General features: G+C 47.7%; 1 protein-coding gene across 3 annotated transcripts; it reads left to right on the top strand.

Annotated features, from left to right (window-relative positions):
* Positions 1-27,151: 27,151 nt before the first annotated feature.
* Positions 27,152-137,885, top strand: GNG12 (G protein subunit gamma 12). 3 transcript variants are annotated; one of them, XM_044748940.2, is made up of 5 exons: positions 27,152-27,520; positions 75,334-75,386; positions 129,394-129,597; positions 132,073-132,191; positions 133,874-137,885. In XM_044748940.2, the coding sequence occupies exons 4-5, from the start codon at positions 132,099-132,101 to the stop codon at positions 133,997-133,999; spliced, it is 219 nt and encodes a 72-aa protein (XP_044604875.1). In that variant the 5' UTR covers positions 27,152-27,520; positions 75,334-75,386; positions 129,394-129,597; positions 132,073-132,098; the 3' UTR covers positions 134,000-137,885. The 3 variants fall into 3 exon arrangements, with proteins under 3 accessions (XP_044604875.1, XP_044604867.1, XP_044604872.1); XM_044748932.2 differs by lacking the exon at positions 129,394-129,597 and having other exon boundaries at positions 27,285-27,520; XM_044748937.2 differs by lacking the exons at positions 27,152-27,520; positions 129,394-129,597 and adding an exon at positions 28,594-28,617.
* Positions 137,886-143,249: the final 5,364 nt, after the last annotated feature.

Here is a 143,249-nt window from a genome sequence, read left to right as displayed (position 1 = left end):
ATCTCGGGGGGCGCAGCAGGAAGCAAGTCTGTTGTCTCGAGCTGGATGGTCACAGGTGAGCACAGCAATCAGTTCCTAGCCTAAGGAAAGATGCTTAATCCTTAAGGGAATGCCAACGTTGGGAGGGGAAGGGAAGTTGCACCTTTATCTCAAGGGCCTTTGTTCTTGCCATAGGGAATGTCTAAAGCAGATATACAATGCATGCTCAACGGCCAAGGTCAGGCCCTTTTGGAAAAACAAGGTCAGGCCGAATTAGGTTTACACCAAATGGCTTCCTCATATTCTCCAATATATCCTATTGCTTGCCATTTCTATTTGTCAACACCCATTTGTCAACACTTTGTCGCAGGCACTTATTCTCTCTTCCTGGAATGCTCCACCCCCACATCTTCACAGCCACCGGCTCAAATGTCACCTCTTCCCACAAGTCTTCTCTGATCACTCAGCCCAGAGCAGCCATCCAGCCATTCTATTACAGTACCCCGTCTGAATATTTTGCAGGACATTTTACAACACCGGATATTTCTTGTTTATTTCGTAGAGCATAATCTGTCTCCCCACACTGGAAGGTGGTCTTGTATCTCTCATTCACCCTCGTGTCCCCTGTAGCTAGAACAGCGCCCAGCACCTATCCGTGCATCATAAATATTTGTGAAATGAAAATAAAAGAATAAATCTGCCCCCCAATATTTTTTAGAAAGGAAATTATCTGCAGACCTTAGAACATCGTTAATGGATACATAGAAGTCTCTTGCAACCCCTCACCACTAATGGGGTCCTGCTCGTGGCTGAGAACCCCCACTGTGCCCCAGGACAAGAGGTGTGGCATGTCTTGCAGGAGGGCACTGGGATGGAGGGCTTTTAGGGAGGTGGATGGGAAGAGCACGCACAGGGCAGAGCAGAGAGGGAAAGGCAAGAGCCAGGCTGACCGGTGAGATGCTCATCTTATCTGTCCAGGTGTGAAGTGCTGCAGCCTGAACCAGCAGCAGCCAAAGGGACAGATGCCAGGGCTGTGGTGGTGGCAGAAATCACAGGGCTGGTGACCGATTAGATTTGCAGAGGGAGCCACAAAGGTGAACTCTGGGAGCTCACAATCCTGGCAACGATCTTCTCCCACTTACGTGAAGTCTGCTCTGTGTAAATGACAAGCTGCTTGATTTAATAAAGAAATATGGCTTCATAAATTGATACAGCAGAATGTTCCTTTTTAATTTGATTTTCTTTATATGATAACCAGGAAAATCATGCATTCTTTTAAAAGACCGGAAAGACTTATTTGATATCACTAACACATCAATCAAAAATGTTAATTACAGCTACACACTATATGAATACAATTATTTTGAATAAATTCAATTAAAAACAACAGTTGGGTCTTTTTAACACGTTGATCACTTGGCTGAATTTTTCACTTTACCTACGCTTGGTGTGGTCTGTTAGTTTGGTATTGCTGCCATCACAAATGACCACAAATTTAGCAGCTTAAACCCAGTTCTGCAGGTCAGAAGTCCAGCACAGGTCTCACTGAGCTAAAACCAAGGTGTAGACAGGGCTGCATGCCTTCCTGGAGGCCCTAGGGGAGAATCCCATTTCCTTGCCTTTTCCAGCTTCTAGAGGCTGTCCACATTCCATGGCTTGTGGGCCCTTCCTCCATCTTCAAAGTCAGCAATGTTGTGTCTCTGCCACCCTTCTTCCATTGCACTTCTCTCTCTGATCACGATTGGGAAAGGTTCTCCACTTGTAAGGATGCTCCAATTGGATTGGGCCCACCCAGAGCATCCAGTGTAATCTCCCCATCTCAAGGTCCTTAACTTAATCACAGCTGCAAAGTTCCTTCTGCACGTTAAGGTAACATATCCACAGGTCCTGGTGGCTGGGGCATGGACATCATGGGAGGACTGTTATTCTGCCGGTCACATGTGGTATCCCACAGTTATTATCTTTATCTGTTAGAAGCATTTTTTTTTTTTAATATTACCTATTCCCTGTTTTGAGGCTGGATTCTCCTGGGACTACTCATAGTCATGGGAGGAAGAGGCAAATCAAAACTTGACTTGATCAATTTTCCTTCCAATTTTTTAGAAAGGTCCTAGGAGACATTTAAGGACTCGTAAGGGTCCTTAAGAATATGATAAGGATGAGGAGTCAGAAATGGTAGCCTCCTCTCTTTCCCTCTTTTCATATGGACCGTCTGGCAACAGTAGAGCCTAATGGCTCAGGGCACAGGCTCCGGGGCCAGACTGGTACAGGGCTGGGCACCTGCCTGGCTCTGTCACCTAATGGCTGTGTCTTTGCACACATTCCCTCATTCCTCTGGACTCAGCCTCCTCATCCGTATAACGGGAGTTCATTCATTCAGCCAATATTTATTGAGCACTTACTATGTGCCAGCATAATTCTAGGCACCAGGGATTCAACCAGAACACACATGCAGGCATCATCGGTTATTAAGAAACTCACTCACCTTCACCCCCAACTTCACACCTGCCTCAACCTCTACCCCAGGGCCCTCTGGACTTCCCATGATGTAGAACTAAAAGGGTGAAGCCCAGCAGAGCAGGGGCCCTCCTGGAGCCTGCCACAGTGCTCCTGCCCGCATCCATGGGTGCCTGTGCTGGGGCAATTGTTAATGGTGTTTTAATATAGCATCTGGACACAGCAGTGAAAAAGAAACATACAAAAATCCCTTCTGGATCCTGACAGAGGAGACAGACAATAAACAAGGCATAGAAGTGAACGTCTCTGCTCTCTAGGGTAATACGTGCCCCGGAGAGAAACCAAGCAGTGAAGGAGGAGAGAGCACGTCAAGTGTAGATGAGGTGGTCAGAGAAGGCTCACCCAGAAGGAGACGTTGAAGGAGAGGGAACGAGCCACATGGGCGTGTGGGGAGCGGCAGGTGGGCTGCTGGGAACTGCAAGGACGTAAGTGAGCAAGCCTGGAGTGGAGGGAGAGGACAGAACACACGCTCGGACCTGCCTCATAGGACGGTTGTGAAGACTCAATGAATTACATTTACTTAGTTAATTGAATGACCCTAACCCTAACCCTAACCCTGAGAGCAAGGTCTGACATACGATAAGTTTTAAATAAGTTTTTTTAAAACCTATTATTTGTACCATTTGTTCAGAAATATGCCCCATTGAACAAAATTCAAATGCTTTCCCCTCAAGTCTATATGTGATTTCATTTCTCAGAATGCTCTCCTGGTGTGTTCTGGTCCCTGGTGGGTTCCATCGGGGCCTGCATGTCCTCATTCCCGCATGAGCCAGCACGTTAGCCCTGTCTCTGGAGGCGTCCAGACCTGGGGTGAGGGGGTCCTTTCACATCCTAGGACTCTGCACCCTCAGATTTTGCATGTTCTTCCTCCAACGGAAGATCCATGGTGTTTAGAATCCTTTGTAATCACTCTTCACATGTGATCACTCTCCATACTTTATCTTGGAGATTCAAGATAAAGTAACATCTTCTGTCACTCTAATACTGCTGCTCTTGTCTTTTCTCCTTCCCTAAATATCCTGCCCACCACTCTGTACTTGCCAAGGCATTCTCAAGCTCCCTGTAGGGCTCTCTCTAGCCTGTGCTCAGTGCAGCTCCCTGTAACCTCCCGATCAGCAGGGACTTTACCATGATAAGGGTGGCGGCTCTTCTCTCAGTCACTAAGGGGCTCCAGTTCTGGGGAGGGTGATAGGTCTGTGATGCAGATATGGGATGCCCAAAGAGTTGTAAAATTCCAGTTGAATCCCCCTACACACACGCACACACATATATACACACACCCTGTAACTACTTTGTCCTGTCCCACAAACTCAGAGCACAATATGGCCATATCACCTTTTTTTTTTTTTACTTGAATATTCAAACACTTCATGCTCTATTAACAAGAACTGGTACCTTGAGATATCCTCAACCCTAACTAGTCCAGTGATCTCCCAGGAGCTCACACAATGCAACAATGTTCAGACCTGTCCCTCCACACTGTAGGGGAGGAAGACATATCCTCTATGCATCTGGGTCCTTCTGGCTGGGCTACGAATTAAATTCATATGAGACAAAACAAGAGGAGAAAATCAAACAAAGCTTTATGACGTGTACACATGGGAGAGACTCAGGAAAACTGAGCAACTCGCCAAAATGGCGGAGGCTCTCATCTTAAATACCATCTTCAGCTAAACATAACGGAGGATACTGGGGGTAGTGGTTTGGGACTTCAAGAGGGTGGAAGGCAATTTACGTTGAGATGGAAATGTAAATGGGCCAGCTATAGACAATGTGACCCGAGAGACACGTTTTACATTACGTTACAGTTATCTTATGGTAGTAACTCCTTCCTAGCACAAGCCCTTCTACTTTAAATTATTTTAGACAGTTGGGGGGAGGTCAAAGTTTCTTTCAGAGTTTTTTGTTCTTAAAATTAATCAAGCCAAGAGACACATTTTGGGGTGGCCAATTCTGATCCCCTACAGCACCAAGCTGAGAGAGAAGTGGATCACCGCGTCCAGGGCTGCCATGTCTTCTACCTGGTGTCCCCATGGGGGCTGGTTCTGCCAAGTTCTTCCCATGCTGGCCCCTTCACTTGGATTGTGGGGTTACAGGTCTTTCAGATGCCACCCTTAGTCCCAGGAATTCTCTCCTTCATTCTTTCCACTGCTCCAGGATAGCTGGTCCAGAAGAGCTACCAGTGTGAATGATGCATTGTGTAGGAACAAGCCTGATGTCACAAATTTTAAGGTCTTGGTCCTGAGTCATCAGCCTAGATGTCCCCTATCCATAGTGTGATTTGATTTTAGAAACCTCATAGCCCTTCCCTGCCTTGAGTCTAATGGGGGCCCTCCATCCATCCTTTCCTCAGCAGCTCTAGCTAACCAGACCTCAGGGAGCAGAGTTTGGAACCTTGGCCCCTTGTCTTCCAAAATGCCTTGGGTTCTTATGCAAACCATTATCATCTTCTGCCACAATCAGTTTCCTCAAGCAGCCACCTTGCTGGATTGGCAAAATTCAGATATGCTCAAACCCAGAAAAATGGGATTCTTTTTAGCTTTTGTCGGGGAATGGAATTGGCTACCCCAAGATATGTCTCTTTGGCACAAGGATTATTTTGGACTGGTTACTTTTAAAAACTGCAGACATGAGAGAAACTCTGAAAAGCAGAAGTTATGCTTTGTAAGAGACATTTACATTTGTGAGGGAAATCTCCATCTGTAAAGGTGTCTCCCTCTCTGTACCAGGAGGAAGGGGGGATGACTTATCTCTAAAAACTTATCAATGTGGAAGGTAAGGACTTAAATCTACATAATAACTTACCCTTGTTTACTGTGCTTTTCTGGTCATCTCCCATAACTTACTCCCATCCCCAACATCCTCCTTTGTAGCTGAAGATGGTATTTAAGATGAGAACCTCTGCCATTTTGGCGAGTTACTCAGTTTTTCTGGGTCTCTCCCTTGTGTACATGTTGTAAAGCTTTGCTTAATTTTCTCCTGTTATTCTGTCTCATGTCAATTTAATTTGTAGCCCAGCCAGAAGGACCTAGAGTGGGTAGAGGAAATGTCTTCCTCCCCTACACTCTATATTAAACCACTTGACAAGCGACTCAAGAAATGGCGGAGCAGAGAGATGAGCCTCTCTTGATAGTACATATATACAGACATTTCAAATGAAAAACCAAAGGCTGACGGCAAAATCAAATAATGCAGTGTGAGCTATTTGTATCTGACACATTTTTATTTGCTCTGTCTAAACATCATAATACGTTTCATTAATTTCTTCTTTTGTCTGATTTGGGCGAGCCCTGGAAGACTTGAATAATGGAGATGTGCAGACAGTAATACGCATGGTGTAACTCTTCTTTAAATATGTTGGCTACAGACAGAGCTTTCAGAAAGATATTTTGATATAGAGACTGCATTCTCTCCTCAGTTGAAAATACTTGTTAAAAGCAAACTGCTAGCAGATGGAAGACCTCAAGACCTCCTGCAGCAAGAGGAAAGTGTTGTTACTGTGAGCGAGTGACGCACGAGGTCCAAAGACACCTTTCCTCCCTGCACTGAAAGGACGAGAAAGCAGGATGCTCTATTTACTCTGGGTTGTGCGTTACGGCATAGAGACACGCTGCGGTAAGACAGATGACCTGAATAAGCTGGGAGGAATGCACTCCACTCACCAGCATTGTTACAGCGTTGATGAAACAACCCTTTGGGAGAGCTGATCCCCGGCCCACAACATCCGAGGCCATCTTTATCTCCAGATCAGTCTCCACAGGTCCTTTAGTCTGGAGCTTATTGAAAAAACTCAGTCTCCTCTCAGAGGGAGAACTGATGAGGAGTTGGCTCTCTTGGACTCTGAATTGTGTGTGCCTAAGCTGGGGATAGTGCACACATTTTCACCTAAAGGACCAACTCTGATCAATAATGGATTCTGCATCCTCAACCAGCTGACAGACAAGAGGAACGTCTGCTTAGGCCCAGGAGGAGTGTGCATGGGGTGCGGAGCTGGTCTCCTTCACCTGGGCATCCCCGGGGCCTCAGACAGGGCCCAACACACAGGAGGCATTCACTCAGAGCATGTTAAATGAATGAGTGAATGAACTAATTAATCTATCACCTCTGGCTCATAGCCTTGCAAAAGGGCAGGGTTGTAGAAATCACACTCAACGAGGAGATGTTAGCTCCAGGGACACCAACTACCTGGTTAAGTCTCTTTAGCACTAAGTCTCAATTTGCCTCTATAAATGAATACAGCAGTGTTCACCTTGACTGATGAGCAGTTGGAATAAGGCTCGATACCAAAAACAAACCAGCCACATATATTTTTCTCCAGCTAAATCCATCAATTCGCCATTTTCCCATCAGCTTTTCAGAACGAACCTGCCTCTGTTAGCCTGTCTGACCCTCAAGACGTCCTAGAGATGTACAGGATTATTTTTCAGGTGCTGCTCCTTCCTGGAAACCAGACTCAGAAGGATGGAGACAGACTAACAAGCAGAAGATCAGAAAACACAGTTTGCAATGAATAGACTCATCAGTGATGAAATTGTTAACCCCTGAGCAAAATTACATGGTGAACTTTACAATAAGAGACTAAAAGGAAGGCATGAAAAACTAAGTGCTCCACGGTGACATTTAGACACAAGAGAAGAGGTTTCCAGGCATCTCCCTGACGACCAAGGCGGAGTGAGGGCGCATCACCTTCCACAGCCTGCTCCTGTCAGAGAAAGGCATCATTTCATCACATCTGTTCTGGGGGAGGCCTTTCTGTGTTCCACACGAGATTATATTGATTCATTAGAGTAGATTCCAACTGGGTTTAAAAGATTCAGAAATGAAAATCCCAGAGGCATTAGAGAAATATTCAGACTTTTTCGGGCAGCATTCCTGCTCCTCAGTGACCAGCCCCATTGGTCCCTCATTCTTCCTCCTCTGCTCAGATCTCTCCAAAGGCTTTCCATCCACTTGGAATAAAACCCAAAACTCTTACAACATTGGCAAGGCCTGCGCGATCTGGCGCGGCATGACCTCCCCACGTGCATCTGCCACCGCGTTGCCCCTCCCCCACTCTGCTGTTGGCTGGTCCTTAGGGATCCTCCTCAGACCTTTGCAGGTGCTGTGCCCTCACCCCAGAACACTTTTCACCTGGGGAGTCACAAGAATCTCTCCCTCAGCTCTTGTAGGTCCCCCTTGACATGTTCCTTATCAAAGAGGACTTCCCTGGCCAATCCAGTATTTGAATTCACAGCTCCCACCCATTGTTCTTGGTTCTCTAACGCTTTTAAGGGTTTTCTTCATTGCTCTTATAGCATCTGACCTTTTTCTCTTATGTGTGTGTACGTATATATATTTATACCTGCACTTATATACGTTTGGTTTCTCTTCCTTTAGCAGAACCTCGGCCCCTGAAGGCAGGCACTGTGCCTCAGTTTCACTGCCACATCCCTGCTGCTCCTGCAGCCCACGGCACTGCACAGTGAAGCAGAGTTGGATGGATGAATGAACCCTCTCCCGGCCCACCCCCTGTCACGTTCATCCACTCTCCCTTCCCGCACCCATTCCGTATCACATGTCCACAACGTGCCACAACCGTGTCCCTCCTCCCAGAGTATCGTTCCCTTTGTCCGTGGTTCCCAGAGGGACTCTGTCTACCACATGGAGAGTGGAACTGAGTGGGAGGACAGGACAGAAGGCAGAAGGAGGATTTTGCCAGAAAAAGGTTGCAGCAGGAAAGAAATGTGGCAGGAAACACAGGGAGACTTGGAGGAATAATTTCCTTGAGAGAAGGAGAAGGGAAAGAGGGAGGGGGAGACACGGAGCAACCATCCCCACCGCCCTCAGCCTCCTACCCGGGCCGTGCATTGACGAGTCTGCCTTGTTGCCAGCATCCAGAAGGTAGTCTGCTCACCTCTTCTCCCTCCCCACCTTTCCAAAATCTTTCTGATCCCTTCAGGATCAATTTAGATGCCCATCCAGAGGCTCCCCTGTCCAACCCCTCAGAGTTCATGCCCCCCCATCACCTTGGTTAGGTCCTCTGTGCAGCATTAGAGAGGGGGTTTTTTTCCACTTATTTTTTTTCTCCAACTAGATAGTAAACTCCTTGAGAAGCAAAGGTGTATAGACTTTGGAGCTATGCTTGAATCCTGACTCTGACACTTAGTACCGTATTTCAATGAATCTAAGCCAATGTAAGACACAGTATTACTTTATAGACCACGAAAAATAGAAAAATATGGCCAATTAACTATAAGACACCATCACTTGTAAATTGTATCTTGATTGCAGAGATCTGAGAATGTGAAAAGGATGCATCAAAGAATTGGTGAAATATAGAAGATGTGTGGCCTTAAACAAATGGCTAAACCTCTGAACTTCAAACTTTCCATTTGTGAAATGAAAACCGTACTTTTTCATCCATTCAACAATATTTATTGAGTGCTTAAGTGGTGTGATTTCTTATTTGAAAGGAACAGAAACTGGCTCTGGTTAACTTAAGCAAAAGGAGATTTACTGGAAGGGTATTGGGAGCTCAGAGAACTAAAGAGAGCCTGGAGAAGCAGGAATTAGAAGAGCCTGGGGCCTAGAAACGGAAACCATGGCAACAGTCTCCCACCAGGAGGGGTCTGATCAGGACAGAGATGCTGGTACTCAACGCTTCCTCTTGTCCTTGGGTAAACTCAAGAGCCTGATGGATGGAGCCTGCCTCTTGATGTAGGGGTCTCAGCCAGCATCTGCCCCTTTTGGCTTCCAAAGTAGGAGACAAGCACCTGAATTTGCCGTCCCATCAAGGCTACACACAACAGGAGAGAGAGAATTCCCCAAAGCGATTTTGGATACTGTTAGGAAGGCAAGAAGGGGGAATGGGTGCTGTGTGGCAAAACAAAAACCAAAAGAAATAAATTTCACGATGAGTTCCTAATATGGGCCAGGCACTACGCCCCAACACAGTTATCGTCCCTGCCTTCCTGGGGGTCACTATTCAGTAAAGAGACTGCTATCAAAAATAACTAAATAAATAAATAGGATACTTTCAATGGAGAAAAGAGACTGCTATGAGAGAGAACACCTGGGGCATCTACTGCTCAGCTAAACCCAATGGCCCATTCTCAGTCCTCATTTTACATGAACTGTCAACAGCTTTTGACGCAGCTGATCACCCCCTCGTGAAACGCCTTCTTCACTTGGCTTTGAGGAGATCCTGTCCTCATGGTTTTCCTCCGTCTTCACTAGCTGTTCCCTCTCCTTTGCTGGATCCTCCATTTCCCCAACCCTTAAGTGCTGGCGGGCTCCGGGGCTCAGTCCTGAGACCCCTGCTCTGTCTATACTCACTCCGTTGGTGAGTTCATCCAGTCTCAGGGTTTTAAATAATATCTGTCTACTGAAGACTAACAAATTTATTTCTCCAGCCAGAACCTCTACATTAACCCCAGATTCACGTGTCCAACTGATGTCTCAATATCTCCATTGAGAAGTCTAATCAGAAGTTGAAATTTATCATGTCTAAATTCTATTCCTCGTCTTCCCTCTGCTAAGCCTGCCCCATAGTCTTCTCCATTTCAGGCAATGGCAACTCCATCTTTCCACAAACCTGAGCATCACCTTTGACTCCTGTCTTTCTCTCACACTCCATAGCTAATCCATCGGCAAATCCTGTTGGCTCCAGATCTGACCACTTCTCATATCTCCACCACCACCACCCTGGTCCAAGTCAACCTCATCTCTCCTGGGCTATTGTAACAGCCCCCTAACTGGTCGGCCTGCTTCTGCTCTTGCCCCCTACATTCTACTCTCAGCACGGGGCCTTGAGTAGTCCTTTAAATATCTAGATCAGATCATGCACGCCTCCTCAAAATCTTGTAATGGCCCACAAGTCTTCACACAATCTTCTAACCTCTCCAAATCTCATCTCCTGGCTCTCTTGTGTTCGTTCACTGCTCCAGCAGGAATTCTGCCTCCAAGTCTTTGCAATTACTCTTGCCTCCTCCCAGAAGGATTTTTCCTCTCGGTTTCCACATGGTTTCCTCCCTCACTTTTTCAGGTCTTTACCAAAATTTCATCTTCTCTCTTAAGCACTCTTCTTCCCGTATTTAAAATTGCACCCCAGCCCCAAACACACCCACACACAACCCCCTCCCCATTCCCCATTCTGTTTTCTCCTTGCCACTCGTCACCACCCGGCATATTATATAATTTATCTCTGAGTGTTCCCCACTAGAATGTAAACTGTATGAGGCCAGGGCTTCCATTCACTGCATACAACATTGCCTGGCCTATCGTCTGCTTTCAATAAATATCTGTTGAATGAACCAAGTTGTCTAATCTTTCTGCACATTATTTAAAGGAAATGTGAGAAGTAACCCACGCCTGTAATGTAAGATTCACATACGAAGCCCACGACATGGTGTGCCTTGGAAACTGAGCTGGACTGCATGTGTATGAGGACGCGTGAGGACCTGCACCCCACGTGGCCACATTTTGACACCCTGCCTGTTTCGCAATCCTTCACATGGACTGAAAAAATGAAAATTTATTTTTCTACCTGCAATACAAGTTAAAGACCAAAAAACTCTTTCCTTCCCTCCATAACAAAGGTGCATTTCCTTCTCACCACGTCCTTATTACCCTCCCAAAAGCCCCACGTGAAATATAAAGAAGCTGGAAACACCTATAAAGCAACATTATTGGACAATAATAGTAATAATCGGTAGCATTTCTGAAAACATGTTTTTAAAGCATTCAAGTATTCTAAGCTTTTATAAAGGAGAATGGAGCATCTGGTGGGCTGAGCGAATAGGGAGAAAGGGAATAAAGGCAGTGAGGGAGGGGCTGGCCCCTGCTGCAGAAGCAGCCCCTGCGGCTGCACCACAGGCTCAGCATCAAGGCGACTTCTCCCCAAGACAAATTGGGGCTGCATTCCTATTGCATCAGCCTCCAAACAAAATGAGCTTGGACCTATCCCACCTGGCAGGCCGGGAATGTATAATTATAAGCCCGCGGATAGCAAGTGTGCGTGTTTCAGTAGATTAGGGAAGGCAAGTAAACAGAGAGTAATTGAATTCAGCGCAGTGTGTTAGGAAGGGGCTGATTTTCCAGCACTTGTGTTCCGTTCAGGAGCTTCCTCCCTCTCCATCTTCACGGCTCGCCTGTCCAAGCAGACAAGTCAATTGCAAAAGGATTCCATCCTTCTGTAAATGCGGTTGGGAGGAAGGAGCACCTGTCATGAGCGAAGGCTTAAGAGGAGCTGAAAGGAGGCCACCATCTTGCTGTGACTCCTGTTCTTCCCCTGTGAGGTCATGCCTGGAAGGCTGCCCATGACCGAGGCTGGCAAACGGCAGGGCCTTGGGGGGGCACGGGGTGAAAGGGTCATTGTGGGGATAATCTGATAGGAAGGGCTGCCATGTGTTAAGTGCTTACTTTGTACCAGGCCTGTGTAAGGCACCTTACCGGCAGGCTTTATCTAATTTCCTACTCGCACTAACACGGTGAGGTTGGTACTAATACGCTCACCATTCTGCTAGTGAAGAAAGAGGCTGCGAGAGGCTATGTGAGGCTTCCATCGTTTCTCATGTGCCACCTCTCAGAGCACTTCAGATTAAGGACCTTTTCAGGACATGAAACACCCCGTCCTAGACAGCATGCACGCGTGCACACATACGTACACACACACACTCATAAAACGGCCTCTGCCTGTGCACAGTGCTAGGAGAACTCAGCAGGCCGGGTGGTACTTTCAATGGTTTTGACCAGACTCTGGCTGTGCACCCCTCAAGAATCCACCTCCATGTATCTGCAAAGGTATGGTTTCTAAATCTGGGCTTTTATAAAGAAATATTGCCACCTGGTGGACACCTGCCCACACTTTTGAAAAATCTCTGAAAAATCTCAAAAGCAAGGGGAAGGGTGACTATTTTGAACTTGTTGTTTTCTTTTAGCTTCAACTCTTTCAGCCTCGGTTGGGGGACCCCTGTATGTGTTGTGCAACTCAACAGTCCTGTTCTTTTTGTCGACACTCATTAGTCTTCAGAATTTTCATTCCTCTAAAAATAACATGACCACTATCTACCCAGACAAATCAAGTCTTCCTCTTGTTGTCACCATCTTGGTAAAGTCATTTCCATCAACGAGGTTGCTGAATCAAGCAACCTGGGAGTTATTTTCAACACCTCCTTCCTCATTTGCCCTCCCCCTGCCCCAACACACAGTCCCTCGCCAATGCCTCGTCAATTCTATCCCCAAAATATACTTCAAAACTATCCACTTCTCTCTCCATTCCCTGGATTACAATGCTGGTTCAAACCACCATCTCTTGCTTGGACATGTGCAGTAGCCTCCTAACTGATCTCCCTGCTTCTTATTGGGGTCCTACGTATGTTGCTCAACCCATCTCACATCCCTCTTCCACTGTCGCTCTGCGTTCCAGGTACGCTTGCCTGCTTTTGGATTTCTACAACACCCCAAGCTCCTTCCTGCCCCAGGACCTTCACGCATGCTGCTCTGGTGGGCTGAGGTGCCCTACAGCACTTAAATATCACCTATTAATTTTTCAGGTACAAATTGGAAAGCCCCCTTCTCTCCCAACCCCACTCCCATTCTCCACTGGGGGACCGTGGCTGCCCCTGTCTCCAATGTCTGGATTCAACCTTCTTAATATCTCTCATTGACTCTTCTTATGTCCCACTCTGTTATGACAAAATCTTGCTCTAAGGGCCAGTCTTTCCACTTGATTAACTAGCTAATGAAGATACATTACATACTGTAAATTAAGTCTCCAGTATTCTTTTTTATGAAATCTTGTTTTTTTTCTTTTAGGGCACATCACTTTTTATAATTACACATTTGTGTATTTGTTTTTTTAAAAAGTTTTCCAATTCCTCACCTGCCTCATGATTAAGTTCCATGAGAAGAGCTATATCTGTTCAGTTAACCTCTGTACCCCTTGTGCCCAACACAGAGTTTTACACATAGGAAATTTTTTAAAAAGAAGAAAGATTGAAAGCTTACCATTATGACCAATATTATTATCATTGCTAATGATAATAATACCCTACTCTCTTTTGGCTGTTATTAAAATGCTGTTGTCATTTCACCAGGGAGGATGTACAGATGATGCTATGGACTGTACGTCTGTGCATCCCCAAAATTCACATGTTAAATCCTAAGGCCCAATGTGATGGTGTTAGGAGGTGGGCCTTTTAGGAGGTTATTAGGTCATGAGGGTGGAGCCCCTGTGGCAGGATTAGTGTCCTTATAAGAAGAAGAAGGCAGTTAGCTCTTTCTCTCTCAGCCATGTGATGCTATGAAGAGAAGACGGCCATCTGTAAACCAGGAAGAGGGCCCTCCCCAGAACCCAGCCATGCTGGCGCCCATCTCAGACTTCCAGCCTCCAGAACTGTGAGGAATAAATGTTTGTTGTTTAAGCCTCGCTGTCCGTGGTATTCTGGTATAGCAGCCCGAACTGACTAAGAGAAATGGCAAATAAGCACGTGAAAAGACATTCCACATTATTAGGTGTTAATAATCTCTCTACTCATATCTACTCATATCTTTTTAATTATATTATCCTTAGCACTTGTGCCAAATTGCATGTCTTTGTCAGCCACTCCTGCCCAATCTAGTCCCTAATTCTTGCTTTATGCATAACTAAAGGGTCCACTCAAGTGTTTTACAAACAAGAGCAGTTTCTTTCTCCAAAATTGTGTCAACAAACCCCCTAGAACAATGTTTTCAAGTTGAAGGTCTTGACCCATTAGTGAGTCAAGAAACCCATTGATCGATTTGCAGCCCGCATTGATTTAAAAGATAAAATGGAAGAAACTAGCTACAAGTGATGTTTAAAGTATTGGCATTGTCATATCCACTCAACAGAACCATTAAGATGGGAATGTATTTTTTCGTCTCCTCATGTTTCCACCTCCACCCACAGGAGAGAGAACTCTACCACCCACACTTCCAGGCCCTCTCCAGGCCCCTTCACAGTTGCCCTAAGGAGGGGGCCAGCAGGTGCTAATCCCACCGCTTGGAGCCCAGTTCACAGTGGGCTGCTTCCTAACGGCTGCCTGCTCTGTTCCCTGCATCCTCTTCTATTTCTTGTTCCCATGTACAGTGGGCCCCTCTCCCCGTCTTGTCCCTTCATGGAAGTCATACCTGGGCACAGCCATCCCTTGGAGGTAGGCCTAGCAATGCTTGCGCTCTCTGTCCAGCTTTTTGGTCTGCAACGTGAGGGTGAGGCAGCCAGCCTTCCTCTCCTGGACAGCAGGTGAGGTGAGTGGGTTAGAACCTGCTGCACAGGCCTCGCCTCCCGGGCTCGGCCAATCTCCACTTGAGGGAGCCGGAAACCCCATGTTGGCTTCCAGACCCAAGCCTCCAGCACAGCTAACCAGACGTCCCTGCCAGTCTATCAGATAAACCCCGTCCTTTGTTTTCTAATTGGCTATTGATCCTTAGGTTTGGAGCTCCCTCAGCAGGGAGCCTTGGGGGTTTGGGGCACCAAAACCTCCCTTCGAACTCCTAACGAGGAATACATGGGACTTTGATAATACATAACTAGATTCATTTCTGAATATTTAAAAACTTCACTTATTTGCTAAGACTTTAGGTAAGGTTTTCATCTCTCCTGGTCTTACATTTATAAAATAAGTTGATAGGACCTGAGATCTCATCTATAAAGTGGAAATAATAATACCTACCTCATGGGGGATGGTAGAATATCAAAAGATATTACGTGTAAAGCTCTTAGGACAGTGTCTTGCACACAGTAAGTGCTTAATAAATGTTAGCTACTAGTCTTCCTATTATTTCTTTCCAACTTTAAAAAAACCCCACTATTTCACTATGTCACAATACATGTATGCGATAACTGGGAATTTAGTCTAAAGTACTCTCTCATCATGGACATCAAAGCAAGGAAAAGGTGAAAGTCAGTAATAGGAAGAAAAGAAAAGAAAAATATGATTCAAGGGGGAAGAAATTTAAATAAGACATGTTCTAAGGGCCAAGAGAAAAAAATGAGCCATGATAATAGAGACCTGAAGACATTGAAGCTTATGTACATTTTCTGGGATCTCATTAGAAACTCAAGCAACACAGCATCACAGAGATGGGACTCTCAGAAAATCAGAACCTGATACCAGCACCCGGTTGGCACCTTCTCCACCTATCCAGCAAGCAACTTCCTGCCTGTATAGAGAGTTACTGGTACACGATTAAACACAGTTGAGGGAACAAAAATTATCTCTAGTCCTTCCCAAAATCCCACGAAAATAATATTAAATGAAAAACAAAAAGGTATAAGTCACAAGAACAAGGAAAATAGGAGTGAAGATTAAAGCAGACAAGAGAGAGAAGATGAGCCAGTGGTAATGCAGCTGATCCAGCAGGACCAAGAAAGTGGAAACACAAATGTCTGTGGAGGGTGGGGATTGGGAATGTAAAGCAAGCTGGTTCATTCCCTCAAAACCCAGAAAGGCTGAGGATTGGCGCCAGCGAGTCCATCTGAAGATAGGGAGGTGAAGTGGGGCTGGAAAAAGGAGGATTGGTTGACAGTCTACAAGGAGCTCTTTGCCCTTCAAATCCCTGCCACTTCCTTCTGCAGCCACCCTCCCCCCGCTCTGGGAGGAGACTGGAGATATATTCCTGTTGGAATGGAAGCTCCAGGAGGGCAGGGGGTGTCACCTGTTTAGATTACTGGTGGAGTCCCAAAGCACCTAGGATTTTGTCTGGCACAAATTGCTAAGGGAATACTGGATAAATGTTTGTTAAAACATCCCGATGAGACTTGCAGGCTCCTAGAATGCTGGCAGCCAGGCTTCAAGCTTCCTCACCTCCAAGTGGAGTATCTGACGCTCTTCTGGGTGCATCTGACCAGTCAGAGAGAAGAGACCTAGAGAAACCCATAGATGTCTGCAGGCAGACCAAAAGCGGCAACTCTCCGTCATCACCCTCTACCCCGCTCAGTGAGCCCTGCACACACACACAGAGATTCCAATCGGAACTAGCCAAAGATTAGCAGACATTTGAGGAAGGCTGCTAACATAAAAGACACAAACTAAAAGCAAGAAAATGGAAAATTTTTTTTTAAAAAAGAGAAAAGAAAAGAAACAACAGAGACCATGAAAATAGGAAAAAAATCTCAAAAAATATAATTAATACTCTCAAAGAGATGAGACGATATTGCATCCATATAACCAGAATATTTGTTATTAAAAAATAAAGTGTGTATTTTTACAGGGGTGAGAAAGGAGGCATTCATAGAATAAAAGAGGTTGGTTTTTTTAAATGCTAAGGAGACAAAAACAACTGTCAGGAACCGCAGCCGTCATCAGAAGGCACCTCTCTTAGAGGGAAATTTACAGCAGGTGACGCAATTTGGGAGAAAAACGTGACCCACCATAACATTTAAGTTGAAAAATTCCTAAGTATTATTCATGTCTAAAGGACTACATAATACCATTAATATAACACTAAAATACATGTATAAAACAACAATACATGTTTTGTAAGAACACACACAAAAAAGATACACATCAGAACTAGAACATTTGCCTATGAATAGGCAGAGAATGGGAGCAGGAATAGGAGAAAAACGGTATAAATGAAAATTCAATCAACCAAATAACAGAGGGGCCTGCACAGATTAACAAGGAGGGTGAGTCAAGAACCAAGAAACATGGTTAGCTGGAGCTTCTGTACCCGAGTTAATTCTTTTGGTGGGAGTGACAGAAACCCAACTTGTACTAGCACAAACATACTAAAAGAATGTCCTGGCTCCCTGAAAAATCCAGGGGTAGTCCTGTCTCGGGCAGAGGTGGATCCAGGTAGTCAAATGATATCTACACCTCTCAGCTCTCCTATTCCAGAACTCAGCAACTTAAAATAACCATTTTACTTTGTTCATGAGCTCGTGTGTTAGGAATCCAGGAAAGGCTCAACTGGCCAGCTGATTTCTAATCCTCTCGGTGTCGGGTGCCGTCTGGCCAGGGCCGGAAGTTCCTCTTCTGCAGTAGCTCCTTCATTCACGTCTGGTGCCTTGGTGCTCCTCGTCCCCAAGCCTACACACACACAGTCACACACACTCACACACACACACGCAGTACGTTGTAGCTTAGTTTTTACTCGATTGCTATTTCCATAAACTATCTCACTGTAAATAATTTAGCGCATCTAAAGTTCCTTCTTCCCTTCATCTCTTCAGTCATTCAGTCTGTTGACACATACGGATGGAGCCGAGGGAAACAGTTTTGCAGTTCCTGTTCTGGGTCCACAGTTTAGTCTCTAAATGGGGCTAACTCATAGAAGAACTAAATATACGCGATTCTTGCAGGAGAACAGACCCATGTGCTTCTGAAATCAGAAGCCCTGTAGGCAAGGTGTAGTGCATTATAACAGAACGTGTTATACGAACGTGGGGCTTACTAACAGTTGTGGACTGAATACTGAGTCTGCATAGAACTCCCTTCTTTTCAACTTCAGCTTTCTGTAAAAGTTGTTTTCGTGTATGGAAACCACAGATGGTTAAGGGGTTTTGCTTTTTTGTTTCTTTTGACAGAGGAAAGGAGCAGAATTGGAGGAATCTGGGCCTTCTAGGAAGAGCAATCTGGCCTCACTGGGGCTGGATTGAGAGAGACACTAGATCTGTGGTCTCTAAACATTTTCTATGGTGCACCTCATCAGTAAAGACTTCGAGTATATAGCCCAATACATTTGTTTTTATTTATATTTTATATACCTGAACAACTAGACTAACAAAAGGAAAAGACACAAAATAACTGTAGCTAGAATTGCTAATATTTTTACCCTGCCCCCAGTGGACTGTCTTGGAGCCTAGAATCAAAAAGACCAGTGCAAAGGCTTTTGCAATGATCCAGTGAAGCTTTTAAGAAAATTACTCACTTGTCGAGTTCATCATTAGACACTAACTGACTACTTTAAGGATGTTAGGAAAGATAGTTCCCTACCCCTTCACTTTTAGGACGGAGGAGTAAGCCTGCTATTACGGGACAGGAACGCTGGACACTGGTTCCAGTGCTACTGGCCTAAGGAAAGAGGTCAAGGTGGCAACTCCATTGTGAGACATAATTAATATTTGTAAAGGGCTGAGAGCCAATCAGATTAAGAGGCAAGGTCAAAGGCAAGACTCATTATTCCTGCCAGGTTCCTGAATTCCAAGCAGATTCCAAAAATGTGACCTAATCCACCAAGAGCTTTGGAGGTTTACAGACAGAGCAGCTTGAGTGAAGCCGCCAGCACTGTACCCCACAGTGTCCTCAAACTGCAAATGAGTGGTATTTGATATGTGTCCTTTAGTCTCAGAATAAGAGCCTCTGCTCTCAGCAACTAGTTCACTTCCCTTGCTTGGCACTCAAAGCCTCCCAGGATCGGGCCTGGTCTAGCTTTCATTCATTGATCCCACATTTAATGAGCACGACTCTGCATCGGGCAGGGTTATGAGAGCTGAGGGTCCAAGAGGGGACCAAGCAGACGGCATAAGCGCCCTCATGGGGCTTGCAGTCTGATGAGGGAGACAGACAGTAAAAAAATTAATGTACAAAATAGTATTAGTTAATGGTCAGTGGAAAAGAAGAATGATGCCCAGTTCAGAAGGATAAGGAGGCTCCTGCTCATGGTCAAGATGGAGTGAAGGAACTGGTCTTATCCTCCCACCTGAAACGACCTAAAGACAGACAAAATGCATGAAACAACAGTTTACAAAACGCTACATCAGACGACAAATGGACAGTGATCCCTGAGAGACAAAAACAAGTGAAGGGAGTCCCAGAAGTCCTGCCACTTCTTGCCTTGAGGGAGTCTCCTGGCACGGCAGGGCGGGGGCATCCAGGAAGAGCCTGGTGGCTTGCTGAGTTGAGGAGCTGGGGATGAGAGCTCAAGGGGATCTGGGCACCTAGGATTCACGGACAGAGCACCAGAGAGAAGAGAGCTGAACAGACAGGGCACCCCGGGACTGGCAGAAGGTGCGCCTTGAGTGCAAAGGCGTGTCTGATGAGTAGGACAAGTGCTGAAGAACTCGTGCAGGGGAAGCAACTCCCCATGGCCAGGGAAAGGGCCATCTGCAAGGACCGGAGCCAACAGTGCCTGATGCTCACACAGGGCCGGGACTGGCGCCTCTTCGCCCCAGCCAGACTGGAAAACCTCAAGATTTATGGAGCATTGGGTAGACACACAGGTCTTGCTTCAATAGGGGGAAAAATAGCACTAGAGCAATCCTGTTCCAAACCTGCCGAATAAATCTTAAAGGCAAGACCTAAAAGGATAAATCCGTTTCCAAGGAACTTAACTATATTCCAGAACAAAGCTCAAGGCTATTTATAGGAACACAAAAATATCCAGCACAATCCGTCAGAGACCTCTGGAAGTAGATGCATGCCCAAATTGGTACTGGGACCATACGTGACTAATAAATACGAGAAAAGATGTTCAACCTTCCTAGGAACCCAGGAAATAGGAAAGAAAACAGCAAGACGTCTGGGAGGGTTTCACCGGAAGAGGAATGTGGTCAGAACATCTTTCAACTAATGCACGTTTATTACATTCAAAATTCTAATGTGGCATGGGATTCTCAGGGTAGGCTCAAGACAGAAATAGTCCATATTTTTATTTTTAAAAATACTGAGATAATAGAGTAATACAGCAATGCTAAGATTTAAGAACAAAATCTCAAGTACAAAGATCTCAGTGTTACCTCAGTATTTCTAGAGGAATACTGGAATACTAAAAAAAATAGCATTTTAATCACATTTTCTGAGATTCCCCCACACTCTGAAAAAACATTTTAGATATTTTGAGAACCATGCAGTGTAAATTAGAGTCACAGAGGTTGCAGGCTTGGTATTTTCCATTCTCACCAGAATATAAAGGTAAATGAAATTAGCAGGTCTGTTATCAGAGTGCCAGAGAAAATACTTTCCATTCTCATCACAACTTAGCTCACAGACCCACACAGTTGACTGTGTCTGAGTCGAAACCAGTAGCACAAGCTATAGATGGACCAATAATCTAATCATGGCCTACCAGGCTGCTTCCCTTTCTGACACTGTAGGGGCCTTCTATTTTCTTCAGGGAAGGTCTGGGGTGAGTGGTTGACAAAGAGAACATTTCTGTTGAACCATTTAATTACTTAGCCTCTGAGTACATTCCACATCAGGGCCAACATTCTGGCCGAGTTCTGGAAATGAACAAGGGCCTGGCATCGCTCAGACTGGCATCAGTTACCCTTGCTCATGTGGTTTCTCTAAGTGAGAGCGTTGATGCTGGGTACCACTGACAGTGAAGGGGAAAAGTCCCAAATCTCCTCTGGGAACCTGGAGGCCAGATGGACTGTGTGGGAGGGGAAGCTTTAAGGAAAACTGGAGGAGAGTGTGATGGAGGAATGAGGGAAGAGGGAGGGGATTTGCCCCGTCCAGCTCCCAGCCTCTCTTCCAGAGCCTGACACCCTCTTGTCCTCCACAGTGTCCCTGGCTTTTCTTTCTACAGGTCTGGGTCAATTCTTTGCGACCTCACCCCTCCTCCCCTAGGATAATTTATTTTGTCCAGGGCTTTCACAATCATTCTATCTTGGAGAGACCCAAGCTAGAAGGAGAGAGGACCCTCAGTCCTCCAGCTAGCCCTCTCCCCAGGGGGAGAACTTCACAGGGCAAAATGGAGGACACGATGGTGACCTTATGTCATGGGAAGAATGAGAAGGAAGAGGAGGAGCAGGAGGAGGAGGAAGGGCAGGAGGAGCAGGCAGAGAAAAGGGGGGAGGAAGAAAATAATAAGGAAGGGAGGGGGGAGAGGAGGAAAGAGAACAGTAGACCTTGGCTACCCAATACTGGCATTGTCACTTTGCTGTGTTATTGTAATCACTACTCAGAACTGGGAGGTACTTTAAAACACACAGACCACATTTGTTTTAACGGAAAATTCAGATACATTGAAATCCAAAAATTAGTAAAATCTAGGCTGCAATTTGCCATACTGAAAATGTTTTCTAGTCTACACCAAGGGTTGCCACACTTTTTTTCTAAAGAGGCAGAGAAGTATTTTAGGCTTTGTGGGCTGGGATGTCTCTGTCACAACTATTCCACTCAATCATTGTAAAGCAAAAGCAGCCAAGACAATAGAGGAATGGATGGATGTGGTTGTGTTCCAATAAAACTTTATTTACAAAACAGCCAGTGGTCTGGCCCTCTGGCCATACTTTGCCAACTTCTGGTCTACACAAGGCCTTTTTTTGTCTTTTTATAACTTGAAAAAAGGTATTTAAAATATTAAGAAAAACTCGTTATTCATAGAAAAGCTGTATGTTCACTGTAAAAACAATTCACGCAGAATAAAAACGTGTAGGTTACCTGAAACGTCACCACCCTGAGAAAATCAATTACCATTTTACAAACATCACTGCAGATATACTCACACAGACGTGTGTGCGTGTGTGTGTGCGTGCTTTTTTCACACATGGGTGGGAAATTCTATGCATGCTCTTCTGTAACCTGTTTTCTATACTCAAAAATACATTCGGGGCATCTTTTCATGTCAGTATCTTTGGATCTACATCTTTTCACAGGGTGCTGTCGATGGAGATGCCCTATCTCCTCTGGTGGACACTTGGGTTGCTTCCCCGGGTGACAGTCTCCACATCTCCACCTCCTAGTTGACCACTGGTTGAACCTCTCCAACGATGGGAAATTTGCTAACTTTTGCATCCATATATTTGACCTCAGACAACAGTGTCTGGGGATTTCTGCTCTCCAGAGGTAGAGGGCCAAGCTCTGTAATAAGCCAGAAAGCTCATTTTGGGTTATTAATCAACTAACTTGAGTTAGTTTCTCAATTCTGGGCCACTCCTGCCAAGCCTGTGGAGGTCCCACCCATTTGAAGATGGAACTGTTGTTGAATTGCCTACTGATACGTAGCCACCATTTTGGTCATAGCTCCTGCCTGTGGCGAAACACGTTTCAACAAGTTCCCTGGGGATTTCCACTATTGTGGGTGCTTCTCGCTGACCTAACTTCTGCATGAGAAGATGGCAGCCTCTGACTCAGCAGAAAAACCAGTTTGTGAAACACTTACCCAGGTGATCTATTCAACAGGAGGGAGCTCTCCAGAACTTCCAGGGCAGGTTCAGGCAGAGAGTGGCCATGTGCACAGGACATGTAAGATCCTTAGGGAGCAAAGCTGCCACCCCAGAACAATTGTTCTGAAGTCTGTGAAGATCTGATCCCCCGCCGACTGACTGATTTGTCTCAGTTTTTCATCTTTCTTCACGCGTCTCTTTCTGACCAATGACTTAGAGTGTAGTTATTGAATATTGAATAGAAATTCCCAGAAGTGGAGCTTCACATAGGAATTGCAATTAATTTTAAAAATCAGTTGTCCTGAGTTGTAAGGACAGCTTGCTTGCTTCATGAGGAATTATAGAGCAAAGAAAGCCATCTCTTTCTAACAATGTAATTTCCATAGAGTTGGGACTTTAGAGACAATTTTCTTATAATCCCTTTACTGTAAAGACAAACAAAGGTTCAGTAAAGTTAAGTAATTGCCCCAAATTCACACAGCTTGTTAGTGGCAAGGCCAGGACTTACTCTCAAAGGCCTCATCTCGTTACGCATAATATTTTACTTTACTGCTCTGCCGCTCTTTCATAGGCAGCTGCTTTATTTTGATTGATTGATTGATTGGTTGACCGATCCATCTGTCTTGAGTGCCATTGGAGGGGTGGAAAATTGTTGAGCCAGAACATAAAAAGCGAAGGAAAAAAGAGTTTAAAAAAAGTCTGGAGAAAGAAAAAATAGGAAACTGAATGGGCTCATAGGGTGAGGAAGGTCAAGAGCAACCAAGAATGGCCCCAGGGCTCCCTGGGGACCCTGGGTCAGGCCCTCCAGGGCTGTGCTGAGTATTCCTGTTACGTCTGACTCTGCGGCCACTCGAGATCTCAGAGGTGACCCGCCCAGAGTGTATACTGGGGAGCTTCTCCCACATCCGCACTCAGCACTGACACACTATTCCCAGGCTGCTGGCAATACAGGCTCCTGACCATTCACAGCTGTGTCCATCAGTGGGCATCGCCCTCGGGGAACTGCTCTGCCTAAGGCTCACCTCTGCCCAGGAAGGCAGGATACGGAGAGACAAAGGCCCAGGCCGCTGCACTCGATTTGGTCCAACTCTGAAGAACCAGTCCCCTGCAATCGCCCTGGGCCATAGGCTCAGCTGTAACCATGCAGAGAGGCAGCCTCTGCCTCTGCCCAATCCTGCCAGCCCCACTTCCTTACAGGTGTATCTTTTTAACCACCCGCCAATAAACCTTCTTCACGCAAGGTATGTTTCCAGGTAACTCAATCTAAGGTATCACCCAAATTCACACTCACTGTTAGAAGTGGGACTAACCTCAGGTTTCCTGCCCCATCATCTTGTTAACCTAAACCATTCTCAGCTGCTAGACCTCTTTCTGTGGCTAAAGCTCTTCACATACAACTTGACATAACCCATTCCCCTACAAGACGGGCCTCCCAAGGTGTGATGCTGACGACCAGTGTGTTATACAAGATGATTTTGGTAGTACTTGGAATGGGCTGGTCTTTACTTTAATAGTTATCTTAGCTTTCGATTCCCCAGCAGCAGACCCTGAGATGAGGACTCAAGGGAAAACGATTTATTAGCATCCAGGCCAGCTTCATTGATGTGAAACCTGTAGCATCACATACCTGTGCAGTCACACAGGGCTCCATGCTTGGCTTGATACTTTGTTGTTTCCTTCTTGAAATTCTTTTTTTTTTTTTTTTTTGGTGAGGCAGATTGGCCCTGAGCTAACATCTGTTGCCAGTCTTCCTCTTTTTGCTTGAGGAAGATTGTCCCCGAGCTAACATCTGTGCTAATCTTCCTCTATTTTGTATATAGGACGCCACCACAACATGTCTTGATAAGCAGTGTGTAGGTCCACGCCCAGGGTCCAAACTTGCCAACCCCAGGCTGCCAAAGCGGAGCACACAAACTTAACCACTACACCACTCAAGGCCCCTCCATTTTGAAATTCTTAATAATTTATGAACATGTTTTCATTTTGTATCAGAGCCTGCAAATCCCATAGCTGGTCCTGATTAGGACATGTTCCTAGGAGACACTGGTGGGGGAGCGGGAATCAGGACCCAGGAGAGTGAGAAGGGAAAGCAAGAATGTGATGTAAGGCGAAGTCCCATGGGGAGGGGAGAGAATTTGGCCCAAACTTGTAGGAAGCTCTGTAGACAGTGGAGATCCACCCAGAGTTGTCCCAAAGTGGGGGAGGGGACAAAGGAACTGCAGTGTTTATAGCTCTGTACTCCTCAGTCACTGACTAAAGGCTGGGGCTTGGAGGGAGGGACATTAATTCCCAGGCACTTCCAGCTGTCCTGTGCGCAGGCAAAGCAAATCCTGCAGCTGAGGATGGTGCTCTGACCAGGAGATGCAGTACCGGTTGTGGGAATGAAGGCACACCTGGAGACCATTTGCGTGAAACTGGAAGAGGATGGGTAGGGCCATGGCGGAACACTGATATCGATTGCTGGAGTCAGAATGTACTCTAAGGTTTGTCTCCACCCTGACAAACAGAAAGCAGACGCCTAGGGAGATGCAGGAAGACTGCCGAATGGTAAGATTTCTGCTCATCCATCTTCTTTTTGAGTAAAAGACTGAGGCTTTACTTATCAAACCCACAATTTCATGGTTGGAACTACTAACAGCAAGGATAATATATGTAAGAAATAACAAAAGCAAGCCAATCAAAAATATCAATTAAAAATCATATAGGAGGTACACTGATGTGAGGGTGGCATGTGACTGATGGGAATTTGGACAGATCAGCAGAGTAGAAAGCACTGGATCCAGGGCTGTGGGTAAAACACCACATCTGGGGCCAGGCACCTTGGGTTTGAATTCTGGCTCCGCCACTTTTGGACTGCACGGCTTAACCTGCCCGTGCCTACCTGCTAGTGTTATTAGGAGGATTAAAAGAGTCACTGTATGCAGAACACTTAAAACACCTGCCAGGTAGGAAGTGGTGAGTGTCAGCTCTTATTCCTGCCTTGCTACTAACCAGATCCGTGCTTCTCAAACTGTCTGTGGCATTTTATTTTCAATCTCTTGCGGGCTGATGCTTTTGAACGACATGATAAATACAAAAGGGATAATGAGAAAAATGAAACAAAAGAAATATATAAAAGACAAGGCCATATTTTTAGATATTAGATACAATGGGCAGAAAATTACTCAAATTGCTATAAAAGTTTCTACACGCTCATCTTCGATTCCTATGCTTATCCCATTACAGATGGGTAACGGTTTCCAGACGGTCACAGTTCTGTGGTCCACACTTTGAACAGTACTGAATTAGAAAACCTTTGATAAGCCACTTAAGTTTTTAGTGCCTCAGTTTCCAGGTTTTTGTAAGAGACAAATGAGATTATGTACATGATAATCGGTTAGCACTTACTAAACTATACAGCCCCCCAGAAAAGGCAGTGAGTAGTAAGGCTGTTGAAGTCGCTTCTACAGTCTGCAGGCAAAACATACAAACCTCAGCATAGGACCGTCTCAGGCCCTGTTGGCATCAGCTGCTCGGTTTAGGGTGGAGCCTTTGAACTGTCATCATCTGTGCATGAATCAGTCAAGCATTTCCTACCACTGGACAGAGTGGGAAATAAAGGCTGCCCCCAGGAGGCTGTGGCTTGCACCCAACCACCACTGCCATCCACAGGTTGCAAAGACCACACTCCTGGGGAAAGACATCCAACCACACACTTCCTCCAACCTTAGCATCCCTTCTGCACTCTGCTCAAATGATTTTCCGGAGGATGACCCTTGAGTAGGGGTCAGGAGGAAGCTAAGAGTGAAGACAATGTCCTCACGGCAGCCCTTGGCTTCCAGCTCCCCTTGGCTTCCCTTCTCTTCACTTGGTGAAACCCAACACGCAGACATCCCTCACCAACACTTCTAGACTCCATTTCAAACATGGACTCTGCCCACACTGGTTCTAAATGACTTACTTTGGCCTCACCTTCTCTTTTTTCTCCACCCTGTCAAACAAGAAAGCAGATACCTAGGAATTTGCGGGAAGTCTGCTGAATGTAAGATTTCTGCACATCCCTCTTCTGGACTCTCTCTGGACTCTTCGAGGGTGAGCCCCCTGTCTGATGCATCTTTGTAACTCCCCCATCACCTTAGCACCATGCTTGGCACACGGCAGGTGTTCAATGAATGTTTGTTGAATGGCTATACGTTTGAACGGTTTGAAGTCTCTAGAAATAGAAGTGGCTCTTCAGACTACCCGACCTGAATCCATCCAGAAAAGACCAACCAAATCCAACTATTACGCACAACTCTGCCAGGTACTGGGCATTCGGAGACACAAATTTCACCGGGGAGAGATGGAGGGGAAGCTCAAGACGGGCGGATGGACTTCAAATTCAACAGTCCGCAGTTATAGCTCCACTTTCTGGGAAACAAAATCTCTCCGTTGCCCCAGGGCCCTTTAAATTTTACTGTGACTGTTTTCTTAAGAAATTCCTGGAGCAGAGCCTAACTTTTGTGTAGGGGGTTGGCAGCCAGCATATTCGCGGCCCAGGGGACGCTTGGCATAAGGGTTGGCCAGGCGTTCGCACGCGAAGGAACCTTCCAAGGAGTCGGGGCGGCCCCGTGGAAGGTCGTGAAGCGGGGGTGTCCGCGAGTCCTTGGACGCCAGGGCCTCCGTGAATTCCGAGAAGGGAAAATGGGGACGGCCAAGGCGGCCAGACGTTTGCGGAGCCGCCCAGCCCGCGGCCGCTCCCCTCCGCCGGCCCGGGACGACGCGGGCTCGGCGGCCGAAGCCGGGCGGGCCGGGGCGCCGGCCGCAGGGAGGGGGCCGGGCCGCGGAGGGAGGCCGGGCCGCGCCCCGCCCGTCGGGCTGTGCGCCCCGCCTCCCCGGGCGGGCGGAGCCGGCCGGCGGAGAGGAGGCGGAGGGCGCTCGGAGCCGTCGCCAGGAGCCCTTGGAGACCGAGTCCCGGCGGCGGCGGCGGCGGCGGGGCGGCAGCGCAGGCGGGTGAGCGGCGGGCCGGTCCCCGCGGGGACGGGCGCAGCGCGGGGTGGCGGCCGGCTGGCGGGGGGCCGCCCCGAGTCCCCGGGGCTGGGAAGCGAGGCGGAGGGAGGGAGCGGAGGAAAGAAGGAAGGAGGGAAGTGTCCCGGAGGGCGGGGACTGGTCGGGACGCGGGGCGCCGGAGGAGGGGAGGCCCGGGACGCGAGCCCGGGAGGCGGCCGGCGCGCTGGCCTCGACGGGCGGCCGGGGCGCGGGCAGTGGGCCCCTCGGGCCCGGGCGGGGGCGGGGGCAGGTCTCAGCGCGCGCTGCCTCCTCGCCGGCGCGCGGCCGTCCCCGGCTGGGTGGGGAGGCCCGGTGTGCCCGGCCCTTGCTCGCGGCGGGGCCGGCTTTGGGGGAGAGCGGGCATCTGGGGGGCCCGGGCGCCACGCCCCTCTCCCCTACTTTCTTCCTTCTGGGGGCCGGCGAGCGGCTGCGCAGCCCTGGAGGGCGCGCGGCGCTGGGGACTGGCGGGGACTTGGGGGGCGCGGCGAGGGGACCCCGGGCCGCCCCTCCCGTGGGGACCCCGGCAGCCAGGGATCCCGAGCGGGTGTTGCAGGTAGTATAGGAGGTCAGGACTCAGACAGGAGTCTTGCGTGAATTTTTTTAAAGGATTCCTAGACCCTTACTACTTGAGTCAGGGGCATTTCCTCTTCTTTTTAAAATTTTAACTAGGGCATATCAATTAAAGCTAATTTTAAAACGCTGTGACTGGCGTCTCCCGACACTCAGTTGTCCCTCGCCGGGTGTTTGTATCTTGTGAACTTGGCTTAAGCCATTCATAACTTTCGAAAAGGAACTCGGGCTTCTCGTTAAATCTCCGCCTTGGAACAAAACTTTGGACGACCGAAATCGGAGTGAAGGAGCTGCGGAGGCCTGTCATCTTGGTGGTCACCCCTGTCCGGGCGTGGTTGTATACAAACAGGAGCACAGAGAAGGAAATGGCCAAAACCCGGGGAGAAGGGAGGTCCCCTGCGCCCACGTGTCAGGGCACGTTTCATGGCTGCTGCGAGTGGAAACAGACCGGGAGTTTATTAGACCTTGTGGAGCTGGACCAACTTCACAGGGTTAGCTTCCTTCCCATCAGTTATTTCCTCTCCCCCCTGCTGTCTCCGCGGACACTGTTTATGTTTCCTGGGGCTCTTGTAGCTTCCTCTGAATAGATTGTCTGTAATGCATCTTTTGGCTGTTGTCGGAGGCGGGGTCCGTGGCTGTGTGTCCTGTGCTTTGGAAGCGGAGTTTGGCTCCGTTTCGAAAGCGCTGGCCCCACGCTGCACCTCGCCGGCTCCTCACCCCGGCGTGAGTGATGGCAGGATGGCGGCCTCACCTCGGAGAACCAGGAAGGCAGGCAGCGCCGAGGGCCAGGCTGGGCTCGGCTGTTGCCAAAACAATCACGTTCAAGTAAGGAGCCGTTTTGTTTTTTTAAAAAAAATAACCAAATTGTGTGTATCAGCAAGCCCCTTTTTCAATAAACAAATATGTGATTCACACACCCACTGTTTCTAAAAGTAATCAGACGTTTTACAGAGATTTCAGGGATAAAAGGACTTAAATGTTTCTGCCTTCTTTGCCTTCCCTAACAGTTAACCAGCACCGTAAAACCCTGGTTTAGTCCCAAAAATGCCCAACAATCCAACGACTGTGCCTCTAGACCTTATAAAAGATGCAATCCTATTTTTACTGTGTTTAACCCAGGTCATTTACTGGGTATTGAGCCGCAACAGCATTTCGATTTGTGTGGAAATACGTAAAAATATGAGTGTGTTTCACGAGAGACTGAAAAGATTAATTATTATAAAAACTTTCTGTGTGGCGAGCTCCGGTGTCGTTTGAAAGACTAGCTCTCCAACAGTGAGGTTGGCAGTGTTGGGCTTCTGTTGTCACTTGTTGAGGGTCATGGGGGGGTTTGTCAAGTTGTGAGGGCAAAGAGGTTTAATTAAAACGCTTGAAGAAATGGTTAGCCCATACCGGATCAGTTTTGTTTTTTTAATGTTGCAAACCTCTCTCGGAGAGGAAAAGAAAGTTTCAGATTTAGAATTGTCTCATTTATTGTGTTGGATTTCTATTGGGTGTGTTGTTTTTGTTTTAAGTTTTATATGTCAACTTAAGCTTAATCTAGGGAGGTAAATCATGGAAACCAAATAAAATTTTTCTGAGGCCTGATTTGGAAGAGAAGAGTTTAACGGTTTGGGGGTGTGGGTTTTGGTGTCAGACAGACGTAGATGGGAATATTAGTTACTTAACCTTTTTCAGTCTGATTTGTAAAATGGAGATTAAGGTGGTCTCTATCTCTAGGGTTTTTATGAAAGTATATGAAATAATCTTTGGAAAACACTTTATGAACTCACAGTTAATGTTCAAAATTATTAGGTATTTTATTTATTTAGCTTACTTTAGCAGCAGGCTACGGATAAATTACAAGATGGCAGCTTGAACTTTCTGGAGATGCTAGATTGCATAATTTTAAATTCCATAGGAGGTACCTGATTATATAGATAACTAGATAGATGGAGCTAGAGATATAGAGATGCGTGTTAATATTTCTGTACATTTGTGTGTCATGTTTCTACCATAACAGTAGGGAAATTATCATTAATGGATTAATAGTTTTAATATGCTTTTAAAGCTGAAGTTACAGTCATAATATTTTTAGAGCCAGGCAGTCAGAAACATTTCATTAATCATCTTTAAATTTAAAGAGAAGTTACATTTCGAATAGTCGTGTTTATTAGCCCTGGGTAGGAAATTAAACCAGAAACAGAAGTATTAGTCTTTAACCAAGTATGATTTTTAATTAAAGTATGAAAAAATGTGACCCAAGGGTATCCAGTTATTTACTTTTTCATATACTGACGTCCAGTGCCAACAGATAAGCTGTAAGAGTTTAGGATTGACTGGGAGTGTTTCCTAAATGTTCCGTAGGAGCATTGTGACTGACTGTAAACTTTGTGAGAAGGGGTGTTCAGTTAATTCGGGTAATCTGCTCATCGTGTGATTGAATCATTTGCAACCTTTTAAAAATGCTTTCACCTTTAAAACAAACCCTTTTGCGAGCCTGTTGCTTTTTCGTACTGCACATCAGGTGCACAGGATTGCATTGATCCCAGGCGTAGCCTGTGCCACAGGTGGCTTCTCATTTTACTAATGGCTCTACAGGGACTGCGCTTTATAATATTTTTAAATAACTGTAAAGGGTACAGTGTTATTATGAATCGTTTCTTGCCTATGACATTCTGCTCTGAAGCAGTGCAGGACGTGGTTGAATAAATTATTGATTCTTTTCACTCCTAGAACATCATAGCATAGTGATGGATCCCTGGCTTATGCTTCTAGGTAGAGTGTGGGCAAGTTACTTAATATCTCTGTGCGTCAATGAGGTGTTGTGAGGAATAAATGAGTTAATCTTTCTAAAGCATTTAGAAGAGTGCCTGGCACTGTCTATGTGCAATAAATATTAACATGAAGTTACTACTTCCTGAAATTTTCTCTAAGTGTTATGTAATGAGCCTGTATTATTTTTGTAACAGGAAAACAGCTATACAAAATTTTAATGTTTCCCAAAAATCTTAAAAAGCTCAGTAATTTAAAAAGTCCTGCCAAACAGTGCTTATGAAGTAAGAGAATATAATTAGGCGATTGTTGCATCTTTTAAATGTGAAATGAATCACAATGTTAATTTGTTAACAAGTTAATTTTCCTAGATCTCAATCCCATTTTACTTTCTTATTAGAACCTTAAAAAAAAAAACCCATAATCCAGGGGCTGGCCCGGTGGTGCATTGGTTAAGTGTGCATGTTCCACTTCTGCAGCCCGGGGTTCGCGGGTTTGGATCCCAGGTGCGGACATGGCACCGCTTCGCAAGCCATGCTGTGGTAGGTGTCCTGCATATAAGGTAGAGGAAGATGGGCACGGATGTTAACTCAGGCCAGTCTTCCTCTGCAAAAAGAGGAAGATTGGCAGCAGACGTTAGCTCAGGGCTAATCTTCCTCAAAAAAAAAAAAAAATCCCTAATCCATAGTGTCCGTGTTATAGGGGCAGAAGGAGAAGAGCAGTGGGCATAGTTACAGTGCATTATTACAGTTACAACCAGGTTTAAAAAAAGTTGAACTGAGCTTAGAAAAGAAAGTCTCGAAGAAAGTATGGACAGGTGGACAGTGGGACTATGGTGCTTTCCCCTTTTCTCCCTCCATTTTCCTCAGTGAACATGCATCTATAATAACAGTAATCCATTTGTGTAACAGTTACTCAATAAAAACTCTGGTTTATTAGCTACAAATAGCAGGATTTTGTTGTTGTTTTAGGAAAAAAACACCAGCTTGCATAGCAGTTGAAGGTCCTTAAGTTAATGTGAAAACCCTCATAGTGAAAACTGTTTGGCTGTAAAAGAGAGGCCCTTTCGGATGTTTGTAGGTTTAGCTTCATCAGAGATGTTTGAGATTAGGTTCTGCACACTGACCAAGGCCACTAACCTTGACTCTGCAGAAGTTGTCACTTCCCAGAGCCGGGCTCTGCATTGACGAGCTGTGTCCGATGCCTCCAAGACAGTCTTGAGGAAGACAGAAGTGTGCTTAGCTGAAGCAGAAAGTTCGAGAGATAAAAGATACAGCAGAGTCATGCGATTCCATGCACTGAGCTGTTCTGCATCCTGGGCCCTGGTCCAAGCCGTTTACAGATGTGAACTTGCTGAGCCCTTACAGCAGCCAGGGGAGGAAGCTGAGGCTCCCTCAGTGGCAAGGCCATCGTTCGACCCAGAGGTTCTGCCTCCACGCCCCATGCTCTGAGCGCTCTGCTAGGAGCTGCCGTGGAGGGGCGTCCAGCCAAAACTGGGGAAGGGAACTTCATGGAGGAAGTCCCTTTAGAAGCTATCAATCAAACCAAGAGCAACAGAGGAGAGGGCTCCTTTCAGGGGTGAGAGGACCACCCGGAGGAGAATTCGAGGTGCCTTCCATTGGGCTCACCCCTCTTCGGCCATAGATGTTGAACTTCCAGAATTGCCTCAGAGACCCAGCAGGCCTGAAGCGCTCTGTGAACTCGGCCTCTCCCGTCCTTGGACTCTTCAGCAGGGCCTTGAGGGTACAGACGAAGGCACTAGCGTGCCAGGTCCTGTTCTGGAACCAGCCCCCAGGAGCAGGTCCTGCCCTCTCGCAGGAACGAGAGGAGAGTGGTAAGCAGGTGGCTTGGATCCAGGGCAGAGCGTGGAGGTGATTTGACTGAAGTTACTTCTAGCTGGGTTATTCCTTTTATTGCCGAGTCTCTTGAAAATCATTTCTACTGTCACTTGCATGTTTGGTTTATCCTGTCAGGTTTATTGGGTATCCTAAAAGTGCTTAGCTGTGAGTGTCTGGTTGCCATCCTCTGAGAAGGAGGGTTTTTGTCTTCTTTTAATGGGTCTGCATTTCAGAGGATTACTGTGTAATAAAATCCAGGGTGTTGCAGACTGTTAAGACTTTTGCTACTTTCCACTCTGCTGGAGAACTAGGAGCTAAAAGAATTCTTTTAGTTCTGTCTTGGTGAATCAGTTACTAAGAATCTTTTGTAATTTTTCGCATTCACTGATTGTAAGCAGGTGACTTTGGGGCAAGAGGGTCAGGAGGCCTTATGATCCTCGTGCTTTCTTACAGAATGGACTCCCATTCCCATTGTGGTCGATGTCACGTAACTGACACAGGATCCCCTTTGGCTGACTGACGAGAGAAGCGCAGCTTCTAGTTTGGCATGGGTGGGCGTCATCACGGATGCTCACTGGAGTGCGCTCTGAGTCAGTCGTCTTCTCTGCACTTGCATTCCATGTGTAGAGAGTTGCCTTCATTCCCAACGGCTGTGTGCAAACCCGCATGAGCCCATTGGGAGTGGAATGTTAACTTTACCGAAGTAGAATAAGCAGACTTCTATTTAGATGCTACCAGCCAAGATGTCCCTGAGCACTGGACATTAAACCCTCAGCCCCCACTGGGACCCTTTGACTAAGATCCCAAGCTTGCAGTGACCTTAAATTTTGTCTGTTTTTCTGGGAGAAATGATTGCAGAGAAGCAACAGAGTTTAGCTCTCAGTGTGAGCTAAGTCTAAGGACGGAAAGAGGAATCAAACTCCAAAAGCTGCCTGGACTTGATTGAGGCTTAGTGAGGACTTGATGGATAGAAAACCATCATGCCAGATTTATTCAATCAGAATCTCGGGCAAATTGAAAGAGTATTGAAACCAGCAGGCCTGTCCTGTGCCTGCACTGCTGAAACCCTTTGAGTTAGACCTCCGGGCTTCACATGGGTGGACAGGTCATGACTGGCGGCTCAGACTTGTCAGGGGAGGGTTACATGTCTGGCCAAGAAGCGGAAAGATTGGATTGTGGCTTCTTGACAGAGCTTCCTTGAACTCTTGTACAGGTTGTTCACTGCACAAGAATGCCTAGCCAAGGAAGCAAGTGAGAACTCAAATCTGCTCAAAAACCATGTGTCCTGGGCTAGAACTGCCTCTGCCGGATGGAAGGGGCACTTCTTTCTGACACCGTCAGGTGGGCAAGGCTAGGTCCACTTGGAGGGCTGGCCTGTTTCTGACTCACATGAAGGCATGACGTGGCCAGCAGCTGCTGTGCCTCTCGAGGCCCCATCAGCCACAGTGACCCTCTAAATGCACCCGCAGCCTCTGGCACTTAGTAGGTGCCTAACAAATGCCAGTGGAATGAAGGACTAAAACCATGTTCTTTGCAGTGTGTGCCAGCAAGGTGCACGATGAGCCAGGGTTCTTTTTTAATCAAAAAAGTAACATCGATTGTCTCTGCTGGGAACCGCACGTTGAGAGGGCCATGTTCCCTGTGGCCGGCTTCCTCCCCCTCAGGGCATCATCTCCTGGGGGCAGTTACTGTTTACTGTCAGTCAAACACCAGCAACATCTCAGTGTCGCCTGATGGTGCCAGGGTCCCTGCTCCCTTCTTGCCCTCCCCCTGAGGAGGGGATGCAGTGGTGCCTCATGGGAATGTGCAGAGGGATTCCTGTTAGTTATTTCTTGGCTGTGGGCCCCCCCCTTGGGACAGGATGCAAAGGACAGTGGCTGTGGGAACCTTCGGAACTCACCTGTGGCTTCCTGTGTGAGAAGACTTTTCTAGTTTAGGGTAAGAAGTGGGGAACCTTGTTGCCAAAGCTATGAAAAACTAAGTCAGGGAGTGTGTCCGTGTCCCCCTCGGTGCCAATTGGCACTTCTCGCAGGCTTTTTCTTTTAAGTCGATCCTTTAGACAGCTGGCTCTCAGAATTCACTTCCTCTTCCTGGCTCCACTGCGGAGAGGCAGTCCTGCAGCAGGTGAGAGCGGCCATGGCCAGTGGATCAGCCTGAAGCCAATGGTTCCAGAGAGGACCGTGCTGGTTCCTACTTAGGACCTCGGCCCTCTGCTGCTTCATGGAGAGACGGCACGTGGTGGGAAGAGCCCACGGGCGCAGAGACCTGACCGCCCTTCACATCTAATCCGGTTAAATGCAGTCTTCTTCAGGCGAGCTCAGATTCCCAAAATAGCAGGGGATAAGAATTCCTAACAAAGACTTCCACACAGAATTCCTTTGGATAGCAAACGTACCTGTTGCATTTCCAGTATGATTGGATTTTACAGAATTCCAGGAGTCTCAACTTTTCAGGGATATCTCTCTGTTGAATTAACCAGAATATTCCAGCACCTGCTTTGCCCTGTTTTTTAACATAAATATTTGATAAGCAGCATACTTCAGCCATTACTGTCCAAATCTAGAAAGCAAATAAATGCCCCTGGCAGGCTTCCTGGGAGGTAATCCTAGCCTTTCTGTCTTTGCCGCCCATTCACCTAAGTTCTCTGACTTCCTTCTGGCTGTAATAAATATCAGGGGCTCAGGGACACCCACACCCAGCAGGTGCTATAAAATGGGGCAGAGGTCAACCTCCCCATGCTCGCTGTGCTCGCCTCCTGAACTCTGGACCCGGGTTCTCTGATTCCCTGATGTCTACGTGAGAACTCGCCTGCCTCAGCCCGGGCTCCCCAGACCCTTCTGAGCTGAACTCCTTAGTATTGTGGCTCCCAAGCTGGTCTTGTCCTGTTCTTCACACTCCTGTGAAAAATGACTTACACGAACTCTTCGTTTTTTAAAATTGGTCATGTATTTATATGGTGCAAAAAACCCTCACAACCGTATATAAAAAGGCAAACACTGAGAGCTCTTGCTCCCATCCCATCCCCATCCAGGCCTTTCCCCACTCTCTACCGGTTGCAACTTGTAAATACAAGCACGCTAGAATATATACTCTTACTCTTCTCCCTCCTTTCACAAAAGATGATATATTTTATGTACTGTTCTGTACCGTGCTCTTTAAAGTTGGCACTATGTCCCAGAGATCGCTCTCTCAGCACTTAGAGCTCTCCCTGCCTCTCTAACAGCACGATAGTTGTCGGTGTCGTGAATGTACCGCGTAGTGCGTTCGACCAACACCGTATTGCTGGACCTTTGGGTTGCTACCCGTCTTTCGCTGTTACAAACAGTGCTGTGACAAGTAAAGGTGTAGTAAGTCATTTTGCGTTCGTGCAGGTGTCCCTAAAGGATTGGTTCCCAGAAGTGGGCCTGCCGAATCACAGGGCCCTGTAACTCCCCCGCCCCCAGGAAGGCTGACTCGTTTTGCCCTCTCCCCGGCAATGTATTGAATGGCGTGTTTCCCCACAGCCCGCCAGTGAGACGTGTGTCAGCTCTTTTTATTTTTGCTAATCTCGTTGGTGAGAAATAGTAACTTGAAGTCATTTGAATTTTTCGAGTTATGAGTGAGGTGGAGGTCTGGGGCCGTTTGTACATCTCTTCCTGTGCTCTGTCGTGGCGTGTCTGTCCAGTTGTGGGCATTTATCCACCTTTCCACCTGAAGCAAGCCTCTGGCCTCCATCACTGTCAAAATGTCTTAAATACAGACATAAGAACGTGATGGCTCTTTTGGGCCTAAGGGTAGAGTGGGCTGCCAAATTGTCAGTGCAAAATCGAGAGAAATGAAAGTAGGGTTTTATGCCAGTTGCTAATGTCTGATTTATAAATAGTTTTCGGCTAATGGGATTATTAAACTGGGGCTTCTCCAAAACCATTATGAGGATGATCTTCTAGTCTAGCATTTCTCCCTCTCAAAAAAACGAGAGAGAGAGAGAATATATAAATTCCAATGGCATTTCCCTGCAAAATCTTTTAAGAAATCTAGAGTTTTCCATTTACGTGCCTCTCTGGAAAGGTCACACATGCTGTATCTTTTGTTTACCTGCTGAATCGAGCTCCTGTTCTCCCTTTGATTTCACCATCAGAGAGCTGTCTCTGTTTCCAAGGTGAAAGAGAAGAGGAGAGGAAAGGACAGCGTCAGGAGGGCGGCCAGAGTTGAGGATCCGACGAAGGGCGCAGGGTTGGAGTTGCACAGAATCATCTTTCTTTTTGAGGTGCTCTTGCAGTCAGCTCTTGGGATGCTATTTTTACGTAAACTGATTTTCATCTTTTTAAAAATGAAATCCACCAAGAGACAGAAATTATGGTTGAGTGAAAAGATGACTGTGGTTTCTTTGGTTTGCTTTTTAGAAATTCATACGAGGCAGTCCTGTATAAACTTAGCCTACACCTCCGTCAAAGAACAACGAAAACACCCTCCAAACCAACCGGAAAACCCCACAACAACAAACTCTCCTTCTCAGAATCTGCACTTTTAGTAGCGGCCCGTGAAGGCTCCAAAAAGGAGGATCTGATCTTTTAGGCCCCACATGCTCTCTCTTCTGCTCCTGAGTCTGTGGGTTGTTACTTTGGTGAAGGTTGGTGTTCAGCTCTCTGGTGCTTTGTGTTTCTTCCAGCATTTCTCTCTGTTGCTGTTGTGTTGATCTCCCCACTGTACTGTCAGCTTCATATGCACAGGCTCCTGTTCCCTCCCCAGTACCTAGGAGAGTACTTAGCACCTCGGGGTACTCCATCGATAGTGGAGGAATGAACACTTCTAAGGGTAGGTACCTTCTGGACCCAGCTGGGTCTTTGTGGTCATCTGTGTTAGGGATCCCATGTCATACATGGGTCTGGGGAGGTCGTGGTAGCTATTCCTTGGTGTTTTGGCAGGGTTTTCCAGCCCTGTGCTCTCTGACAGTGCACATGATGGTTCAGAGCTCGAGCTTGCCGTCTGAGTCACCTGCCCAAGTCACCTGACCTGTCAGATCGTCCATTTGCCCATTTGCAAAATAGAGATGATAAGACCATATTACAACAAATCTAAGACGCCATCAGTTATGAGATGTGCCATTATTCTATGTTCCACTAAGGAAAAAAATGCTGCCGATGCACCTGTAACCCACGGCAGCCCTAAGGGTGTATTAGTTTTCTGTGGCTGCCCTAGCAGATTACCACGTATTTAGCAGCTTAAAGCAACACAGGTGTATTACCTCTCAGTTCTGTAGGTCGGAGTCAGTGTGGGCTCGGCTGCGTTCTCTGTTCTGGGTTTTACAAGTCTGAGATCCTTTTAGGAGGCTCGGGAGGATCTGTTTGCAAGGTCATTCAGGTTGTTGGTAGAATCCGGTTCCTTGCAGTTCTAGGACTGAGGTCCCTATTTCCTTGCTGGCTGTCAGCTGCAGGCCACCCTCAGCTCTTAGAGACCTCTCTCTGGTCCTTGCTCTTCGACCCTACATCTCAGAGCCAGCAACAGCGCAACAAGTCCATCTCATGCCTGGAATCTCGTTGAGTCTCCTCCTGCTCCATCCCTTTGCCTCCAGACAGAGAAAGCTCTCTACTTGTAAGGGCTTTTGATTCGATTGGGCCCACCTGGATAGTGCAGACTGCTCCCCTTGTATTAAGGTCTGTAACCTTAGTTACATCTGCCACGTCCCTTTCGCCATGTTAACAGAACATACGCACAGATTGCAGGGATCAGGGCATGGGCATCTTTGGGGGACCAGTCTGCCTACCAGAAACAGTCATCCCTATATCGGGGAGGTTCAAATGTGAACAAAATGTGCTTCCTAGAATTGATGACATACTATCCTTGGCTTAGGAATAAAGGAGCTACTGATGTATGTTAAGCACGCGACGTGTTAATTGTAAGTGCTCGGGCGTTAACTGTGTTTCCGTTGTGGTTGATATTATGATCCAAGTGCCCACACAATACCCAGCACCTTTAATTCCAGTTTAAGTTATTTGCGTTCACAGTTAAATGCATTTGGTAAACACTAATTGAGAGAGTATAGTGTGCCGGCAGTTAATTCGATGACATTGAGGATGATAGTTACTCCTTGAGTGACAACTACGTCCCAGCCTGTGCCAGGAGCTTTCCATACACGTCCTCGTGCCTTGCAGCAGCCCTCTGAGCTGGGTAATACTGGCTCCAGTTACAGGGCAGGAAGCAGGTTCAGAGAGGGTGAATGCTGCCCAAGAGCTCCATGAGAAGTAGCAGTGGCATCTTGCTTTGAATCCAGTTCTGTCTGACTCTGCAGCCGGTGCTGTCATGGTACCATGCTACCTGCCCCTCAGTCCCTGGTGGTACCGTGTGAAAAGAGCAGCAGGGAGATGTCCACCACGTGTGTGGGCTGGAGCGGGGTGGCCTCCTGGAAGGGGAAGGAGACGTTGCCCTGTGGCGTGTCTCTCTGGTACTCAGATGTGTCTTTGCTGTTAACTGTTTCGCTCTTTGAGGACAAACGTCTTGTCTCTTCATCCTTTCTTCTGTATTTAATAAGCACAAAAATGATCTTTTTCATTCACTAAGTATTTATCAGTTACCTGCTCTGTGGGTATACAGCTGTGAACAATATTGTGATATTGTGATTTATAATAAGAAATATATATTTGGTCTTTCACCCCATTCCTGGTACAGAGCTCCTACACCCTTGTAATTTCTTCAGTGAGATGAGGGTGTCTTTTTTTTATGTTAAGGAGATGACTTTTGGACTGAACCTAAGGATGGGGGCTGTTTGCCAAGAGAACCAGCCATGTCACTGGAAAGTTGGAACTCTCACTCCACCCCCCAGACCTCCAGGGAGGGGAGAGGGGCTGGAGGTTGAATCGGTCACCAATGGCCAATGATTGAATCAGTCATGTCTATGTAATGAGGCTCCATGAAAACCCAAAAAGGAGGAGGATCAGAGAGCTTCCTGTTGGTGAATTCATGGAGTTGCTGGGAGAGTGCTGCACCTGGAGAGGGTATAGAAGCTCCATGCCCTTTCCCCCGACCCGGCCCTATGCATCTCTTCCATCTGGTTGGTCCTGAGGTACGTCCTTTTATAGTAAACTGGCAATCCAGTAAGTAACACGTTTCTCTGAGTGAACCAAGGAGCTGCCGTAGCACATTTCTGTGAGCCACTCTGGCAAATTAATCGAACCCAAGGAGGAGGAGGTTGGAACCTCTGATCTGTGGGTGGTCGGTCTGAGGCACCGGCAACAACCTGGGCTGTGGCTGGTGTCTGAAGTGGTTGTGGGGGCCAGCTTGTGGGACTGAGCCCTTAACCGGTGGGATCTGATGCTGTCTCTGGTAGATAGTGTCAAAATTGAGTTGAATTGTAGTACACCCTGCTGGTGCCGGAGAATTGCCTGGATGTGTGGGAGCCCCCTCCCAACACACAGACATTGGTGACCAGAAACCTTTTACACACCGTGTGTGACTTTCGGAGGGAGGAAAGTGTAGCATGGGGGAACTCCTGCTTTTTAAGCTATTTTGAGCATGACCAGGGCGAAGGGGAAAGGAGAGGAGGAGGGGAGTGGTTTATTGGAAGTGGGGTAAGAGTAGTAGCCACCTGAATTCAATAAACTGCTCGAAGATCACAGTCTCAAGACTTTTCCCAAGACAGACTGCAGCTTGTCCATCTCAGGCTCTTCAGATTCAGGTGGACATTGTTGAAAACCAGTCTCAACATCTTCCCATCAAAACCTACTTTTCTTCCTGCTTCTCCAAGTCAGGGCAAGACGTCTGCATCCACCCAGGATGCCAAGCTCTGGACCCTAAGCCATCCGAACCCCTGCTTCCCCTTCACTGCCCTCCAGCTCAGACACCCCGGCCCCAGCCAACGCCTGCCTCGTCCACCTCCTACCTAGCCCACGCGTTTACCCTCCTCGACCCACTGCCTCTCCCCTGGATTGTCACCATGGCTTCCTGACTGACCCCCACCCTCCACACTGCCACCAGGGTGGTTTTCTAAAACATAGATCTGAATAGGTCACTTCCTGTCTGGCAGCTCCCCGAAGGCATCTGGTCTAGTGGTTAAGGGCTCACACTGTCCAGGTTCAAGGCCTGGCTGTGCTTCTTACAAGACCTGGAGTCTTAGAAGAGTTACGTATTGCTCTGTGCCTCATTTTCCCCATCTCTAAAGTGGGGGTGATAATAGCACTACCTCATAGATAGGTTTTGAAATTTAAATGAGTCGGTGTGTGTGGAGCATTCAGGACAGTGCCTGGCACGCAGAAAGCCCTCGGTGAGCGTCACTCTCCCACAGTCCTTGACTGCATGGCCGCAGCTCCTCCCTCCTGCTGCTCCCGCCACCATCCCCCTCCCTCCCAGGGCTGGGAAGCCTGGTCTGCAGGTGGAACTTTCTTAACCCTCTGCATCTGCGTAAGTACACGCACACGGTACCTGTTCAGACAGTTTCATAGCAGTTTGACAGTCATCTTCCATCTCTCGAATCTAGTAAAAAATTGGACTTGCATTTTATATTTCATTTTTCTAGCAGATCATTTTTATTACATTTTTATAGAAGGATGGGTTCATGATGAGTTGGAAATAAAACCAAAAATGCTAATCTTTCACCACGGATAATTGGAGAAGTCCTTCTGCAGTCCCTCAGACCCGCACCTGCTCGTTCATCCTCACCGGCCGGCTTACCGTCCTCACGGCACAGCCCTAAATCCTCTGGGCTTCTGCACACCACTTCCCCAGCCTTGGTTTATTCCCGTCCATTCAGCACCCACACTAAGTGCCAGCTCTGTGGACATAAGGGTGAGTAAGATGCTACCTCTGCTTTTGAGAAGTTCCCTTGAACTACCCAGTGATTCCTGCCTGTGTTTTGAAGCCTAGCATAACATCATTCTTTCTTTCATCTATTAAGAAAACATTTATTAAATACCAACTGTTTACGAGGCACTTGCTGCCTTCTGTTCCTGCCCTTAAGGACACCACAAAGCTAGCGGGGGAGACAGAAAAATAATGAAGATGGGACAGGCGCGTTAAGTAGCAGAGTGCGTAGAGAAGTGGGAAAGAGCACACGAGGATGTGCCTGGCTTCACCTTGGCCGGGGCAAAGGCGTGGGGAGGTCACACCTGGTTTCAGAGTTAAAGTAGAGGTGGTATCATCTGAAGATGAAGATCCAGGCCTTGAGGTCGAGCCCAGGGCCAAAGCCCCGCTCGGCAGCTCGCCAGCCGTATGACTTTGAGTGCCTGCCTCTCCGTCTTAGTCTCTTCCGGCTGCGGTAACAAAATACGGTGGACTAGGTGGCTCATAAATGACAGGAATTGATTTCTCACAGTTCTGGAGGCTGGAAGTCCAAGATCAAGGCACTAGTAGGGTCCGTGTCTGATGAGGGCCCTTCCTGGTTCGTAGACAGCTGTGTCCTCACGTGGCAGAAGGGGTCGGGCGCTCTCTGGGGCCTCTTTTGTGAGGGCACTAATCCCATTTGTGAAGACTCCCCCTCATGGCGTAATCACCCCAAAGGCCCCACCTCCCAATACTATCGCATTGGGGTCAGGATTCCAACACATGGATTTTGCAGGACACACACCTTCAGACCGGGGCACCCTCTGGACTCCAGGCTCCTCATCTGTGAAATGCCTGTCTGCCCACAGGCTGTTTTCAGGCTCACCTGAGATTATTATGTACATCGTGTGCTTAGAACTGCGCCTCACATGCGCAGTGCATGAATGTTAGATGATGTTGCTCCTGCGGTCGCCTTCTTGCTCTCTTCTTGACCCCCATCTCTGGCCGTGCTTAAGTCTTTCCTTGTCTGGGTTTCCACCGGCTGCTCCTCAGCTAGCACTCTAGTTGTTATGTGGAATTGTGTACTTTGACCTGCCAGAGTTCTGTCTCCCCTCCAGAGTGTGTTGTACCCCTTGAAGTCAGTGACATTTGTCATCTTTATATTGCCCGTGACGGGCAGCGCCTAGTGCACAGAATAAGTGTTTAGAGAATTTATACTGTGTTAAAATAATCTAACTTTGAGCACTTCTTTTCAGAGAGCTTTGCGAGGAGTCTGGTTGTTGTGGACTGAATGTTTGTGTCCCCCCCAAAATTCATATGCTGAGGTCCTGACCCCCAATATGATGTGATTAGGAGGTGGGACCCTGGGTAGGTGATTCAGTCGTGAGGGTGATGCCCCACAAATGGGATTCGTGCCCTTATCCCAGGGACCCCAGAGAGCTGTCTCTCCCCTTCCATTGTATGAGGCAGTGAGACAAGGGCTATCTGTGAACCCGGAAGTAGGCTCTCACCAGATACCAAATCTGCTGCCACTTGGTGTTGGACTTCCAGCCTCCAGAACTGTGAGAAATAAGTGTGTGTTGGTTAAGCCTCCAGCCTGTGGTATTTTTGTTATAGCAGCCTGAATGGACTAAAATACTGTTCAAACATTAATTTCCACTTTACAGATGGGGAAACAGACTCTTTCTAGAAAGTTTCTGCTACTTGCCTAAGCAGACAGCAGAGGTGAGATTAGAACCCCATGCCTCTTGTCACCTGTTTCGGGCTGCCTTGTCAAATCTAGCCTGCGAGCTGAGGTCTGCCTGGGTGCTGACCAGGCTCAGAAGTTCTTATCACCGGGCCCCACCTGTCCCAGGCCCGCGGAGAGGGCAGGACCCAGGCGGAGAGACCTGCAGACACACCCTCTCTCCTGGCCTCTCCTTCACTGCTGCCCCGTGGTTTTGATGGGTCACGCCCTCAGTGGTGAGGGCCCACCTGGAAACCTGGGGTCGAGGTGGGGACGGAGGCGGAGGAGCTGGAGGCAGGAGGCTGCAGGAGCTGGAGGAGGAGGGAGTGCCTTGCGCAGAAGGAGTAATTTGTAAGTAGACTCTAGGGCTGAGTGGATGGGGAGGGGGCGGCCAGGGAAGTCAAGGGCTTGGAGACTTGGGAAAGCTCTTGTGAGGATATCCAGAGGGCAGCGAAGCTGTTCCTTGGGCATCTTTTCCCGCCGTAGGTGTCTTGAGCATCTCCCTTCCCACCCTCTTTGAAAGGGGTCCCCTTGATACTCCGCCCAGGAGTATAGTCTGCTCTCATCGCCTAGTGGGGTTTGTAATCTTTATTGTGGGGCAGGGCAAAGGGATGACTTCACACCAAGGACTCTGACCTCGAACTTTCTTGTCTCGGAAAAAGTTTAAAATTTAGGACTTCATCCACTAGCTTATCTTTTTTTTTTTTTTCTTTCATTAGGAAAAAAAGAAAAAAGAATTCTCAAAGGGGAAGGATCTAGGGCTCAGGGATCCTGATAGCAGAAGAGGGCAGGGTAGTGGTGTGCAAACTTGGCCGCACAGTGGAGGCAGCTGGGGAGTGATGCTGATAATCAGAGCCCCGGCTGCGCCCGGACCTGTGAGTTCAGCCTCTGCCCTGGGGCCCGAGGGCGGCTCTCGAAGCTCCCAGGTGGTTCCAGGGCACAGTCAGGGGTGGGGGGGCCGCCTTCTTGCTGCTGGGTTGCCACCAAGCCTCTGCAGCGCAGATGGCTGACACACAGGAAGTGGTGGTGTGGCCGCCGTGAGTCCTTGAGAGTCTCGCTCATTTTCCTCCATAATGTGGGTTCCGGGAGCAGCACAGATTCCCTCTGTGTGTCAGCCCGTTGAGCCCCTTCCTCGACCATGCCGAGCTCTACCCTGAGTGGTCTATCCCAGTTCTTCTTCTTATGCACCGGTTATTGGTGTAATCTGTCAGCCAAACAAAAGGGAGTGTCCTTGAGGGAGAGCCTCACCATCCCCGTTTTGACACAGTCACTCGCATTGGACAGTACAGCAGCTCTGGGGACGAGGCACGCCACGTGAAGAGGGTCTTGGCCAAGGCTTCTCTCTGTGGCGGTCCCACCACCTCGTGGATGGTTTCCCTGTGAAAACTGAGTCTTGGAATTCTGTGACGTAAGAGTTACTCATGGCCAGGTTTGTCGTGTGGAGTCTAGGAGCAAATTATTGTTTTTGAGGGACATATGTAGGCTCTTGAATTTTGACTAGAAATGGCTTTAGTGGTCAACATTCATTTCGTTTTATGTCCAGTAGCATATTTTATTTATTTTGTGGTTGTTTTGTTGTTGAGGAAGATGGGCCCTGAGCTAACAATTGTGCCGATCTTCCGCCACTTTATATGTGGGCCGCCACCACAGCATGGCTGATGGGTGGTGTAGGTCCGTGCCCGGGATCCGAACTCCTGAAGCAGAGGACACCAAACTTAACCACCATGCCCACGGAGCCAATCCCAGCATGTTTTGTTTTTATCAGGGATGTAGTAAAGGAAAACTTGTGAGGGAAGGTGACCTGTAGATTCACATTCGTGGAAATGGTTTGTGGATTTGTTTGGCTGAAGACAAATTCAATTTTCTTTAGAGAGAAAGGTTTTGTTTGAATTGAATGTCTGCTCCACCTAGATTTTCCCCCATTATCCCTTGAGAGCTAGAAGCCTTCTGTATGGTAACATTTTCCAGAAGCATCTGAAAGTAGGAGTCCCTTGGGAACTCTTATGGTCACAAACCGAATAAAAATGAAAGATGAAATCTCAAGAGTGCAACTTGCTTTGAAACTGACTTCACTTTTTACGACTTTGATGAGGAGAGGGATGTAACTTTCCGTGTGTGCCTGCTCTTGACTATGCATTCAGACCCCAGAAAGTATAAGTAATTCATTTTAGAGAAGAGGAAACTACAGCTCAGGGAGATTCAGTAACTGGCCCTAGGCTGCACAGCCCATGAGGGGCAGGGCCACAATTCAAACTTGTGCCCATTTGACTACACCATGCTGCCCGCTAGTACTAAAAAAATACGCGTAACTCAGTAAGCGTTAACTTTCTGGTACCTTTCAGAGACTCTTACTGTCCACAGAAGATTGTCCTGATAAGCAGATAAAACATAAATAAAGGCTTAACGGAGTTGGTGAGGACAGAAAGTCCAGAGGAAAGAAAGGAGAGCTGCTTTCTGGCAGGTACCATGTTTATAAAGAGCCCAGCAGTCACTCCTGCAAATTTGTTTTTAAACTGACTCATAGCAGCTGCAGAGACTGGAATTATCAGTTCCCAGCTCAATCGTCTTTTTATTATTTGTGACTTGCCCTTGTTAAAGCTGTAGGAACGGTTTTGCTAATTGTTAATATGCCTTTGGTTGATTGTTGCACTGAACGCAGGCGTTTTGGTTATTTCATCAGAAAATAATGCTGAGGAGGTTTATAGGAAATGTTGGAGAAGTGACGGAATTAAAGGGTTGGTGTCCTCCAGGATTTCCAAACAGGAAGGGCTCCGGGCTGGCAGCCTCGAAGGGGTGCTAGGGACAAATCTGGAAGCGGTGTTTGCTAAACAAGTGCACTTTTTTTTTTTTTTTTTAAACTTTGCTTGCATGTTTTTGTAATGTTTTCTAAAGGTATCTTTTAATTCATATTTCATAAGGTGAGACGATGCTCACTGTCTGTATTAAAATAAGGGCTCTTGGAGTGGCAGACGGCAGGAGCCTGACCGGCAGAGTTTAATCCCAGCTCTGCCACTTGCTGCTGTGTGCCCTTGAACAAGTTACTTAACCTTCCAATGCCTCAGTGTCCTCTCTTGGAAAATGGAGATGATAATGCACCTTCTTCCTGGGGTTATTGTGAGGCATCAGTTAATAAATGTAAAGTGCTTAGAACTCTGCCGGATCCTGAGTAAACTGGATGTGTGATAAATGCTTGCCATTGTTATTTTAATTAATTGGGATTTAATTAATTTAATTGGAGGGGCTGGGGAGATTCCGGTGGGAAGGAGGATGCTAAAGTTCCCCCAGGCCAGCCTCTGGGAATTCTGCCAGGGTAAGCAATTCTGTTCAGCTCCGCGATTGAGGTTGGTGTTTTTTATTCTCCTGGCACTCCAAATTTGTATTTCTACAGTATGGTATAATGGGAAGATCGTGGAACTATTTGATTTTTAAAACATGTTATCATTCGAGCTGGACTTTCAAAAAGTGTTAGGTGTGGCCTCTGCTGAAGAGATGTATTGGGAGGGGAGGTCCAACCTAGGAGGTGATGGGGAGCTCTGTGCCCAGACGTCCTTGTTCCGGGTGCGGTGGAAAAGGGGTATCGTGCACGGGTGTTGACGATGCCCGAGCAACTGATCCCCTGAGGAGCCAATACCACCCCGTAAATCAGAGTGAACAATGTAGTTTTCATCCTATGGTGAAAGGAAATATGCTGTTTTCTGGCCCTAAGCCCTGACAGATTTGTCACATAGGTCCTTGTGGGTGGGACAGTGGGGAGGGCGTCCTTGGTGTCTTCAGCTGTCACTCCTGGGGCATATTTGGAGAGATCGTTCTTATGTTAACTCGTGAAATAATGAGAAGCATGCCGTTTAAGTCTTCTTCAGTGACTGCGTTTCTGTAGGAAATAATAAAGTCCAAATGCACTGTTCTCTTGCCTAATTTGCTGAAAGGCCAGGATGGAGTCCTAGGAAAGAGGAGTGGGTCGAGTCAGCACCCTGCCATCTGGAGTTTTAGGTACAGAATTATGGGATGTAACAGCTCACAGGGGCCGTTGTGATCGTGGGCTCCAACTCCTGCTTCTTACAGGTGAGGAAACTGAGGCCCAGAGATTAGCCTGAGTTCGTAGAACTAACTGGTGGCGGGACTCCTGTTGCACGCAGCCCCATCCTTGTCGTAAAGGGGGTGCGTTAGAGCAGCTCTGTGCAATAGAGCTTTCCACAGCAATGGAGATACTCAGTCTGCCCACTGTGGAAGCCCAGCCACGTGGGGCTCTTGAGCACTCGAAATGTGACCAATGTAACTGAGAAGTTGGATTTCTTGCTTTATTTGATTTTAATTAAAATTTAAATTTATCTAGCCACATGGGGCTAATGTTATCATTTTGGACAGCGCAGCTGCAGAGACACTGGGGGAGGAGGTGGGGCCTGTCCTCACTCCTGCCTCACTCCCACCAGATGGGAGGCTCTCTCTTCCGGGGGGTCAGGTGTAGCTGGCCTTGTGCGAAACCGGGAGCATCTCCCTGGGCCCCTCACCCCCACGCCCACCGTCTGGATGAACAGTGGCTCCTCTGCACAGCGAGGGGGTTGGACTTGATCTCTCTCCGAGGCCTCGTGGTGACTGCAGACCTGGCTCTCCACTGATCAGCGGGCTGAGCTTTAGCAAGGCATTAGCCTGCCTGTGCCTCAGTTTCCTCATCGGTTACCCGAAGTTAACACTTGTTCTGCCCACCCCCTGCCCCCCACCGTGATACTGGGAAAGGCTCAAATTAGAAGATGAGTGAGAGGAAATCCCTTTGCAAGCGTTTTTTTTAACAGTAGTCTTTGGTGTCCAGAAATATTTTTAGTTTTGAGACAAGTTATGGGTGGTAGGATACTGCTGTTGATGAACTTACTGTTTCAAGGTGATCCTTCTTGTCAGAGTAGAGACTATACCCACAGCCCCTATGAAATAGGAGCTGGAAGACATGGTCCTGATGACAGATGACTGATTTGATCAGTGGGTGCAAGTTTTTCATCATAATCTTGCTTAACTAGGCATTCCCTAATCTGTCGCTCCAGAGTCAGCTGTTCTCACCTGGGAAAGCAGAGCGGATCTCTCTGGAGAACGGCGGCTCTCCCGTGGCATTCTCTTTCTGCTCCTTTTCTCGCGTCAGCCTGTCTGTGCCGTGTGGATGACGTGGTACCGTGTGTTCTTCAGTAAACAATCTCAGGATTGTCTCTGCGGCTGTCGCCTCTGCATCCGCATTCTCCATCCCTGTTCCCAGGCAGTGGTTCTCCCTGGCATGCCCGCAGCGCCCTGGGGGCCTCGACTCTCCTCAGGAGCCTGCCGCCACGTTTTGGGCAAGGCATAAAATGCGTTTCTGCTATTGCAGAATAAGTCGGTCTTCCGATCTGAGGTGGGTGGGGTACAGCTTGCTCTGGGTAGCAGGCAATGGGACAGGAAGCTGGGGCCAAGGCAAGACAGTGGGGTTGGCACTTGCAAGGAATTTGCCCTCAACATTTACTCCAGCCAAGTGAGGCTAGTGATGCAGTGCTGCAGGGGGACCCTGGAGGGGGGACCCAGTGCGAAGTGGCTCAGCTGTAGATAGATGCCCCTCGAGACCCCCCGAAGTGTCCTTTTACTGCAGCAGGGTTCACCTTGTATTATGGGTGAGCAGTTTAGTGTTGTGTTGAGTCTTTTAATCCTTTCAGTGGTGCCACCAAAGATTGTAGTATCTGTAACTATGCCAGAGACCCCTGCTTCCTGCCCCGGAGGCCCCTCAGGATGGCTGTGGGAGCGAGGCAGGACCGGAGGTACATGCCGGGCAGCGCTCACCCACCACCAGCAGAGCTGTTTCAGATTTACACATCTCACAAGTCAACGTTCTGGAGAACCTTTCTTCAAAAGGATTCCTCTGCTTATAAAGGAAAAAAAAGTTGAAAACCATTGCTCCAGAGCCTTGGGTCTACAATTTTAGTGGGCCCCAAAGTCCCTGGAGAGCTTGTTAAAACACAAACTGCTGGGCCCATCCCCAGAGGAGTCAGTGTCTGAGTTGAGGCTTGAAAAATTGTGTTTCTGACTGGTTTCCAGGTGATGCTGATGCTGCCGGGACCACACTTTGGAAACTGAAGCACTGACTCTAGAGAACAGAAATAACAATGTTAACTACCTATTGTGTGTCAGGTACTGTGTTAGAGGTGATAAATTCAGTCTCATTTGAAGTGAGAAACCTTGTGTTGCCAGCCCCATTTTACAAAGGAGAAAACCGAGGCGGACAGAGTTTCAGTAACTCAACCTGTCATTAAATGGCTGGTCATCAGAGAACTGGAATTTGAACTGAGGTCTGGGTAATGCCAGACCTCTTCCCTATCTGGGGTATGACTTGCCTTTCTTGCAGACCAGTGGTCTCCAACCTGTGGTCCAAGGTGGGGATCTGGGGAAGGATTTATTACGAGGAGTTTGCACGTGCAGGCGCAGAGCAGGCCTGGCTGGCAGACTGAATGTCTTCCATGGGGGATGTCTGTTGTTCAAATGCCTTTTTCTGATAAGGACACTGTGAAGTCGTACCAGGTGCTCAGCTGGACAGAGTTGGTGTGCACGGGGCCTTCTCTCACAGTGGGTGCTGAGGACAGCTACGGTTACTGACCGCCTGGGGAGTTGTTTTGTGCTTTGTTTCTGACGGCAAGAAGTTGTCTTCATACTAGAAAAGATCAGGGATTATTTCACTAAAGCATGGTGTCTGGTTGCCTTTTCTAAGTCCGGGCCTTGGGGAGAGGGAAGGAGACATAAGACTAATTAGCTGATTCTCATTCGAGGAGGTCCTGGAGCAGGTAACGCTGTCATGTTGATTGATTCCACCTGGCATCCATGTAGCTGCCTTCAGCTGCCGGCTCAGGGGGACAGGATTTCTCTGCTCCTGCTCCCTGAGCCCTGCCCACAGCCCTGACCCGGCTTTCTGGGCTTCCTTCCTCCCTCTCTTCCTTCCTTCGGCTGTGTTGCTGGCCAAAGGCAAGCTTCCTCCTGGAATCTATCATGTCCTGTGCCTGGATTCCTTCTCCATGAGTTGTCTCCTCTCCCAGGTCATTTTCTCTTCTCCGCTGTCTCATTCAAGGACGTGATTTTGGTACGCTCACGGTGTAGCAGACGCTGCCTCCCCTCCTCCAGCAGACGTGTTCAGGCCTGCCAGCTCTGCTCACGGTTGCGACGTGTCCGGCCTGCGCTAGGTACTAAACTTGCATCTTCACCACTGACCGCTTGTGCGTCCATGGATAAGCTACCTACATTCTCTAAGCATCTGTAAAAAGGGAATGTAACTTCAAAAGGTTGTTGAGGATGAAAATCACATTTACCATGGGGCCTGACATGTAGAGAGCGCTCAGTGAAGTTCTCGTGCGGGACGCCTACCATGAAGGGAGGGAGAAAGTGGCCGCTCCCGGCTGGAGGGGCTGTCTCCTTCTGCTTTCAGGCCTGGGGGTGACCACCCTTCTCTCAACGCCTATACTGAATCTCCTCCTTCTAGATCAGGGCTTCTCAAACTCTTTTTCAATGTTACCCCATGTAGAAAAAAATTAGCTTAAGTTTAAATTAACTTAAATTTCTCCGTGGTGAGATAAATTAAATGTTAAAGGATAGGATTTTTATTGGGTAGAGTTGAGCTTTAGAGGGCCACAAACCATTGCAATATCTAAGAACGTTTTACTCCCCCTCCCCGCCAAGAACTGCTTTCCACCCGGTGAGGGGGCAGCACCCCATGGGAGTGCATGCTTTAGGCTTGAACAGGCTTCTGTTTGTGAAATCCACTGGCTGCTTCTGGACCTGTCAGCCCTAGGCTCTCCTCACACCTCTGGCCAGCAGTGTCCCGCCCCCTGCCTGCTGCTTCTCTTACAGCATCTTTCCAGCTACTTTCCAGACCTGCCTGGCCATACAACCGGGAGAAGCATCTGAGACAGCGGGGCAGGGTCACAACTCAGGAGAGAGACACACCTCAGTCTGCTACAGCAGGACACGAACAGAGAGTGGTGGGCAGAAGGAGCAGGGTCCAGCGGGAGCCTGGGAAGGAGCTAGCGAGAGAGGTGAGTGTGAGGTGGGGCATGGAGCACGCAGCAGACAGGGCCGGCCCAGGGGCCATGATGGAACCAGAGCTTCAGAGGTACCACTTCTGTGCTGCTCTCCCTCATGATGGTTTTGATTGTCATAATCTTAACATATGAGCTTAAAAATTACAAGTACCACCTTTTGAGAAACTGTGCTTCTTGGGCAGTAATGACTGCCCTGCAGGCAGTGGGAGGGAGCAGAGTGCAGAACCCGGTACTCTTAGCAAAGGTCAGGTTCACAGAACAGCGGGGGCGGCTAGCTGGAGACAGCCGGAGGGAGGGCCTCCATGTGCCTTGCAGACCAGGGTTTGGAGCCCATAAATGGCTTTGAGCAGGTGCTTGCTTTTTTTTTTTTAATTGAAGTATTGTTGACATGCAATATTAAGTTAGTTTCAGGCGTACAACATAGTGATTTGACATTGATAGACACAAAATGACCACCATGATAAATCTAGCAACCATCTGTCACCATACAGAGTTATTACCGTATTATTGACTATATTTGCTATGCTGTATATTATGTCCCCGTGACTTATTTATTTTATAACTGGAAGTTTGCACTTCTTAATCTCTTTCACCTATTTTGCCCAACCCCTCACCTCCCTCCTCTCTGGCAACTATCAGTTTGTTCTCTGTCTCTATGAGTCTGTTTCTGTTTTATTTTGCTTGTTTCTTTTTTAGATTCCACATAGAAGTGAAATCATATGGTATTTGTCTTTCTCTGTCTGACTTATTTCACTGAGCATAATGCCCTGTAGGTCCATCCATGTCGTCACAAATGGCAAGATTTCCTTCTTTTTTATTGCTGAGTAGTATTCCATTGTATATATGTACCATATCTTCTTTACCCATTCATCTATTGATGAACACTTAGGTTTCCATATCTTGGCTGTTGTAAATAATGCTGCAATGAACATGGAGGGGCAGATATATTTTCGAATTAGTGTTTTTGTTTTCTTTTGGTAAATACCCAGAAGTGGGATTTCTGGATCGTATGGTAGTTCTCTTTTTAATTTTTTGAGGAACTTCCATGCTGTTTTCCATAGTGGCTGCACCAATTTACATTCCCACCAACAGTGCACAAGGGTTCCCTTTTCTCCACATCCTCGCCAACACTTGTTATTTGTTGTCTTTTTGATGACAGCCATTCTGGCAGGTGTAAGGTGATAGCTCATTGTGGTTTTGATTTGCATTTCCCTGATGATTAGTGACGCTGAGCACCTTTTCATGTACCTGTTGACCATCTGTATGTCTTCTTTGGAAAAATGTCCATTCATATCCTCTGCCTATTTTTTTAATTGGATTGTTTTTTGATATTGAGTTTTGTGAGTTCTTTATATATTTTAAACATTAACCCCTTATCAGATATATCATTTGCAAATACCTTCTCCCATTCAGTAGATTGCCTTCTCATTTTGTTGATGGTTTCCTTTGCTGTGCAAAATCCTTTTAGTTTGATGGAGTCCCATTTGTTTATTTTTGCTTTTGTTGCCCTTGCCTGAGGAGACATATCCAAAAAATATTGCCAAGACTGATGTCAAAGAGCTGACTGCCTCTGTTTTCTTCCAGGAGCTTTATGCTTTCAGGACTTACGTTTAAGTCTGTAATCCATTTGGAGTTTATTTTTGTATATGGTGTTAGAGAGTGGTCCAGTTTCATTCTTTTACACGTAGCTGTCAGCAGGTGCTTCCTTTTTGTATCTCTGATCCTATTTTCTTCTTTTTCTTCCATTTGCCCTCATTTACAACACCCCATGTCCCATAGACATTCATTGATCCTTTACCCTGTGCCCTTCCCTGACTGTCCTTCCCTCTCCGCAGAGGTTCTCTGGATCTCTGTTGGTAGTCTGACCCTTTGGCATCCACAGCACCGGCCTCCTGGGCACCTGCAGACCAGCTCATCCTTCTGGTCATCCAGCTGGAAACCTTTGGGCGAGCTGATGCTTCTTTCATATTCTCTAGTGACGAAGCTGCTGCAGGCCTGTAGACTGGGTCTCCTCTGGCACTGCCTGGGTTCCCTCAGACATTCAACAGATACTTTCTTCTCCTGCTTTTTCCTGCCCCATCTCTCCTTTCCTCTCCCCTCCCTCCCTCTCACCCTTCCTTCCTTTTATTTTTGGAGCTAATATTTATTGAGCCAAGAACTGTGCTGGCTACTCTGTTTGTTTTTTCATTTAACACTCACAGCGACTCTGTGAAGTGATAAATTGTTATGATCCCGTTCTGCAGATAAGGAAAGTAAGGATCAAACAGGAAGGGTAACTCCTCTGAATTCACATAGTTAAGTGTCAGAATCAGGGGAATCTATGCCATCTGCCTGACACCCGCCCAAGTCCTGCCTTTCTCCTGGACCTCTGAGAGGGTCCACATTGGTCTCTCCTTCTCTTGTCCCTCACTCTGCATGCTCCCAGATGGTGCTGGGTTTCATCCTGTACAGCACACATATGAGCACGTAACTCCCTTATGAAAAGTCCCTCAGCTCACAACTGCCTTCAGTGACATCTACGCCCCCACAGCGTGGACCGGTTTCTGTCACTGTGAAGACATCAGGGTATGGTGGGAACCACGTGGGATTTGGTGCCGGAAGACCTGCGTTCAGTCCTGGAGCTCCCCCTTCCTAGCTGTGTGATCTTGAGCAGATCGTTAATTTCTCAGAGCCTCGTTTGCTCATTTATTCAGTGAATGTTTATTGTGTGCCTTCGATGCACTGGTTGCTGTGTGAGGGTTGTGAATATTCATTAGAAGCGAACAAACATGGTCCCTGCCTTCGAAGACCCTCCAGCCTGACCTCTTTCCTCATCTGTACACAGGGCTGATGATAGTACACACCTCACTGGGCTGTCACGGGAGCAACAGAGATGCCAGGCGTGAGCAGGCGCTGCTCTGTGTGAGGCTCTGGTCGCTGGAAGTGTGTTTGCTCCAGGAAAGGTCCCTGTGCTTTTCTAGCTGCTTCCCTTTGCTGTGCTCCTCCAGCCCCATCTGCCTTTAAGCATCCTGTGTGGTGTTGATGGCCTAACTAGAAAGGTATCTTATCCATCAAACCTTTCCAGGGCCTCCTTGATTAATAGCAAGTTTCATTCATTGAGGGATTCAGGAATATTTATTAAACACCTTTTAGAGCAGTGTTTTTCAAGGTGTGGTCCATGGACCCTGCGGGGTCTCAAGATCCTTTCAGGGGTCCTCAAGGTGAAACTTATTTTTATAATATTAAGACATTGTTTGACTTTTCCATTGTGTTGACATTCGGAATGATGCTGCACAAGCAACCATCACTAAAACTGCTGGGGCCTAATCGTTAGTCAAGGTAGCGGCCCTAGACGGTCCTAGTGCCTGCGTTCCCCCAACCACGCACTCACAGTAAAAAAAAAACAAGGCCATTTTCACTTCAGAGCGTACTTGAAGCAGTAAAAAATATTAACTTTATTCAGTCTCGACCCTTGAAGGCACATCTTTTTAATATTCTGTGTGGCACAATAGGGTGAGTAAAGCTCTTCTGCTGATAACAGTGTGATGATTGTCTCAAGGGAAAACACTGTGCCATTATTTGAGTTGCAAGCTGAACTAGCTGCCTTTTTCGTCTAACACCATTTTGCACGAAAGAATGTCTGATAGACAAACTATGGCTATTGAAACTTGGACATTTGGTGGACGTTTTCTCAAAAAAGAACAAGGCCAGTCTGTCACTCAAGAAAAACAACTGTCGCTATTTGTTGCCAATGATAAAATTGTAGCTTTCAAGCAAAAATTAGAGTTTTGAAAAACTTGTATCATATGCTTTGAGAAAGTATACACTGGTTCCCCCCTTATCCTTGGGATATACTCCAAGACTGCCAGTGGATGCCTGGAACCGTGGAGAATAAACCCAATATAGAATGTCTTTTCCTGTACAGACATATTTGAGCTGTGACAGCAAAACTAGCATGAATTTCTTTTCCTTTCACAATTTCGTGGATAGTAGATTTGTTCTTACTGTAACAAAGCAACCTCAGCCTATGGTTTTTTTTCTTTCCTTACTAAGTCTGGAACTTTCACCTTTTCACTGTAAGGACGCACTTCACATCTTCTCTTTGGCATATCCAAATTGCCAGCATCGCTGCTCTTGCACTTTGGGGCCATTAGTAAGTAAAAGAAGGGTTTCTTCAACGCAAGCACTGCGAGGCCCAATGTCAGTGTGATAACCGAGGCAGCTACTAAGTGACTAAGGGGGAGGGGGACGCAGGTACAGCGTGGATCTGGTGGATGAAGGGGTGATTCACAGCCGGGTGGGATGGAGCGGAACGGCGCTGTTTGTCACGCTACCTAGAACGGTTCGCAAATTAAAACTTAGGAATTGTGTATTTCTGGAATTATGTAATATTTTCAGACCACGGGTTACTGAAACCATGGAAAGTGCAGCTGCAGATCAGGGGGACTGCTGTATTGGAAGATTTTCCTGGTGAGATCAGTGGTGTGCTTTTTTGATATTGTGTGAAGAAATGTGTCAACATTTGGGAAACCTGCATAACTCAGGGAGCCAGTATTTCTCAGTGACCCCTGTGTGGTGTTACAAACCCTGCGTGGGTGAACGTTCTGTTCAAATGCAGGGCAGACTAATCAATTTTGATATAGCAGGGTATAAAAAGTTCATTTGAAAGGGTTTCAGCTAACCTTTAAGAAACTATCGAAGAAGACCCACAGTTATCGGAAAAGGCTTTCTCTCCGGGTATATCTGCAGAAGGTCAGACTTTCTTCATATCCTATGACCAAAACTATGTATCCCAACAGGTTGGACTTAGAAGCAGAAATGAGAATTCATCTGTCTTCTATTAAAGAGATTTGCAGAGACTTGACTTTAAAGAGATTAACAAAAACGTAAAACAGTTCTGCCCTTCTCGCTAAATTTTCTTTAATTTTAGAAAACAGATGTTTTTTCATAAAATGCTGTTTTGTTAAGATCTAATGGACTTATCATTGTTATCATTTTAATGCATTAATAAATATTTTCAAAACTGCTTTAATTTCTAACAGTAAATGTATCAATAGATTAAGCCAAATAAAAGCTCTTTGTGATCCTCAATTTTGAAGCGTGTAAAGGGGTCCTGAGACCAAAAAGTTTGAGAACTACTATATCAGCAATGGGTGTAGACGGTTCTAGTCACTGGCGTGTATCAGCAAAAAGTGAAGTCCCTCCTGGGATGAAGTTTACCCGTGAGCATCACTTGGTTCTGGGTTCTCCGGCTCTGGAGCAATCGCATGAAGTGACTGTGGAATAGTACACAGTGCTCTGTCATCCATGGCCAAGCCTGGGGATGGTCTTATCCTAAGAGCATTAGAGATGTGAAGAAGAGCAGTTCGCCAGAGAGACTAATAAACGGGTCTGCTGTGCCTGGAGCCCCTTCTAAAAAGTCCAGTTCTTGCTGTGGGAAGCAGCCCGGGCTGTTCGTTAAAAGCATCTGGCTGTGTTCCTAACTCGTGTGACTTCCTCCTGCCCTTCTCCCTTAGCCTCAGTCGATTGGGTCAAGAAGAGCCCCTGACCCAAGGCAGCCGTGGTCTGACAGGCATCCTGGCCTGCTGGGAAAGCCGCAGGCCTGTTTAAAGGCACCGTGTGTGTGCCCAGTTAGATTCCTTGTAAGGATTTGTGAATGAAAGCCGCCGAGGACAGGGAGGGTTGTCTGGTGGCGTTCTCATCTGTGGGCTGGAAAGACAGTCACAGAGTGGCCTCCGGCGAGCTCGGAGTCAGTAGAAACTATGAGGAAGCAGATGCAGAGAGGAAGACCCAAGGCGGGTGGCAGGAGGAACAGAAGCAGAGAAGAGGCTGAGCCGTTGTCTGTGTGGAGGATCCTGGCCTCCTGCTGCTGACTGGAGACCACAGCATCTAGTTCCTAAAGCTGCCTCCCTGAGGCCTGGCCCCATGGCCCTTACTGTCTTGTGTCTCCTCACAGAAGGCCTCCAACAGTTGAGGTCACCTGAGGGAGTCTGTTTCTTTCTGAGAAAGAGCTTAACATACCAGAGGGCGATTGGAAGTCAGTCAGGGAGGTGGGGGTGGTGGCAATGGGGAGTCACCTCGGAGGCGATGGAGTTAGCAGGCCTGACAGAGGGGTGGACAGAGGGCCTTCCAGGCTGGGGCAGCAGCGTGGCTGGGAGGCCTGTGTGAGGAGAGGAAGGGGAGGGGAGGGGAAGTCAGCACAGTCCAGTGAGGAAGACGTGGGGTAGCTGAAGCAGGCCAGCTCGAGTGCCCTCATGTGCAGAGAGCATTGGAAAGCAGAGGAGGGCAGACCAGGGTAGAAGGTGAAAGGGCCCTCCTGTGGGCTCTTGAACAGAGGACTGGAAATGGAATTGGGGGAAGAATAGACGGGCTTGGTGAATGGGCAGGATCTGAGGAGGGAGCATTCGAGTCAGGGAAGCTGGATTGGAGGCCCTTGTGGTACTCCTGCAGTGCCAGTGGAGATGCTGGTCGCCTCAGCCCTGCGTAGAGTGGAGCTTGAGGAGCCGGGCCGGCTCAGTCCCCTGAGAAAGGTCTTGGCTCTGACCGAGTGGTTTTCTTGTTAAATCCCACGTGCCCGTGTAGGACCTCCCAGAGGCAGCACCCCTGTTGACTGGAACCGGACTGATCCTTCTTTTTTCCACCTCCCACCCCATTTTCTAGGTGAGAACTTCTTTGGGCAAAGTATAAAAAGTGTAACTTGGAATCATTTGGATAAAATCAATTGTAGATTTTCCAAAAGTCAGAACTACCACAGCAAGGAGCCTTTTCCTTAAGCCACATACCCTTACTTGGGCTTCTTGAGACTTCAGGTGTGGAGTGTTAAGTTGTATTTTCTGTTATTCATACTCAAGTTGGGTCTTTTTTCACAGTTGATTTAATCGACGGCTTTGTGCTGCGTGATGCAGCTGTGCCTGTGCGTCTCTGCTCAAGAACAGCAGGACCACTTCCTTCTACATACTCTTGTCTTGCCCTTGCTAGCACACCTCAGAAGAGCATTTCCATCTTGCAATGAAGTGTAAAGGGTAGGGGGGCCCTGCTTTTCAAGGGTCTGTATCTTAAAGGCAGGACAAGTTAGGTATGAATAGAAAAAGAACTTTAGAAATTATTCTGGTGAGCATGACTTTTTGTGTTTTATCAGTTAATTTTTAACTCATAAAAGTGTGATGTTTCCAAGTTAGAATAAGCTAGGTATTGAAATGGGGTGAGCTGAGGTAGGAAGCTAACCAGGCCATTTCTGTTGACCTTAGAAAATGTTAGCCAGTAAGCAATTGGCTTTACCTCTCTGCACCCCATGTGTAAAATGTTGATAATCATAATACCTCCATTTTACTGCGGACATGAGAGTTAAATGAACTGAAGTGTAACTCGACTGGTAAACATGGATTTATTGAGCATCTGCTATCTGTGTCTGTGATTGTAGTAGAAAATGAGATTGAAATGGAGACGATGTTTACAACTAGGCCAGCATGTAGTAAAATATTCCATAAATGGTACCCATTGTTATTATTATTATTTGAGGGAGGTGCACCCAAGTTGAGAAATTCTTGAACAAGCCAGTTAGCCAAGCAAAGGGTGTAGAAATGCAGGCCTCGAGCGGAAAGTACCCTGAGTGTGCCAGCCTCAGCACGGAATGGTTGTCCCTGCACAGCGCAGACGGGTTATCTGATGTACGGTTTAGAAAGAGTCACGTGTTGTGCTTTTCACACATGTACACACACAGAGCATTCATCATCACATGGCTTTCGGGCACCGAGAACAGTGTGTATGTTTAGCCTGGCAAATAAATGGGTGTCTTTTATCAGTAGGGCATTCATTTTCATCATAGGCACCTAGAAGGCGTGTTTTTCAAAACTGGTCGCATGTTAAATTGTGAACATGCATTTTGTAAGAATTCTGTAACGTCATAAAAAGGGCTTTAGAGATAAAATAATAGAAGAATTGATTGTGAGTGATTTTCTTAAATTCTGAATTTTTATTGGACATTTAAAATAAGAACTGTTCTTGTGAGTCCAGACTCACATTCCAATGCTGGGCGATTCCCACATGTCCGTTTTTGCGTAGTTGGGGTGAGGGTGTACATCCTCTTTGTCGGTCTACTTTCACATCTAACCTTGGTTCATGCTGCCCCTTTCCTGTGTCTTTACCCTCCACATCTCTCTTCTTTTAATGGCAATAAAATAATCCTCTGCACTGACAGGTAGGCATTAGTTTAACTTTTCATCCAAATACTGGACATTTGGGTTGTTTCCAGCATTTCACAGTGAGGAATGTATTTGCTATAAACATTGGGTACAGTTTGCTTAGTCAGCAACTTATTATGCACCTTCTGGAATGGCCCTCTGCCAAGGTTTTGAAAGTGATGTCAACTCATTAAATTAAGAGTCTTGATAACTGGCATTCAGGATTTCCTGAGACAGCATCTTATTTTTTGCTTATTTTTCTTCATTTAGTTAGCAGCGATGTAGGGAGGACCTATCACGTGCTAGGGAGTGTTCCAGGCACTGGTGAGCAAGGTAGAGAAGGTCCCCTACTGATGGTGAGTCCAGCTGCCAATAGTTGCAGGACGAGGGCTGTAGAAACAGAAGTTGTCATGGTGACATTGCCATCCTGTAAACACAGCATCAGTCCAACTGTCAGGTAAAAAGTGGACATTTAGTCTGTGTGTCGCAAATGTCTAGATACAGTACAAAGTAACTGCTTTAGATTAACTGTGGATGGTGGGGTGGGGGGAGGTAAAAATAGTAGAATATTAAAAAGCAATACAGTTTTTGTTATTTCTAAATTAGACTAACAAAGTGATGGCTAGGTTTGAAGCTGCATGCTGTAGTGAAAAGCACGGCCTGTGAATTCAGATAGTCCTAGATTTGGCTCTTAACTCTGCCACTTGTAGACTTGTGTTTTGGCGAAAAACATTTAAACCTTCTCAATCTCAGTGTCCTTATTCTAAAATGGGTATAGTGTTTTCTTTGGGTTGTTTGAATCCCCAGTGCCTAGCAATGCCTGGCACAGAGTAGGGGCTCAGCAGTTTTTTGTTGGCAGGAAAAAAGAAAAGATGGATGGGTGGGTGAGTGGATGGATGGTTGGGTGGATGATCATATGGGTGGATGAAAGAGTGGATGGATGGATGGTTGGTTGAGTGCATGGATGGATGGAATGATCACTCTGGATTGAGAAAGACTTGAGGGCCTCTTTGGTAAATGATATAAATACATCGATAAGTCATATTTGCCCTATTAGTTTGAGGTTTGCTAAGCAATTTTTCTCACCTCTAAGTTAGAGAAGACCAAATTAGGAAGGCATAAACCTCTCTTTTGTCATCTCATATATATCAAGGCTATAGATAGCAGAAAAGAGAACATGACTAGTTGTGACCCTAACAAGTAGAGGGTTATCTCTCCACATCTTTAGAAAGTCTGGAGGAGGCAGCTCCATCTGCCATTTGCCACTAAAGATCTATGCTCTTTTCATTCCTCCTGTCCACCCTCTTTGCCGTGTTGAGTTCTGAAAATACATACTTGCTTTCTGGTGGTCACCAAATGATCCTCATAGTTCTGTGCCTCGTGGCCAGTTTCAAAGTTGAGAACCATCGAGACACCTGCCGCGCTTCTGTCTTTTCTGAGGAGGTGAAGTCCTTTCCTACCATCCTCAGATTTCCCCTTGGGCCTCACCGGGCTGCTGGGGCACGTGCCCACCCTTTGGCCAGGTCTCCCACCTTTCCTGAGCTCACAGCATCCCACAGAACAAACCAGGCTTCTGTCAGCAGGGACATGCTGAGGGCTGGGTGGAGGGTTGACGTCCCTAGTGTCACCACATCTTCACACAAGCAAACTAGAGGGAAAAGAATGCAGAAGTTCAAGTTTATTAGACATGATTTACTTCTAAGACTTTGTTATCTGTGTTAGAGGATTCAGGATTCGCAGGTCCCCAATTAGGGTGTTAAGATTCTGTTGGTTTTAAGCTGATAGAAATGTTTTTGTGACCGTATGTCTCTTTGTGGCATGTGTGAGGGTTGTTTTTCTCCTTCCTTTTTCATTGCCAGGAACAACGAGGAGTAAAAGAGTTAAAATAGGAAAATATTTTCTGGAGTTAGTGCTAGGCCTCTGAAATACTGCAACCCTAACTGTTGCCAGAAGCCCTGTGCTGTAACTGGCCAAGGGACTGTTAACAAAAGACTTCCCCAACCAAGCGGAGTGAAGAGAAGTAACATGAAACAGCGTTGGAGGGAGGCTGGCAGGCAAGCTCTGCACAGGGGTGCAGGGATCTGAGGGTTGTTCGGGATGTCACTAGTGTATGGTTTATGTTGGCTCTGCCCATGTTCAATGTTCAGAGAACAGAGGAAGAAAAGGAAGCCACTTGCACAGCCTGAAAAGGATGCAAAGAGCACAGTGGAATCTTGTCCAGAGTTAAATTGCACACGCACACACACATTCTAGGAATAGAGATTTGTGGTTAAAAAAAAAAAAAATGCAAGCGTTTTTGTGGGAGCTTTTGACTTGGATGACAAAGTGCCTAATAATCAATATTTATGATTTTCCTCTTTTGGATAAGCCACCCAACAGCTTACATTCCTAAAGGATTAAATAAATAGGATTGCGTGTTACAAACATCAGAACTTTTAAGCTTTAAAGAAGTACTTATAAACCAAAGTTCTCCAAGACTTGCATATGATTTATTGCATTTTATTTATTGAGGAGATAAAAGGGCAGAACTGATACTGATCATTGTTTTCTATTTATGTTAACTCTGATGTTAGAATTTGACCATATCTTTGAACTGGGCTGTTTCTGACTTATTTTTCAAGTGATTGGAGATAATAATATCTTGTTTTTATACAAGAATTCCAAAGTCCCACATATAAAAGCTCCAGAAAGATAATGCTTTAAGAAAAGGAGAGAAGACAAGTAGACGTGCCGGTTGACTGAACTCTGACGCTGAGGTTTGCTAAGAGCCCAGGTAACAGAGAGAAAGGTGGAAATTCTGAGCGAGAGACTGGTTTCTGCAGGGTAGCATTCACTGCCACGCTGGGAGGATCCAGAGGGCCTCAGGGCTAACACTGACCGCTTGGTGCATCACGATAAATGAGACTCATTCATGAAGGAAAAACACTGCCCTTCAGAAAAGCATCCATATTGAAGAAGCAACCAGAAAACCTGAATGTATTGGAGATGCCAGGCAGGAGAGATCTGTGCTTCCTTGTTCTTTCTGTCTCTTCCAATGAGTTGTCTTAATGTTCCACAGTATTTTTTGTGGCCGCTGGGCCCAAACTGCCTGGAAGCAGACAACAAAAGTGGTGTAGCAAACCACTTGGCATTGAAATCTGAGCCAGCCCTACTCAGAATTAACTGAAGGAAACGCTGCCACTACCATAAATAAGTCAGACAGTCTCTTAGCCGAATTCTCGGAGCACTTCGTTAAGGTAATAAAGCTTTATGGCTTCAGTAAGAGGCTAAGACTGCAAAACACGTCAGATGCTTAGTAAACACTCAGGGTACAGCTGTGGGTTTGTGTCCATTGCACTGAACCATCCCATGGGTGACCCGGGGGCAGGGTCTCCCAGCCCGCTCCCCAGCGGGTGGTTCAGGGAGCAGACACATCAGAACCTAAAGCGGGAGGGCAAGTGTCATTTCAAAATCGTATCTTGTGATTCACTTGAGAAAGGGGAAATTTTTATCTTCATAATACAAACATCTGGAAATCAAATTCCACAAAATATTTCTGGCTAGTTGAGAATATGCATTCATTCAGTAAGAAAAAAAAATTATTGAGCTCCTGTGTCAGGTGTGGCCTCAGGCCCCAGGGTCCAGCGGGGACCGACACGGTCCTTCTCTCCCGGAGTTGCCATCCCAGTGAAGGAGGGGCTCATGATTCAGTAGGATGGAGCACTGAGGGCCAAGCACCGTGAAGGAAAACAGAGAGGGCCAGGAAAGAGGAGGGAGATGACGCTGAGAGCACCCTTGTCGCCAGCCCGGAAGGAAGCGAGGCGGGAAGCGTGCAAGCCAGCGGTGGCTGTGAGAAGAGGTTCACGCAGAAGGAAGAAGCAGTGTCACGGCCCGAGTCAGGGGTGGCTGGGCGTATTTGAGGAGAAGGGAGGTCAGTGGGTTGAGTGAGCCTGGTGGGCCCCGTGGAGAGTGTGGAGCAGGGGGGTGACGTGATCTGTGACTCCCCCCTGCTGCTGGCAGACTCTGCTTCATGGGGGAGGGCGGGATGGTTGTCCACGCAGATACACAAACAAATGAGAAACGAGGGCCCAAGGAGAAGAGATGAATGTCGGGGTGTCTAGCTCCCCAGTTAGAACGCTGTTGGACGCTCTGAGCTCCTCTAACTCCCCTCCCCGTGGAGCAGGGATGGATGGATTTCCTTTTTCTTGACTCTGGGTGTGCATTGTTGGGTTTCTTTGGTGCAGAGAGGATATGCCTGTATCCTTCACCAGAGGAGGGTGAGCAGACCATCTGTGTAGTTCAGAATGTACGTAAAATGGGAAGGCCCATGGGACCGTCGGGAGGGAGGGGGTGCAGACTGATGTGAGACAGAGGCAGCCAAGGTGGCTTTAGCCAGGAAGTGAGTGGTCCAGGTAAGAACAGGTAGGTTGTACTGGAGCAGCTGGTTTTCCTTGGAGCTGTCTCCTTCCTGTTGACTTGTGGCTTTGAGTGGATTATGTTGAACACAGTTGGATTTGTTTGTTTGTCTATATAAGCTGTTGATCTCTTGATGATACACGAGGTCTTTACAGTCTCTCTCTTATCTGCTCCCTTGATTGGTTTTCAGTGATGAAAAGATTCTCAACGCCCAGCCATGTTTTGGTGGCTACAATTTAAGACTGAACTACCCAGTGGAACCCCAAAACAGGGTGGGATATTTCATAGCACGCTCACTCCACATGTCTGTGAACAGGTGGGCGTGGAGGGGAGCCCCTTGCAGCCTCACCAGAGGAGCACTTCTATCTCCTTCTCCTTCTGAGTCCACGGCCTGGAGAGTGTGCTCATCCACACCAAAGGTCTGCATAGTGAAAACAAAACCGCCCATGTCCTGTTTTTCTGACCCAGGCTCGGGGCAGTGCCCTTGGCTGCATCCTGCCCTTAGGATGCTGCCTGACTCTGTGTGGGGGACATAACCTGCATATTTCTGTGATGACTCTGTCTCGGTGTCTGAAGGAAGGAACGTGTGTCATCGAAAGGGATGATATGATTAGAGACCCAAGACTTGTGGACAAAGCGGTTATTTTCAACAGACAGCAGAAGCTCAGTTCCCCAGACTGCTCCCATAAAAGTAATTTTTAGAGGGAAACATAATTATATATTAGCAGTGATAAATGCAGCTAAATTTTTCTTTTTTAAAAAAAGTTTTCTGAGGCTAATAAAAGTTCAACCCTACCGAATAGTTGTTTCCTTGAATAGCTCTATTCAAGTGTGGCTGCATTTTGAAAAAATTTTTTTTTAATTGAAAACTAACCAGAAGTATGTGTTGCAGATGCTTGTCTGTTGCCAGAGAAAGGGTCTCAGGCTCAGATCTTTATCCATTTGTGTGGAGGAGCCCTCACAAAGAGGGTGCTTTTGAATCAGGATTTGGTGGCCGGCCTTTGGCTCTTATCACTTTGGAGTCTTTCTGCATCTTCTGTTGCCTGAAGGCTGAAGGGGCTATTTTGCTCCGTACCTAGTTGCAGGCAAAGGAGTCCTCTTGAAGAGCTTACTCTCCCTCCTGTCAGACGAGAGCTGTGTGCGGCGGCTGCCTGAGTCAACACACTGTCCCAGAGGCTCAGTATAGCCAGCGTCTGGTCCATCCCCAATCCTCGTAATTTTCTTTCTGTGGTTCTGCATGGGCCAACTTTTCCCTGTCGTTCATTCTATAAATATTTATCAGCCACCCTCTGCCTGCCAAATATTGCCACAAAGTAATATCCAATTATGACTGTATTTATTGGAAATGGCGTTGTGTTGTTTGTCTTCTGAATTTGTGTAATTCTGTTGAGCAGTGAGAATATAAGCTGTTGCAGTGGGCAAGGCGCTGTGAGATCCCTGGTTAACAAAGGTAGATGAGAATACGTCCACTATTCTGAGTAGGTAAGTGGACTGTTGTTTGAGGAAGATGTTCGATATCAGAAGTTAAAGCTGAAAGATATTTGCTTAATTCTCAGTTGACAACAACAACAAAAATTAAATTCAGAGCTGACTTCTGGCTAATTACTGTTTTCTGTAGGCGATAAGTAAGTGGTTCTTTCCCTTCAGCACCACAGCTAGTGATCCCTAGGCCCTGTGTGCTCTGCAGTTATTCAGGAGGAATTACTGCAAATGATACGGGATTCCAGACAAGCCCTCAAGATATAGGACCAGAGGTCCTGTGGCTCCAGGGGTCCAGGTTCGCTTCCAGAGGTTCAGTCACACTTAACTTTGGACCAGTTCCAGTATAAGAACCGGGGCGTCAGCCATGTCGTCCACTGCCTGCGCCTCACTAACTGAGTAGGTGACCAGCCGTCTTAGTTTGTGTGTCACAGGGCGGGGGGGGGGGGGGAATTCCTGGCACATGGAGCTTTCAGTGCCAAAACCAGCAAGTCTCAGCCATACCAAGATGAGTTGGTTTCCCAAGTCAGAGTAGGATCAATGAACAGAAAGGAATATCAATAAATACTGTCTTCTAAAACCAGCAGCTTATCTGTAAAATGGAGATAATTCTGTTTTCCTCATGGAGTTCTGATCTCTGGGGTTGGGTAGCTGGCTACTGATTTTTCCTTGGAACTGGGGACCAGCATCACGTCTGATGGGCAGTCTGTCCCCTTGCCCTCCAGAGGCCTGTCACCTGAAGGGGCCTTGGCTGTCCCCTATGGATGAGTCAGTGCTCACTTTCTTTTTTCTTTTTTTTTGAGGAAGATTAGCCCTGAGGTAACTGCTGCCAGTCCTCCTCTTTTTGCTGAGGAAGACTGGCCCTGAGCTAACATCCGTGCCCATCTTCCTCTACTTTATATGTGGGACACCTGCCACAGCATGGCTTGCCAAGCGGTGCCATGTCCGCACCCAGGATCCGAACCAGCAAACCCCAAGCTGCCGAAGCGGAATGTGCGCACTTAACTGCTGCGCCACCGGGCCGGCCCCTAGTGCACGCTCTTTCTCATGTGAGGATGCTGAAGATCCTGGGTCGTCTCTGCTGGCCCCGTGGTTCTCACTGTATTCACCAGCTTTGGGTCTTGCCTCTTAGGTAGTAAGGCCCCCTCTGTGTTCTGAAGCTCTTTGCTCCGGTGCGCCAAGCTGTTGGCAGCCCCCAGCGTGCACAGGTGCTCACTTCTTCTCAAGCCTTTGCAAACCTGCTCCCTCTGCCTTGCTCCTGCCTCCTCCTTTCATCTTCTGGCTAACCCTGGTCATTCTTCAAACTTTAACTTCCATACTGTTTCTTCCTGGAAGCCTTCTGTGATCATCCCAGACTGGTATAGGTGCCTCTCCTCCGTGGGATGGTGGAAGAGCCACCCGAGACCAAACCGCCTTCATCTACAATTTGCTGTGGCCCTGCCAGCCACTGTCCTTCCAGTTCCCCTTGGGAAACATCAGCCTCTCTAGATCTTTCTCAGGGTAGCCACATCCTCTCCATGCAGGGACCACCACCCAGTTCAGTGAGGTCTTCATTTGCCCTGTAAGGCACTGAGCACGTTGTGAGAGGACGCACACAATGTCAACTCAGACTGCCAAGGGTTACGTAAGTATCAGAGGGAGACCACAGGACCTGAGGACCTAAGGACCTTATGTAGGGTGGGGACGTAGGATTTCATGTGTATTTGAATATACACCGAATGAGAAGATTTCTACTGTAACAAGTTTTAGTAAAATTTGAAATCTTCCCCTCAGTTCTGAAGATTGGATGACTCGCGGGCTGTACTGTATTAAATTGTGAATTTTGGATGCTTCATTTTATAATTTAATCCAGATTATTTTTCTTTCTCCCTAGTGAACATTAATCGTTTCCTGTGAATTTTTCTGACATTAGGAAACAGATGTTCCATATTTTTAATCTGAGTTCTTCCCAAATGCTGAACAGGACTTTTGTGCATGTGTGTGCATGCGTGTGTGCACAGAGGATTTTTGAGGAATGAGTTATATCAGAATTTGCAAATAAATTCGTAAGAGCTATATCTACAGAATGATACAGCTTTGTCCCAGGCTGGAAACATTGTTGGACATTCTGTTTAATGTCGTTTAGGCTTGTTTAGCTCATGCAGCCTTCTGGCCTAAGAATGCTTTAGATCTGTGTCATGATCGTCTGTGCTCGCCAAAAGGACCGGTGGAGTGTGGTATACAAAAAAGCACACGCTTAAGGCAGCCTGTACTTTCACGCTCTGATTTTTTAACCAAACTGTAAATTTTTTTTACTGTTGTCTCCTAACTGTATAAAATTCTTCCCATCTCCCCGTGAACCCTGAGTGAGCCCTGCCTCGTGCAGGGCGGAATGCTGGGCTCTTCAGGAGATTGGAGCACAAGTAAGAGATGACCCTGGGACTTCCTCATCCAGAGAAGACGTGGAGTGTAGTCTGAAATACCTGGAACGACAGGGAGAAGTGATGAAGAGAGGTTGGAGAAATTCAAGGCGAGGAGCAGTGTCATTGAGCCAAACAGTCAGGCAATGCTTAGGGGAAGAAGTGGTATTCGTGCTGGGTTAAAAAAAAAAAAAGAGCAGAACTTAATTTAGGTCTAAGTTATTTAAATTATTTTAACTGCATAAAAACTGCATTACGATGGTCTGTTATGTAAGCCATCATTTTGGTGGATTTGCTAAAATAATACTAACATTCTTATAAGCCAGCCAGACTGATAAATACTGCATGAGGAATCTAAAAAAAAAAAACAAGTCAAACTCATAGGAACAGAGGAGAAAGTGGTTGCCAGGGCCTGGGGGTGGGGAAATAGAGACTAAAAGGTACAGACTTTCAGCTATAAGATGAATAGGTCTGAGGATCTGATGTATAGCCTGACTGTAGTTGATAACACTGTGTTGTATAATTGAAATTCGCCAAGAGAGTAGAACTAAATATTCTCACCAAAAAAAAAAGAGATAAATACGTGAGGTGATGGACGAGATGGGGGAATCCCTTCACAATGTGTACACATATCAAATCACCACAATGTATACTTAAGTATCTTACAATTTCACTTGTTATCAATTATACCTCAGTAAAGCTGAAAAAAAGATACTAATGTATCTGGAGAGCCTGCAACGCCGCAGTCACGGGTCTATGATGCTTTGTGCAAAGGCTTTTTAATAGGAGGTGATGTGGAACAGGTGCTTTGGATATTAATCCATTTTGCTCAAAATACTTCATTCAGCCTTGCACACTTCCTTTCACGAGGGGTCCTTTGGGTCAGAGGAGGAAGGACTCAGAGTCCAGTCTTGGCCAACTCCAGGATGGGGGCCCCGTTGAAGTCACCTGGCCTGCCTGGGTCTCGGTTTTCTCCGCTGTGCAGTGGGAATTGTCAGACTCCCAGCTCACTCACAGGGTCGCTGTGCAAATCAAAGTGGGGGTAAGTGGACACTGAAAAGCAACCAAAAGTCAAACATTTTGTCAAGAAACAGTGTCATAGCTCATGAGATTTATACAAAATATGGCTGTTGCTTATTATTTATTAAAATGCTGTGTAAACAAATAGATGGTTATCTTAAAATTGCAAGAGTATTGGAAATACGTTTGTAGCAAATACATGTATTAATTGTTGATTATCGTGTACTGTAAAGAACTCATTCAAACTCCTAAGAAAAATATCAAGATCTTGCCATATGAATAAGCAAAGAATGTAAACTTACTCTTTTTCAAAGTGACAAACTGTTCATAAACAAACAGGAGAAAATGTTCATCCTCACTAATTATCTTAGAAATGCAAACTGAGACAGCTTTAGGAATACCATTTTATGTATAAAATGTCAAGGTCTCAGAAATTCTCCTTTGTTTTGTTGATAGTATTGCATGTTAATAAAAGCCCCTTTAAAAGCAAAACAGTGGGGGGCTGACCTCGTTGCCTAGTGGTTAAGTTCAGCATGCTTTGCTTTGGCAGCCTGGGTTTGGTTCCCAGACGCAGACTGAGATCACTGGTCAATGGCCATGCTGTGGCGGTGACCCACATACATATATAGAGGAAGACTGGCACAGGTGTTATCTCAGGGCGAATCTTCCTCGGGGGGGGGGGGGGGGGGGGGCGGGAACAAAGGCAAAAAACTGACAAATTCTTCTGTTAGGAATTTAAGGAAGCTAGGGAAATAAGTTAAAGGAATGAAAAAGACTAAAGCATGAAGATATCCAATGTAATCTTATTTATAATAATAAAAACTGGCAATAACCTAAATATCCAGCATTAGAGGAGTGATTTATGATAAATTATGACTTTTCAACATGAAGAACTATTAGACCTCTTGAGCGATCCTTATGAATATATGTAGAAATATGTAAAAATATTTAAAATTTAAAGTAAAATGGAAAAAGAAAATAATGGAGTGCCAACATTCTCCATTTTTATCCTTACAGCAACAGTGTACTAAAGGTGTTTCACACTTTAGAAAACCAACACTTAGGAATTAATTGTCCAAGGATTTGCAGCTCATTAGTTGAGGAGCCGACATTCAAACCCAGATCTATGCAATTCCAAAGGCTTCACTAGGATTACTACCAATAGCATTAAACTACGGCCATGGTCATGTGAAAACACTTATGTCTATGGAGGGAAACAGGCAAAAATAGATGGTAGCACTGGGATAGTGGGGTAGGGGTCAATTCCAAAGCAGCTTCCCATCCTTTTAAAACTTGTTGAAAAAAAAACCCGCCATTGTGCTTTCAATAGAAAAATGAAAAAAAATATGTTGAGTGTAATATTTCAATTGTTTACTCTGATTTTGTATATATTCTCTTAAAGGTTGGCAAAATAGGAATACATGTGTATTTTTATAATTTCTCCATAGCTGTGGCATAATCAGGGTACTTTCCTCCCCAACTTATCTACAAAAGAGTTGAAGACATACCACCAGCTCCTCAATGAGAAGCAAAAGTTAAGTCTCTAGAACTTTCTGTGGATAGAGGACGGTGACCAAGCAGAAGAGTTTCTCCCCATGAACAGCCCAGACTGGCTCCTCCGGCCAGGAGCCACTCTCAAGGTGGAGATGATGGGATGGCACCATTTGGTGAAAGTAGGCCAGTTCCTGCGCTCAGGGTGTGCCCTTCCCTCGGCCAGAAGCCCTTGCACAATGGGGCAAAATGTCACCATTTTGGTTCCTACTGTCTTTTACCGTTGGGGTTCAAGACTTGATTCGTCGTTCTTTGACACCCAGCATGACTTCATAGTCAGTAGCCCCGACAGCATGTGATAGCACACAGATTTCTGTGATGGACTCAAGGCACAGGGTCTGTTTCGTTGAGCTTTGCCTCACCTTTGTGGAACATATACCTTTCAGGCCTACACTAGGCTCTTTTATATGTTTCAAACACCCTTTTATATCCATTTTGCCATTTGAGTTAACACTGGAGGTGTCTTGAGAGCTGGAAACATTCTCCAGCATACTTAATATAGTCTCTTCAGGATCTTGCTCCATTTTGTAGGTGGGGAAATATAAGTTAAGTGATTTATCGCAAGTCATTGGTGGTGAAGACATCTGGAAGCCAGGCCGATAAACCCAGTGTTCACCCTATTCCTTCAGTGCCGGCGTTATGTTATTTTCTAGAGCATTAAATATACCTGGGAACAAATATGTTGAGACGGATTAGAATCCACTCGCCATTCAAAGCTAAAGATCTCCCAGGGCTGTAGTTTTGTGTTTTATAATCGCAATAAACTTTGTAGTAATGAAAGGAGTGTGGCAAGTTATCATGGACGTTCTAGAGAAGTCCTGCCAATAGAACATTTTATGGGGGTGGAAGTATTCTATCCCCGTGCTGTTTAGTAAAGTAGTAGCTTCTGTGTCTACTTGACCACTTGCAATGTGGCTCATGTGACTGGGGGAATGAGTTTGTAATTGCGTTTAATTTAAATCCCCACCTGTGCGGGTAGCTACTGTATTGGACAGCACAGTTCTAGACTTCTCAGTGCCTTCTTGACATCTCCGCTTGGATGTCTTAAAGTTAACTAGGTCAAATGAGAATTCTTGATTTTTCTTTCCTCTCTCAACCTGTCTTTCCTGCCATGGGGGAAAGCCATCCTTGACCCAGTTGCCTGAGCCAAACCTAGGTGTTGTCTCCACCCCTTCCTCTCCCTCATCTCCCACAGCCACTTCCTCAGCAGTTCCTAATTATTTTACCTCCAGAAGCTGTACTGAAACCATCCACTTGTCTCCATCTCTGCTGCTACCATCCTAGGCCAAGGTATCAGCATAGCTCACCTGAACAATTGAGTGGCCTCATAACTGGTCGCCATTGATCTGTGTATCCACTGTGGCCTCTTCCAGACTCCTCCCTACAGCTGCCAAAGAGACACTATTGAACTCTTCAGGAGGGCACGTCACTGCCTGCTTGTATGGAAAAATTTGTAGAACTTACCAGTGTTTGAAGTTATCTTATTTACTTCTTTGTATACTTGTTTATTTTCTGTCTCCCATGACAGTGGGAGGGTCCCCATATATGGAGCCTTGTTTACCTCCTTCACTACTGTATCTCCAGCACCAACAACCATGCCTGGCACATAGTTTGCACTCAGTAAACCTCTCAATAATTGTTTATCGTGAAAGAGATGAGATAGCAAGAGTCAAGAGAAAGATTTATGATTTGGTTGTTAAAAACAGAGATGATGCTGACAGCTGTACACGTGAGAAGGGGGCGGTTTCCCTTACATTCTGGATGCTGTAGGAAGGGTGCGTGCTGTGGCTAATTGCATTTCTCCAGGAGTGGGTAGGCCTGGCCACGGTCCTGATAGAATCTCTGACGTGAGCTAGGAAGAGCTCTTTTTCTCCCTAGAGGTCTGTGTATGTCCCAGATCTGGAAACTTTTGTCTTTCCTACAGCTAGAGCAAGAGGAGAGTGTCCTCCTACAAGGTCACTTTTATATCCATCTAAGGGGAGTTTAGATAATAATCGAAAGAAACATATTGTGCAACTCTAGAATGGCAAAGCGCTGTCCAGACAGCAAAAGGAGATTCCAACACGTGACTCATAAAATAAATAGAAGGTGTTTGGAATATACTCATATTGAGCTATTTGAAACCAAGAGAACTAAGAAATAGAGTTTTGTGTCCCTTTTCTTGGTTGAATATTGACTTTTTTTTTTTAAAGGAAAATGTCTTTTCTTGCACTCCTTTCTAGAGGCCAGCCAAGGCTTTCAGTGGGCCGGTTATGACTTAGATCCACGCTCACAGTGAAATGAAGCTGACAGCCTTGGAGGCAGGCTCAAGTCGCTTAAGCTTTGAGTTGTGTTTGTCCCTCTACTACTGACCAGGCCTAGGAACTGACCCTGCCCGCAGCACTGGCTGGATTTAGACGAGTTCAGGCTTGCCTGTTGAAGTGCATATTCGGAGACTCTTTCTCCTGGTGTGTTTTTATTAGGCGCAAGTTTATAGCCCTGTCCTGTATCCTTCCAGTGCTGTTCCGCTGTTTCACTGTGTGTGCCTTCATTGAGCATCTACTGTATACTGAACACCTTGCTAGTTCCCAGAAGGACCAGGATGAGTTAGACGCATTTTCAGCCTTCAGAGATTCTGCAGGCAAGTGGGCAGAGAGACCAGTAGAGACCAAGTGAAACACAGGAGCCACCTGTAGGGACAGAGAGCAGACGGCGCGGAGCCAGGGGGCGGGGGGGTGAGCCATTAAGGGGGCAGCCTCTGGAACCAGACTGTCTGGGCTCACTCTCTGGTTCTGCCACTTACAAGCTGTCTGACCCAAGGCTGCTGACTTCCCCTCTGTGCCTCGGTTTGCTCACCTGCTAAATGGGGTAAGAGTAGCACCTGCTTCCTGTGGTTACGGAAAGGACTAAGGAGCACGTCCAGCGTGGGAAGCAGTGCCCGGCACACAGCTCCCTGGAAGTCCGATTCATTGTTAGCAGCTGTAGCAGTAGCATACGTTTATTGATTGAACTGAGTGAATATGACTTTCCTACGCTTACTGCAGACTTTTCCTTAAGGCAGCCAAGGGGGTCCACAGAGCTCCCCAGAGGCGGTGACTTCTGACCTAAGACTTGAAGACAGGCTCGTCCTGCAGGGAAGAACATGATTGACAGGAGGAACAGACTCTGCAGAGGCTCAGAGGCATGAGCGAGCGGGGGGCAGTAGGGACCTGTAAATAGGTCTATATGGCTAAAGGACCAGAGGCCTGTGGGAGCGCCCAGGAAGGGGGAAGGCCGGAAATCGCTGGGCCTGTGGGACTTGGAATTGATCCTACAGTCTAGAGGAAGCCCCACAGGACTTTCAGCAGGCCCAGGGCCCACTAGCCAGATTGGCCAGCAGCGTCCCCAGTGGCCGCAGCCACGGCCTGCTGATTCTAACAGTGTCACCCCCCCCCCCCCGCCACCCCCCGCCTCCTTCTGAGACTTGGGCAGGCAGTTCTGAGTGTGGACCTGACTTTTCTCACTAGGTGTGATTTCTTTGGAGACCAGAGATTGATAAAGTGAAAAGGATGTGTTTTCTTAATTCTTTTCTACCTGATCCTTCCTCTTACCCCCTGCCGCTGCTGAGAAGGATACAGAGGTGTCTGTCTTACAGACCCCTTTGCAAATCGGATGAAAGTGGTAGACCATTCCCTCAGAAAGCCACAGAGACAAGATTTTCCAAAGACCCGTGTTAACTTCCCCTGCACCCCCACCTGGATTGTCCGAACAGGCCCCCAGACCCAGCACAGTCTTTGTGACCCCAGGTCTGCCTGTGGTTTTCGGTGCTCTCACCCTGCCACTTGTTGTTTTTAATTTCATTTGCTAACACATCTGCCGTCACTGCTCTTATCTGACCACGTATCATGGGAGCGGCCTCCAGATACTTGATGGTTATAATTAAAACTGAGAGGGATCATCTTATTTGGAGCCATTCAGATTTAATCGAGAGCCCAGGGGCTGCGGGCCTGGGCCCTGGGGGCAGACTCTGCGGATTAGAATCCCAGCTCTGTCTTTATCTTACAGCCTTGAGTAAGTTGCTTAGCCTCTCTGTGCCTCAGTTTCCTCACTATAAAACGGGAATGATGGTATACTCACCTCCTGAAGTTATCGTGAGGATTAATTGAGGCAACAGAGGAACATAACGAGAACGGTTTCTGGCACATAGTAAGTGCTATGTAAATATTTGCTATTATTATGTTGTTACTTCTACTAAATGACATCATAAAGTGGGGGAATGGTAGATTCCTAGGAGCGGGAAAATAGATGAATAAAATCTCCATCTGCGTTTGACCCACTTTGGAGCCTTGCCAGTACCTGAAGGCCAAGAACCGGTTCCCTGGACTGTGCTGTCAGGTGTGGCAGCCGCTAGCTGCTGTGGCTGTTGACCGCTTGGAATGTGGCTAGCCCGAGTTGAGATGGACTGGGTCTTGAAGATTTAGTATGAAAAAAAGAATGTAAAATGTCTCAATAATTTTTTATATTGGTTACACTTTGAAATGATAATATTCTGAATAATTTAGGTTAAATATATTCTTAAAACTAATGTCATCTGTTCTTCTTGCTTTTTTAACTTGGCTCCTAGAACATTTAAAGTTGTGGATGTGGCTTGCATTATATTTGTGTTGAGCTGCACTGCCTTAGGCTCGTTGTTATCGGTAAAACAAAAACGTGTGCTTATTGTGATCAGGTGGCCACGGTTGGAAAGCCTTGTGTGCTCCTCTCGTTGCTCTTAAGTCATGCTGGAGCATCTGCTTTTTGATGGGCTCCACAAAGGAAGCCATGGCCTGCTCCTAGCAGAAGCGGGTCAAGGGACCAAGGCAAGAGCCGTCAGAGGGGAGGCTTCTGCTGACTTGGAGAGGTTTGGACGAAAACACTACCATTTATAGTTATACTGGCCTCAGCCTTTCAGCACGCCCTGAAGTAGATGAGAGAATGCTCTCTGTTCAGGAAGTTGAAATATGTAGGCGAGAAACTCTCCCTCTTCCATCAGGAGCCAGAAAAAGCTTTGCTAATCTTTAACCAAAAGAATAAATTACTCAACATTATGGCAGTCACTTGGGATCGAAAGCACATCCTTTCCAAACGTGGTTTACTGATAGAATGTTTGTTTAATTCTATTTCAGATTCGTTTCATCGCTTAAAACCTGATAACGGTGGGCCACACAAAGTCTTACTGGTAAGTGCTCTTTCATTTTTAAAACAAAGTGACTATTTGACATTATTTTTGAAATGGTATTCACGCTTCTCAGTTAGATGCATTCCTAACAGTCCTATGATTAAATGTCTATTTATTCACACTTTTTTTTTCTCTCTGAAATGATTTAAGATGTTTCTTTGCCTTAAAAAAAAAAAAGCAGATCAATCCATGTTCTTTTGCTAAGAATGTGGTCAGGGAAAAGATCTACGATTACACGCCAAATACTATTAAAATAAAAACTTTTTTTTGTAATGAACTATTTCCAGGCCCCTGTTGATGGTCCGCTTGTTTCGAGCAGTATCCAAAGCAACAGTGTTCCTTCAGCCAAGGAATTCAGACAGTCGCTGCAGTGTGTTGTAATGAAAATTGACTCAGGGCTGTAACATAAGGGCTTTCTTATTGCTCTGTTTTTTCTCTCATCTCTCTTTGAACCTAAATGCAATTATTGTGAGACAGCCGTTCTGTGATGGCAGAAAACTTCCTTGAGAGCTAGGCCAGTAACGTGATTTTTCAGTGAAAAAGCTTCTGAGGCTTCGGGTGGCGCCCCTCCCTGCTGTGTGACGATGCTGTCATTTGCAGTGTGTAGCCGTGAGCTTTTGCCGCATAACTCCCCAAAATTTACTGCCAGAAATTTGAGCCGAAATTTAGGGACTCAAAAGTAGCAATCATTTCTTTATCCCTCAGTTCTGTGGGTTGACGATTGCGGCTGGGCTGGCTCGACTGTGTGAGTCTTCTGGTTTCAGCTGGAACCAGCCATGTGTCTGCAGTCAGCCGTGGGTGCAGGTCAGCTAGCCTTTGCTTCTGGGGGTCACCTGGCTGTTGGCTGGAGTGATGACAATGACTAAGACGTGCGTCTCACCGTCCTGCAGGCTATGCTGGATTTTGTTCACATGGCGGTTGGGCAGGGTACCTAGAGAGAAAGCAGAAGCATCTTGAGGCCAAGGCTCAGAACTGGCACAACGTTGCTTCCAGCACATTCTGTTGGCTAATGCAAGCTATATGGCTAGCCTAAAGTCAAGAGATACAGACAAAGATTCTACCTCTTGGTGAGAGGAGCTGCAGAATCACATTGCAAGGAGGCTGGGTACAGGGAGGGGAGGAACTGTAGCCGTTTTTACAACCTACCATTCAGTGTTTCTGGGTCACGTGAAAACAGCTGTGATCGAATGAAAAGAGCATGGAGAGTGAGAGGACTCAGGTCCCACTCCTGTCTCAGAGCCCGTCCTCTCACCCCACTGGGATTGACAGGCCCTAGAGTCCTGGTCTCACTCTTGGCCACCTGGCGTCTCCGCCAGGTCAGCACATTCCTGGTGGTCTTGCCAATTCCAGGTTCCCCACTGTCCAGCCCTGCCTTCATTCCACACGGCATTGCCACACTAGTCATCTTGCAGTCCAGCTTCCAGGATGCGCCTCCTTTGCTTAAAACTGTCAGTGCCTCTGTATCACCCTCCACATCAGCCTCGGCTCCTCTCTCTGGCTTCTCCGCTTCTGTTATCTGGCCCAGTCCTCGCTTGCTCATCTCCTGCTATTTTTTTTATTCTAGCCACACTAGTGTATTTACCATTTCTCTTGAGGACACCTTGTGCTGCTCACCCTTCTCTACTCAGAAATCCTTCCCATTCAGCAGGGCCCAGGAGAATCTTCCTTCTCCATAACGTGGCCTGCCCTGCCTGTTCCTCTATCTGAGATCCCTGCCCTGAACTCCTCAGAGCCAGACACAGCCTCTGTGATTCGCTCGTCTTCACTGTGGCTCGTCTTTCTTCCTCCACGGCTTTGCCAGCGCTGTGAGAGCAGAGGCTACCTGTGCCTTCCTTGCAGTGTCAGCACAGGGCCTGCAGAACAGCAGGTGCGCAGTCAGCTGGGAAGCTGCAAGGACAGTGCATCTGGTCACCCACCAGCAGCTCCTCAGGATCATACGAGGCACCTGTTGAAGTACATGCTCATGGTCGCTTCCACTGAGCCGTCCACATTCAGTAAGTCTGGGGTGGACCCCAGGAATCTTAAAGCACCCAGATGGTTCTGATATGATTGCTATGCAGTTGGCAACCATTTGTTATGGAAAGAACCAGAGATTTATATGGGACCTGGGTTTGAGGTCAGGCTCTGCAACTTTCTGGCTCTAGGACCTTGTAAACTCAACCTTTCTGAGCGTCAGTTTCCTCATCCATAAAATGGGAATGATATCTAACTCAAGGATTGCCAAGAAGATCAAAAAGGATGATGTATGTGCCAGTGCTTATAAACCATAAAATGTAGTCAAAATGCATTGATTGATTGTGGGTCTGCGGCCAGCCAGTGCTCAGAAAGGAGCAGTTACCTCCGTGGTGGTAGTCACGGTGGTGACACAGGAATGGGCACTGAGTAGTGGAGTGGTGATGGTGGTGGGATGAAGCATGACAGCAACGATAGTCCTAATTCGTGCCTACCGTTTATTGAATGCTGACTGTGTGCCAGGCACTGTGCTAACTTCTCTGCACAGAATTTGAGATTTACAGGAAGTCCCCATTCGGTTGCATCGGTACCATAATTACAGCCTATCCCGTCATTAGTGAACTAGTTCTTTGGTCTTTTCCTCTTCAAAATACCTAGTTAAAATGTACTCATCTCTGAGAGGAGAAATCATGCTGATGGCCACCTCTGGCACCATGATGAGGGAGAGCTTGCCTGTGAATGAAGCTCAGAGTGTTAAGAAGAGGCGGCAGATGGAGAGAATGAAGAATAACGGCCTAATAATAGCTCATGAACCTCTGGATACAGCTATGCCTAAAGCCCAGGCCAGAATGGAAATTTTAGTCATGTAAGTCAAGAAACTAGTTTAAGTTGGATTTCTGTTACTTGGAACCAGAATAATTCTAATAAACCTGATCTAAGTGAAAATAAAGCCCAAAAGGAAATTCCTATTCCTGGGAAGTCTTCATGGAATTCTGGGCTCCTCTCTGACAATAATGCTTACTGAATTAAAGTTTTTTCATCCTATGACATTCCTGCAAAAAGTCTAGGCTTAACATTATTCTTATACCACCCCCCTGCTCCTCATAGTTCATCTTACCAGTGCTGCCACCAACCAGACACTAGCTGGTGTGATGAATATTAAAGTTATCAACCAGAAGAAGAGTCCCACAAGTGGACAACAGTAGCCCTCGTGGGTAGCACCTGGAGACCCCGGCTGGCATTCTTGGTGTCCTGGGTTCACATTCCTTTAACCACCCAGGGGCGTAGGGGGCAGGCCTTACCCAACACAGTCTTCTGCTCTCCTCCTTAGGCGGCTGTAGCCGCCCCCTCACAGTTTGGTTCCTCAGGCAGGTGTCACCTACGGGTCCGCAAGCTCTAGGAGACACATGGCAAGCCCTCCAGATGTTGTCTTTGAGATGCTTTGCTCTAGGCTTGAGAGGAAAGGCTGACCTCTCACCCCACCCACCTGAGGAGGGTGGGACTCAGAGCACTTCCGAGGAGTCTTCACCCAGAATCCTCATCACGTTTCACTGTCCTGACCTGTTTCTATCCTCCTGACAGATCTCTGAGCTGGCTGGGTTGGCTTCTTAGAAATTTCCACATAACGGTCTGGCCTCCTGCTGTGGAATTTCCCATCTGTTGCATTTTGATGCCTCAGTAGAAACTTCCACTTTAGCATCTTATCTCGGTAACTGTTAACCCCTGGCCCAGTGCAAGGAACTCCTCTTCAGCACCCCTAAAAGTGGTCCTTCATCCTGGGCTTGAAACCTCTCCAGGCACAGGGAGCTCCCTCCCTCCCTCCCGAACGTCCCATTCAGATTGTCAGGTAATTGGAGTGGTTGGAAAGATGCTGCTCCTGTGGCCCCCTTAATGGGGTCGGAAGCGTGTGAACCTGAAAAAACCTGCCTGGGGGCAAGGATTCCCCAACACCTGTTCTTAAGACCAAAGGGAGGCCCTGGACCTTGTCTCTGGCTAGGTTTTCTCACTGCCACACTAAGCGCCCTTCCTGTAACCCCAGCAGAAAGCTAGTATTTGCACACCCTGTGCTCAGTCACCATTCCTCACGATCATGGCCCTAACTGGTTTCCTTTGATCTGAGGGCTGATCTGCCATGCTTCACGGGTGCCTTCTGTTCAGGACTCCCTCCAAAGTGTGTGAACTCTGCAAAATCAAGCTTTGCAGAGTGGGTCCTACTGCTCTCCGAAGACACCCCCCCCACACACTTCTTTGCAGTTTTTCTTTTATGTTCGTGTCCTTCGGAGTCAGCAGGTTTCCCTGCCTCCTCCGGTCCCAGCCTGCTGAACCCGGCCTCTCTGCTCACACGCCCTCTTCGTCATGTGCAAGTTGGGCCACTGGGATGGAGGATCCTGTAACAAGCAGGTGACTCTGCATTTAGGCTGCCCACCCCGTGGTAAAGGCAGCCTCTCAGGGGTGCAAGGGGCACATGCCAGCGAGACACTTGGGTCAGCTAAAGGTGGAGTCACTTTGGGGACAGTGGCCTAAGAATGCATTAAATGCATTTCAAGTAGTTCCATCATGGACTGGTTCCCCTGGCGGCACTCAGCATTACGTGTCAGAGGTGAACCTGGTTTATGTCCTTATGGTATTTTTACTGGCTGTTTACAAAGATGGCAGATGGAGCGCACTCCCCCACTTGCCCTCCCCGTAGCCCCAGGAGATGTTGGAGGCAGAGGCTGGGAGGACAGAGCTGGACTTGCTGGCATGGCTCGTCTGTCTTCTTCTCTTGGCCTGAGAGAATATAGTGGTTTCCATTTGGCCGTTTGACGGTCCAGATATGGGGAACAGCTGACAGGCTGTCAGCTAAAGCATCTTTTCTATCAGTGTGCGTTTTACTGTAGGGGGTGGCATGGTATATAGGCAGACAGACTAGAGCTCAGACCTTTCTCCGGCTACTGAGACGCTTTGGAGAGAGTGGGTTAACCTCTCTGAGCCTCGGTTCCCTCGTCTGTTAAAAGGAGATGATGCCGTTTGACTTACAAGATAACTGTATTAAGGGAGCCAAGGCATGTGCTGAATTCAGCACAGTGGCCTGTCACGTGCTGTGTGATCAGTAAATGGTAGCTCTTATCATTACCTTCATGTGAGAGTTGTGATAATTTCTAAAAAACTTAAAGCCTTAAAAACAAGTGGCCCAGTTCTCTAGCAAAATTTATTTTTTTTTAAGATTGGCAGCTGAGCTAACATCTGTTGCCAATCTTCTTCTTTTTTTTTTTTTTCCTTTTTCTTCTTCTCCCCAAAGCCCCCCAGTACATAGTTGTATATTCTAGTTATAGGTCCCTCTGGTTGTGCTATGTGGACACCGCCTCATCATGGCCCAATGAGTGGTGCCATGTCCGTGTCCAGGATCCGAACCAGTGAAACCCCAGGCCGCCGAAGTGGAGCGGATGAACTTAACCACTTGGCCATGGGGCCAGCCCCTGCAGCAAATGTTTTTTAATCAAACAGGAATTTGAGAAAGAAACAAAATATGTGCAACTACCAGCTTTTTAAAAAAAATGGCTATCTTGCAAAGGTCATTTGTTCTTTAGAGGGTACAAAGTGTTTTTTGGTTGCAGAGGCAGCATGACCCAGGGGCTGGAAATGAGTCTCAACCTGCCAGCCTCAGATCCATCACTGAAAACTTGGGTGACCTTGAGCAAGTCACTTACTCTTAAAGCCTCAATTTCCGTGTCAATAAAATGAGGATCTTACCGTGCAGGGTTGTTGAGGAGATTAAGTACAATAATCTACGACAGGCTTACAGGAAGCACCCAAATAATGGTGGCCATTATTTTCTGGCCACAAGATTAGCTCCATTTTACAGATAAGAATTTGAAGAACACTTCTGTCCTTGTGATAAACAGCTTTATGAAGACACTCTTAGAGGTAAGAAGTTGTTCTCACTGTTCTGTGCAAGAAAGAACAGGAACCTGCCGTAGCTGGTTTGCTTTTCAGTACCACACTGTGGCATATCACGAAAGCAAGCTGCATTACCAAATGGGACAACTTTCCATTTTTTTAGGCCTCACCTCATTTCCTGGTTAAGATTTTGCCGCTAGATTAGGAGAAATTTATATGTTATTTTTACAAGGACTGTGAAAATATGCAAACAGAGCTATATTCAGCCGGATGCTTTAGATGAGCTTATTTTGGGCTTTCCCAATAAGACTGGCATGGAGGGCACCTTTGAGGAGCCTGCAGAGATCCTGGAAGGAGATGTGACCTTCCCGTGGAGGAGGAGGAGGAGAAGGCAGGGCCTGAGCCAACAGGGTGACCCCAGCCGGGGGCCGAGGCCTGGTCAGGCGGAGTGGAGAGCTGCCCTTGGCAGTGCTGGGATTCCTGACCCAGGAGGTGTGTCCCCTTTAACAGGCTCTGCGGTGTTCCCTTGAGCAGTTCTTTCCTGGGGTGCCCCTGGGGCAGTGGGCAGTCCTGAGCCATGGACCTCCAGGCCCTTCGTCTCACTGGCCAGGTGCCCGTGCTGTGCCAGGTGCAGGGTTCGTGGGATGCAGACGACAGTTGTTGGAGGGATGTTGCAGTTTGTGTAACTCGGACCTGGATGCCTTCGGGGGCGGGTTATCCGGGTGAGCAGGAATCCCGCTCTTGTGTCAGTCTGACTGGCTCGTCCCTGTGGACAGCCCTTTCAGGAGCAGTCTGTCCTCACACGGAGGCCTGACTCGTGGCTGGGAAGCCAGAGGAAAGGGAAGCGGTGCAGCCGTAAGGAGGGATGGGCCGGTGGCACGGCAGCAGGGCCACCTAGTCGGTCGGTCAGTGGGGCTTACTGAGCGTCTGCCGTGCTCTGGGGTGGGATGGAGAGGGAGCAGACCTGCGGTAGGGCTCCGGGCTGGCCACCGCGCTCTCCGACTCCCCGCTCCTCAGTCTGCTCTCGGACGCAGAGGCCGAACCACATGGCCATGGGGGACCATCCGGTGCATTCTGTGCACCAGACTTGCCGGAGCCCCTTGCCAACACACCAGTCATCTGCAGGGCCGCCCCCGGATCTGGTGATGCTACAAAGCTTAAGCTTCAGGGTCTTTCATTGCCCAGGACCCCTTCCGATGCCCCGTAGCTAATGTGGTTGTCTGAATTTTGTATTCTTTTCCTAAAGAGGCCCCCAAATCATCTAAGGCTCAGGTTCCATAAAAACTGGATCTGTCCCTAAGAAGGGAGAATTGTCACCCCCTCTGGGTCTTTCCCTCTGCCTTGTTTTGAGGTCCCCACGACGCTGCAACTTCAGTTTGCTTCTCACTCAGGAATAAGCTCTGCCCCTGTGTGTGTCCTCCTCTGGGCTGGACCTGAGCTCACTCCTGACCCTGTAAGTGAGGTGGAGGGAGGCCCCACGAAGGATTGCTGTCTGGGCTCCTTCCTGGATGGGTGGAGAGGTCCCACAGTTCCTGCGGGAAGGAGGGGCGGGCACTGAGACCCCCAGCGGCTTGTGGATGCCCAGAGGAGGGCCCTGCAAAGGCGAGGTTAGGAGGGAGCCTGAGCAAGGCATCAGCTGGCCGGCACAGACTCAGTGGAAAATTCTCCCAAAGAATATGCTCGAGACTGTATCAGCTTTGGCAAAACCATCACCGAGCTCAAGTTTTAGGTGGACGGACCAGCCAACCTACAGGGCTAGTCTCTCTCTCACCCCTTCCTCACATCCCTTCCCTCTCATTGCACGAAGCGGCTGGAGGGCTTTGCGTGTCAGTCAGAACTAAATGGAGTGAGAAGAGGCGGGCGAGGGAAAGGCCCTTTTTGGACGCGGATGTCTTTCTAGCGCTGTGCGAAAATCCAAGTTTCGAGGCTCTCCTTTTTCAGTGAAATGCTGGCCAACTTCGCCCCCTGGAGGAGAACTAGAGAACTGTTTACAGCGAGCCATCTAAGGCGTCCTCGTCTTCTGGAAAGAAACTGTCCGCCTGTGATGAGTCAGGACCCTGAAAGGGGCTGGGTCCTTCAGGAGTTTGGGTTTTGGGGGTGGGTTGGTTGGTTGGTTGGTTTTTGCCTTGAAACAGTCATTCTAAACTTAGGGTTTAAATGCTTTATATTTGTAAAGACTGAAGTGGGTAAAAGGCCGCCAGGTTTAAGGGTCACACCTACCAAACCTCTGCCACCAGTGCTAGTTATGGCAAATCCTTACCAGTCTGGAGCCTCCTTGCACCCCTTGAGGTTGTGGCAGAGACACGAAACCAACCAGAAGATGGGAATTTTCCACCACCGACTGGATATCTATTTGTGATTCCAGCTTACAGACTCCATCTCACCGGTGCCCGCGTTGACGTCTGTGGTTTCGTCCTGCAGGTTTGAATTATCTGCCTGTTTACACCTGCTGCTAAACACTGGGGAGTAGCTCTCAGTCACAGTGGGGCTGACTAGGAAATAATTATTTCACTCCTCCTGCCTACGCTTTTTGTATGTGTTTTAAAGCAAAATGCAAAACGGACTTAGAAGGATAATGGTTGAACTATAAAGACCTTCCATGTGTTTCATCTTCTGTTGAAATATGATTGTTATCCTGACACCCTTATTCTTTGTTAATTCTCTGTGAAGTACTCAATTCCTTTTAAATACCAGATCTGACCCGATTGTTTAGCATCTGTTGTATCTCCTGTAATAAGAGCCTTCCTAATAAAAACTCGTCCGCTGTCTGTTGTCCACCCAGCGGTAGTTGGTGTCCCTGGATGAATGTTTATCATCTCATTGTTCTGGATCTTCATTCCCCAAGTGGAGGACACAACAGCGGTGTTTATATTAGTGACGCTTTTAATACTTGGGGTTTTTCCTCTCTTTGTTCTCAGAAACCCTTCACAATTTGAGGGTACAACATCGCTGAGTGGCTGGTACGCACGCATCACATTAATTCCCTACTGGGGGCTGTTTTCCCCAGAAGAAGGATGTGAAAGGAAACACATCTTGTATGTTATTGGGAATTTTTAAAATATTTGACAGGGGTGTCTAAGGATGATTGATCATATTTTTATATGTTTTATCTTTTTTTATCTCGTGCCATTTTTATGTAAGAAAAAACATTTTTTGACGGTATTGTGCTTGCTTTTTGTCCCCGGTGTATGGAAACCAATCGTCCTAAGCACCAAAGAGGCTTTCTTGTGGAGCGGGGCACATATTTCCCCCAGGATTAGTTTCTGGGGGCCTCATCTCATTTCTTGCCCTTTGACTCACTTGGACAGAGGCCAGAGGCTGGAATGGCCCGCGGAGCTGGGATTCCTGCTGGCCCAGTCTCTGGCCACAGCACACACTGGTTGCTCTGCTTTGTGGCTGTCCAACCTCCTTGCCTGCGTCTGCAGCCACCCCCCCACACCCCTGTTATTTGGAGGAGTACAGACACACACACACACACACACATACACACACGTACCTTCCCCTCTTCTTGGGCGTCTGTCCCCTTTCCACTGCTGAAAGTGGCCATTAACCTGATGTTGAGACAGCCTGACCCATCAGTGAGTCCTTGATGTTCAGGTAATTGCAAGGCTGAGCAGCCGCAGAGCGGTTTGTAAATTCCCTCTAATTTCAGGGCATTTTCAGGCTCTCATTATTATCCGCAAATTGTGACACGCTGAAGTTCAGACTCTGCTGAGTAGGACGGGCAGGAAGGAGAAGGGCATGGCAGGCTGTAGAAATGGGTCCTGGGGACAGGGCGGGACAGGGCGTCGGGCTCTTAGGACAGGTTGTGGTTTGCGGACATTTTGATGGAGCGTCGTGGTGAGTGCTGAGCCTGGCCCTCTGTGCTCCCCAGCTGCAGCCACGCCCCTCCGTCGTCTTTCTCCAAGTGCCACGCTCTCCCCTGGCTCCTCTGGCTCCTGGGATATTTCATAGCCCTTAGCACAGCCTGCACGATCTTGTTTATTTCTTTATGTGAGAGCCTGATGTCAGCACCTCGAAGAACACTCGGCCAGAGTAGACACTCAGTAAACGTTTGCTGAATGAAGGAAGAAGCGAGCAAACGAATGTATTCAGGATCCTGAGAGGAGTAACACCCTCATCACCATACTTTAAGATGGAGTCTACTAAGACAGCAGTGCAATATTATTTCTTTCTAAATTAAAATATATCTTATGATATGCCAGTCTGCGAGACCAGTAGGCTGGAGGCCCAGCGGATGCTCTTGTCAACTGTGGGACTGCACATTGACCATGAGTATCTTAGAAAAAGTTTCTGATATTGTATCAACAGCCTTAAACAGACAACTTAATGGAGAAAAGCCAATAGATAGGTAGTTGATAGGAAGAGAGTGCGCTTCATTTTGGAATTAAAACAAAATTATAAAACAGCACATGATTCTGCAATAAGGAAATGCCCAGGTAAAGTGGACTCGTATTCACGTCTGTGAGCCAAGAGTGCAGAACCTGAGTGCGACCAGGGAGACGGTCTGCAGAATAGCTGGCCTTCCCCCGTGAAAATGTGAGGATCGTGAAATACAAAGGAAGACTCAGGAACTGTCCCCAATTAAAGGAGACTAAAGAGATAGGATAATTGAATGCAGTAGAATTTGGGGTTTTCTTTTAGTGTAAAGGACATTATTAGGACATTTGCTAAAATCTGAAAAAGGCTGTAGATGAGACAATAGTCTCTATCATTAGTAATGTGGTCGTGTAAGAGAACTCCTTGCTTGTGGGAAATACACACTCAAGTATTTAAGGGTAAAAGTACATCACATCTGCAGCGCTCTCTCTTTCTCTCTCTCTCTCTCTCTCTCTCTCTCTCTCTCTCTCTCTCTCTCTCGCGCGCGCGCGCGCGCGCTCTCTCTCTCTCTCTCTCTCTCTCTCTCTCTCTCGCTCGCTCGGGCTGCGTGCAGGGATTAAAGTACATATAGTAAAATATTGACATTTGAGGAATCCAAACCTGGTTGGAGGGTATCAGACAATTCTTTAATAGTATTCCTGCAATTTTTCCTAAGACTAAAATTATGTCAAAATAAAAGTTTTAAAGGGGCTGGCCCCGTGGCCGAGTGGTTAAGTTCGCGCGCTCCACTGCAGGCGGCCCAGTGTTTCGTTGGTTCGAATCCTGGGCGCGGACATGGCACTGCTCATCAGACCACGCTGAGGCAGCGTCTCACATGCCACAACTAGGAGGACCCACAACGAAGAATATACAACTATGTACCAGGGGGCTTTGGGGAGAAAAAGGAAAAAATAAAATTTTAAAAAAAAATAAAAATAAAAATAAAAGTTTTAAAGGGGCCAGCCTGGTGGCATAGTGATTAAGTTCTTGCACTCTGCTTAGGTGGCCTGGGGCTTACCGGTTCAGATCCTGGGCATGGACCTATGCACCACTTATCAAGCCGTGCTGTGGCAGGCATCCCACATACAAAATAGAGGAAGATGGGCACGGATGTTAGCTCGGAGCCAATCTTCCTCAGCAAAAGGAGGAGGATTGGCGGTGGATGTTAGCTCAGGGCTAATCTTCCTCAAAAAAAAGTGTTTTAAAACATGATGCTTATGAAGAGTGTATAATCAGAGACCCCATTGCTGAAAAGGAGCAAAATATAAAATTGTATAATAGAATGTGATTTCAGTTACTTAAAAACTCATCGAGAAAAGATCAGAGAGAAATACAGCAACATGTTAACTTGTATTTTCCACGTTAATATATTTTACACATTTTTCTCTAAATACCATGTATTTGTTGAAAAATAAGGTGGAAAAAAAGACTTCTAAAAAAAGATGGTGGCTAATTCTCAAAGAAAGAAGATCCGAATGAATCTTGCTCTTTGCGTCTTTACCACTGTGCCCCCCTTGTAATAGAAAGACGCCATCTCTATACACATGTACGCACACATACACACATATGCTTTCTGAAACTTTTTCTTTTTGATGAGGAAGATTGGCCTGAGCTAACATCTGTTGCCAGTCTTCCTTTATTTTGTACGTGGGATGCCGCCTCAGCGTGGCTCGATGAATGGTGTGTAGGTCTGCGCCCAGGATCCGAACTGGCGAACCCTGGACCGCTGAAGTGGAATGTACCAACTTCACTACACCACCAGGCCGGCCCCTTTAACTTTTTTTTTTAATGCTATTTTGAGAGAAATCCTATATCAGGCAGGGGTTTAAACGAGAGGACTTCTTCAGCCTCTTCCAGCCCTGGAATTCCTTGTTTTACTTTCCAGTTCTTCAGGAGTCAGCTCCTCTGCGATCCAGACACGGTGCTAGGTCCTGAGTGTGTCAGGATGGGTGTTGAAGTCCACAGACAAACAAATTGCTGATCACTATCCTGTGCTGGGAACTACGAGTGTCACAGTTCCTACGACAGATGGACAGGGGTGGTGGTCAGCAAGGCGGCCTTGGATGTAGACCTACCGCATGAAGTGAGAGCTTGCCCTTCAGACAAGGGCAGCCGAGCATCCTAGGCTCAGCATTGCAGCATGTCTCACGCATGTTCTCCCGTGGCCCCCTGGAGCATCCTTCTGGAGATGGCTGGGGACGTGAAGACCTTTACAAGACCTGGGGAGCTCCGGGTTTGCAGGGTCTGCTTTTGCAGGTGTAGGGGGCGGTGGTCCTGCTCCAAGCAGCAGGAGGGTCTTCCCGTGGCTCTGGAGCAAGGCTCCCCAGGAACTCAGGGCTCCGCTTGCAGATTCACTGTGGGCTTTGCCTGATTGCCCTCGCCCTGGAAGGCGGATGCTGTGTAGCTACCCCAGGGAGGGCAGAATAAAGGGCGATGGCAGTGCCGTGCTGGAGAGTTTGCTGATCTCTGGTGGACTCAGTGGAACTGCTGGAATGGGCTGTATTCATTTAGAATCATAAATACAAGCAGGGGGTCGAGTCTGCCCGACACTTGGCCTCTCAAGCTCGGTGGCTGTTTCTGGAGTCCCAGAGTTACCCCAAGGCAACATTGTTGAGAAATGTGCTCCTGTTTCCCTGGACAGCAACGCCTTTGAACCATCGTTGGTTGGGCCCTTTATCCATTCCCTTCGTGAGGGCCTGAGGACACCATGCATAAGTATCTTTATCCACACGTAACAGATCAGAGGCAGCAGGGGTGGAGAATCCTACAACTGGCTTAGGTTGGGAGCTTCTCCATTTATCCTGAGAACTTTTTTTTTAACCACTTTAGGGCATGATTTGTTCCTCAGTATTATTTCCATTTTAAAGATCTCCCTAGGTTGTTGAGGGGGTTGCATGAGCTGATATAAGTTCAGCACAGAGCACAGAGTAAGCCTTCGATAACCACTAGGCATTATTAGTAAACATTGATCAGCACAGTGTCTGGAGAGAAAGCACTGGATTCGTGGTCAGCAGCCCTGCTTTCTGCTCCAAGCTCTACCCTGAAAATCCTACAAGTAAAGAGAAACCGAGCCGGAAAGAGGCCTTGGAAATCTTTTAGTGTCTGGTCCAACAAGCTCGTTTTCAGAAACTTAGAAACGTGTGCGAGCCCTGAGTCATTAGTCACAGCCTCAGTGTTCTCCTACTCGTTTCAAAGCGAGAGTAGTACCTGTGCCCCCTCATGCGATTGTTTGCAGATGGCGTGGGTGAGTGCGCCGGGCTCGTGGCGCCGTGTCTGGCAGCACAGAGTCCTTAATTCCTATTCACTAGTGATGCTGTTGCTTCCCTGTTGAGTTATCTTCCTCTCCTGGTTGGCTGTGAAGATAGAGACTTGCCCTCCTACTTACTGTCATGTCCCCACCATCTGGTGCAGTGACAGGCTCACAATAGGTGCTCAATCGATGTTTGTTGAATGATTGATTGAAGTTTCTTGCTGAGGGTACAATTTAGGCAGAGTCTGGATCAGATCCATGTCCTCACACTAAGGTCCTGGCTGTTCCACATCGGCGTCCTTCTCTCTGACTTCAGGCAACTTGCTTCATTTCTGTTTCCGCCTCTTGGATGCTAGGTCCCTCCTGTCCTGAGTGTGGTGTGGGCCGTCTCCCGTCTTGAGAAGACCTGTGTTTGTGCTCGACTGACCACTAGGTGGCGGGGTTGGCCAAATAGCAGACGGACAAAGCAAAAAAAAAAAAAAAAAAGACCAAGGAGAGCGTTGAACTGATGTCCTACCAGAGTGTGGTGGGAATGTCTTGTAACTGGAAAGGAGGTGCCCTGGGGAGGAGGCAGGTGTCTCAGGATTTGTGCACATGGACTTTGGAGCCAAGCGTGGGTTTGAGCCCCTAGCTCTGTTCCCACCCAGGGGGACCCGGGACACCCTGCAGCTCCAGGGGCCCTCATCTCAGTGATGTCCTGTGTGGCGCATGCTCAGCTCTTTTCCAGGATGGAGGACAGGCTGCACAAGGTTCGCAACTCTGAGAGTGACTTCTGGGATTGGATTCCACCAAGCGCCACGTTTCTGTCCTCTGCGGAGCCAGCGGCCCCGCCTCAGGAGCCTTGGCAGGGGAGGCCTTTGTGCCTTCTGCTACTCGACAAAGCCAGAATCTCAAATAGCCCCTCGAATGGCAGAGCGGATGCATTTCAGTGTTAGGTTAAAGGGGAGCTGGACTGTTCAGAGGGACATCAGAACTCCAGGGAGAGCCACCGTGGTGCTTAACCAGCACAAAGCAGAGTGCTCTGTGCATCACTGGGACTCATGGCGGGGGGCGGTGACGGGGGCACGGTCACAAAATGCCCCTTGCCAAACACGTTCACATAAGGATTTCTTTGCTGCGTGGACTGTCATGCAGATCTGGGTGTCTTATTTTTAAAATGATTTGAGGAGACTCTGCTAGGAATAACAATGACTGGCCTTCATTTCCTGCTTACTATGTGGAGGTTCTTTGCTAAACACCATACATACATTATTCCGTTTAATCCTCACAGCAGCCCAATGAGGGAGCTTTGGTTCTTGTGCCCATTTTATGGATGAGGGAATGGAGGTGCACAGAGAGCATAATAATAACAATAATAATAGCCAGCAGGTACCGAGTACTCACTCGGGGTCAGGCGTTATTCTACGAGCTTGAAGTATCATTCTCACAATAACACCTTAAGATAGATACGTTACCTTCATTTTACAGATGAGGAAACTGAGGCACAGAAAGGTTGTGTAGCTTTATTGAGGTCACACAGGAAGTGAGTAGAATGGTCAGAACACAAACTCCAGCCCACCTGATACCAATACCAAAGTTCTCTTTTGACCACTATATTGTGGTATCTCCCACATTTCTTTTTTTTTTTTTTCTTTTGGTGAGGAAGATTGTTGCTGAGCTGACGTCTGTGCCAATCTTCCTCTATTTTATGTGGGATGCCGCCACAGCCATGGCCTGACAAGCAGTGCTAGGTCCATGCCTGGAATCTGAACCCCCAAACCCTGGTCCACCAAAGCACAGCACAGGAACCTAACCACTATGCAACCAGGCCAGCCCCCCACATTTCTTTGTATGTAGTAGGTACTTGATAAGTGTGTATTGAATTGAATAGTTCTCAAATTAGCAACCCAGAAGCCTCAGGAAGACCTAACCAGGTCTTCACACTCCTTCTCCCCAAACCATGCACGCTGGCCTCCTTCAGTATCATGGGAGGCGCAGGCGGCTCCGTGGGCTCCCTTAGTATCATGGGACGTGCAGGCAGCTCCCCGGGCTCTCTCAGAATCATGGGATGCACAGGCGGCTCCCCGGGCTGGATTTGGCTCCTTTTTGTCGGTAATGAGATATTCTTCCATTGGAACAGTCGGGAAAAGGCTGTCATCATGGCACATGTTTTCAGGGAACACTTCCACAGGGAGCATCTCAGCTCATCTTGTTGGCTGCAGATTTTTCTGGCAGACGTTTCTCGGGTTGGTTGTTTCTGGTGTAGTGGTGCTCAGTACGTCTCTTTAGTCCCTAAAACCCAGGGCCAGAGGATGGCCAGAGGGTGGCGCCAGCCCTCGGGGTTGCACCATCAGTGTGTGCTCCAGGGCACCCCTCAGCCCTCGGGCAGGCCCCCCAGGCCTGACCCAGGCCGATGCCAGGGGACCGAAGAGCCTAGGGACCTGCTTCCCGTTAGCGAGCTGGCCACTGCTACCAGGCAGTATTTTTTGGTTGTCACAGTGCCGATGGCCCGAGGAAGCAAAGCGGGACCCGGGCCACATTAGTCATCCTCCAGTATCCTAATTCAGTCCTGGGGGCTTGGTGACTTGGTTTTCACGTGTCGCTGCAGTAGGAAACCCACACGAAGTTAGACCAACCCCTCCTCCTCGGACCGTAATGCTGGGCACGAAGACCTGTTTTTATCACCCTCTGTCCGTTGCTGCCTTTTTCTCTGTAAGTGAACTGAGCCATCTCGAGTCTTCCTCAGAACCTCTCAGCATCTCTGGGGGCCTGTGTGAACCGGAGGCCACAGTCAGCCTTCTCACGGAACGCAGCACTTTTCCTTCGGAATATTTCTCCCTCAAAATGGAAGGTTTTTTCCCCACTGTAACCAAAATTATGCCGATGAAAGGAGACAGAGAGAGAGTCTGCAGCTGCTGGAGGAGGTGATGGTCAATAGGCCAAGGGCCCGAAGAGGGCAGAAAGGCGTGAGGTAGGGAGCCCAGAGGGAAAGGCTCTCATCTGTCAGTGCTCCTTTGTCCCTACTACGTGTCGCCTCCTGTGCTCCCCTTCCTAGGATGCAGGCAGGAGGAGTTGGTGTTGCCTTGTCATTAAAAGAGCAGTGGGCGCTTGAGGGACAGGAAGAGGTGTACGTGATAGGGCAAAGGAGATTCTGGGCTCCTGTGGACGTTTTTCTTCCTCCTGTCTAGAGCAGTGTGTTGGCACACTTAGAAAAGTCATACTACAGTATGGGAGAAGATGCCCACGGCCTGAGGCTCTGGACAGCCAGCCCTGTGTGGCCACCTGGAGCAGAGGGACACCTGAACCTCAACCAGGGGCCCTGGTTGAGATGCTCTGGTCCCGAGAATCATAAGCCTCAAAGTGCACATTATTCCTGCAATCGGTTGTCAAGGCCCCTAGTTTACTAAACCCTGTGCTGCCCAAAGTTGGAAATTCAAGGGAGGTGTTGATTTTGGAGGTTTTGAGGTTTGGCCCTTTCGTGAGATTTTGAAAAGACTGAAGGTCGTAGAGCTTTGAGCTGGGTCACAGAGTGATCTGGAGCAGGCCCGGGGGCAGAATTGTCCCTGTGCACACAGAACTATGGGGTGGGGGTGCCTGAGGAGGCCTGACTTCATGTCACGCATATGCATGTGTGCGCAAACACACACACACACACCAGGTTCAACAGAGCTTCTTTTAAAGTATCAGGTTCTCATATTTCATTCTAACAGAGTGTTTTACAACCAAATAGAGTTTTTAAACCCCTGCGCTGTGCCATGTTGCCTCCAACTCAAACCCACTCCCCATCCTGAGCCCAGCAGTTGGGAGGCTGCTGTCCAGGGCTGTCATCCTTTGAGCCACAACCACAGCACCACACGCTCTTGGGGACCGCGCCCGGCACACCGGCCATCCTGTTTCTAGCCTGAGAGGCCCATGTCGTTGCGCAGTGAATCCTGCAGCAGCCGCCCACCTGGTCGCTGGCTCCAGCCTTGTTAGTCCCGCCCTGTGACGCAGCCAGAGTGCGCTTTGATCAACCACAGGCTGGTCTGCCATTCCTCTTTCCTTCATTCTCTGTCTGCCTTTGACTGACTTCCTCCGCGTGCAGGTGCAGCGTACATGTTCCGTTCCCCTTGGAGGCCTTCCCGACTCCCCCGTCTGGCCTGGCATCCCTCCTGCCCCCTCCACCTTTCCTCCTGTAACGCTGACCACACTGTTTTGAAGTTACCTGTTTTGCTCCCCAACGGCAGACGTGAAGCCCCTGGAGGACAGTGGGTCTGTCTTGCCTGCTCGTGGCCCCCGGGCCTGGCACCAACCAGACGGGCCTCAGAGCACAGTCACCAGGTTTGCTTGGTTCTCCAGTGCCCACCTCTGCTTGTTGTTCTGTTTTAAAGCTTTAGCATCTTGGCGGTGTCAAGGCTCTCCTGCAAACCAGCAAAACCTTTCCACTGGTGCTGACCCGGGGCCGGGATGGATGTGTGCATGATTTCTTGGTAATTACTGCTCATCGTTATGACCTTAGGACACTGTAAAAGTCTTAAGTGCCCTTGACTCATCAGAGGCAAATGGAATTATTCATTTAGCAAACATTTTGAGTGTCCACTTTGCACAAAGCCTGTGCTTGGTCCTCTAAGGGGTGTAGGGTTGGACAAGATCGGTTGTGCCTCCTAGGTTTAACCATCGCTTTTATATTTTGCTCATTTTTCTTCCTTATTTTTCCTTTAAAAAGCACAAACAAAAAGTAAGTTAATTAAGCCCATGAAGAAGTGAGACCCATGTTAAGGGCAGTGGGCCCTCACAGTACACGGTTGGCTCTCCATTCAAAAGCACAGGAGTGGGGTAATCCGACAGAAGGAACAAGGTTTATACCTGAGTACCTCTAAGGCAAAAGAGAAGGTGTCACACGTCCTCCTCTGTTTGGGCTACAGGTAACAGAGAACCCAATTCAAAGTGGCCTAAACCAAAAGGGGACTTCTTCTCTCATCTAAACAGAAGTGGGCTGTCCCCAGCTGACCAGTTGAGCAGGTCATCAACATCAAGTGCTTTCTGTCTGTTATGTCAGCCTCAGGTAGCTCTCCTCATAGGTATAGAAAGGCTGCAGGCAGCCCGCCCTCTCATATCAATGCCAAGATAGATGAAGAACTGTTTCTTATGCTTCTCTCAGAACAAAGAGACCTTTTGAAACCCCTCCAGCTAACTTCCCCTCATGTCTCATTGGCCAGGACGGGGACATTTGCCCACCCCTATACTCACCCATGAAAAATGGAATGGGGTCACTTAAGTGGCCTAGACCAGTCTGGATTTACCCTAGTCACAGGAGGTAAGGGTGCACCTGTTCTGGCAGCAGGGAGGAGGTGGGAGATGGCTATGGAGGGGCAGGCCATAGTGCCTGCCTCAGAGGGAGTCATAAAAATTCTCCCATCTCTCAGAGAACAGGTGAGCCCTCACTGACTTGGCTTCTAATGGGGAAGACCTACGAGCACCTCATTGTTCTAATGTTAGAAATACAGGTGCTACAGGAGCATACCTGGGAGGCTTCCTGGAGAAGGTGATGTCTAAGTTGTGGGGAAGTCTACGAAAGGAACGACACGATCAGATTTTACCTCTGGAAGGAGCACGCTGGCTGTGAAAAGTGGATGGGAGGGGGTGCTGACGAAGGTAGGGCAGCTAGGAAGCTATTGCAGGGCAGTAGTCATCCATGGGGAGCCGCTCGGAGTCCCAACTAGCTGGTGGCCATGAAGAATATACTGAGAAATGCTGCAGCGGGAGAGCCAGCAGGACCAGGAGACAGGGAGCAGGTGCACAGGAGACAGGGCAGGCCAGGTGACTCCAGCGTGTCTGCCTTGGCCGCTGTCCAGATGGATGGCATGCCCCTCCCGGGGCTGGAGCCCGGGGGGGGGGGGGGGGGGGGGGGGCAGGGTGGAGTCGGGCGTGGCTGGAGCTCAGGGCGGGGGAGGTGGACGGGCAGGCAAGCAGGTGGGCAGGATGTGAGCGCAGGGCCCACAGGCCACGTGGGAGGGGACTCTGTGCCTCCTGAGGATGTGTGTGCAGAGACCGTGGGGAGGAGAGATGGAGGCGAGGGAGGGCATCGTTAGAAAGGTTACACCCACGGGCGGGGGCAGGGGACACAGGTTCACATGTGTGACAGGAAATGGGCTGCACAAACGGACTGGAGAAGAGGGTGAGGCAGGCAGCCAAAAAGGGGTGGGGGCGTGCTGGTGTGATGACACGGGCCCGTACTCGCAGCGTCAAGACAAGAAGTGGGGGCCCACGTCTAACCTGGCAGAGCGCTGACACACACCGTCGCGCCTTCTGCGCCCGCCTGTCCTGCCAGCAGGCATCCCCGATCCCTGAGCACAGATGAAGCCCCCAGGAGGCTCAGGGCAGCTCCGGAAGCAGCTGCCTGCCCTCCGCCTCAGCCCAGGGCTCTCAGTACTAGGATCCCTTCAAAGAACTTTCCCCACCAGGCCCCAGCACTTCACCCAGGGCTGGACGGCGGAAGGGACCACCGCACAGATCGCTGCGGACGGCACAGAGGCAACACAGTAGCGCAGCGTGAAGGCAGAGACAGCGTGAGGGGCCCTGGCACTGCCACCGCCCAGAGGCTAAGCTGGGGCCCAGAGCTGGCCTGTGCCCGCCCCGGGGCTGCCCTGGCCCCTGCCACCGGCCTGGCAGGCTCCCTGCTTTATGATCTAAGTGACCGCGTCCGGTGGTGGCAGTTGTCGGGGATCATGTGCTCCTTGCAGAGCAGGAGGGGAGCTGCAGGGTACTGAAAAACAGCAGCTTTGAAAAACACGCCTGCTTTCAACATTATTTACTGAGCACCCGCTCTGTGCTCAGCAGGGTCCCAGGTGCTGGGCACAGGTGGGTGAGACACAGCCCCCCTCCCTGGAGGTCAGTGGAGAGGAGAGTCACATGGACCTGCACCTTAGCACAGCCAGGTCCGTGCGCAGCAGCAGGCCAGCAGGTGGCCACCCATGCAGCCTGCAGGCCCCAGGCAGAGTCGTGGAAGTCGTGATGCAGATCAGATGCAAGCCACCCTTCCCTTCCTTGGGATTTTTGTAAGGACAGAGGGACGTAAGTTGTCACTTAATGTCTAAGAGTGTCTGGCACATAGTAAACATGCCATGGAGGACGGCTCATTTTATTTGTAGCTCAGATTAGCAGAGGGATTAGCTGAGAATTGACAGAATGTTGCTAAAATAATGCTATCTTAGCTAGTTGCATAAAGATAGGAAATGAAAGTGTACAGAGTCAATGAGAACAGGAATGGCTAATTGTTCAACGTATGTGCCACCTACAGTTGATAGGAGCCAGGTATTGGAAAGGTGTTAATTAACTCTGGGCCCAACCAGAAAGAGCCCTGTGATCCATTGGCAATGTCTGCCACGGGCACAGGAGGGAGGAGAGGCAGTATGCCTGCCACATGTCTGCCGTCCTAAAATCAGAGTTATTGTTCAGATAACTGGGATCTGACTACATAAAACCTGTGAACTGCACCCCCGCACACTTGGCATTCTTCAAAGACAAACAAGGCTGTGTTCATGTGTGCCATTTTTAAAAGGAACCAGTCTTCCTTTCAAAGGTGTCTGTTGGAATCTAGGGACATTGAGACCAGTCCTTTACACTCGCCACAGCTGGACAGCTGCCCCCTCATCACTGATCAGAGCTGGAGGCAGAGCAACGTCCTGAAACACCAAGGAAACCTGAGTATAGGGTAATTAGTTGCTGCATTGATTAAATTCTGTTTCTCCCAGTGGTGGGAGAGTAGAGGAACCTATGTCAGGTTTTCTGTAGGAGCTGATGTATGAAAGGGGCTGCTAACAAGATGTCGGTCGTTCAGAGCTCCTGGTTGATCAGGGAGGAGCCATGTGAGTTCCCACTAGGTGCCACGGGGGCGGCGGTGGGCAGTGGAGAAGGGACCACAGGTTCTCGGGTCTGGGTAAGAACTCTTGCTGAAAGACAGACGTGATACAGATGCGCTGGTGCTTGTCACGCTTCGCAGTCATGAGCCTGCCGTCTCTGTTGTGCTGCATTAAATGCTGATTCAGGTTACAAAGGTGGCCATGGGCTCTCAAAGATGCGAGAGGCACTGAGAGCACATGAGTTGAGCATTTTGTGTTTGGGGGCCTCCCTGCTTGATCTCGTTTCCATTTGGCACTTCCAGGGTGTCCACGGACGACCCTTCCTCCCGGCCTTAGAGCTAAAGAAACAGCCTGCTTTTCCTGCTGGAAAATCACTTAGATTCATTTGTCTTCTCCGGATGCTGTTGAATGGGGACAAGAGCCAAAGTACGGCCATTTTTTCGTTCCCTAAGTGCCTGGGGAGCTACTGTAGGGAGCAGTACAGCAGCAGACCTTGGCCCATGTACTCGTGGTCCCAACGCAGCAACCGTGACCTGCCAAAGGCCCTGCCCTGGACAGTGGGCAGAGCTCTCGGAGCTGCCACACCACAGCCTCTGCAGAGGCCACGCACTGCAGCCCCAGGCTGTCCTCCCCACAGGCCGGCCAGCTGACCGTGCTTGTCCTCCTCTGGGAGCCATGGAGAGCCTTCTACACAGACGGTGTTATTCGCAGAAGCAGAGCATCCAGCATCCTCCCTCTGGCCCAGCAGGGAAGTCTGACAGACTCAGCCTTACTTTTGAACAACTCTAGCTCTCCTTTAAAAGCTAATGTCATTTGTTTATTTAATGGCTTATATATATATTATATTTTATAGTGGCTGTGCATATATATCAAAAATATAAATGGCCAGTCCTAGAGGCTATGATTTTTATTACTAATCTTTTTTGGAAATAGAACATGAATGGATTTATAGAGGTGGGGATGTGTGTGTGATGTGTTTAAATGATTAGGAAAGTCCCAGTGGCCCCAATAATAATTGTAGTTAAAAACTGTCGTGAAAATATTTTAATACAAAAAGGAAAAGCAAAAGTACGTGTCGCTTTTAAGGATGAGCGAAAATAGTTCCTCCCCTCAATGTTGTTTTTTTAAGTGTCTAATGGTATAGATTGTTACCTGATGCTACATAAAGTGTCAGAAATATGGAAATACATCCAATAAGAGGGGAAAAAAATCTGGGTAAGTCTGTGATGCTGTGACCGAAATGAATCATTCAAGTCAATGGAAGGAGCTGAACCTTATGCCACACAAGTGCTGCCAGTCTCATGGGAGTCTGAGACAAATGGTCTGACCCAAGGAAAAGGTATATAAATGTGTCTAGGATAGTCTGAGAAATGAGTGGGCCTGGAAAGCTAACCCCCCAGTTACAGCGCTGTTTCTGTGGGAAAATATGTGCCTTAAGTACCTCCTGCGAACCAACTTTTGAAACCCTGCCGATTTATAAGTTGGGAGTTAATGATAGAAAGCGATGACCTCTTGCTCTGCAAAATTCTCAGCACTGGTCTGTCTTCAGGCATTTCTTGAGTAACTGCTGGATGGATTACGCAGTGACAAGCATAGAAGGGTGACACAAAGGAAGAAAAGAACATTTCTCCCCTCAAGAAGCTTGTGCCTGGTTGGCGAGAGAGAGCAGGCCAGGCCTGCAGAACAATGGGAGAGCTCCCCACCGCCGGGCCTGCCCTGCGAGGCCGGAGTCCTGCCAGGAGCAGTGTGAAGGAGGGTGTGAGGCCGCATGGCTAATCGGGAAAATGTGGGGTTCCACTGGCAGAGCATGTTCCCGGGTCATTTGTGATCCCCCAGAGGCACACCAGAGACTGCGTCTCATTCTTGCTGGGCAGTCTCGCATGGGCATGAAGGATGGCTGCAATGACTGTCATATGATCCCGGAGTGCTGAGCAATTCGAAACCACAAATGGCATGTGGCATTACCTTATTAGGAAAGGTTCGGGCTTTTTTTCTTTCTTTCTTTTTTTTTTTTAAGGGCACGGGGAGACCTCCCATCCCACAATCCCAGCTCTGCAGCACACCCTGGTGAATCAGAGCCTGTCTGAGATTTGGAGCCTGACTGTGTGTTTTGTGTCATTTTCTGGGAGAGTCCACAAACGAGACGCCCTTGGCCTGTGACTCAGGACCAGGAGGCAGAGTCTTCGCCTTGTTCGTGACGAGGAGCTCTTGCTTTTTATTTCCCTGAAGCCTTGAGGTCAACAAAAGGGAGAAGGGACATGGGGAGGAGGCCAAGTTGGCTGTGAATTCCTGAGTCTGGGGCTACTTCACATCCTCTGGGAATGCTGACAGCCTGCAGAGAGGGGGATGTGGCCGGGGCTGGGCTGCCAGGTAGGGCATCCACGTTTTCCTGATTGGAGAGCTTAAGAATAGGCCCTTTGCTCCATTCTGCACATTGCCTCTGAGAAGGCTTTCCCAGGGCTGCCATCAGCAAAGGACCACATCCGAGCCTTGCGTGTGGTACTGTTCTTTAGCTTTTAGAAGCACTGAGTCCCTGTTAGTCTTTATGCTGTGGCGGACAGGGGGTGACATTCCTGTCCAAAGGGTTAACATCATCATCATCATCATCATCATCAAGCAGGCGTGTTGAGTGTTCACTGTGTTGCAAACTGGAAGCCCCTCACGTGCTTTGTCTCATTTACTGCTCCTTACAGCCCTGGAAGGGTTTTTACATTATGGTCCCCAATTTGCAGAAGAGGAAACTGAGGGAGGTGAAGCACCCTCTCCAGAGCCTCGTTGCTGGTGAGTGACAGCCAGGAGCGAGCCTGGGTCTGTCTCCCTCCACCACCAGTTTCTGGACGGGAGTTTCTCATAGGTGTTCTGCTGTATTCTCCTGCTTCATTTGGGAAGGAGGGGGGGAATGGGAAGACGGAGGGGCCCTGGAAAAATAAGTCAGAGATGAATTTATTTTGAGAAAGGAGGGTTTGTGAGGAAGTGTTGAGCTGGCTGGCAGAAAGGGAGAGGCTGTTCTGGACACAGCCTGTGTGCGGGAAGAATGCATGGAAATGAGTGGGAGAAACAGAAAGTAAACCAAACAGGGCAGAAGCCTGGGGAAGGAAATGCGCCGGTCAGCAGAGAAAGGGGCAGGCTGCTTCCAGGAGCAGCGAGTTAATGGTTAGCACGCCGCCGGGCTCACGTGCTCCCCGAGGCATGCAGAACACCCTTGTTTGGGAGAGAGTCCTGCTTTCCAAAAAACAAAACCATGACATTTAATTCTGAGTTTCTACTGGGGCTGGATGAAATCACCACTGGAAAAACAAGAATGGCAGCGCATGTTAATTATTTCAGGAACTCTTAGAGGGTGCAAATAAAACAGCCATCCCGAGGAGAGAGCTGTAGCCTTCCGTTCACCCTCTCTTCTTGCTGCCCCCGACCCCCCCCACCCATCCATCTTCCTGTCCCCTTCTTGCTGCCTCGATTGAAGATCACACATCTCTTGTGTTTCTCTAAAGAAAAAAAAAATGCCTACAGATTTTTCTAAAGCAAACTGCATCTTCCCAGAAGCCTGTGCTGTCCTTGCTGGGCTTCTCTGACCTTCCTATCAGATTTGTCTTTGATTGGCAGCCTGCCTCCTAACACATTAGTTTCTCTGCTACCAGCATCTGAAAAGCCAGGGATTTCTTTATGGATCTTTAACCAAACTCTTAAATGCCCAGGACTTCCCCTCTTCAAAAGAACCATTTTGCAAGCAGAAGATTCTCCTTTAAAAAGTAAATTGTAGTCCACTTTGCAGATTCTCTGCCTTTTTTTTTCCCCCTAAAAGGAAAGTTCTTTATGCCTGCCCCCCCACCCCCATGCCATGCAGACTAATTCTCTGGTTTTGATATGGCACGTTCTGTAATTATTTGTTTTTTGCAGATTAGGATACTGAAACATTGCAGCCACTGTCCGCGGGTTCCCACTTTGCCCCAGTGCATAGAACTATGCTCCGCCATCCTTCTCCTCGGGGCCAGCAGCCTCAAGTCCCACAGTATCTCTGCCTTGGCACAGGAGCCGACATTGTTTGCATAGCGTACATTCCTGGACAATTGAACTATCCAGTTTAACCTTCAGAGCATCCCCATCGGTTTGTGGGTGTTTGTTCCGGGGAGAGGGGAGAGACGATGACTTTCACAGTTCATACATGTTGCTACCCCCACCACACACACAAAATTCCAAATCCTTATACCCTAGAGATTGGCAGAAAATCGTGTTGCTAAAATTGACACGTGAAATCCAACATTTAAGGTACTCAGTCTTTTTGTCCAGAGGCAGATCGTGTTAATACTGGCTTCTTATAACACTGCCAGCCACCCGACTCCCATTGCATGAAAGCCTTTTAAAAACAGCCCCGTTTCATGTGAAAGTCATCTTTGTTAATGAAGATGGTATAGCAGCACACTCTTCTTAAAACACAATCTGGTCATGATGGAGCCTAACGAGGGAGACTTTACAAAACTCTCGAAGACCACGTGTAGGATCACCCAACACTCAGAAGATTCTTTAGGTCTTTAAAGCTGCCTGTTAGAAATTATTTGCAATTTTGTGTGCATGATGTTGGTTCCAGAAATGACATCAAGAAAAATATGAATAATTTGAAACTCACTAGTTTTTCTTCCATTTATTTTGAATGAATTATAGCCCCGCCCCCCCCAAAAAAAACGCTTTTAAAATTGTTCTTTGCTTTAGAGATATCTGGCTGCCTTTTGCTTTCAAACTGGAATTTAAGCCTTCCACATCAGTGTCCCCCACCTTTTATCTCATTTCACTTTTCCCCAATTCTGAAAGAATAAGTGTTTTAGAACCTTGAAATCAAAGTTGCAGCCTCCCTGAGTTCCTCACTGGGTTTAAGCGTGATGTTTTGCACATAATTTGAAAATCAAAACACCAACTGGTGGATTTAAGCCAAACTCCCTATTTTTAGAACAGTATTAAAAAACTTACTGATCTTATTCTGGGCCACACGGACGAACAGTAACGGGGGAGGCTCCTGGCCGTTTCCCCATCCCTCATTCTAGAGCTGGTGTGCCTACCTGGCCCGGGCGGCAGCCTCGCTCCCTCCCTCCGGATGCCCCCCTCCCCCCCCCAGCACACCCGTTCTGAGCCTCTGATGAATTGGTTACTGGGAAGAAAGGATGTTGCAGGCTTCATTTCAAAAAACAAACCAAACCAAGCAAAAAAATATTTTGTAACTTTCCTTTCAGTTTTAGTGAATTTGAGTGCTCCTTGAGCTCGGGGACTTTTTTTAATTAAGAATGGAGGAGAAAAGTTTCCTTCCGTATTCTTACAGGAGTCAACTTAATTATGCCCTTGTCAGCAGGTAGTTTATAGAGGAGTCAATTAAAAAAAAAGGAGAAGTCTCTGGCCTTTAATTATCCCAGTTGGTATTCAGCTTTAGAAAGTCTGTGTACCTGCTGAGTATGTTAATTTAACCACTTTATAGTATCTCAAACTCGGCCGTCGGGACCCAAACCACCTCCTCAAAGAAGCATATTTCCAAGGAGCCAGGTGCCCAGGAAAGCTGCGGCCTGCCCATCCCCCCTTCTGCTCCTCAGCACTTTGGGCTTTAGTGAAAATCTTTGGGTTGGTTTTTTTGATCCTCATGTAACTTCAAAGTCATTGATTCATGTATTCTTACTTTCCACAAATTCGATCAACAAATATTTCTTAAGTGCTTACTTTTTACCAGTTGCAGGCATATAGACAAAGATGTCTTGCCGTCAGAGACCTTAGATTCTAGGGGCACAGAGAGACAAGTAAGTAAGGGGGTGTATTCCAGACTGTGGTAAGTGATGGACTCATTTCCACAAATACTTCCTGTGTCCACCTCTTACCCAGGCCACGCTCCTGTAGAACCGTCTTTGCAGAGGGCTCTCAGATTCGCTTTCTTATTTGCCCCCCACCCTGTGAGATGAGAGGGACAGGTACCATCTTCTTCATCTTAGAGGAGAGGAAATTGAAATGGAAAGAAATGGAGCCATTTGTCGACAGTTATAAAATTTCTACGTGGGAGAGCCACAGCCCGGGGACCCTGGACCCTGTTGCTATCCCCTTCCTTTCCCTCCCTCTGCCTTGCCACCTGGTCACGCTGAGCCCAGCAGCTTTTAACCAGGGAGGAACCAAGGCCCGGGAGAATGAATGCCTTCTCCAAGTCACACAGCTAATCCACCTCAGATCTGGGACTAAAGGCTGGGACTCTATTCCAGATGTATTCTTCAGTGCAGCAACTCATCAGAAGGCTGCGGGGTCCCACCACCACGGTCTCTGGTGGGCTTGCTGCTGATGTAGATACTGCATTCTCCATTGAGTATATATCCGGTACCCCTGCTTGGGCTGTCTGCTGTGTATAGGTGCCCACGTAAGAGAGAGATTTGTATTTTTATTTATTTCATAGACACTTATGTAAACAACACTTTACAAATATTAACTCATTCATTCCTCAGTACCCTACAAGAGGATAGGCACAGTTATTTTTCTCATCTTACGGAGGAAGGAAGAGGCACAGAGGAAATAAGTGACTTGCCCTCAGTTGCACAGCTAGTAGGTGGCAGAGCTGATCCAGCCCAGACAGCCTGGCCACAGTCTGTGAACTTCGCCATTCCTCCCGGCTCTGGTTTTAAATGGGCTCACATCCTCCCTTAGCCTCATGCGAGGAGGACAGAGGGTTCAAATCCAGGATCTACCCCTTCCTAGGTGTGTGATGTGGCTCAAATGACTGAACCTCTCTGGGCCTCACTCTTCCCGTCTGTGACATGGGATTAAGGCATCTTTCATAGGGTTGCAGTAAGGATGCCCTGGACAACATTTACACAGCCCCTCCAAAACCAGCTGTGTCTTGGCTGCCTCTGGGTGAGTAGCAGTTGCACGTCCATGGTCTGGAACCTTGTCTCTCTGTTTCCGTACAGCTGGACTAAGGGATGTGGGCGCTCTCAGCAGACAACGGATTGGCACCCTTCTCACAACGTTCTTTACTTACCTGAAAATTCCTCGCTCAGAGGGATGCCTAAGCACAGGGTGGGCCACAGTGAGGAAGAAACACCGTGGGTGCCGCTGCTGTTCCTCAGACACCCTGGGGATTTCAGCTCAGGCTCTAGACTTGCAGGCAGCAGCTGGCAGTTCCCAAACCCTGCTGCTCAACCTGGCACCGTCTTGCTTAGAAGGCAGCTGAGGGACCAGTGTTGAAGGGCAAAGGTTTGGAGTCAGTCTGCCGGGGGTCAGATCCCAGCAAGCGACTTGCTGGCTCCAGTTTAGTTAATTTCTTTGTGCCTGAGTTCTCCGTCCATGAGATGGGACGATAGTGGTTCCCCATAGGATAAGCGTGAAGGTGAAAGGAGGGGGTCCTTATATAGCACTTGCTCAGTGCCTGGTACCTGTGAGAACCAGTGATTAGGGTTGAGATTATTGTTAGTATTCTTATCATCGTTCAATCTCTCTCTCTCTCTCATTCACACACACACTAACACACCCAAGGTGGCTTATCACGTTATTATAGTATTGACCATTTTCAGTACTTACATGCCATTTTCTCCATCTCAATATGTTTCCAGAAAATTATTTAGCATCTGACTGATGTTCCCAAGTCTCTTAGGGATCAATACCTTTGGAAAAAGCTGGATGAGTGCCCTGCCTCATAACCAGCTTCTGTTGCCAAAGACAGAGAATTCGGTTAATTGACGAATAGAAATACAGAAATACCTTAAGTGTTACAGCAGCCTTTATTAATTGCTCTTAGAGTTTTCTGAAGTTTTAAAAATATATGTCATAAATTTAAACAGTACTTTTCTTAGTGACAGGTCAAGATGCAAATTTAAACACAGGCAGCCTCGAGTAAACCTAACCTGTGTCCTGTTGCAGGGCCTCACCTGGCAGAGGACCCTATATCCCGAGGCCTCTGGCCTGTCACCCTCATCTAATCTGGCCACATCTGGGTTCCCTCTCCTGCTGCCTTAGGCTGTCGGCAGCACACAGACAAACCTGCTGTATGGGAACATTGGTGCCCTGGGATTAGGTGCAGCTTTCGTTATTTGCAAGAAGAATAATTTTATTATTAGAAGGAGAACCTTGCTTCTGCCTCAGGTTCTATGTACAGTACATATTAAATATTGATGCTGAGAATAATCCAAGATGCAAATTCCTGAAATACTGGCCAGCATCTGTTTTCGCCCAGCATCCCTGCTCCCTCCCCACTTCAGATCCCGGAACGTGGGCTCAGTGATGACACTCCACCCAGAGTCGCTATCTTGGGGAATCCAGTGTGACTGAATTTTGCAGGAGGCCATCAGGGACCTTTGTTCTCCCTGATAACTAGTCCTCAGGATGGCTGGCCTCTTCACTCTTCTACAGAGTAGAACACCACTGTTTTGCATAGCACTGCCAGAGTCTTTATCACACCAGTGCACTATGTAATATACACATACTGTTTCTCTTTAAATCTATTTCACGTTAACTCACTTTCTAATTTAGCCTTTTCTCAAACAATAGCATCCATTAAACCACTGGTTTGGTATATAATTATTTTTTTCTAACAAACATTCAAATGAATATTAGCCATTACTATTAAGATAAAAAATGTATGTTTTTGTACCACCAAAAATCATCATGTTCCAAAGAGTGGAAAATAGCACCCTTTGATGCAGAGAGCAGTCAAATGGTATTATTTCCCACTGATCTTTCACTGAAATGCAGTGACTGTCTTTATAGTAAAAAACACTTCTTGTTTTTTAGGTAGTGTGTCTCACTTTGCACATACTGTTCTGCACTGTTTTACTTCAGCTTCTGCGGACCCTAAAATTTATTGCTCGTTGGAGATAATAATCACACTTGTCTCGTAGAGTACTTGTGAGGATGCACGCTTGGAGCACAGGGCTGCCCCGCCATGGGGCTCTCAGTTCTTTCTTGATCTGTGGGTGTTTTCTTCCCCACTGAATTGCCAAGTCCTTGGGATGAGGGAATTCCTGAATTCCTTGTGAGTATATGAGACAGTGGCTTGCCTCCAGAAGATGCCCAGCACGTATTTATTAAATGATTAGAGATTAGGTAGTCGTAGGATGGTCAGGGGAACTAAACAGAGACCGGGGTCATGAGACTAAATCATCTCTAAACTTGTCATTGGTCTCATCACCTGCCTGAAACATTGGAACAACTTTCCAAAAGATTGTTTACCCCATGGTCACAAACTCAGATGCTGAAGGGCCAGGCCAGGCCCTACCTGGAGATCTGCAGCCACAGGGAAATGTGCTCGCTGTCAGGAAGCCAGAAATCTGGATTTTTATGTGAAAACTCCCAATTTCTAAATGTTGGCTCTGATTGTTTTTTTTTTTTAATAGTTCTCTGTGGGCCAAATGAAACAGGTCTGCAAGCCAGCTGCCCTTCAGGCCTCCAGCTGCCAGTTTGTGACTTTTGACTTAGATTTGGCTTCCTTGATCTGATTTTAGAGTATGTCCTTAGATAGACAGTGTTTTTTTCAGTCGTTTATTCTGATGTCAAACAGCTAGTCTAGTTGTTATGAACTCTAAGAAGGCTGGAATCAAAGAGCAGTGTGTCACTTTGGTGGTCAGTTTCCATTGGGGGCGACCCCAGCTCCTCCAGGGCCTGAGAACGAGCTGTTGGCTCTGAAGCCTGGGCTCTGGTCCTCCCCCTTGTGCAAACAAAGGCGACAGATGCCAGGCAGTTAACAGCACAGCTTGCTTGGTAGGGACTTTGGTTAGAATATGGCGAACTTTCTTCCAGGGTCAGTGCATTTTTGTAGAGCAATAAGGAACAGCTTGGAAGAAAAGTCCATGTTGGCTTCACATGTCAGTGACCTTACATGAGAAGGGGGTGGCCTTGAAGTCCAGGGGTGCAATCAATCGGAATAGCCAGGAACTCTGATTTGTTTATTCTTCCCAAAGGCAGGAGAAGCTTTAAAAAGCAAACACACAAAATTTAAATCGTAAGAAATGCTTTTAGGGTCTCAGCACTAATCTTTAACTTTCAGAAGCATTTCTCTGTCTCCTTTCTCCGTATGTATGTTACGAACGTGAACTGAGGTCCAGTTAGAGGAAAGCCTGTACAATTAATGCATGACCTTCACGTCCAAGTTGAAGCAGGAACGAGCAGTGGGGAGAAGTATTTGGAGAGGTAGTTCGTTTTAATTCTTTTTTTTTTTTTTTTAAGAACTAGTGGAGGAAAGTATGAAACAGGCGATTCCCTGCTTATTCCTCCAGCTTCGTGGTGCACCTGTTGTGTCATGTTTGTAGTGGACTTCTGAACACAGCCATGAGTTTTCATTACCTTAGATCAGAGGTGAGCAGACTGGTGCTGTAAAAGGGCAGACAGTTGATATTTTAGGCTTTGTGGACCACGCGGTCTCTGTTGCAGCTACTCAACACTGCTATCATAGGGCGGAAGCAGCCTTGGATAACACATGAACGAGTAGATGTGCCTGTGTTCCAATAAAACTTTATTTACAAAGAATGACAGCAGACTGGATTTCGCCCCCAGTCTATAATTTGCAGACTCCTGCTCTGGGTCAGTGAGGAAGAACTGTTTATTTATTTGTTATATTCTTAATTGTTTTTATTGCTCCAACAACAGTAGCACAAGAGTGTTCAGAGTCCTATCTAGCAAATTAACTTCGCCTTTCTATGTTCTGAGCATTCTTTGTCCGTTTGTATAGATAGTTGTGTACACCTTGTGAGTAGCATAGGTAAAAAACGTCTTTTTACTTAATGTGATATCCTAAACATTTTTATATGGCAATACAACCTTTAAAAATTATCCCCTTGGTGAGACAGTGTTTGGGCCTGAGCCTTTGGGTGAACGGTGTTGCCATTTCAGAGATGGGGATGCCAAGGAGGAAGAATTTGGGCAGGCGTGGGGGGAGGAATCAGGGGGTGCTTTACACAGGTTAGGTTGGAGATGCGTTTTAGCTATCCAGGTGGAAATGTTGAGCAAGCAGGTGGATATTAGACGCCAGAGCTCCAGGGGAAGTTTGAAGCTGGGGAGAAACAGAGGGCTCAGAATTGTGGGAAATTTGACCAGCCAAGGCCCGTGCGTTTATTCACCTCTGTGTCCCCAGCATGAGCGTTCGGTAGGTGTCTGATGAGTAAATTAATCTGTGGCTGTTACTAAACTGTGGCACGATGAATGCGGTTTGGTGCAAAACAAAATCACTAACTAAAAATTTGCTTTATTGTTCCAAAGAAAAAATAGACGCCTGGTGTGTAGCTTCTTAAGAAATAATTGGCACATGATAAAATCAGAGCTTGACACTGAAAGGAACCTCTGACACTGTTTGATGCAAAAATTCAAAATGTGTGGACAGGGGATGGTAAGGGGAGTAGACGGTTTATTGCCAAGGGTGAGAGAATGTTTACAGAGGCCGCACATTGACCGTAAACTGAATAAATAATGTCTTGAACATCAATGCATGACTCTTGTTCAAGTATATGTAGATGTGGTTGCAATTAATAAAATAGACAATAGTTCTGTTAATTTTTTGTCATAACCTATAGGCTCCAAAAGAACAGCTGTCTTTGGAGAAGAGTTTAGTGTTTTTACATTAAAAGGAGTCTTCACATTGAAATGGGTGGGGAACACGGATCCCGTCCAAGCCCCTCGTTTTATTGATGCAGAAAGAGAAGGGGAGTGGGATTAAGTGATTTGTATAAATTACGCAGCTAATTAAATGCTGGGCCTAGCTGGACCCTGGTATGCTTAACCTGGACCCAAAGCTCTGTCCACTCCACCCATAGGCCCAATCTTTCAACACCAGCTTTCGTCAGACCCATAAACAAGGTGTTGCCTGAAAACAGAAGTCATTGATGTTTGGCCGTGGAATCATTTTAGTGATTTATTTTGCTAATGATTTAATTTGAGAATTATGATGGGACTTTGCTTTAGCTAATTTCAAAATCCGCGTACAGTTACCTAAACACATTCGCAAAGTGAAAGAATAAGAAATCTAAGAAGGGTCAATGAAAGGATAATTTTTCATTTGTGGTAGATAGTTTACCAAGTGAGTAATTCTTCGTGTCGAAAATTAAGACTTGATTTTAGTTGCAAACATCATTTTAAGGAGGCTTAGAAGACCATGTAGAATCTTAGGAGGGGACACATCTGAACAGCCACAATTCTCAGTTCAAATCCTGGCCCCACAACTCAGTTACCTGTATGGACCTTGGCCTGCTCCCTCACTCCTCCAGGCCTCAGTTTACACGTCTGCAGAACGGGGAGGGAGACGCTTCCTTCCCAGCGCTGTGGGTGTTAGAAAGCACACACATCCAGTGCCTGCACCAGTGAGGCCCTGCGGAAAGAGGTGAGCCCCTCTCATCTTGGACCTGAGGAAACTGAGGCAGTTTAGGAGTGACCCAAAGAAACCATTCTGGGCCTAGCCTGGAGGCCAGTCCCCTGGGTTTCAATTACCCCCCCCCCCCCCCCCGACTCAATCGCCACCTCCTGATCTTCCTGGCTCCTATCTTCTCCAGGCTGTGCTGGCCAAGAATGCCTGTCAGCTCCACACGAGGGGCCCCCACCCAGGGGCTGGCATCAGGAGTCTGTGCCTGTGGGCTGTGGGAGTGAGTTCCACAGAGAGGCTGCCCCGGTGGCTCCGTGACTCACACTTCCCTGCCACATGGCGCAGCTGGTCCTGGCCCGAGTGCAGGGCTCATTTCCATAGTTGCACAACAGGAAGCAGGTCCAGTGTTTGCAGCCGCTGGGGCCCACTGAGAGCAAATGGCTTCAGGTGCCCTGGGTCCTGGCCCCGAGGGCTGTGCCCCTGGTTTCCACTTTTGCATGGGGGGGAGGGGCAGCAGTCCTCTGCTGCAACTTGGCGAGGGGGTAAGGGTTTGGGAGTGGGAGTTTCTTTTTTGTCAACTGTCGCGTTTGGCAGGCGTGACCGGAAGAGGCAGTGCAGTGTCAGGCCAAGGGGGAGAGGGTGCCTTTTGTGGAGTCAGAGTTTCTATGCAGAGTTCTCCCACAGTGGCTGTGAGTGAAGTGGCGGATGCGTGAGTCACTCCCTAAGATGGAAACAGGAAGGCATCCTGCTGATGCCAAGCCATTTTCTGATCAGTGATGAGGATTTATCCCCACAGAAAGGCAGTGTGCTTGTCTCTCCTTTCCCCAGCACAGGGGCCAGCACCTGGCTGTGTCCCTTGTGAACGAAGGACGTCTCCGCTGGGTTCAGTGCTCAGGAAATTGGCCCGTGTCCCTGGTCTGTCTGTTATGGTATCAGAGAACCCTCCGCCAAAGAAACTTTCTGTCTGAGCTATTTTTTAACAATATCTTCCCTAGATCCCCCTTCCCTTGGGATGGTAGTGCACCCTGTGGTGTTTCTGGGTTTTCTTTTGTGTAAACCTTTTTCATATTTTTCTGACACTGACACTGTTGTCAGTGAAGATCGCTCAGAAGTTACATTATTCGTAGGAATTCTTTGCTCCTTTAAATGGAATTCTCCTGATTCCCTTGTTCTTCTTCAGTTATTCAGTACACTTGAGAATCATTATAACAGCTCCTATTTATTGACTGCTTAGAGCCGGGTACCGTTTTAGGAACTTTACTGTGCGTTCAACCCCCACCACAGCTCCAGGAGGGGTAGAGACGGTGGTTGTTCTCATTTTGCAGATGGGGAGACTGAGTCTCGGGTTTAGCAATTTCCAAAGTCACAAAATTAGTTTAATCTTGAGAGCCAGAACTTCAGCCCAGTTCCTGACGACTCCCTTTGCCAGCATTGACTCAGAACGTGCTCAGCAGAACGCTGACCACCTGGCATGTCCTGGGAACACACTTCAAACCCCATGCCTCTTGCAGATCATAGGTTTGTCTCGGTGGAGAAAGACCCTGAGAGGTCGTACGTGCAAGAAGCCTGCTCATCTTCGTTTGAAACCTTTCCCTTGTAGGACTTTCCAAAGTATATGTGACGTGGAAGCTCTTTCCATATGCACCTATGAAGTTGTGCATTTTGAGAAATGCCTCGCTAGCATAAGAAGGCAGGCAGCCTGGTGGTTCAGTGTGGGGGCTTTGGAGCCTAAGTCCCTGGGTTCAAACGCTTCCTCTGACTCCCTCTCCCCATCTGTATGCAGGGAAATAGAACAGCGCGCTCTCATAGGGCGATTGTGAGGACTCGATTAGTCAGCGCATTGGAAGGACCCAGAAGAGTGTTGTGCACTTGCAGAAATACTCCATGTAATAACTACGGCAGAAGGAATCAAAACACTTACTACCTGGGGGGTCCGGCTCCAGCCGAAATGCTGTCACTGTGTTTAGAAGACCCCGCACAGAGGTGGCTCGCCCTTCCTCTTCCCCTGGCTCTGCAGATCCCGACTCCAGGGCGGAGACTTGCTCCTTCCCTGGCGCTCTCTCCAGTCGCCCTTGTTTCTTCTGCCCAGCACCGGCACCGTCTGGTTAGTGCAGATAGCAGCTCGGACCTGGGCTCCGGTCTCTGCCCCTGAGTCAGGATTAGCACGCACTCCTTCTGGGACAGGGGCCGGCTATCAGGGTTAGCCACACGCTTGTGGGTGGCCCGGGCAGAGTCTCCAGAGAGAATGTGCTGGTGAGGAAGGAGCTCAAGTTCCCTGTGCCTCAATAAGGCAGCTGTCCCTGCAAACCACTGGCCCCTGGATTTCCAGAAGGGGAAACAATTGCAAAGAATTGCACTTTCACTGAGCTCGCCACTCCCCGTCACCTGCAGCTAACCGGAACAGCTCCTCCCCAGCCTGGAGTGGCCTCTTGGAGGACGTGCAGCCTGCAGGCTCAGCTTCTGCGCTGCTTCTCTTGCAGGCAGCCAGCGAGCCCCTCCGTGGAAAGGCCTGCCACGGGCAGATATAGCTCAGCAGAGCCTTGCTCTTCCCCTCCCTGCACAGGCTGAGGTGGGTCCCACACTGACACCAGGGTGATTAGGGAGAAGTCCACTGGGGAGAAGGAGAGCAATTGCAGGAACTTACTAATTTTTAAAATGAATCCTCTCTGTTTATGTTGCTCTTTGTGTTTTTTCCTGTAAATTTTGAATGTCTCAAAATGAGAAAGTAAAATTAGAAAAATGCACCAGCCTCTGTCTGAGCAAGGCTGGCTGTTCATGATATATTTATTGTTGAGTGAAAAAAGGAATTTGCAGAACCGTATGTGAATATGATCCCATTTGTTTAAAACACTGTGTCCGTGTCTAGGATGCATGTTTGTACAGGCAGAAGGAGGTCTGGAAGGGATGAAAAGACTGGACGGTGGTCACCCACGTGGAGTGAAATTAGAGGGAAAGAGTTTGAAGTTTTCATTCCATTCACACGCACATACTTTGAATTTTTCAACATATCCCTTTTGTTACTTAAAAAAAGAAGAAAATAGTAAAAGGCACCCCTGAGCTAGCTCCAAAAATAGGGCTAGACTGAACAGCGGGGGTTAGGCACGGGTGCTGCCCTGCTGGGCTGGGAGGCCTTGCAGGAGCAGGAAGGAAACACCCAGCAGACCCAAAGCAGGCCAGCGCCCGTCCTAGTCCTAGTGGTGTGCTGGCCGTGCAGCTGGGGCTCCAGCCTGTGTGGTTGCAAAGGGTGCTGCTTGGTTCTGCTTTTCCTTTCCCACACCTCCCCTGGGGAAGCCACCCAGGCTGCTCCGGTCCTCCGGGCTCAGCTCCGCCCGTGTCACCCTCGGCCGTGATAAAGCGCCCTAATCTCCCAGGCCCTTACCAAGTGGAGGGGCCCACCCCAAGCTCAAATACAAGTGGGCACAGCTGCCAGGAAGCCACTTATCATCACTGGGTCACCTCTGCCCATCCTCGCTCCCTCAGAAAGCTACTCCCCCAACCCCTGGAGCCCCGCTGAGGGGAAGAGAGCTGAGAGAGTGGGACAGGGTGGGAGAGCCGTGTCTGAAAGGCAGGAACCGGGGTTCTTTCCTGGGTCCCCGGGGCCTCGGGCAAGCCATCGAGTGTCCTTTTGCCTCAGTTTTCTGATCTGCTAGATTGACAGAGTAAGTTAATGACAGCGTGGGTGTGAGACGTGATAACAGAGCTGGAACAGCTGCCAAAGGTGACAGGTGGTGAGCTCCAAAGAGAACGTGGCCCAGTGGACATCAGTGTTGGCGGTTCTGCGTAGGGGACCCGCCGCCCGAGCCTGGACTGATTGCTCTCCCCACACAGGGTTTTGCTCTTTCTCTTGATTTGGAGGGCAAGCCTTTTTTTGCAGCTCTCAAGAGTAAACCCACTCTGTAGGTAAGAAGCCCGAGGGCCTGCGAGCTGGTGCAGTCTGTGCCCAGGTGCCACCGGAAGGCAGGGAACAGGGCCCAGGGCGAGGCTGGGCTCTTGGATTGCTTGCTCCAGGTGCTGAGCCTTGAGCCGGACTCTCCTGGTAGAGTAGTCCCTTTATTCTGAGGGCACGCTGCCTGCTAGTCAGCAGCCACTGAAGAGCAGAAGGGGACACCGCTCCGCACGTCCGTTCCTGTAACGGGGCCGCGAGTGACTGTCAGCATTCTCCTTTGTGACAAGTGTTTTCCTCCAGATGTCAGTCATTCAGAATAGTGAACATTTGGGCAGAGACAGCGAATCTTAAGGTTGACTGGAGCCCCTGACCTTGTCCAGCTCATTTATGTTATATCCTCTGTGAAGATTTTTTTTTCCCAATTTCCCACTCTTTTCTCATTCATTCAAAAACCGTTTTAAGTAGACATTGTACATTCAGTTGTTAAGTAAATATCCACTGACCACGCCTTAGGCAGTATGCTAACACTAAAACTGTTTTTTGTCTTTCGTTAGCCTGAGTCTGGTGGGGGTGCGGAGCACAAAAACTAAGCACACAGATAACCCCGTTGCAGAGCGAGAGGTAGTTCTGTGCTGTAGAGACAGAACAGTGTGTGTCAGACCCTCCGAGGAGAAACAGATCCTCTCCATCCTTCTGACAGTCCAGGGGGCACCCTCTGATCATATGATTCCCTGCTCACAATTTCCCAGTGGCTCTCAGTTACCTTCAGCATACGAATTCCAACTCCTGAGCCTGGCAGCCACCATTGAAAGGCAGCCCACGCCCCTTCTAGCTCTTCTTCATGATGTCTCTGCTCGGACAAACCTAACTGCCTGCCCTTCCCTGCATGGCACCAGGTCCCAGAGCACTAGGCTTTGCCCCTCCGTTTAGAATGCCCTCCCCTCCCAGCTCCAAATCCTGCCGTGTGCAGTGCCACCCCCTCCATAAAGCCTGCCCAGATTTCCCCCAGCCAGAATGACTCACTCCCTCCTCCAAACTCCTCTTGGGCTGACCTTTCGCGCTCTCCTTATTGCTGCTTTTCTGCTTAAAGTTATTTGTGGATGCGTCTGTTTTCCCTCTGCTAATCTAAAGCTCCTTGAGGGTTTGTTTATTTGGACATGCCCAGTGCCTGCCGAAGGATCAGAGCAGAGCCCTGACAAACGGTTGTGGGGAGGTGGGAGGGGGCTCGTTTTGGTTGGAGGAGCTGCAGAGACGGAGGTAAGCTAACGTGATCTCAACAGGGGAGACCGGGAGGGGCCAGGGCTTCCTGAGGGGAAGCAACGGAGGCTGAGGAGCTCCAAGTAGGACGGTGTTCCTTTACCTCTTTTGGGTTAAGGGCCCCTTTGATTAACACATGGACCCTCTCCCCAGAAACCGTGCACACCCACGGCATCTCACAGAAGGTACCTGGACCCCTTAGGAGTAAAGAGCCCCCAAAGCAAAGAAACAGTTGAAAGAAACCAGAAAAGTGGATTACAGCCCCACTGTAAAGGGCTTCTGGGCCACGGTGAAAGTTGCATTTACTTAAACAGTTAATTGGAAGCAGTCGATGATTTTGTTTTGTTGTGTGTTTTTCACTTTTTATTGAAGCATAATGTTCAGTTACCTACTCAAATCGTAAGTAGGATGATTTTTTTTCACGAGCTAAACGCACACCTAGCCAGCACTTGGGAAAGCCCCGTTATATCCCCTTTGCCACTTTCCCCTTCAAAAAACCCACTAGCCTGATGTCTAACGGCGTAGATTGGTTTCCCATCGTTTGTACGTAATGGACTTCTTCCTTTTGACTCTTTTGCCTCTAACTTCTTTCTCTCAGTATCGTGTCTGTGAGATGCATCCACATTGTTGTATGTGTTTGAAGCTTGTTCATTGTGTGCTGGGGACAGTTCCATTGAGTGAGTCCCTGTTCTCCTGTTTGGGCCCTCTGGGTAGTTTCCATTTGGGGGCTCACGTGAATAGTGCTGCCTGAACATTCCAGTGCACGTCTTGGGGTGAACACATGTGCACGTTTCTCTTGGGTACACTCCTAGGACTGCAGTGGCAACATGTGACGTTCTGCCTGAGTGAATTCTGCCGTAATTTACATTCCCACCAACCGGTTGATGGCTTTCGAGGGGCAGCGTATGATTAGAGCTGAATTTCAGAAAGATGTATCTGGCTGTGGTGTCGGTGATGGCTCAGAGCAGTGGTTTCAAGTTGTGTTTCAAGGAGCCCTGGGCATCTGCGCAGTGCCCTAGGGGCTGCCACCAGGGGAGAAGGGCAGGCTGAGTTAGTGGTAGTGCCCCCAGGCTCCTCCTTCCCAGCCACCCTCCCACAGAGAAGGCGTGCTCCTATCTGTTCAATTAGCTTTTGCCATTATCTAGGATTACTGGTCCATGACCAGCTGTCTGACAGGTTGACAGCCGTTGGGGAAAAACTCAGGGAAACCAAGAAAACGAAGGAAGCCGTTGCTGACATCTGCCAGCACATACCAAGGAAGGGCCTGACCACAGGGTCGATGGCAGGGGCGTCAGATAGGAAGGCACAGATAGGAAAACGGAACCTGTAGGACTGGTCCCCTCTTTGGATGTCAGGGAGCAAGGGAGTGGTCTCAGAAACAGAAGGAAAGTTTTGAGTCTCGGTAACTGTAGTAAAGGTGGTTTTGTCAGCAGAGAGATTGAGAAGCCGAGTCCAGAGAAAGGCCTCCCATGTGGAGAATGAGTCTGACTCCCGAGGAGTCTGAGGAGCAGGCCAGCTCCTGGGGGAGGGTCCCGCAGACACAGAGGTCCAGGGCAGACAGATGTCAGAGTCCTCTGCAAGCCCTCGGGAGTAGATGAGAGAGGGCAGAGAGAGGAAGACAGGCCTTCTGGCAAAATCTTCAAGGCACTGGAACTTGGAGGACTCGGAGAGAGAAAGATGTCAGCCCCGGGGGCACTTAGGGGACAGTCAGAGACGTGAAGATGCCCCAGGGAAGAGTCAGGAGGGTGGGACGTTCCAGCAGTGTTGGTGCCAAAAAATGCACTCGTTCCAAGAGTTCTTCTGCTTTATCTGGAATTGTGACATTTCACAGAAATGCCTTCTTAATGATCCGTTATATTCGGGGTTGTGCGTGTATTGTGCTGTTATCTTTGAAAATTGGCAACAGTGTGCCCTTGCACGTCGTCACCCAGCCAGAAATTTTAGGTTGTTCTAATACGCTTTCCCAAAACATTCGGCCACTCGGAAGATGAATTCCCCCTGGGCAGGGGCCCCCTTTCCTCCTCTCGAAGTGCCTGAGCTGCCTGGGCAGGTGTGAGCAGGGGCAGCCGTGGGGGGCGTCTGTCTTTCCAGAGTTTGCAGCATCTGAAGTGCGCTTGCTTACAGACATCCTAAAGGGGAGAAGTGCCACCGAGGACAGAGGTCAGATAAGCAGCTGCTTTGGAAACTTAGGGCGGCAGGTATCCTAAACCGAAGCCTGTGTCCCCGTCCCTTTCATAAGTGCAGGAACGAGGAAGGTTTGTGCACTAGTATTCCGCTCTGGAGACTCAAGTAGAACTGTGCTCAAGACACAGAAGGAGCCGGGTGAGGTGTTATAATTTGGAGATGTTTATTATGGTTCCGTATTGATATTGAATTAGAATCAGAGCTGAACAGTTAGTTTCTCTGACTTCACCTCTTCGTCCAGTGGAGGACACATCTGAGAAAGTATAACCTGAAGGAATCCTCTTGTATTGTGACATGATCCCCATTTGTTCCAGAAATTCTGATTTTCAAACTTTGGGTTCAAGCCCTCACTGCTCACCTGACATACTGCCACAGACCCTGTGTCTTCATTTCATTGGATAAAGGGTTTATTGAGTTCCTGCTCACTGTCCAGTCCCAGGAGTGTCGTGTGCCCTGTTACCTGAATTATGAAGAGGAAAGATTGCAGAGCTGTCGCTTCCTTCCAAGGCCGTCCATGTGTCTCCTAACAAATCAGATCATACGTGTGTGTTCTTTGTGTGTTGTATGTGGAAGGGGTAAAGAACTATGAGATGTGGTACTTGGCCTCTATGGGCTCCCCATCAGCTAGAGGATTAGACTTAAGGACACTGGTAGGTGAAGTAGGGGTGAGTATTTCTGAAAAGTATGATGACCATCATTTTAAAGCTGACTCTCGGGATTTGTGGTGCAGTAAGTCACCAGTCTACCGAGAGAAGCAGAATATTTGAAATAGTTCTGGCCCAGAAAGTCTGGGGCTGAGAGTAGCCATAGAAATTCTTTTCCAGGGCTTACGGGAAGGAATCTTTCCCACTCCATTCCGTTTGATGATCTGGGTTTGTGAAATTCTTGCCTTTAAGAGAACAAATCTTAACAAAGTTATTCGTAGCAACATGCTGCATATTTAAATTGGTGTCATCTTTCCAGTTGTCTTAAGTGATCTTCTGTCACGATGTATTTGTTTTGACTTAACCCTTTTTCTCAAAAGTTCTATGTCTCATTTAAAGAAAAAGTTTAGGGGCTGGCCCCGTGGCTGAGTGGTTAAGCCCACTTCAGCAGCCCTGGGTTTGCTGGTTCGGATCCTGGGCGCGAGCCTAGCACCGCTCTTTAAGCCATGCTGTGGTGGCATCCCACATAGAAGAGCTAGAATGACTTACAGCTGGGGTATACAACTATGTTCTGGGGCTTTGGGGAGGGAAAAAAAAAAGAGGAAGATTGGCAACAGATGTTAGCTCAGGGCCAATCTTCCTCACAAAAAAAAAGAAAAGAAAAAAGAAAAATTTTAATGAACTTGAGTTAAGGCATATTTCTGAGGAATTTTCTATCAGTCCTTGAGATGAACTGGGGGCTTTCTGAAACTTTACAAACCTTGCTGAGCTGAAGCACAAGGGTGCCTTTTGGGTGCAAAATTATTTAAATTGTGTTTATGGTGCACATGAGGCTTGGACCTTAAACAGCTTGGCTTGCTTTCCTAGCCCATGCTTTCCCTCAAGTAACATTTAAAAAAGAGGAGAGAATGAATAAGTTTGCTTTTAGAGGGAGAATTCTAGCCAATTTACACAGGTCCCCAGAAGCTAACTAGGGGACCTCTTGTATCTTTAGTGCTTTTCCCTTTGAAATCTATAAACTTGTAGGTACTGTGAGGCTCAGAACAAGTACTTTAACCGAGAGGGCCAGCACAGAATGTTCACCTTGCTGTCACCCCAAGAATCGGGATCCAGCAGTCTTTGCTCTTCCTCAAGGCAGTTCTCAAGTCCGGACGTGTTTGTAAGGAGGGAGGGCACGTTTCCTGCTGGAGTTTCATGGGAGAAGAAGGTGAGATGAAAGAAGAAAGAAAAACTAAGTGTCTGATTTTGTCGACTTTTGGCATGTGCACGTTATGGTGCCTGGACCACAGTGTTGGGTCTTTTGGGTTTTGTGGGTGAACACAGGGAGCGATGCTTCCTGGCAAGCTGAACGTTGGCGTCTGACCCAGGGCCTGAGCGCTGTACAACATGGGCAGAGGGCCCAGATCATGGCTGTTTTAATCCCGTCTGTGCCTCCTCAAAAGGCAGTTACTTCCTCTGCGCTGTGGACATTGGACATACTTGCTATATCGTGATCTGAAGGAGGAAATGGTAGAGAATAATTAACATCTCTTCCATTCTGTAATGACAGAGGTTATCTTATGGTGTTAATAATTATCATGTTCTAGGTTATGAAGTGTTTAGGATCATAGAATTTTCCTTGTAACTTTTTATTCTTGAAATTTTCAGGCAGACACAGAAATAGAACGCATCGCACGGACCTGTCACCCGACTTTGACAGTTAGCCACAAACTCATGGCCAGTCCTGCTCTCTCTCTCTCCTCTCTCCTCTCCCCCTCCTAGCTTCTCTCTCCGTAGGTGGAACTTTATACAAACGGGATGAGGCAGGACGTACTCTCCTGGGCTGGCTTCCTCTGTGCAGGGTGAGGTCTGGGAGTTTGGCCGCGGAGCTGCGGGTGTCAGGAGACAGTTTCCCTTTTTTCTCGCCTATTAGAGGCTCTTGGGCCTGAGTTCTTGGTGCCTGCTCCTCTGCTCTTCCACCTCTGTGTCGTTCGGGTGTCCTTCCTCATTTCCGACCCCAGACCTGAGCCCAGCTCTCCCCGCTAACCTCTCCCTCCAGCGTCTTCATCTCCCTCATTGCTCAGCGCTCCTCCTCTGCTTCTGAAAATGCTCAGATGACAGCCATCTCCTGAAACATCCCTCCTGCACCTCAAAGTTGCCATCAGTTCCGTGTCTCTGCCACACCGCCACACTTCTCTATCGCCCTGCGCTTGCCGCCAAAGTTCCTGCAGTCCAGGAGCTCTCTCCTCCTTTACCCCTATAACTGAGAACTGCTCCTCTTCCTGGTTTTGTGAGTAACAATTGCTGAGATTTTTTTTTCTTATCACAAAAGCATCACCTGAGGTTGAGAGCTCACACTGGGGCCAGGCCGCCAGGATGGAGCACTGGCTCCTCCACTCACCTTCGCTCTGACCTTGGCTGTGTTCTCAGCGTCTGCCTCCCTCAGTTCCTTTCATCCTAATCTGGGAAAAACAATAGTAACAACCTCATAGCATTGTTTTGAGGATTAAGTAAGCTAAAATCTGTAAAGCTCTTAGAACAATGCTTGGCAAGTCTAAGTGCTATATAAGTATTAGCTATTAAGACCGAAAAAAAAAAAACTTACAAGCTGCAGAAGTGCACAAAAACAACACTAAAAATCCCCTAAAATTCTCACCTCCCAGCAGTAGCTACATTTTGGAGTATATTCGTACAGCGTGCTTTCTGGGTATAACATATTTTTAACTCATCATAATCGATCCAGCACCACCTCCTGTGCCTCCTCCCCCGCACTCCCTCCCTCTCCTCCCCCAGCTTTTGTGACAGTTTCCCTGTCTGGCAGCTTCCATCATCCCTTCTCTGCTCCTCTGAAGCCACCCTTCTTGTCCCCAACCATCTAGTCCTTTCTTCGGCTCTCCCTCCAAAGTTGAGGGCTCAGCAGCCGCTGTATAGCCCAGAGCTCTCACACCCAGCTTTATCTTTGCATTTCAATTGTCTTCATCTGTTTGAACCCTTACCTCTGACTCCAGATAACAAGGATGATGCTGCTGATAAATAACACTGGGGGCTGGCTGTCTGTGTGCCAGGCTCTCTTCTGTTTGATGTCATTGAATCCTTACAGTCCCATAAGGCAGGGACTCTTGTGATCCTGTTTTACACGTAGAGAACATAGGGGTTCAGCAAAGCTAAGGGAGTAATTCACCATCATGCAGTCTGAGCTAAGTGACACAGCCCAGATTTGAACCCAGTTCCAGCTGACCCGAAAGCCTGGGCCTTTCCTATACGGCTGCCCCTGGACCTTGCACAGAGATCTTCCACCTCGTCTTCCCTCTCCCATGCCTGTTCCATCCTGCATAAGGTCCTTGGTTGTTTTCCCCATAATACTCCCTATACTGTCGCCTCTGCTCAGAAACCCTTGGTGGCTCCCATTTTCACAGAACAGAGTTGGCTTTGATCTGCTCTCTCCTGCTCCCCTCCTAACCATTCTGAAATTCGGCCCACTCCTTTGGCACCGCCCATCCGGTTCCTCCCATTCAAAGAAACTCTGGGTGAAGGGCACCCCCAGAGTGTCTGATTCAGTGGGTCTGGGGTGGAGGCTTGAGGATTTGCATTTCTAAGAAGTTCCTAGGGATGTTGATGGAGACCACTCTGGAGAAGCCCCTTCTAGGCTGGGCCACACCCCTCTGAGGCTCCCTCCCCTCACAGATGCCCCCACCTCAGGGCACAGTGGGACTGTATGTTGGGAACCTTCTTATGTGGTTTGGAAATCATTCTCTCATTTCATGCAGCATCGTTTGGCCCCCAAAGCAAGGAGCCCTTAGACAGGGATTCTGTCTTCTCCTCTGGTCATTCCCACGTCCTCTCTTGAGTCCCGGGCAGAGGCCCTGCAGGCGGCTGCAGTGTGCGGGACCCGCGAGGACACTGTGCCGATTTCAGCTGCCCTCTTACTCATTCCTCACCAGGCACCCCTGAGAACATCGGTTTCCTCATCTGGAAAATGGGTTAATAATACCATCTTTACCATGATCTCCAGAATATAATGTACTTATAAAAAACAGGGGACAGGGGCTCGGCCAGTGGCACAACAGTTAAGTCCGCAGGTTCTGCTTTTGTGGCCAGGGGTTCGCCAGTTCGGATCCTGGGTGAGGACGTGGCACCACTCAGCAAACCATGCTGTGGCAGGCGTCCCACATAGAAAGTAGAGGAAGATGAGCACGGATGTTAGCTTAGGGCCAGTCTTCCTCAGCAAAAAAGAGGAGGATTGGCAACAGATGTTAACTCAGGGCTGATCTTCCTCAAAAAAAAAAAAAAAATGGGACAGAGCAATGCACATGACATGCTCTCGTTTGTATTTTTTAAGACAGGCGTGTGAATAATCATGTTCGTCTATGCATAGGATGTCTTCACAAAGAAACCTGGGAAGCTGATAACTGTGATTGCCCCGGGGAGTCTGAGTGGAAGGAATAGTTTTTGTTGTATAACCTCTGGGACTGTTTAACATTTTTACTACATGTATTCCTTCAAGATTTGAAAACTAGTTAATGTAATAGTAATAAGTTTTTTTTCAGGGATGTTGCAAAGAGTAAAGTAACTACATAAAGCCCTTTACCAAAGGGCCTGGCACAGAAAAAGCACTCCTTAAATGTTAGCTGTTGTGCCCAGCATTAACAGTTGTTGAAGTACCCGTTCATTTATATGTTCATTCGTGCATAAACTAATGAGACATCAGCCATCCTAAGCCAGCCATGCAGCTAGGAGCAAATCGTTTCTCAGCCAGCCTTGCTGCGCTGCGTACAGAGTGAACTTGGTTTAAAGGTCACTCTCGGTGTGGCCTGTAGACACAGGCCTCGGCATGCCTGGCTCCCGGCCTGGCCTCCCTCAGAAGGGTCTGGCTCTGCACCTCTGCAGGTCGCCATCGGGGCTGCTCTCCAGGGCCCACCTGCGCTGGCTGAAAACTTGTTTGGGGCACAGTGTGGAGGGGCAAAGCAGCATTGCTCTCAGAATCTGGGTGCCACACGAGGGGCCAGCCCCTGCTGGTGGTGAGTGTTCACAGTGCCAGCAGCCGGCCCTGATCGAGTGCATGCGAGTCCCCAGGACTCCACCCAGGCTTCTCAGAGCTGTGAAGGGAACCAAGTAGGTGGGTCACCTTTCGCTTGAAACAATCAGTATTTGCAGGATACCTGTGGGAAGCAGCTGGGTGTATTCTGTTTCTAAGAAAACAAACACCAACACTGGGCATGTAAAACCCCGGGGGCCAGGTTCGCGCTGGCTGGTGTGTGGGTTGCCACATCGTGTGTGTTAATCCAACCCGAGCCTTTATGGAGGCCCTATTCTCTGCATTAGTCAAGATGAGAGAGGAGAGGGCAGGGATAACTCACCTGCTGGGAAAGGGCGTGGCTTTGCCGTGGCAAGGATCTGAGTGCAAATCCTATTTCTGCCTCTTCCTGGCTGTTGGATGTTGGGCAAATTATTTAACCTTCCTGAGCTTCAGTCTCAATAAGTATGACAAATCCGACCTCGTATGGTTGGTTGCAGACAGTATAAAATGAATGAATATCTGCATAGCGTGCTTGATGCAGTACCTGGCACACAGCAATAATGAACGCATGCAGTTGCTCTCCTGTTGTTATTGAGCTAAACGTCCTACAGCTTAGCGGGAAGACAATGTTCACACACACAAAGTCAGTTACGTAATAATAGGCATTAAATAGCATACACTGAAGCATTGAAATGAGTGGTGTTACGGACCCTTTCGACAGCTTGATCTAGCTAGAAGTCCTCACCACAGAAAAATTGACACAGGTGCACACTGAATGTTGCACACAACTTTAGGGGATTCACGCACAACTCTCCCTGCCTACCTATCTCATGCTCGGGCCGGCCCATTAGGGGTCCTTGAAGCGCTGAGCTTTAAGCATACAGCAGGAACTCATAAAGGGCGTTCATCCGTGGAAGCAGAAGTGGTTAGGGAGACCTTCCTGCAAGAGGTAAAAATGTGAACTAGGGCTTGAAAGAAGAGAGAATTGAAATAGGCCAAGAGGAGCCAGCAGAAACGCGAGTGGAGACTTGCCGAGAGGACTTGTAAACGCAGCCCGTGACGCCGGAGAATGGGGGACAGCCCCCTGACACAACAGCAACATAGCCCTGGAGGTTCTGGGCCGGGCCTTGGGACCCAGACTGCCTGGGCTCAAATCCCAGGCAAGCAGCCTGCCAGCTGTTTGACTCTAGGCACATACTTAACTTCTCTGTGTGTAAAATGAGGATGACAATAGAAGCTACTCACGGTGCTTGTGAGGGTTCAGTAGGATAGTGTATTGACAGGGACTGGCATATGGACCAGTGTCCAGCATAGAGTAAGCTCTATGTAGTAATAAACTGCTTTTATGATCAGGGTTTTTATTATGGTGCAGAAATATTAGAGAGGGTCTTGATTACAAAGCTGAGCCCTTTGGGCTTTACCTGGGGGTATTGGGGAATCCCTGGAACTTTCTGAGCCGGAGAGGAATAAGCTGAGTGGTACTGTCTGAGCATCCCGTGGTCAGGATGGATGAGATTGGAGGAGACAAGGACACGAGTCCTATAAGGAGCTAGCCCTCACTCGAGGTGCTGGGAGCCAGGACTGGGGAACAATTAAAATGGGGGTGTTGTCAAAGCAGGAATCAAGAATGTGGAAAGTGCCAGGGTCAAAGGTTGCACGGACCAGTGAGGCAGCCACTGTCGCTGCTGGGCACTTGAAAAGTGGCTAGACCAAATCAGGATGTGCTGGAAGTGTAAAATGCACAGAGTTTGGAAGATTTAGTACCAAAAAAAGAGTGAAATCTCAATTTTTTACATTGATTTGCATTTCAATTTTGGTCATATTGGGCTAAATAAAATCTATTAAAATTAATTTTACCTTTTTCTTTTTTTTTCACTTGGCTACTAGAAAATGTAAATGGACATATGTGGCTCACATTCCTATGGGACAGTACTTGGTCTTAGGAATTAAAGGAGGGCTGACAAAGGATGCCTCGGTGACCAGGACAGTGATGGTGTCACTCATTGCGAAAGGGACATCAGAATGGGTGGGGACAGGCAGCGGTGTGTCCTTGGGGTCTACCTGTGTTGTGTTGGAAGCCACTGTGCAGCATCTGAGTGTCTGTCTAAAGAGACCTTCACTGAGACAGTGGGATTAGGGTCAAGGGGCGGGGCTTAATGTGAGGTGCCTTGGTCACAGCAGGAGTCTGAGGGGTAGCACGTGGTCTGCCCTGACTGAGGACTCCTGCGGGTCAGGCAGGTGCTGAGTAGTCCACAGCTGTTCTCTCAGTTCCTCCTGGTAGCCCCCCCAGGAGGTAGGTCCTATCACTGTCCCTTCCCGTTTTACAGATGAAGGAAGTGAAGCAATTGGGGGTGGTGAGTGAGGAGCCAGCATTCAGGTTTGTCTGACTGTGAAAGCCCTCAGTCCCTCAGCTGCAGGCGTGGTCCAGGACTGGGCCCCTGAGGATACCCACCCAGCAGGAGGAGGAGAGCTGTGGCAGGAGGACCAGTGGACAGGCAGGAGCAGCGCGGTCTAGGAGCCCCGAAGCCAGTAGGAGACACTTCCCAAAAGGAAGTGGCTGTTAAGAAAGCGAATTTAGACTTGTGTGGCAAAGAAGTATGTTAAACAATAAGAGCTATTTCAAACTGAAGGCGGCTTTTTAATCCTGTAAATTGAAGTCATTAAAAGAAGTGAGAATTTTCCAGGGCTTGTTCAGAGCTTTGAAAAGTTAAGCATAGATAGAAAGTGGTGTTCTTCTAAGTTGGCCTTTTTTTATAATTCTCAGGAAAAATAAACATGGGTAGAACCAAGGGGCAGAGATTCTGGCGAGCATTATTGGCGTTTCTCATAAGGACGTAGAATCACCTGGGAAGCTTCTAAATGCAGATTCACGGGCCCTGCCGCAGACACAGGGCGTCAGGCTCTTTCCTAAGGAGCGCCCCAGGGGTTCCAGACACCGCGCAGTCAGGAGCACGCTGCTCAGGCTCGGCGGCTCTCTCCTGTGGATTTATTACCCGGGCTTGGCTCATTCTCCCGGCTCCCTGCCAGCTTCGCCGGGGCACAAGCGGGTGACGGGATCATCCTGTGTCTTTAGCAGTAGCCTTACCTGGAATCTGGAGTGGTTCTTCTTTAAATAAGAAGAACCAATCCTCCTTGCTTCGTCTTCTCCAAAGGCCACTTAACTCCAGCTCCCTACTGGCGTTGCCATGGGGACCAGCCACCCGAAATAGCAGCCGGCCCTGAATGGACCCTCAGTGGAGGCCATGCCTTCTTTGGTCCAGTGCTTCTGGCTGGCACTCGCCCCCACTTCCTCCCAATTCCTTGCTTGTATCCTTGAGGTTCAGAGGCAAGCAGTATAGAGTGCTGGTTAAGAGGATGACCTTGGGAGTCAGGTGGCCCTGCATCCCAGCTCTGCTAGGTAAATCATTGTGCTCTTCAGCAAGACTTTTCAACCTCTCTGTGTCTTCATCTGTGAAGCAGAAATGATAAAAGAATTCATCTGTAAGAGGATTAAATGAAATGATTCATGGAATTTACTTACCTGGCACATGCTAAGTTCTCAACAAATGGTGGTAGTTGTCAACTTTTATCATTACATTATTTTGATTATGATTATGATTATTCAGGGACATGTGCCCTCCATGGCAGGTAAAAATCAACTAGTCAAAGATACCAGATAAGGCCCCCAGAGGGTTTGCAAGTGTAAAAGCGGGGCTACTTTCAGAGCACGAGCTCTCTTGAGGTCTTGAGAGAGAGCTGTTCTCATTCTTTTCATCCTGCTGGTGCTGAGCCTCTGTGAACTTCTCTTGGAAGAGCCCCGGTCACTCTCTCTTCCATCCCAAGCCACATTTTCCACCGCTCCACGCAGCTCTTCCTCATCTCTCCCTCTCATTTCCCTCTCCATCCCGCAGGGCAGCAACTTCCTCTTTCTGGCCTTCACTCTCAAGACTGGATGGGAGCAGGGCAGACACGCAGCCGGTCACAGGTTCAACCTCCCCTGGCCTCATGGCCAGCCAGCTTTGGTTGGGGAAGAGGAGAAAAAAATTTTGTGTCTTACCTCTCCCTCTTTTCAAGTCCTTGAGTTTGATGTGTTCGGCAATGATGGCATGATAATAATAGAAGTCATACCTAATCTCTGTAGGTTATTTACAGATTACAAGACAGATTCGCAATTGTGTATCAGTCGGGGTTCAGTTACAGCAAACTTTAGAAAGAGCTCTTGGCAGCCTTAGCAGAATGAGCTTGAGTACCCAGTGCCCTGTTCATAATCAATGGAAGGGCCCGGGGAGGCAGGCTCGCAGAGGAGCCCCAGCACCAACTTCCAGACATCACCACAGAACAGGCCCCAGACCCAGGAGGAAGTGAAGAACCGGAAGGCTGCCACAGCCACACAGCTTCTTGTGACCATAGTGCGGGTGACTGGACCCTGGGATGCCACCACCTCCACAAAGAGCAATTTGCCCACCACCATGCTTGCCAGCAGAAATGAGCCAAGCAGCAAGAACTGGCCTTGTCACTTCCACCTTCCAGATCTCTCCTAAATGCATCCGGTCGGCGGAGTCCTTGTCATCCAGAGCTGCAAGAGAACCTGGGCGTCTTAGTCAGCTCAGGCTGCCATCACAAAATACCACGGCCCGGGGGGCTTGAGCCACAGAAATTCATTGTCTCACCGTCCTGGAGGCTGGAAGTCCAAGATGAAGATGCTGGCAGGGTTGCTTTCTCCTGAGGCCTCGCTCCCTGGCTTGCAGGTGGCCGTCTTCTCGCTGTCTTCACATGGTCTCCCCTCTGTACTCATCTGTGTCAAAATTCCCCCTTCTTAGGAGGACCCCAGTCAGATCGGATTAGGACACCCCCTAAGGAGTTCATTTTAACTAAATTAGGCCCTATCTCCAAATCCAGCCCATCCTGAGTTACTGGGGGTCAGGACTTCAGCATATGAATGTGAGGGGACACAATTTAGCTGATACCACCAGGAGATGTACTTTTTACTTTCCACCCCTGCAGCTCAGCAAGGCACCCCAGGAGGAGGAGGACAGAGCAACTGCCCAGCGCCAACCGTCAGGGACCGCATAGTGTTTAGAGCCTTTTGCTTGGGATGTGATCAGAGGACCCAGGTGCTCAGCGCTCAGCAAGTCTTCTTTCCTTGTATTACATGCACATGCTCATTTTATCTGACGCCTTAAGAGTCCTTGGAGATACAAAAGTGTTATTATCCCCGTTTTTCCCATGAGAAAATTGAGGCTTAGATCGGTTACAAGTCCTGCCCAGGGCCCTCGAGCTAGGAAGTGGCAGGGCAGGAGTGAGCCCAAGTCCCTGGCTCTGATCCTGAGTCTGTCCCGGGAACTAAAAACCTCCAAGGCACAGCGCCCTGCAGGGGGGCCAGTGAATGTCCAGTGAGCAGCCATTACTGAGATCCAGCTCAGTTCTGTAGGATTTTCTGATTTTTCCAGAAACCTTTCCTTCTTTTAAAGTGAAATCTCTCCATTTTTCAAATGTTGACAATAAATTTAAGGTTAAAACACACACACACGCTACTGAGTCACCCTGTGTGGGGTCCAACCAAACCTGCCTGCAGCCTGGACCTAGCCTGCGGGCTCGGAGGGAAAATCAGAAGTGTTCATGAGGACAGAAGGACTTCTTTGGGGCCTAACTCTGTCCTCCTTGCGCTCCGTCTCAGGCCCATTAGAAGGACGTTGCTGCACGGTCACATTTCCTTGAAATTCTTCTTTTGCCGTCTGAACTTTTCTCATTTCCCACCAAATACGTGGGTTTGCTCCTGTTAAGGAGCCCAGGGGCCCACGTTTATTAAGCATTGTATGTGCAGGGCGCATCATTGACAGGTGCCCACGTGCCCTCCCCACAACCCTGTGAGATGGACATTGCCCTCCCCCTTTAGCAGAATAGGGACAGACAGGGAGCAAGGGTAAGACTGAGAGTTGAAGGCAAGATCAGAGGATACGTGGACGCCTGTTGTCCTTTGTTTAGCGTGCTCTTGCCCTTTTATTACAGGCACGGGGGTGTGCTGCTCATGAACGCTGGCCTCCCTCCAGGGGTTCAGTTACTGGCCAAGCCGTGATGACTTGTGATTCAGATCCTGGGGCTCCCTGGGGCCTCCCTCCCAGAGTGTGCTCTGTGACACACTTTCCATCCCCACCCTCCTCTTCCTGCTTCAGGCCCCTCCAGACAAAGATTAAAATGTTCATATTTCCCTAATGGGTCATCTTGTTCCTAGGAATTTCTAGGAATGTGAGAATTCCGATGAACAGCAGCATTAAAACCAGTGCAGATTGTTTGAATAGCTAAATACTGCAGACATTGATTCTGATCTGTTAGCCACAGTAAAAATGAAAACCGCAGAAGCGACAGCCAGAGTTTTACCAAACTGGGGCTCTGCACAGGCCTGGGCCCTTCTGGGTGGCACAGAGCACTGGTGGCTCCAGATCTCCAGGTGCTGACCTCAGTCCTTGCCTGGTAGCAGCAGCAAGAACATTCTTGCTTAGCTTTTCGGTGTGAGAGGGGAGGCCTTTCCTCCGGGGCACTAGGCAGACAGACAGATGCCTTCTGGACAAGAAGGAGTGTTGCACAAACATGAAGCAATCAGTAAGCCCACAGCTCCAGGTTATGGAGTGTCAAGGTCACCCTTGATTAAGAACCACACTCAGGACTGATGCCCTGAGTGTTTGTGAATGCAATTGCTTGGAATTGCAGCCTTTCCTTAGTACAGTGGGAAGTGTGGCTTGTTGGATGAGGGTGAACTTGGAGCAGTTTTTCTAACTTCAGTTGCCTCCTCTGTAAAACGAGGATGAAATGGTACCGTACCTTTCAGGATGGATAGTGAGGCTTCACAGACTGATGCATGTGAAAGTGACGTGTGCACCCTGAGGGTCCATACAAGTATCAGGTGCTGTTTGCCTTGGAAGCTATTCTTGAAGTAAGAATAAAGCAAGCTTTTTATCCACCTAGTAGCACAAACAAACAGCCAGACGTCCTTGCCATTGAGGGAAGACCAAAGAAAAAGCCTCTGAAGGCGCAGAGATGTTGGGAAAGGTTTGTTTCCCAGCCTCTGGTCTGGTTCTGCCCCAGCCCAGCTGTTGAGAAGATGCAGAAGCTGCCAGTTGGGAGGAAATCCTAGCTAGATCTCCAGCTCCTATAAGCACCTCCTCCCAGCCCCTCAAGAATCAGACAGCTCTGGCCCTCCTCATGCCACAACTCAGCAGACTGACTTCCTGGAAGAGGCTCCCTAAATTGCAAGAATATAATTTTGATCTGATGTCTCCACAGGAAGAATGTTATAATGAGATTATATTCATTTCCAGTGGCTGAGTGTACAGCTTTTTCTAGGAATGACCACAAATACCCCCTTTAGTTGACTTGCCAAAGCTCTTCCTATACAATATTCAGCAGACAGTTGTTTGTTTGTGTTGAATAGTCTGTGAAGCCGTGACAATCACCCGTCTCCTAAACTTTGTTAACTGCTTTTCTGGGTGGGCTTGTCCATACACCAGCAGAGGGAAGCCGACTTTGAGAAGAGAAATTGCAACTGAGTTGGGAGCCGAGAGAGGTTGGCAGGGCAGGAGGAGGGGCTGACGCTCCACCTGAAGCAGAAGAGAGGGGTCCCCAGAGGAAGGGAGCAGTCTGAGTGACAGCAGAGAAGGCCCTCTGGGAAAGAGCAGGTCAGCACGAGGAGAGCGGCAAGGAGCCCTGAGCCGGTAAGTGTGAACTGTCAGTTGTAGCTGTTTTTAATCGTGACTGTAGTACAGTCAGGAAGTAAGAAAGCGCTCCATGTGCTCGATGCAGAGTTTCTCGCCAGTTTTAGAGGGACCTCCCCAAGTGTTTTATAAAAGAGCCTGACTGTGGTCCTGATGATACGTGTGGGCTGTGTGAGCCTGCATGCACTTACAGGACAACTTGCTCAGGTCTTGGAAACTTTCTGCCCTGGAGGTTGAGAAGAAGAGGAGAATGCTTGGCGTTATTCTCATGCAAAGGGAACATTTAGAAAGTCCTTAGGGTGCAGCCTGGAAACCACAGGCCGCTCAGAAAGGGTGTCATGTTCGCATTCTGGAGGCTGGGGGCCAATCCTCAGAACCAGCGCCAGCTGGCAAGGGAGCCCGGTTTAACGTGCTGCAGGGAACAAAATGTGGAACCAGCGCTGTGCATGGTGAGGCTGCCTCAGTCCCAAATCAAAGGCTCTGTGAAGAAGCGCTTGCCTGGGAGCACACAAGGGGCCTGGGCCAGGCCACTGGGGGTGAGCAAAATCACCAGCAGGAGACCCTTGCCTCTCCTTGGATGGGGCAGGACGGCTGAAGAATCTGAGGAAGACACAGCTAGTGAGGGAGGGAGTTCAAACGAGGTCGTCCGAGGCCTAGGACAAGGCAAGGCCACCCTGCCCTGCCATTTGATTCCTCCCAGTTTCCTGTGCTACTGGGGTTTCCTTGTTTAGGGGAATCCTTTGCTGGCTGTCCCCTGCCTTCCATTCTGCCCTAACACTGGAGTGCTGCAGAATTGCCCAGGGGTGCGCTCAGAGAGGGCTGATGCCCATGGCCCACCTGACCCAGTCAGTGGCAGTTCTGATTCCTTGTGCTGGGTGTGACCCCCCCAGGATAAATAGGACAGCAGCCGCTGTCTGTGGGGCGCCTTGGTCCTGTGCTATACCCCACATGTGCATCAGCGAACTGAGTCCTCAAAGACAGCACTATCCTTCTGTTACAAATGAGAAAACTTGGGCTCATAGAGGTTAAATAACCTGCCCAGTTGCACCCAGCTAGGAAGTGGCAGAGGCAGGGTTCAACTCAGGAAGGGGGAGCTTGCTGATTACGCTGCATTTCGTCAAAGTTCTGCACACAGTTAAAAGCACCATTTATTTGTACATTTGCCCCAAAGCTGCCTCTGATCTCAGAGGGTAGAAACCCTGCCCAAGTCCTTGACCTGGGCCACTGAGAGCATTCCGAGTGTGGTAGAACTCGGGGAGTGCCGTGGTGCCTGCAGGTGGCCCCGCTGGAGCCCGTGGGTTGCTGGCGGCTTTTGCAGCCTTGCCTGGTGTGGATCTGCTTGCTGCAGCTGCCTCTCCAGAAGGTTGAGTCAGCCTGGGTTTGCTGCTGGCGCCACAGTGCCCTAAGACTTTGCTGAGCCCTTGCATAGCATGAGGAGGCACACCTACTGTCCACCTGCTCTGATGAGTCATAAAGCTGCCACACTGCTGCCAGGCCTGCACCACCATGCCGAGAGAGGGCAGAGCCATATATGGCAGGGGCACCAGGCTGCACTTTTCCCAGCCCGACTTCCCCTTGGAATATGCCGATGGACAACCAGACGGAGCGAAGCTCAAGGTCCAGGATGTCGCCTTTGTTTGCAGCTGGTGGCTGTAGCAAGAGGAGAGGGCAGCCTGGAATCCAAGGTCTCAGGCCAAGAGGAGAGGCAGCCCACAAACATGGAGTTGGGGCCAGGACTAGCACGTGCCCTGGCCCCCAGGATGGAGCCAGAGGTCAGAGGAGGGAACAATAAAGTTTTATTAACTATTTCAGGCTTCAGGCTGTTCGTGTGTCCCATTTGACATTTGCTCTGGATCTGCCTATCACTAAGAATCTTCCAGCCGAAACATTCCCACTTTCTCTTGAATAAAGACGTCCTTATCTGCCTAACTAGCATTCTCCAAACGATTGCAAATCTTGATAGCACCTAAAAATGTACCCTTTGTGCAAAGTTCTCCAGAGGCACTCTCTTTTGCCAGTTTCTGTTGCCAGTAATAGTTGGGTAATAGAGCCAAAATGAAATAAAATCAAACCCTCTTAAGGTACATAGTGGTAATAATATTCAGCCACACGTGTAACGTGGCTCACTTTTGCCAGAGGCTCCCCCAACTACTGCAAATGTTTATGTGTATTTGTTTCCTCTTAGAAAACACTAGAAATGGCTACTTTTATGCCATATGTTGGGTGCAGGGATAAATCTAGTACTGGGTTTCTGCAAAGGATTTATGAAGGTGCTCAAACGGGTGACAAGCTTAGACACCTAGGCCACCACCGGAATTGCTGAGGGGGCCTTTTAGAAATTGCCTGGAAGAGGCCATGAAGACTGGGAAAATGCGCACTTTTCCTCCAAAGTCACTCAAGGCTTCACTTAAACAACTTGAATGCTTAAACAACTTAAAGAGGACCATTGTTCACCTTTTAAAAAATTCTCTCCAGATTTCAGGTAAAAACAATAATCAAAGATGTCGAGCAAAACAGCAAGCACCAACAACATCGCCCAGGCAAGGAGGACCGTGCAGCAGCTGAGGCTAGAGGCCTCCATTGAGAGAATAAAGGTAAGAGGCTTGATTGCATTAGACATGATTTCTGCTGAGTTCCCACTGCTCTCCAAAGGCTAGGCCACATTTCAGAGAAGGTAAGGCCATTTAACTCAGCTTGGTCCCCAGGTTTTCCTAGAGCAAGCTGAGCATCTCAGAACCTTAACTTTCATTTCTGCTAACACGGGCTGCATTTCAGGAAGTGCAGGGGAGCTCAAAAGGCAGAGTTAGCCTAGGTCTGTGTGGACAGAAAACCTGAAGCCCGAGAGAGGATTTCCTGAGGACCTGCCTTCCCTGAAGGAACTTGGTCATGTCTCATGATCCCCATGTTCTGCATTGAGACGGGGGTTCCCGGTGGACTCTGTAAACACCCTCATCATCCGTCTGGAATTTCTTAAGTGTTCTAGAGTTATCAGTGCAGCTGAGGCAGCCTTGCATAACAAGTCGACAGTCAGGGTCTCCTTTTATAGAGAATGCAGCTTTTAAGTGTCTGTGGCCTTTAATGACCACATTCTGCATCCAAGGTGAGTCATGCCAGCCTTAGAGCTGGAAGAAATCGGAAGGTGTTTGTTAGGCTACCTGACTTTGAAGTCTTTCCCCCCCAAATCCCAAGAGAGGACTCAGCAGCGAGTGCCCTGGAATGTTGTGAGTAATGCTGTTTCCTAGAAACTGAAGCAGTCACCTGATAAATTCCTCTGGGCCTGAAGATAGTCACCTGTCTTCAAAACATGAGGCTGCCTGTGCTCCTCGCCCGAGGACGCTGATCTGATTATTCCCAGGGATGTCCTACCCAGACTACTGAGCAGGGGTTGGCATCTTCCATTTTTAACTCAGGCCAGAGTAAGGCCCTGCATCTTCTCTTGCTGGTTTTTCTGTATTTCCCTAAGCCCAGCCTTTAACAGTAAGTCTGGAAGCTCTACTAGAGCTTGCCTCTATTCGCTCAGTTTTGGCTCCAAGCCCGTAATTCAGTCCTTAACCTCTGTTCTGCCTTCCAGTTGATCATCTTATTGGATAGAAACTAAGATACCAACTTCCCTCGATTCACTCTCCCCTCCCCATTTTGAGAAATTTCAAACCTAGGGTAGAGTTGTAACAACAAACATCCGTATACCCTTTGCAGAGATCCCCAATCATTAACATTCTGCCACATGTGCTCTCTGTCTATACACACACAAAACAGATTTTTTCTTTAAACCACGTGAAAGTTGTTTGCAGACCTCGTGACCCTTCACTCCCAGATACTTCACTATCTATTTCCTAAATCCAAGGGCATTCTTCTGCATGACCACAGGACATTATAACATTCACGATTATCTAGACACATTATCTAACAGTCCATTTTTGAAGAATCCAGTCCACTCATTTTGCAGAATGGCCCTCATTTGGATGGGATTTGCTGACGATGAGATTCCAGCTGAATGTTTTGGCTGGAGTACTCCGTGGCACGCTAGGAGGTATATGATGTCAGTTTATCTGATCACTTGGTTAAGGAAGACCTTATCTGCCAGACTTTTCCATTTAAAGGCACCTTTTCCCTTTTGAACTATCAAGTCATCTGGGAGGGGTACTCTCTGAGCCTCTGATTACCCCGTCCTCCAACAGTCTTCCATGCAGTGGGTCAGCGTTCAGATACCCTTTGAACGTGTGTAAATACAGTATTTTCTTTCACGTTTGTTTGCTCTGATTTGTCCACGTGTCAGGTTTCGAAGGCGTCCGCGGACCTCATGTCCTACTGTGAGGAGCACGCCAGGAGTGACCCTTTGCTGATAGGGATCCCCACTTCAGAAAACCCCTTCAAGGATAAAAAGACTTGCGTCATCTTATAGAGGAAGCGGGAAGCAGCTCCTCACCTCTTCTCAACAAAGCGGATCAGGAGCAGCTCCTTCAAGAGGTTTACCTGCAGCTTATTCGGGAACCACTGCTAATAACTAAAATGCTCTTAACTTGGAATCACGGACTCTGAAGTCTTTATTTTCCAAGTTACTCTTTCTCTAAAATCCCCTTTACTGATTTCATCCAGAATAACAATCTTGTTTTCCATTTGGTAACTATGGTGTCATATTGGGCTGCTGCTTAAGGAAAGTCAGTCTGGGACTTTTAAAAAAACACAATTATATACTTTTAAATATGAATGATCCAGTTCTGTCAAAACCTAAATTACCTAAGCACCTGTCTAGATTAAAATGCCAAGAATAACTTCAGTCCTGAAAGCTTTATGTCACAGTATATTCTTAATAGGGTTGTGCCAACCTGTACAGTATACAGGTGTGAGGCGTGTTTTGTGTGTATATATATATATATGTTGTTGTATATACACATATCAAAGCTTAATTTCCTGTTAAAATTTCCCTGTCTCCACACCATCAGTTCCTCAACTCCAGAACTTAGACCTGTATCTTGAGCTATGTGTCGATAGAATAAAAATCCTTTTCATATAGTTATTGTACAAAATGTAAAGGACATCCTCGAGATTGTATTCATTCTAATCAAGTAGCGAAGTCCTCTCTCCTCTCTTGAAATCTTGCTGACCTCTTAGGCTACAATAAACTGTGTCAATTAAAGTTTAAAAACTGAACTGAAAGCCCTTCTATAATATGAGGTATGAATTCACAAGGAGCCTTTTGGGCTTCAGGGATCCTGAATTGAGGAAAGGGGAGGAGACCCTTGGGGAGGCCCCCCGGCAGCTGTGCCCCAGGGCTCATGTTCTTTGCTGGATGAGGGGTGGACGCCTCTGAACCTTCCACCCTAAGGACGGGAATGAGACAGGCAGAGTGCCCATGAGCCCAGCCGAGAGGGAAGCGGGTGTGTGTGAAAACCAGCTGCCCTTCTTGGCTGAACTTGGTGATTTCGCGCTCTCTCTCTCTCTCCCTGCCTCCCCTTGATCTTTCCTCTGCTGGTAGAACATCTGTTTTCAGAGGGGATGTTCACCTCCCCAGCCCCAAGTGAGTGCAACAAGGTTGGAAAGAAACATCAAAAAAATAACGGTATCAAGACATGGAAGCCCTTTTCCAATGTGTGCAGTGTCATCCTTACCTTGTCCACAGACGGTCCAGCGAGGCCCCCCAAAAGAGGCTTCCACTCACGGCTGCATACATGGGCCCCAGGGCTCCAGCAGCTGGGCAGTGGGCTCCTAGGCTTTCCTCTGGGCCTGAATATATCCCTCACATCCTCAGAATTTCCAGTGGGGAGAAGGAATCTCCTATTCCCAGAGGGCGTTTTAACTTTATCAAAGAGCAGGAGAGGGTCTGAAGGCCCCAACCCGCACATTAGGGCCTTTGATATTTTAACTGGTCTTCAGTTCATTAAGAGTAACTCTAATGAAGGATTAAAAACTATTCTCAAAAAAGATTCAACCCCAAGAAGGAGTTATTTACAACAGTTTTCCCTGGTTCTTTACATTCTTGCCCTGCAATGCAAGCCCCTTTTAAAAATCTAATATCGTGCTAGTTGTGGGTGAACAAATGCAGTCCTATTTTTAAACTGCTCAAATGCCATCAGTATTTCTCCAGGCCTCCTATCTATTCAGCCTGCTGAGCTGCCCTCACTTCTCCAAGACCTTGTGAAAATCAGGCCACTGCCCTCAGCCTCTGGTCATCGAGCGCTTGGTCCTGCAATGTGCCCAGTTCCCAGGTCGATTACGGAGATTCAGGAGAGAGAACGCTTTGACCTTTCAAAAGGTGGAATTTGAAATATACACTAAAAAGACAACTTTACATTTAAGGCTTCACTTAGACATTTTTTAATAAGTATATTTTTCTACTGATAGTCTCCGAACACTAATCTTATTTTCACTCTGATTTTTAACATGTTTCTTTAAATATTTATAATGCAGCTTGTTACGAAATATTTTCATGAAATTAATTATACTATTATGTGCACATTTTTGGTAGCAAGCATAGTTTATTCTTTAGCTAAAATGTGTTCTTTTACCTAACAGAAAACAAATGTGTTTTGCTATATACTTGTTAATATGCTTGGAGTCGTAAGGAATGGTCTTGAGCTCCCAGGAGATTGATTTCCTCTTATTTTTGCTGGCCGGGTCTTACAGAGGCCATGAGTATGAATGTCATGTGACTTCCTAACCAAGTGTAGGGCCTGTTCAAGAAAAGTGAAATCCCATTCTTTGATGCTGGACCCAAGGGGGAAAAATTGTAGCTAAATGTTGGTTTACTCATAGCTAGAGAGCTATGTGAGAAAATATATGTATACATATATATGATATGCAGGAGGCACTTTTATTTATCAGGTTTTATTCCACTTGTGAAGCCACAGTTTAACTGCTCTGCAACAGCTGGTTTGTGATAATGATGGACAAATGCCCAGTGTGTATTTTTTCCAACTACCACTATAAGGACACAGTTAATCACATGTACACATGCCGCTTCTTGGCTCCATCTCCATGAAGCTCTCTGAATACGTTCCCTGTGTTTTGTCTTTCATGCTGCTTCTGTTAGCAGTGCCCTCTCTCCTTTTCCATTCTTATGTTTTCATTAGTTTATCACCAGTCTGTCTAATTGAGGCCTCAGGAGCATGGCAAGATATGCTAGGCAAAATTTCATGACTCCAAAGTATTTTTACAGAAACGTTTTTTTACTAGAGAAAACACTTTATATACCAAGTGGTTCACAAGCTATAGGTTATAGCTACTTTTTTTTTGGTAAAAAGAATCAGGTTTTTACATTTCCTTATAAAAATAAAAAGTGCCATATTTATCTTTTAAATGAAAGGCCTGATTTGCTTTCTCTCCATTTGAACTATTTTTGTACTTTACTAATCTTTAAACTAGCATAAAAAAAAATTATACCAATGATTCAGTAATCTGGAGGCATCGATTGGTTTGGGTAGTAGAGAGTGTGCCAGACTTTCTCTTTCGATGCCTTCTGCTCAACCAATTTGCAACGACGATTGTCATCTGAGCGATTACTATGAATTTTGATTTAAGATCTATATATGCCCAAGAAGTGAATTACAGTACGTCAGTCCTTTCTCAATAAAATAAATATAATGCCAGAGTGTTATGAATTGTCTTGATTTCTTTTACGGTAGATCTATCTATAGGAAAAAAATACATTGAATCAGATACAAATTTATGTATATATTAAAATAGAGCACTTACCTAAAATTGAGTGTTCTGGATCTCAGCTTTGGATCGTTTCTAGCCGATCCCGTGTCCCTGTGCCATGTGACTTTGGCCAAGGCATTTCATCTCTCTGGGGCTCCATTTCACCATGTAAAACTAGGGGCTTGAAGTAGATGATGGCCAAGACGTCGTCGTGCTCTCCGACGCCTCGGTCCCCTGGCCAGCTCCTCTCCTGATCCTGCCCACATGTTGGTGCTATAAGCTGCTTCACAGATAAAATCAGTTTGTCTATCGTGCTTGCTCATTTAATAGCTTATGAAAGGCCTTTTCATTATACAGCTTTTTTTTTCTAGTTTTATGGACTTGATTACTGTAGTAATGTCTTATTTTTAGCCATGTAACTATAAACATATTCTCGTGATGTCTCAGTAAATTTGCATTTGATATATAGTTGATGGGATTTTGTTAGTTTATAACATTCTTTGGCAACTCATCTGTCCAGCATCTTATTAACCTAAACGTTGTGATCATTGTTTGGAAATCTGTCCTATGGGAAGAATAAAAGCATTTCCTTCACAGCTAACCTGTTCACAGATTTGAGAGAAGTTTCATTAAAGCACCGTTGCTCTGTTTCCTGGGTCCGTGTCTCATTGTGTCGTCCTACCTGTGTTGTGCTCAATAAATTAATAGGAGACCAATTCTCTTCCCCTTTTCCTTCATTCATTCGGTTAACATTTTCTGAGCCACCTGCTGACAGCCGGGGGGTGAACCCAGGCTCTGATGACGCTCAAATGAATAAGACTCACACCAGCCCATGGGAAGCTCGCAGTCTAGAGCGAGGAGGGTGGGAATGACAGACATATAAACTAACGAGTATGGCACTGTGTGAGAAGTGCTGTAACTCAGGCAAACACAGTGCTGTGAGAGCCCAGAGGAAGGAGGGATAGCTCCCATCAGTGAAGTCTGAGAAGGCTTCCAAGGCGGGTGGTGATTGAGCTGACTCTTGAGAGGAAAAGAAGAAATCCTGTGTGCACTGGAATGAAGTTTGGGGAGGAAATGGCAGGAGGAGGAGAAAAGTGGGCACAGAACTAGTGTGCAGAGCGTCTCCCCTACTGCTTGTTTATCCTGCAAGCAACAGGAAGGCCTCGGAGGTTGTTAAGGAGGAGTGACATAATGATTCCTGAGGTGTGGAGGGCTGTTCCCATCCTGAGACCCAGCTGTGACCATGGAAACAGATAACAAATGGAAAGGTCATGAGACGAGCAATGACTCATACTCACCAAGTGTTTGCCAGGGTACCCTGCCTCCTCCCTGGTCTCTTCCTCCAGAACTGGGATTCCCAGAGATGAAGGGAGCACAGCATCATCCACAGAGGAGGGGAAAGGCAGCCAGCGAGCACCTGGCCATGGACTGGGCAAGTGCAGAGATGGCCCCTGCTTCCGAGAACTGGCACGCATGCTGCATGGGGAGGAGCGAAAGAGTCACTCAGCCCTTTCCAGGTTTAGACACTTGGGTCATGAGAAGTAGGCAGCAACTGGCAAGCACTTTCACTGGTTCAGACCAAATCACCAGAAGTTCTGTGACCTTCCCAGGAAGACAGCTGTCCTGGGGATGGGAGATGGGGTTGTGCAGGAGTGAATCTAAAACAAGGTGAGGAAAAGGAGGGCAATGAGGCTGAAAAGGGTAGACTGTGTAGGTCAACATGGTAGGAGAAACGTTATACTACCTTAGTGTCATGAACAAGGAACTGAAACTTGCAAGTAATGGCGGAGCTTAGGGTAGAGATGCATGTCATACAGCCTTTCAACTCTCCTGGGTATGGGCCATGATGAGCTCGTTGGCAAGAGGGTCAGTTACACACAGACATGTGGATGTTTGCTACAGGCCTTCTTATCTGGGGCTAGGTAGACAGTCTTGAGTATTTCCCCCTCCCCTCCCTAGGCCTAGGTTTACAAACCTCTGGCTTACATCTCTGACGGTGTCTGTAGGACTTGGTCCCACATCAGCTCTAGCCATCTGTGCACAGCCTGGCCTGGCTACGGCCTTTAGCTTGTTTTCAGAGCATGGCCCTGCCTGCCACTCCACCCCTTTACCCCTGTGAGCAGCAAATAGCCTTCACCCCCAGATGAACTCTTCTGTGCTCCAATCACTGTCTCCTTATCTGAGTCACTCTTATCTATTAAAGGCCATCCCAACTGTAGGCCAGCCCTGAGCAAACATGTATAGTTGGTCTCAGCACCCCTCCCCTCAACTATCACTTTTTTAAGAAACCAATAGTTTCTCTGCCCTGGAAGAAAATGCAGTCCAAATAATTTCATCGTAAAATACTGATGACTTCATACATCAGTCTGTAGAAGACCGTCGGCACTATGGTCTCCATAGACCTGTGGAGAGAACAATGCTTAGCACAAAGGAGTGGACGGTAATAGTCAACTTTTAGGTAGCACTGCAAATTCATTTTACACGTGCAGCATCCCCAAACCCTACAGGTCCTCCTCAGTAATCTGTTAGGCTATGAAAGTAAGTAACTGAAATGGTTGAGATACATAATGGTAAGATCTCGAGTCTGGAAGTCTAAGAAATTTGCAGCTGAGCCATCAAGGTGCAAGTTGTTACTTCTAGCCTCTAGATCCATTCACCATCCCTGTGTGCGTGCATGCACGCACACACACACCCTGCTTAGTGACAGAAGTGAGAGCTCCCTCCACTGAAAGACCTTGAATCTGGCCCTGGTGTAGGATGTTACCCACGTGACTTCACAAGGACGCTGTAGATCCATAAGTTGACATGCTGCGGACAGGCCAAGGCAGGCACCTGCTGACCAGACGCGGGCAGCGGTACCTGCTCTGTGCCAGGCACAGACAGACATGGTCATTAATGTCCCCTAAGACCCCAGTAAGGACAGCCTTAAAGTTGGCACTTGAGATTTAGATAGTATGCAAATTTTCTAACCTTATTTTATGAGTTGTATATTTTTATATGTATTACGAAAACTAGAACCAGCACAAGTTGCCATAAAGTTTCCTTCTAAAATAGATTTAAATAAAAAGTAAGCCAATTTATGTTTTCAAAAATGTCAGTGTATAATAGCACAGCCCGTGCTTGGGCATGACAAAAATCGTCAAGAAGCCCCCCAGTGTGGGAGGACGAGCAGGCCTGTGGAGAAGCTCGCTCCAAGAGTTGTCTGGGTGCAGCGGACGCTTCCCGCGGTTAACCTTGAAACCTGTCCCATGGCCAGTGCATTAGAACTCATTCGTTCTAAATAAACCCTCTGACATCTGGCAGCAATGAAGTACGTTTCAACACAGGCCGTGCCACACCTGTGGGTACTTTCAGGCATTGGTGTGAGGCCCTGGGCACAGTGGGGACCCAACGTTGACAGCAGGCTGCGCACTTGGCCCGTGTTCTCCCGCTGAAGCCTCACGACGTCTCCTGGAAGGAAAGCAGATGTTATTTCACTCCAGCCTGCAGGTGAGGGCCTGAGTTCTCGGAGGAGCCAGAAAGCCATGCAGGATCCTACAGCTAAGCACACACCCTAACTTCACATGCCTCCTCCCCTGGCCTTGACAGCCCCTGGACTGTCTTCAGATTTGTAGCAGGATTTGAATGGGGGGAATAAAAGACAACTTTGGGAATTTTAAAATTAATCAAGTAAGGTAGGGTGAGCAAGTGAGTTCTTCGATAATCAAGAGTGTAAAGGCCCAGGCCTTAAAGAAGAATAGACAATACTCTATTTCAGGCGCTGACTGCAGCCAGCTAGTGTTCTCAGCTTGTTGTCTCTGTTAATTCATTTCATTCTCACAACAAACCCATGAGGTCGCCACCCTACTTACATGTGAGGAAATGGGAGCTTGGAGAGATCCAAAAGCGTGTTTACTATGTTTTTCTTAAAAACTGCATTTTTCGTGAGTAGTCAGTATGATGTAAAATGGCACATGTCACAGGATCCGGGGGTGTAGATCCTTGTCTGACTGCCACTGACTTCCTGTGCGACCTTAAGACATTTATGACTCCGGGTCCTGTTTCCAGAAAAAAAGGATCTATTTTTTAAGAAGAATTTAGGTTAGGTAATTGTTAACATTTATTCCAGCTTTAAATTGTATACAAGTTTGAGAGAGGAGAGCAATTCACTTTCAGTTGCTTTTCACCATCCCCTCCCCACGTCATCTTACCTTTTCCTCCTTGAACTGAAAATCAGGAGAAGAGCCAAAGCCTAGAGTGTGGGGTCAGAGAAGGGTATGTGGGTTTTCTGTGTATAATTATAGTTATTTAAAAGATATTTAAAGAATCACTTCCTGACACTTCAGCTACTGACTCATTAGCAGAACTGGAAAGAATTTTTAAGGAAACATGAGTTGTAGAAATGTATTTTGTATATAGGCAATTAATAGAATTAAGTGAGTAAAGTTCTTCCACGAAGTATCAACAATGCCCTATGAGTTCACAAAACATAACTACAAAAAGAAAAACAGCCCAGGCAAACATTGAACATGAGTAACAGAGCATTTGGTTTTTAGCAGCTGGACAAAGAGGAATTCATTTATTTCTTGAGCCTCTCCTAGGAGTGTAGCTCCTACTAGCATTGTGCTAAGTATGTCCTAGGATAAACCCAGAAAAAACAAGGATCGCCCGGGTAGTGGGGGCTGGGGTGTGCACAGTAGGAGGTAAGCCGATCAATCACTATGCAATGTGGTAAATGCTAGTATAAGAAGTTGTCCTGCCTCAATGAGTCAGAAAAGGTTACACAGAGGAGGCAACATCAGTTGGGCCTTTAAGGATGAATAGGAGTTTGTGAGCAAAGAATAGAAAAAGGGTATTCTCAGCAGCAAAAACAGTGTGTCCAAACGCTGGTTTCTCAAGAAGCCTGGGGTATCAGGGCAACACAGATCTTTGTGGGAAGAGTATGGAGAGGAGAATGTTGATGAGGCTGGGAAGAAAGTTTGGGTCAAGTCATCAAAGGCTAAGAGTTTGTATTGATTATACAGGCAAGGGGAGGGAGTTGGTAAAGATTTTTAAGCAAGGTCTTTACATGATGACCTTAGTAAAGATGATTAGAATGGACAGGGAGAACAAACTAGTGGAGAGAAACTGGCAGTGTTTCTAATCTCTGCTGATCCCCAACGGTATTTCACAATCTTTTTTCTACTCCTTGCTCAACTCCTCCATTCCAAACCTTTGTCACCTCCTCAAACTCCCGTATTTCTCTCCTTCCCACAGTACAAAAAGTCCTGCCTTCTCCATTTAAAAGATGTTGGGGCCACTTGACTTGAATTCTTAAAACTTCTTACCTTCCCACATCCAGATGTCTCCATCACACCCATCCAAATATTTTCCATCAGACGCGGAGGTGAGAGGAATCCTCCAGTTGGAGGTCAAGCCCTCCAGTGCTTCCATAAGCCCCTTATCCTCTTCTCTCCTTTTTCAGAATTTCCCAAAGCGTGGTCCACCTTCTTTGTCCTCTTCCCCACCTCACATCTTCTCAACTGACTGAATTCTGGCTTTTTCTCCTACCATTGTAATGAAATTGATTTCACTCAAGAAAATGGCCGTTGAACTCATGATTTCCAAATTCAGTGGAGCCTCGAGGACCCGTCTAACAGTATGAACCATTCTCTTCTGTAAACCCACCATTCTGCACTCCTGGCTTCTGTGACATCACACTCTCCTTTTTCACCTTCTCTGTCTCCTCTTCCTATGTCTGTCCCTAAAAGTCTCGCCCTCAGTCCCCAGTTTCTATCCTTGGCTCTTGTCACTTTACCCATCCTTCTTGGAGCGCTCGTCCACTCTCTCAGTTAGTATATGCTGAGTATTCCCAAGTCAAAACATCCAGCTCGTCTTTTGTCCAAGCATTAGACTTCCCAATCCTGCTGGATGTTTTTAACAGAGAGTTGTACCCTGAAACATAATGTGTCCACGACTAAAACCATCTCTCCTCCCTAAAATTTAATTGGTAGCATTATCATCACTAAATTGCCCCCAGCTGGAAACCTGAGACA

Source organism: Equus asinus, chromosome 16, assembly GCF_041296235.1.
Source record: "Equus asinus isolate D_3611 breed Donkey chromosome 16, EquAss-T2T_v2, whole genome shotgun sequence".
In the NCBI taxonomy this organism is placed as follows: domain Eukaryota; kingdom Metazoa; phylum Chordata; class Mammalia; order Perissodactyla; family Equidae; genus Equus; species Equus asinus.
The sequence above is the reverse complement of the archived record's forward strand: the minus strand, read 5'-3'. Positions and strand labels throughout refer to the sequence as shown.

Bases quoted from the DNA above. Each gene is read 5' to 3' on its own strand.
- GNG12 (XM_044748940.2), top strand. From the start codon at position 132,099: ATGTCGAGCAAAACAGCAAGCACCAACAACATCGCCCAGGCAAGGAGG. The intron at 132,192-133,873 runs GTAAGAGGCTTG...TCCACGTGTCAG, and splicing joins CCTCCATTGAGAGAATAAAG to GTTTCGAAGGCGTCCGCGGA.